The sequence below is a fragment of the Aptenodytes patagonicus genome, chromosome 7 (genome assembly GCF_965638725.1).
Source record: "Aptenodytes patagonicus chromosome 7, bAptPat1.pri.cur, whole genome shotgun sequence".
NCBI lineage: Eukaryota > Metazoa > Chordata > Aves > Sphenisciformes > Spheniscidae > Aptenodytes > Aptenodytes patagonicus.
The window spans coordinates 27,149,300-27,291,759 of NC_134955.1; the positions used below are offsets into that span (position 1 = coordinate 27,149,300).

At 45.0% G+C, this 142,460-nt stretch overlaps 4 protein-coding genes across 10 annotated transcripts; 3 read left to right on the top strand and 1 right to left on the bottom strand.

The window, feature by feature from the left end:
• Positions 1-1,700: 1,700 nt before the first annotated feature.
• PRDM11 (PR/SET domain 11) lies at positions 1,701-53,684 on the top strand. Of its 6 annotated transcripts, XM_076344435.1 has the most exons (9): positions 2,240-2,275; positions 19,972-20,108; positions 20,652-20,755; positions 21,685-21,947; positions 22,938-23,005; positions 39,330-39,517; positions 42,611-43,261; positions 44,110-45,875; positions 53,532-53,684. In XM_076344435.1, exons 2-9 carry the CDS (start codon positions 19,975-19,977, stop codon positions 53,655-53,657), a joined length of 3,300 nt encoding a protein of 1,099 aa, XP_076200550.1. In that variant the 5' UTR covers positions 2,240-2,275; positions 19,972-19,974; the 3' UTR covers positions 53,658-53,684. The 6 variants fall into 6 exon arrangements, with proteins under 6 accessions (XP_076200548.1, XP_076200550.1, XP_076200547.1 ...); XM_076344433.1 differs by lacking the exons at positions 2,240-2,275; positions 53,532-53,684 and adding an exon at positions 1,701-1,781 and having other exon boundaries at positions 44,110-46,398; XM_076344432.1 differs by lacking the exon at positions 53,532-53,684 and having other exon boundaries at positions 44,110-46,398.
• On the top strand, positions 22,944-35,407 carry LOC143163311 (uncharacterized). The gene is made up of 4 exons (XM_076344438.1): positions 22,944-23,005; positions 24,904-24,971; positions 29,981-30,393; positions 32,147-35,407. Exons 2-4 carry the CDS (start codon positions 24,904-24,906, stop codon positions 32,731-32,733), a joined length of 1,068 nt encoding a protein of 355 aa, XP_076200553.1. The 5' UTR covers positions 22,944-23,005; the 3' UTR covers positions 32,734-35,407.
• A 5,712-nt stretch (positions 53,685-59,396) lies between the features above and the next one.
• Positions 59,397-82,472, bottom strand: SYT13 (synaptotagmin 13). 2 transcript variants are annotated; one of them, XM_076344441.1, is made up of 6 exons: positions 81,974-82,472; positions 72,523-72,745; positions 70,467-70,601; positions 68,536-68,849; positions 64,344-64,473; positions 59,397-64,076 (listed from the first exon to the last, which is right to left on the bottom strand). In XM_076344441.1, exons 1-6 carry the CDS (start codon positions 82,154-82,156, stop codon positions 63,772-63,774), a joined length of 1,290 nt encoding a protein of 429 aa, XP_076200556.1. In that variant the 5' UTR covers positions 82,157-82,472; the 3' UTR covers positions 59,397-63,771. The 2 variants fall into 2 exon arrangements, with proteins under 2 accessions (XP_076200556.1, XP_076200555.1); XM_076344440.1 differs by having other exon boundaries at positions 70,467-70,607.
• A 19,895-nt stretch (positions 82,473-102,367) lies between these two features.
• LOC143162827 (astacin-like metalloendopeptidase) lies at positions 102,368-113,750 on the top strand. Its single transcript, XM_076343406.1, has 13 exons — positions 102,368-102,436; positions 102,669-102,693; positions 104,999-105,015; positions 105,753-105,780; positions 106,736-106,807; positions 107,829-107,963; positions 108,612-108,729; positions 109,998-110,176; positions 110,304-110,388; positions 110,781-110,908; positions 111,938-112,053; positions 112,485-112,710; positions 113,716-113,750. The coding sequence occupies exons 1-13, from the start codon at positions 102,368-102,370 to the stop codon at positions 113,748-113,750; spliced, it is 1,233 nt and encodes a 410-aa protein (XP_076199521.1).
• The last annotated feature ends 28,710 nt before the right edge of the window (positions 113,751-142,460 follow it).

Sequence of the window (142,460 nt, forward strand, 5' to 3'; positions counted from 1 at the left end):
TTTGCAAGGAGGCATAATAGCTGTTATTTATATTGTACTTACATATTTAATTTTCTTTATAAATAAAAGCTTTATGCCTCCCTTTGAGCCTGCTCTTACAGCCTTAGACTACAACAGCTACAACAAAACTGTTACTCCAAATTAGCATGGCATTCAGCATGCATTTGTATTACTTCCATGATTTTTATTGGTTTTTTAATTATTATTTTTTCTCTCGGTTCATTCATCAACCATATTTACAAGCCCATTGTCATACTTGCTGCCAGTTTAGTGTTCTCACACATTTCAGCACACAGACAGAAACTGCAAACTAGGGCAGCTGTATTAGGATCTCTAATATTTCTGAGGAGTCTGAAGGTGCTGACAGCTTATGGTATGTCTTTCCCAGGCAAGTGCAAGTGCCTCAAAGTCCATCTATCTGCGATTACTGGAAGGGGTAAAATTACACAGCATGCTTACCCTCCGAGTAGGAATCCTCTCCCCAGAGGTTAGAAATGGGGAACAAAAAGCATACCACAGCTGGATATCTGGCGAATTATACTCATTTGAACCTCCGAATAATCATCTGTGCCACACTGGCTGCCTTTGCAAAGCGAGCTTGTTTTGAACCCGAGTTGATTACTTCCTCATTGTTTTGCCAGACAAATTATCTTTTGCGGACTTAAGCGATACATCAAGACCTGATCCTGCCGTCCTCCCACCCCCCAAACGCTCAGTGACGGCCGCGGAAGCAGCTCAAGGATGGCAGAAGTGGGCCTCTATTTTGCTTGGGCTACGTCCTTTTTCACTTTGTGCCCTCACTGATTTTTCTCCGCTCCACAGCATCCCTTTATAGTAGGCACCTCAGGGTGGAGGGTATTAGGAAAGAATTTTATTTCTTGGGACTGCAGAAAAGGGTATTTCTCAGGGCTGCAGAAAAAGGGAAGTAGTTCCAAGTATCCAAGCATGCACATTGTCACCACAGCCCTGTTTGCATACAAGCCCATTGTCAACCAAAGGAACTGGAAAATTATGGCTATTTATCCATCCCTCTCTTTACCCCCCGCTGTGCCTCTTTTGGCAAAGCAGCTAAACAGTTTGCATTGTTTCAAATTTAATGCTTGCAGATGGTTTTATTTAGAATTTGTTTTATTGGTAAGACATGCTTCCTCTGTTTATTAAACTATGCCTACTTTTTGTCATCCATCATGTTGCCCATAATTTCTGCACAGAGCTCGAGGGTAGGGTTTGTTGTTGTTGTCGCTGTTGGGTGGGTTGCTTTTTTGGGGGGGTAATTTGAAATACGATCGAGCTCCGAGCGCCAGGGAAGCACCTCGTCTTCACATTCACTTTTTGCTCGCAGAAGGGCATGAGGCTCCAAACGGGCGATAAGAGGCGCGCACCGGCGGGGTCCTGCCGCTGGGAGAGGGGCCCGCCCCGGGGCCACTCAGACTCTTCCCCTGGCCGGCGGAGAAGCCCCGGGGCACGTCCCCGGGCGGGGGGCACGTCTCACCGCCGTCCCCCAGAGGCGGGCGGCCCCAAGGGCGCGGGCGGGCTCGGTCCCGCTCCGCGGGGCGCCGCGGCGGCTGCCGGGCGGCGGCAGGTGGTGGCCGCGGCAGCGCCCGGCGGGGAGCCCAGCGGCTCCGCCGGGCCGGGCCCCCTCGGCCGGCGGCTCCCCCCGCGCTCTGCCCGAGGGCCGCCCGGGCGGTTTTTGTCCTTAAGAGCCCCCCCGAGCCCCTGGCCGGCCGCGGGCGCAGATCGCCGCCGGCTCCGCGCGGAACTCGCAGGCTCCGGAGCAGGAGGTGGGAACCGGGGGCGGTTTGGGTTTGCTCGGCTTTTTCTGTTTTTTTCCCCTGCTTTGTGCGGCTTTTTGGGTTTGTTTTTTATTTTTTTTTCCCTTCTCTCTTTACACCCCGGGTATTTGGAGGGAAGGCGGGAGCGCCGCGGCCCCGGGAGAGCCCTGGCGGGCCGGGCCGGGCCGGGCCGGGCGGGCCGGCGGCGCCTCCCCCCGGTTCGGGGGGTCCCCGGGCTCGGCCCCCGAACGCCCCTCTCTTCCGTTCTCCATGTCATTTCCTGTGCTAATAAGATGGTGGTCACGGCCGGGAGGGAGGGAGCCGCCGCCGCCGCCTCCGCTGAGCCCGGCCCGGCCCCGGGACCCGTCCTCGCCTGGGACTAGCCAGCGGGGCCGGCGGGGAGGGAGGGCGCAGCCAGCTGGGCTCTCCCCCCCCCCCTCCCCTCCCCGGGCGGAGCGGGCCCCCCGACGCCGAGGCGGGCCCCCCGCGCCCGCAGCGCCGAGGTGAGTCAGCCCCGCTGGTAGCCAAGGTGGCCACGAAAATGGCTGCGGAGCGCGGGGGCGGGGGGGGGAGAACCCGGCCCAGGCCGGGGCGGGGGGGGGAGGTCCGGCTGAGGGGTGCCCGGCTGAGGGGTGCCCGCCGCGGGCGGGGCGGCGGCGACCCGCGGACACAGGTAGCGCCGCGCTCCCCCCGCCCCGCTTTCCCCTACGGGGCGGGCGGCGCTGGGCCCGGCCCGTCCCCGCCGCTCCCCGCCGCGCCGCTCCCACCCGCGCCGCGGCTGCGCCCGCCCTTCCCCTCGTCGTCGTCCCCCTCTTCCCTCCCCGCGGCCGTTAGCAGGGCCGGCGAGTGACGCGGCCGGCGGCCAATCGGCGGCGGGGGCGGGCGGGCGCGCGCCACATTGGAACGCGGGGGCGGGGCGGCGCGGGGCGCTCCCGGGGGGCGGCCGCGGCGGGAGCCAGCGGGACGCCGCACCGGCGGGTCGCGGCGCTGCGGCCGGGCGCTTGTTCGGCGGGGCCGGGCGACCTCGCCGCGGGGTTCCCGCCGCCCCGGGCTTCGCCGCGTCCCGCTCCGCCGCTGCAGCGGCGGAGCGGGACGCGGCGAAGCCCGGGGCGGCGGGAACCCCGCGGTTGCTGCACCCTGCTTGCAGGCACCGTGCCTGCAACATCTCCCAGGTCCTTTGCAGAATGCAGTGGAGGAGTTGCCCTTGCACCGCTTAGCCAGGGTACTTTGTTGACTCGAGTGCAGAAACTTCATCAAATGCGTATTTTTGGGCCTTTTTCCCTATATTTATTTTTCTTTTAAGTTGTTGACTCTTTCCAGCTTCTCTGCAAATGCTCCAGATAAGCATGATTTTTTTATATATATATATATGTATATTTTATTTTAACCAAATTCCTTTGTCCCTCGGCATATTCCAAAGGGGAAAGGAAGATGCCTCCAGTGTCCCACTGCAGATCCCTCAAAAAAAACCCCAAAAACCGAAAAACTGGCCCGTGGGCAAAACTTCTGGCTCGGTGTTGCTTCCTCTTTTTCTAGTGATTAATGCTTCTCATTAACGGGAGGAGAACTGGCAGAACCAGCTTAAAAAAAATACCGACCTGACCGTAAGAAAGGGCTGTTTTCCAGCACTGCAGGTGTGCACGGTGTTTTGTTGAGCAGCGAAGGAGCCCCAGCCCCAAATGTCCAGCAAGCCCCCTGGATCTGGTCCTGCCGGCGAGGTTTGACTCCCTGTGAGACCGGCAGAGCGCGAGCACGCTGCTTGGGTTGGGCTTCGTGTCCCCTAAATTTCCGTTTGTGCAATCACCAAGATTATAAGCAATGAAAGTGGAAAGGGAAATGACTCTTTCAACTTTCTAATGTATTGTGTATAAACCCCACAATAGACGCGCATCCCTGATGAGGACGGCGCATTTTTTGTTTCTAAGTGCAAGCTGCAATTGGAAGTGAAAGTATTTGGATGATGCATATTTGCTTCTTGCAAGGGGTCCTTCGACTAAAGGTGCTCCTGCTCCAAAAATACTAGCTTGGCACAGGGCTGAGCAATGTAGGGCTCTTGAATCATGTGTAGCTTGCAATGAGTTCAAGCGTCGGGGCTGTTGGTGTGGCTGGCGGAAGGACTGTGTTAGCGAAGCAAAGGCTGGTTAGCTGGAACCGCTCACTGGGGAGGATTTGAGGTAGCAGCGGGAGGCGCTGAAGGTTGCCCTGGCTCTTGGCTGGATGCTGAGTTGACTGATCCCACTGTGGTGTGGAGTAGCAGGACCAGGGGAGGCCGCTGATGTCTCCTGCCTGGGGGTCATGTCAAAAGCTGCTGTTCCTTCTGGCTGGCCGTGGGGTGTGAGGGAGGTCCCGTGCTCCCAGCTCGGTGCCGGCTCTGGTGCAGAGCTTGCTGGTTTTGGGAGAGCGGCCTGTTGCTCCTCTAGCGTCTTTGTGGACCGTGCATGAAGCACAATGCTTTCTGGACCAGTTTACGGGGGATTCTCTCATTGTGAGCCTTACTGGTCGCTGGTAGCAATGACAGGTTAAGGGGGAGGATTATTGTGAGGGTCATATCTGGTCTTTAATAATAAGGACAAAAGCAAGGACTTGTCTGAAATCTTATTTCTGACGTACTAATGCAAGGTCAGTCTTACTGGGATGGGGGCGGGGGGGGCTGTTGTTTGCTTGTAATGCTTGACAGAAAGTGATGGACCTGCTCAGAATGGGTAGGAGGGGGGTAAGGTTGTGTCCATGAACACTGCAAGAGGAGCCTGAAGTGGGAGGGCTCCTCCGCTGCAGCAGGCTGGTGTTGTGATTGGGGGGCCACAAGCATTGCGGTGAGTGGAAGTTGCCACCCTGAGTCAGGAATCAGAGTAAAGTATATATATTGAGGAGAAAACCGACAAGCCCAGGCAAGAGAGGTCTTTGGTCTTTTTATAGAGAGTACCACGTACACTTTATCCTTCTGGGTTTTTTTTTAATATTCTTTTTTCCTTTTGTAACTTCTGTCTCATTCTGGTTAATTCACAAGCAAAGCTGTGTTTTTTGGAGTTTTTTCCCCCCATGTCCATTTATGCAAGAGAAGCACATGCTTTTACCTATTTATTTATTCTTAAAGTTGCTATTAGCAGGGCCTCTCTCTTGCTATAAATGCTACTAAGCATTTCCAAAACTCTTAAAAGACTACCTTGACCATCACAAAAAGCCTAATATTCATGACATTTCAGAGTAGCATATTTAAAATTGTTATTGCCAATCCAGTGTTGTTGGCATGTGTGTGAAGATTTGCATGGAGAAACTAAACATAGTCCCAAAGACAAGATGTTTTGTTTTGTTTTTTTTTGTTGTTTAACAATCAAATAATAATACCATAGATTAACTGGGGGACCTCCAGAAGGAAGAAACAAGCTGTTAACACTTGATCTGAAGATACGAGGCTGGGTAGCTGTAAGAAGTAATGACTCTTGTTCCCACTGGTGTGAGCACAGATGGGAACTTTTGATGCCTACTTTGCGTTGGGAACGTGTAGCTGAGACCTATGAACAGCCAGTTTTCCTAAGAAAGCCAAAACAAGCAAACATTGCTTCTTTTTCCTCAGTTTGGATTGCAGCTTTTTGGCATTTTAAGAAATCTGGAGTCAGTTGGACGCGCATCTGGGTAGGCTTGACATGTCTTTTTGCGTCAGCGTTGAGTTCTCTGATCTGGGCTCTCACCTGAGCACAGGTCCTTTGGACCCCAGGGCTGAGAGCTGCTTGAGGCACAGGCGTAGCCAATGAAAGGGGGTTGGCATGTGCAACATCCACTGGCATTGAGCACGTGGCAGAATTCCTCCCGGCCTGCCACTAAGCAGCCCTGCTGCGGGATGCTAGCTTTCCTGCTCTGTGCCTCACCCCTTGTCATGCTTGTGGCATATTTCATCGCAAGCGCTTCTGTACAGTGCTTCTGCCTGAAGCTCTGTCATACAGGGTGAGTTTTCTTGGACCAGAGCTCCTGGGCAGCTGCAGACAGTTTTAGTGCCTCCTCTTGCACTGATCTCTCTACAGTAGTGGAGTAAAGAAGGCTTTAATTTCACAGGCTCTTCTGTTCTCCCTGCGACCTCTTGTCTGCTACTGAAGGTGTTCTTAAACAAAGCCTCTAGAGCAGTGGTCCTTCTAAAGTTGCATAGTGAAATGTTGCTTTTCAGGAATCCCTGCTAGTTAAACTTGCCCATGCAAGCGGATTCCAGTAGCAAGTCCAACCTTCTGAAGAAAAAGCAGAGAGGACAAGGTGAGAGACATGTTTGTGTCACCCTGCGTAGCATCTTCAGAAAGAAGGTGAGGGAAAAGTGCTTCGGAAAGGGAGGAAGTTTGCAGGTAAAAGAGGCCAAAGAGTGATGGAAAACACAGAGCAGTCCTGTGGCTTCTTTGAAAGGTAGGAGCAGCCAAGGTGGATGGAGAAGAAACCTGGCAAGGAGGGCAACACAAGCATCCCACGTTAGAGAAGTTTTTCTTTAAAATGCCTACCGTGTGATAGGCACTACATTACTAATAGAAAAGACCAGGAGGATTGAGGGCAAGGAGGGGAAAAAAGCAGAGATGAAGGGGGTAAATTTTGACTTGGCATCTAGAATCATGTTTACAATGTGGGTTTTTAGAGGTCTAGTCACTGTCCTCACCACGTAGGCTTCGGACTTCAGCTAGAGTCAGTGAAGGTGGTGCTAGCACTGGCATTTTTCCTCCTTCCGTCCCAAACTCTGCACATAATTGCAAGAAACTATGTTTCTGCTGAGAGACAGTCAATCAATTGAAAATATTGACACTTAAAGCTTTGCTGTTGTGCTTCCTGGTCATTGATCTGTGCAAGTGGGATAGCTCGTATCCTTGACAGCTGTTGTTCAAAGGCCTCCTCTCTCTGCAAGGCAGGGAGGCAGCACTCTGGTGTTTCAGAATCAGAACAGTTTCTCTGCAGTCAGAAGGTAAAAACATTATACATATAATTTAAGGTTTAAGCTGCAGAAACTGGCAGCCTCCAGAGAGAATAATGCGTACTGCAGAAGACCGTTTCAGTGCAGTCCCTCGGTCACGGACAGCCATCAATAAGGGGCCCATCAGAAGGGTATCGTAAGCACAGTCATCCAATTTGAGCATGCTCTGATAAACAGCTTCGTTTCTCTGCTCCCTTTCTTCTCTCCTCCTTAGGCTTTGGCTTTTCAGCAAGCTAGTTTTACTTTGACTGTAGTGACTCGTCCCGGAGGAGGGACTGCTGTTCCAAAATAAGTGTCGGCGTCGAGCCCTGCCGGGGCCGGCGCTCCCCGTGGCTCAGCTGGGCTGCCTGTGCTACTGTCAGCTGAGGGCTGGGTTTTGCCGGTCGAAGCTTGACCATGGGTACTGGGGGTGATGTACGAGGACAGAGTGGTGAAAGTGCATGGGAGGTGAGGCAGGGGATTATCTCATGCGGCAGCTCTAGAATTGCTTTAATTAGCTACCCCTGAGAGCCAGCAGTGCTCCTGCCTTGCACAGCGCCGTGCAGCAGGGAGCCGATGTACTGAGCATCCTTTGCCAGTCGCCAAGCCAGGTCATCCCTGTGCACTGGGGAGTGCTGGCTCCAGGCTCCTGAGTGTGGATCAGGGTGCTGTGGGCATGCAGCTCCCGTGGCTCTCCGCGAACGCCCTTTCAGAGTGTTTCAGAGTGTTGAAGGCCAGTAATTGGAGCTGGTGTTGGTCAGGGACATCAGCTGTTTCCAGGCTGATAACTGACATGAAATATTGTGCAGTACATTCCTTTTCAGTACAATGAAGCTTTATTTTGAAAATGTATCTCATAAACTGTATCATAATATGCTGAGTGGAGTTAAATGTGGTCCTTCAACTGCAACCTCAAACAGCTGAGCAGGCTAAGTATACATAGCATCTTCCTTGAAAGATGTCGTAAGTTTGGCTGGGATTACCTGTCCACTCCTAGCATGTTCCTCTTTACACCTTTCATTTGGATAAACCTTGACTTCCTCATGTCTGTGTATATCGAGGGATTTTGCTGCTGTGTTTTTTTTTTTTTAATTTCTTTTGTTCTGAGGCTGCTAGAGTACTTCATGTGGTCTGCTGCTTTCTTTAAATTGGAGACCTTTTGCTTGGAAAGGCTAATGCAAATGTTAAATATGCCACAGTTTGCAGAGTCCAGTCCTTTCCTTCAGAGGAAATTAATGAAAACACTTGGAAACTGACTGAAGGAAAAATCAATACTGATGACACGTGAACATACTTTTGTGAACAACGAAATACGTTCTAGAGTTGTCATGTGTACACACCTAGGCATGCAGATTATCTTTTTTGAGCTCAAATGAGATCAGTCAGCTTTTGAAGAGTAGAAGCGTTTTAATTACTGAATTTCTTTTCCCTTCGTGATTGGGAAGAGAACTGTCTTATGTATGGTATGTGTGTAAGTTGCTTTGTTCCTTGAGAAATTTTTCCTAAATCATGTAGTGAGGGACCGCTGGATGTGTGCAGCGGTACCTGACCCTCGGTGCAGAATCCCACCAGCTAACGCTGCATTGCTGTTGCAAAGGCAGTACCTCCAGAAAGGTGGATCCACTTACTGCGTCTCCTGGACGTGTTGAGAGCTAGCACCAAGTAAATCAGATGCTAACATATCCTCTTTAGGTCTGATGGACTTAACTGGTTGGTTGTTGGTTTTTTTTTTAACTAGATCTCATTCTGTAGTCAGGTGTTGAAATGTTGCTTTTGAATTCTCTTGGGGTAGTCGGTGAACTTTTGTAGTCCCTCAGTGACTTGCATATGTGAAGTCACTGTGACGTGCTCCCTCTTCTTTTTGGACTGGAATTGAATGAGTTCTTGGGCTCTTTCCACGCTTCTGCTAATCAGCATTTTAAAAATGTCTGTAGTGTAGAGGACCAGGTGTTTCTGTGCAACCCAATACCTTTATGTAGAAGACACACTTGAGGAGTGGGGGTTGAAGGTATGGACCAGAAGTGCTTGGCCCCTGCTGGAAATTTTTTTGTAGTTAGCTACGTTAGGATATACAGGGTCTGAACATCCCTCTCTCTGTATGGAAGGGAATGTGCAGATCAAATGGTGGTGGTGGTGAATTCAGCACACGGATATCTGATTTCTTGGCAGATCTGACACTGGGAGTATCTGGACTGCTGCCTGCCCCAAGGAAAAGGGGGTCGGTGTGACCCATGCTCAGCCAGTACACATCCAAGCGGTGTAACATGAGTCCCTAACCTGTAGACAGATTTACCAGCCCTGAATAATGTCTGTTGTACTGTGAGATCTTATCTCCCTAATGGCCTGCAAGCGGGTACAAATGAGGAGAAATAAATATGGCTCTTGCTTTTGCTTCCTCTGCATTTTGTGGAACAGTTGATTTGTTTTCGTTCTGCCTGGTGTGTTCATCAGTGCTTTTAAAGGACTGAGCTAGTTTGTTAGAATTTTAGGAACAAATGAAAATATGATTTGCTCATACCTTCTTGTTTTCCCCCCCAAATATTCTTTCCCTTTTTGCTGAACAAGTAAAAAGAAAGGAGCCGCTTGCCATGTCCTGAAGCCCAAGTAGAGTCAAACCACTGTAACAAACATAGAGGAACCGTCATGTAACATCCTTCAACAGAAATGAACAGGCACCAACTGGATAAATGGTACAAAAGCAGGATTTCATCTTTATTTTGTGTCTGTACCCATAGGTCCCAATTGAATGGGGATCCCCCTGCAGCTGAGACTGCCTGCCTAGAGGTTTTGGTGCTGCAGAGGCTTCACAATTTGACGATTGAATCCTGAAGCTTTTGAGTTGGGTGCTGGGAAGGGGCATTGCTCAATAACCAAGTGCCTACTGGAAGTCCAGAGGTCTCTAGGAGGGGTGGGGGTTTCTCATCTGCCTTTGGCGTAAAGAGCTTTGGGTTGTGATTTGTAAGTAATACCATCTGCTCAAGAAACTTGCTGTCATGTGGCTGTATCAAGGGTGAAACTGTGTTTTGTGGTTCATGCTTCTTACGTGACAGAATTTAAGGGCAGTCTTACAAAAATCACCGGTGTGTATAAAGGCAGACCAGCGCTCGGTTGTCACTGTTGAGCGCATTGTTGGCTTTGTGCAGGAAAAGGGTGCTCTGGTGAAATGCAGTGGGCTTTCTGACTTGGTGGGGTAGTTTGAATTTCATGCATAGCTTGGCCATGGCTTACAGATGTGTGTGCAAGCCTGTCTGTCCTGTCAGTCCATTCCCTCTAACACCACTAAACATTCACCAGTGGAAGAGAAAAGACAGAGTACTGCAAGTGATCTTTTTTTAAAAAAAAGAAGCTGGAACTTCTAGAAAAGTGTTGAGTGAAAGGCCGTCTTGTTAAAAGATGGATGTGCTCTCCAGAGGGGCTAATTTAGACACTAAGGAAATATATGTGCAGCTGATTGCTGGCCAGGTGCCAGTCACTGAAGGGCACCGGAGGCTGAAATGCCAGGCAGTGCTGGTAGTGCTGGCACTTCAGTCCATGACGGTTGGGTTGCATGAATTATCTCTCTGCCTTCCAGCTAATTTTATCCTGTTGATTTTTCATGAATCATTTCCCATCTCTGTGGGTTAGAAATTAAAGTGGAAGTTTGCTAGCCAGAATAGCCACATCTGCTATTTAGAAAGTAGTGTCTGGGGTTTGCTTCCTGCCCACCCCCGCGCCTTCCCTTCCCTTTCCCTTTTTACCTCCGTCGATGTTCAAATACGTGAATCACTGGTGTCGCTCACCCACAGAAATTTTTAGGCTGGCTAGCCTGCACAATGCAGGGGTCCTCTGGATGCGTGTGAGCTCGTGGTGGGCGGTCGGGTGACGTAGGCGGCAGGCGGGTGCTGAGTGCTATGTGGCAGGGTCCCAGGCACATGGCGAGGCTGGCAGGACCCGACTGGGGCATCTTGAATTTTCTGCGTGTGCCTTATAAAACATTAAAGGCACTCCAGTGCCTTTTCCCTCTCCCAGAAGAGCAGGAGCACCGTGGTGGCCCAGCCTGCTGCATGCCTACCAAGCGCTTCCTCCCTCCAGCCTTTTTGTCTGTCCACAGATGGGAGTAGAAGGTCATTTAGACAGTAAATTCACATCTCTGCTTTCTATAAAAGCATCTGCATGATGAAAAACTTAACTTTTCCAGACCCAAATATAACTTCCTTTTGTTGAGTTGCGTGCTCTTGATTGCCATTGAGGCTGCCATCTGGGCCAGCAGCAAGGAAAAGATTAAGTTGATTATCCAAAAGTTGAGCCCTGTAAGCAGGGATCCAGGGACCTGCACAGGAGTTGTGTAGCATGGGTCCTGTGGGTAAGCAAAGTTTTGCTGGCAGCTGCGCTTCGGAAAAAGTACGTTGCCTTGAAACAAAGTGAGCATCAGATAAATGAGAGGAGGTCTCTAGCTTGCTGATGTTCATTTTTAATCGGTCTTGGTGGATCACAGCAAATCCAGGAGACTGGAAGAGTGATCGCATTGGGGCAGTTCTGAAAATGGCCAAGTGGATGGCCCAGGAAATTATAGCATGACACCAATCCTGGGTAAATATAAAGTGATTCATGCTTGAAACTTGATGTTATGGAAAGTGTCTTGTACTTCTCAAACAGGTCTGATTTTGTTCTTTGAGAAGCTTACCGTTGGTTTAAAGAAAGATCCGTAGATGCGATATACTTAGGTATATAAGGCAGTTAACTCAGTGCATGAGAACCCAATTAATATCTAATGCCAAAGAATATCAATAAAATACAAGTGGCTTAGGAAGTGAAGGTAGTATTTGATAAAGAGTCAGCATCCAATAAATAAACTGAAGTGGTAGTATAAACAGTAAGGAGGATGAAGGATACTCTAAGCTAAAGGACAGTATTAGCACACTAATAAATCAACCATTTGTGGATTAACTTTAAGATGAACGTAGAAAATGGTTTTTCAGCATCAAAAGATCAAGGCTCTGGCATTGCCGCCTTAGATGAGGGGAGCAAATAATCCAGCTATTTTAAGCTAGAGCTTGATCATTTTACAGAAGAGTCTCTGCAACATGATATGTGGAGACTGCATTTTCAAAGAAGTAGACTCGATGACCCTTCCCTTCAAATGAGGGGAAGGGAGAAGCCAATTCTGCCTGACGCTTACTCAATGATGCAGAAGAAAGCATGACTCGCCACTGGCGAAATGTGTAGATGAAACAAGTTTGGTGAATTATAGCTATTGATAGGGGCAGGACGGAGTAATGCAGTTTGTTTGGTAAATGGACCCATTGAAACAAAGTCATTTTCATGCAGACAAGTGGAGAGTCATGAACCTGGAAAGGCATGTCCTGTACGTGATCTGCGAAGGGGGGGCTGTGTCCAGAGCAGTCCTGTGTGAGAACGTGGGGGTCGGAATGGGCAGGTGACTCTGGGGAGCTTTCTGTGCCAGGTCCTCGCTGGAAAAGACAACTGTGAGTTTGGACACACAAATGGGGAGGTAATGAATCAGGGTGATAAGGTAGTTTTATGCCTGTAACCCTTATATTTACTTCAGACTGTCTTTTATCAGTGTGGCTTTCTGGTGCCAGCATCTTAAAATAATGTAGAGAAAATTGGAAGAGTTACACAGAATAATGAAAATTGTTGGAAAGCTGAGAAGATACTGCATGGGTACATGTTCAGGGCTCTGCTATGTATGTGTTTTTATTCAGTGCTTATCACTACTGCTGTCCAAACACCTTTCAGTAGTGCCTTAAGGAACAAGGCTTACATCTCCCACTTGGCTGCACTCTTACTCTGTCCTTGGGGAGAAAAATGTTGGTGGAATAGCATCTTGTTTTAGTACTGGGGTTTTGTGCCTGTTTGTTTTAACTTTATAAATGTAGGTATATATTTATGTTGAAGAAGCCAAAGGCAAAGAAGTGCGTCTGGCAGTCCTGACCAAAGATGGTGAGGTTTGTTACAGCAACCTGGGAAGCAGCTCTTTCCATTCGCTCAAAGCAGCGTCCCAACATGCCGGGTAGTTCAGCGTTTCCCTCTGGCTTGCAGGGCCCTTTGAAAGAACTGTTGACTGGTGCCCAGAACTAGAGAGATTCACATACAGCTTGTCCATGATGGGGATTAACAATTGAAATGAACTTCTGATGAAGTGTTAGCTTATCTTACCCTGGCTAAACTCAGATGGAGATTTTGTCCTGTTTGTAGGCTAAAGGTAAGGACATGTGATGTACAGGGGATCAGGTTGACCTAACTCTCCTTTCCACCCTTAAACTGTGAATCTGTGAGATCAATGCAGAGAGCTGAATACAGCAAAAATGAGAAATTTCCGGTTCAAGGGAATTATTTTTAATGTGTTTTAAAAATGCAAGTCACTTGCTTATTCTTTCAGCTGCAGTGAGTAGCTGCCATGGCTCCGTGACATGCCGCACTGTTTCAGAGGCTTAGGCTGCACGGGAGCTTTACGTTGTCAGCATCCTGCTGTGTTGAGTTCTTACTCAATACTTAATGTAGAGAAGTTGCACCAAATAATACCCGGTGGGCAGAGGCTCGTGCTGATCCATGACATTAGCTTCCTACTCTGAGATCAACGAAGAGCAAACACTCCCAACTGACGATAATACAGAATTTTGTGTCAAATCCTGTAAAGTCAGCAGCATTTACCACCTTCACTGGAAGCCACCATAAGACAAACTTAAGACTAGTTCAGGGATTATTTCAGAGGTTCTTTTCATTCTTCCCCCTCTGAAATGCATCTGTCATGAAGTAGATCATGGCAGGTTTTGATGACGCGTTTTGCCAATGAACCATGCAAGAGTGACAGTGTGAATGCATCTCGCATCCACTTGAAATGACAGGAGGAGTTCCAGGCTGGCAAACGGGAGTTTCCCTGTCCCCAGCCTGTCTGCAGTCGGGATGACACCGGGAACTTGGCGTCGTGGCACCCCGATGCTGTTTGTTGTGTCAGTTGCTGCTCTTGAGCAATTTGTTGAAACCACTGGGAACTCTCAGCCTTCCCTGCTGTAAAACAGGTTTAAATCTCATAGTTTTGAAGCTTGCTCTCCAAGCTTCTTCAGAAAGCTGCAGCAAAACTGGTGGTGCTTCCAGGTATCTTTCTTGTAGTCCTGACCTCCTTCAGTGTTTTGAGAATTCAAAACTCGAATAAAATGTTTCATACTTCTCTGCTGGTGAATTTATGGCTACTGACTGTAGTGGAGTAATTGGCAATGATTTAAACAAGTCCTAGTTGCAGCCCATGTTGCTCAAATCCTACATTGTCCATGCCCTATAATTTTCACTAATTAAGTTTGAATTTGTGACTGCCCCAGCTTGTCTCCAGCTGCACAGGCTGCATTCAGCCCTGCTCTGTGGCTGTTGGGGAAGAGCCTTGGCCTTGCATCAAGTTGGGAGGCAGATCATGGGGTCTTGCCCTGCCACCAGCCTTCACTGTGCTGGGGCGCTGCTCTGCTGCACCGCGGAGTGGAGGTCGACTTCGCACACAGGAACGTGGTACTTGGGGGGGGGAAGTTAAGCCAGCGCTGTGGCAACTGTCAAAGCGAAAGCAATTTTGCCACTGGAGCATGTGGTTAGTGTCTGTCAGTGGACAGTGGTCCTCCTCTGAGCAAGCTGGTTCTCCCTCTTATTTTGTGGGATCTCTCGGTGTTTGAATTGGCTGCGAGTGTGAGCTCTGTAGCCAGCTGGTACTTCATAAAGAAAATGACCTGAAATGGTTGGCATGGCCAAGGACCTTGGTAAGTGAATTCACCTCGGGGAAAACAGTCAGCCTGGGTCTTCTGTGGCTGTTCAGGGGGGAGCTCAGAGCCTTGAATGCTGTGCTTTATTCCCCCTTCTCGGTTCGTCAGTAGCTGACTGTTCTGGATTACTATTTCTGGTAATAATATGCAACTGTAGAAAAAGCATATGAATTCAAGTCCATCTTTCACCATGGGCCTGCACTTTAAAACTAAAATGGGGTACAAGCTATGCAAAATCTTTCTTAAAAGAAGAGGGGATGACCTCCAGAAGGCCGGCAGTGAGAAACTGAGTGAAGGAGCTGTGTGCTGAGGAGGGGATGGATTCCTATACGGCTGTTTCACATGCAAGAATGTCCCAATCTGGGAAACATGCCAGTAAAATGTAAAATTAAAGCTCTGTTTTGGAGGCTGATCCACGCAGATAAGAGTCTGTGGCTGTTAACTAATAACTACAAGAGGGGCAGTGATAAAGACGGCATACTTGAGGACAGGAATTCACAGGTTCGTTCATGCTTAACCCCATTTGGACGTTTTTTCCCGCATTAGAGATTAACAGCTCAGATGTTCTTGTGTTTTTTACTTCCCTGATTGTGAGCAACATGGTAAAGCCACTGGAGATCTTAACGTGTCACGCAGAAATGTGACAGGTCCTTGCCTACTTTGTAAAGAAAATGGGAGAGGTTATGTGGCACTGCCTGTGAACCCGGGGATGCCTCTTGGGATTTGTAGCAGTCACGCTGGTGTCCTGGGCCTGCCAAGAGGCATTGTGCCTCATACCATGACTGCCTTTGCTGTACAGAGGACTTGATGTTGTGTGCAAACAGCATCTGGATCTTCACAGCATCCCTCTCACCTAGGGATTGTCCTCTCTGACATGCTGCTAGGACTTTGCAGTAGGCTGTGTGCACACTGACATTGGTAGGACTGACTGTCCTGATGGCCACAGGGACATGCACATGGGAGGCCGAGTACCCCCTGGGAATACCTTCAGTAGTAACCAAGGAGCCTGCTCTGCTTATGCTTACATGGTGCTTCTCTACATCATCTGAAATCTTCAGAGGATCTTCATATTTAGGTGTTAGAACAAACACAACTATAAAAATCGCCAAAAAAACCCCAACAATGAAGTGGAGGGAGTGAAAAGTGCAGAATGTGAACTAGAGTCTTGTAGTTGTGGAAAACTAAAGGGGGAGGAGAAAGGGCGAGAAAGAGAAACTAATCAGCAGTGAAATTAGGAAAAATTAAAAGCACCTTTAAATACATGAGAAGCTAAAAGAGTCCTAAAAGCACAGTCATTTACTGATGCCTGGAACTGGAGAAATGTCAAATGTTTCTTTCCTGTAGCTAGCGGAAAAGCTAGATGATGGTACCAGTTACAGCAGCAGCGTAATGCTCTCTGTTGTAGCAGTAGCTTGGGAAATTACCAAACAGCAGCTACTACAGCAGTACATTTTTAAGTTTGCTGTTCTGGCTAACTGGCATCCAGGGATTTTAAAAGGGCTGGTTGAGCAGCGCTCTCTGGGCCATAAATGCTAATTTAAAAAAAAAAAAAAGTATATGTAATGAGTTAGACTGAAAAAAATGTTATGTGTTAGTCATAAACAAGTAAGCTAATATCAAGTCTAATCTGGGCACACTAGAATACTAGGCTACCTGCAGTCTGATGTTGGCTTCCAGTAAAATAATGTAATAGCTGGTAGGGATTGGATTGGTCATGATTTAAGGGGGTGTTAATTGTAATAATCAGTCTGTACAGATTTTTTTAAAATAGGTCTTTTCTAACATGGTGTGATTTTCTGATGTTGCTATAATTTTGCTTGATAAAGGTAAAAGTGTTGGTATGTCTTGCATGTTTAATGCACTGAAGTTGTGCCACAGGTCATCAGAATAAGCAGCTAGAATGATTCAATGTGTCACACACTGTTGGAGCAGGTCCAGAGGAGAGCCACAAAAATGATCAGAGGGATGGAACACCTCTCCTATGAGGAAAGGCTGAGAGAGCTGGGGTTGTTCAGCCTGGAGAAGAGAAGGCTCTGGGGAGACCTGATTGCGGCCTTTCAATACTTAAAGGGGGCTTGTAAGAAAGATGGGGATAGGCTTTTTAGTAGGGCCTGTTGCGACAGGATAAGGGGAAATGGTTTTAAACTAGAAGAGGGTAGATTTAGACTAGATATAAGGAAGAAATTTTTTACGCTGAGGGTGGTGAAGCACTGGCACAGGTTGCCCCGAGAGGTGGTGGATGCCCCATCCCTGGAAACATTCAAGGTCAGGTTGGACGGGGCTCTGAGCAACCTGATTTAGTTGAAGATGTCCCTGCCCACGGCAGGGGGTTTGGACTAGATGACCTTCAGAGGTCCCTTCCAAACCAAACTATTCTATGATTCTGTGAATAAACAAAAACCTGACTAAATGAAAGGTCACAGTGTGACAACAAGAGGAGAGCCATTGCTGATAGTGTATTTCTAGTAGTGTCAGCTGGGAATTGTTTTTTTGGCTTGATGCTAATCAAGAGGTGGGTGTCGGTGTCTTCTCCCAAGTAACAAGTGATAGGATGAGAGGAAACAGCCTCAAGTTTAGGTTTAGATTGGATATTAGGAAAAGTTTCTTCACTGAAATGGTTATCAAGCATTGGAACAGGCTGCCCAGGGAAGTGGTTGAGTCACCGTCCCTGGAGGTATTTAAAATACGTGTAGATGTGGCACTTACGGACATGGTTTAGTGGTGGACTTGGCAGCGTTAGATTTTCGGTTGGACTCGATGATCTTAAGGGTCTTTTCCAGCCTAAATGATTCTGTGATTCTAAGTTTGTCAGTGTCCTGGAAGAAAACACAAAGTTAATTTGTATTATGTTTGTGGGCAACACAAAGTCTGGGTAAGTTGCAAGTAATGAAAAGAGGCAAGTTAGTGGTGGAGTTGTGATCACATGTATGCTGGGCGAGGCAACAAGGAGTTGTGTAAATGTCTTAAAAGTGGGCACCTAGTCGCAGAGCAGGTAGGAGGGCTGGCAGGGGGGTGCGCGGTGGCCTGGGAGCTGTTGCAGGAGTTAGGGCTCTTACAGCAGCACGGTGGTTCACTAAACACAAAACCCCAGCTGAGCACAGTGGCCAGAAAGTAAATGTGGTACTTGGACGCAAACATGGAAATCCTGAGCAGGGGCAGGAAGGGTGTTATCTCGGTGCAAGGTGCTGCTCCCGTCAGCGCAGGAGTGCTGCAGCCAGTGCTGCGCAGGAATGTTGCTGATAAGTTGGAGGGAGTTCAGGGAGGACCATGAGAGGGGAGGGCTGCAAAATGTGCTGTACAGTAAAATTAAGAGCTCCATGTGTAAAATAAACACTGGATTTCTTTTTTTTTTTTTTTTTTTTTTTTCCCCCTTCTTGGAGGTATGCTGTAGTTTAACCAGGAGTTCACTGAAGGAAGCGTGGTGACCTGCCTTGCACAGGAGGTCAGACTGCACCATCACAGGGTCTCTCTCACTCCATAACGGAGGAGTCTCCGTGAGGGAAGAGTGGGAAAGGAAAAGCCATTGTGTCTTCAGAGACAGATGTCTGCATCTCTTCCTACTGAAGCCTTGGGGGTTGTGGGTGTTTAAACTCCAGGTGCCTTGTACACCAGGCTTCCCAAACGGGAAGGTTTTCTGACTGAGAGCATCTGCCCCGCAGCCAGCATCCACCTCTCCTGCGCCAGCACAGGCCCCACAGCTAACCAGCTCTGGGGCAGCACCTGTCTCTTCTTGTTTTTTAACATTTTCCCCCTCTGCCAGCTGCTGCTTTTTCCCTCCTGAGCTGCTTTACTGCAGACTTTTCAGGAAAGACCTTTCCTTCTCCTCTGGGAAGGGCAGGTGGCCCCTGCCTGCAGCACCAGCTGGTGCATGGGGACAGGACTAGAGAGCTTCCCTCTTGCTCTGGAGAGCGCAGACCAGGGGCTCAGCTTGCTGAAATAATGAGCCCCTCCTTGCCCTTAATACCGCTTTCCTTCTGACTGGCTGTGGTAATTCTGAAAGAAAATGTCTTATTTTGGGCATCTTGTAAAGGCTTAAAAGTGCGTGTGTTTGCATGTATCTAGTTGTACTTATGCTGAGGCTTTGCTTTCAAACCACTATATGAATATTAACTAGTGCTTCCTTGATGCAGGTTTGATAAAGGTCTTTCAGGCTGCACATTGGCATGTGAGAAGTTGGGCTGGAAAAATTAATCATTTGTCCCCTGGCATAAAGAGGAGCCACAGAGGCTGGGAATAGCATTCCTTCTTGCTGTAAACAGGGCACAAATGCAGACCAGGCTTCCATGGTGCTCAGTCCTGTACAAGCACATGTGGAATAAGAAAATTCCTGTCTTCAGAGGTTTGTGACCTCAGAACATGAAGGGATGCCTGGAGCCAAGTTGCAATGGGGACGGGCTCTTCCACCAGTTCCCCTGACAAAAGGGGTCTGCTCAGCTGCTGAGGCCCCTCCGTTGAACGCTGCGAGTATGCAGCGTAACGGAGTGTGCCATTGGGCAGCGGACATGGAAAGTGGGATCACAGGGGACTTTGGGGGGAGCAGCTGTGATGTCTGTCTGATCTGGTATGGTACCTGAGAGCAGCCAGTTTGTGTGCCTTGGAGGAAGTCTTAAGACAAATGCAATGAAGAGATGAGTGGTGCTCTGCTTTATTCCTTGTCTCAAGCTGGGATGCTCTGAAGCTCAGTAGCTCTTCCAAAAATCTTAATATTAATTAAACCAATTCCAAATTATCATCACGCACCTTATCAATATTTTCTCTTCAGCACATCCCATGATGGGGGGAGGACGGAAGTGTTATCGTTTTGGAGCTTGCTGTCCTTAGACATCATTAAGTGGTTCCTGGCTCTTGCATTGAGCTGAGGGAGAAGCATTTTCACTATAGTGGCTTGTGTGCTAGAAGGGTGGTGGTAGCTCAGCTCCGGTCATCGCAAGGGACAGGAAGATTGAGAGCATGACTTGTGCAATTTTGGTGGAGTCTTGCAGGGCACTGTAGGCACTTACCTGTTTGTCAGAGGTGTCCGGAGCACACTGAAAGCTCCATCTGCAGGGGTGTAGTACACCGTTCTCTGTTCCTGGATGGAGACTGGCATATGTTATGTTTGTAGATGGATCCTGGTTCATGCCATGACCTGCATTGCTCTTTCTTGTCATTCTGTCCCCAAAGACCTGCTCTGAGGTAGTGGTGCTCCGTGTTTCCACAACTCATCCCACCCATCAGTCTTAAATTCCATGCACAACATTTTTAATGGGCGCTGTGGAGCATACTTCAGATTCCCCGTGCTTCAGGTTGCTCCGTGGTGTCTCACGTTCTTCACCCGACCTGCGACTGATCTGCTTTTTCCTCCCTGGCGCGGGAAGGGGTTTCCACCTATGTGTGCACGTAGGTGCCCCGGCACGTGATGGCAGCTCTTGGTGCCAGGAGGGGGCCTGCTCTGCTGGCTGCATCCTGGCCTGGGGGAGGAAGACTGTGGTTCCTGGGGGAGGAAGGTTGTGATTTCCTGGCCGCTCATTTTTGTCCTCCCTTCATTCTTTTTCAGAACATGAGTGAAAACTTGAAGGACTGTTTGATCCAGACCCAGGCTTCCTTAGGGGAGATGGTGACGATAAAAACAGAGGCCTGCTCTCCACGCCGGGACCAGGAGTATGGACAGCCTTGGTATGCAGCTGAGCTTTGGTGCGATATACTCTAACCCTCTTCTTTTCACTTCCCCTCAAAGCTTAAAGTTGGTTTTGAGGAATACACTCGAACCTCTCAAAGTTATTAAAACCCTCCCTTGCGAGGTCCGCCTTGAGGTGTGCAATAGGGGTGGTGACCTCCTCATGTGCTAGGCACGTGTCTGCTACATGTGCTAGTTCACGTCAGGCCTTGGGGTGCTGGCATGCATTGAGGATCATGCCTTGTCTTTGAGCAGCATGTTTCCCGGGCTATAGCAGAGCAGCGCTGCCTCTTTGCTGGTGGGAGTCCTCTCTGCCACTCTTGCCTGGTGTGTGCCATGCATGGAGGTGCTCTACCTGAAGCTACCACCTGCTGTAGGCTTTAGCCTTAAGCCATCTCAGGTACCAGCTTTTGGCAGGTTGGATGGCAGGTTGAATAATTTCTCTGCTGCAAGTGTGGGGACTAAGAGAGTTGTTCAGACCCTGTTGCCTCTGCTCCTCTCTGTGTGCCGTCCCAATGTCTTGGTAGGTTAACGTCATCTTTCTGTTGTTCCCTCCCCAGCTCTGGAAGGCCTGACCCACAGTCCATGGAGGTGGAGCCCAAGAAACTGAAAGGGAAACGGGATTTGATCATGACCAAGAGCTTTCAGCAAGTGGATTTCTGGTGTAAGTGTCTTGTGAGTGAGGGAAAAGCAATGCCACCGCTTGTATAGAGTTTGGTCTTTCTGAGTCGGTGCCCTGCCGCTTTGGGGCAGGAGGCAGGGAAGAAAAAAGCCAGGGACAAATTTGCGTGCTCTCCTGAAAAGACTGGCACATTTGATAGGGAAGCTGTTGCACAAAAGCAGCTTGTCCATCGTGGGGCTGTGCAGCAGTAGGGAGGTAGGTGGAAAGCATGCTGGAAACATGAAAATGCACATGGGAAAACCCCAAGAGCCAAAGGCTTGAATTCAGAAACTGCGAAGGGAGCATTGTGCAGACGACAACTCTTTCCCTTCCCCCATATTCTGGGAAAGAAAACTGGTACCAGTTACACTGGCATACCTACAAAATATCAAATTGTAGTCCTGAGTCCCTGTCTGGCCACAGGGCAAGTGCCTGGGGATGCTATCTCTTTCCCAAGCACAGAATGAAGGCTGTATGATGAGGGTATTTGTTTTCAGGCATATTTGTTTTAGTTTCCCTCTGGTGTGGGGGGAATCAAACCTTTTGGCTAGAGGACATCTCTGCTAACCAGTGGTGTGCAAGGACCCCCCAACCTCTGTCTCTGCAGACAGTGACGGGGCCTTTCCCTTTGTGTGTAGCCATTGGTGGTGAATCTGTGTAGGGCACCAGTGCTCACACAAGCACAGGTGTTGGTCGGGCAGGCGTGGTTGGGACAGAGCCCTTGTTGGGAAGATGTGTGGCGAAACAAGTGAGCAGCTGGTGAAGCGTCTGCATGTGTGGAGGCTTTGGGGAAGGAAGGGGCTCAGCCGGTTTGGGGGAAGGACAGGGAACTGGGGCATGCTGTCCTGAGTGCTGTGCGTCCTATGAGCTGCGTGAGCCGGTACAGGCATCATGTCTGCCCAACCTAACCCCTGCTCCCCTCGCACCCGCAGTCTGTGAGTCCTGCCAGGAGTACTTCGTGGATGAGTGCCCGAACCACGGCCCCCCAGTGTTCGTGTCTGACACCCCAGTGCCCATTGGCATCCCTGACCGGGCAGCGCTGACCATCCCGCCTGGAATGGAGGTGGTGAAAGAGCCCACCGGGGAGAATGATGTGCGCTGTATGAACGAGGTGATCCCCAAAGGTCACATCTTCGGGCCGTACGAGGGGCAGATCTCTAGCCAGGACAAGTCCGCAGGATTCTTCTCGTGGCTGGTGAGTGATGTGTCTCCCCAATGAAGTGATGCCCCAGCCGTGCAGCTCAGAGCTGGGGGACTTGTGGGCCTGTGGAGCCAGACCTTAGCCATCTTTTCCCCTTCTCCGAAGATCTTCTGCTGACCCACATGGGCAGTAGGCAAACATGGACGTGCCATAATTAATAGCGGCTTAAGGGTATAGATACGTGAAAGGAGACCAGGTGCCATGGCACCTGAGTTCAGTTCACAGCTGTAGGAAGCAGGGTTTGCCTCTCCTCTCCCCCTTGCCATGTTCTTCCATCCCCACTCAACCTCGAGGGCTCCTCCAGTACCTTTCTCTGCTCTGGTCACCATTTTGAGGACAGAGGAAGGATTGTATCTAGAGATTGCAGAGCTCTGTCATGGGCCTGCAGCACTCCCTCCCAGCCCACTTGAGCAGAGCAGGTGGCCCAAGAGGCCAGGAAAGAGGAGATCCAGTCCATCAGGAACTGATCTACATGCAGACTCCAGTACCAAAACCCATATTTTTTTACCCTAGTATTACAGGCCTCGGTTAGCCTGTGAGATAGAGATGTCACTAGATCGACAGGTAGTAATTATTGTGAGAAATGAGATGTGGGACTTGAGTTATAGGTGGGGAAAAAATTGAGAGCTGCTGATATGAAATGCTGCTCACGCTTTTCTGTCTGTAAAATAAATGTGTGTCTCAGCCTTGTCCTGAAAGGGAAGTTAATCTTTTATATCTCAGGACTGTTAATTTTGTCAGCAGCATCCATAGTTCTGTGTTATGGATATTTGTACATAGGAAAGTGCCTCTTGGTCAGCTCAGAGTAGCCTCCACACACATATCCAGGGCGGCAGCCTGTAGTACTAGGAGAGCTGAGATTCATGGCGTAGAGTTTCATGTCCTGACTTAAGGCTGGAACTGAAGCAGTGATCTGAGAGTCGTAGACCTTCTTCTGTCTGGACCAGCTAGTCGACATGCTGCATCTGTTCTCTTGTTCTGCAGATCGTTGATAAGAACAACCGCTACAAATCCATCGATGGGACAGATGAAACCAAAGCAAACTGGATGAGGTGAGTCCAGTTCTCTTCTGCCTTCCCTTCAGGGGCCCTGTCTTCCAGGGAGAGGCCATCAAACACTCCTTGTTATTTTGTGTGACAGAAAAACAAACCAAAATGCCACAACCCCTTCTGTAAAGGGTGTGCTTGTGCTCTTTCAGTATTTATTGTGATGAGAATCCTTTGGAGTCAGATTCAATGAAAAGGACTAAAACAAGGATGTGTGTATGGAGGATGGCTATTTTCTGGAATGAGGACAAATGATAAAGGTGATCTTTATCTTACAAACGCTGACAGGTCTCACTCCATATTTTTTTTTTTTTTTTTTTTTTTTTTTTTTTACTTTATGTTCAAATATTTGCAAAACGCTTTGCATTATCCCCAAGGTAACATTTTATTCTGTTTGGGGTTTTTGTCCTTCCCCATTTGACAGACATTGAAAGAAGTGCTTTTTTTTTTTTTTTTCCCCTTCTCCTTTCTGGGCTTCGCTTAAAACAGTTGTCTGTGGTGGCTGTCATTGGTAGCGTCAGCTTTACTGTGTTAGGAGAAACACGGAGTGAGTTGCTGCAGCTCCAAATGCAGAAATCATGCGTGTGCTTGCGCTCCCTCTGCCGGCCCCGGGTCTCAACAGAGCAGAACCCAAATACCAGTCAGTACTGAACCAGGAGTGGGGCTGGCTCTGGTTTGTTAACTGCAGCAGTAAGGGAACATGTTTAACCATGATGCAGTGCTTCAAGTATTGGCATATATCTGCAAAATGTAGGTTGCTCTTGCAGCCTTCTGGAGGTGGAGGCAAAACACTGAAGTGTCTTGTTCGTATAGTGAGTCACCAGAATGGGACATCGCTGCATATTGTGGCCTGTCCCACATTAGGACCAATCCTGCTTTCAGGGGTGAATTTTGGAAGCGGTTGTTGTGAAGAAGGCATTTCATACAAGAGTAAAGCAGCGTGGGAATTAACTGGTTCGTTGGCCTGGATGCCTAGGATTTTCAGTTGTCACTCACTAAGGGAAGAGAGAGCGTGAAGTACAGGTAGATGCAAGACTGACCTAGCTGGTCAAAGCTGGTTGCACCACTTTTGCTCCATTTGAGTCTTCACATGGATAGCAGCTGTTCTGACACTTACGTTCATAAAGTTCAGCAAAGGATCTCATTTTTCTGTAAGAATTCCAGCCGTTACACTTGTTCGCTACTGGATGAGAGAAAATTTTGCTAGACCTGGGCTGAGGCTGGAGCTGTCACTCCAAAAAGGAGCAGTGGTACAGTGGACAGATAGGTAGGGTGACATATATCTTGAAGTAAAGACTGCAAAGTTCAAAAATCAGAGAGAGATTTTTCTGCTTAGATCTGGATCTTTATGCGATCTGGATGACAGTGAAACTGGGGGAAAACACAGTTTTGGAAAGCAGAAATCCTATGATGAACTCTTCTTCCTAGTGCCATGAATATAAACTTGATGTCTGGATTTAAATGGGCACTACTTATGGTCCCAGTACCAAAGAACAGAATGTTCTTAACTAAAATTGTATTTGCCATGGTTAAGTCTCAAGACGAGTGTGGTCTGGGCCATTCCGTACAGCCATGAAAGGCGAGGAGGTTACGGTTTTGTGGAAAGGCGATGTTTGCAACTCTCCTGGGGAAGGACCTATCAGAGGACCTGTGCAGGCTATTCCAGTCTTACTGATCTTTCTGTTTTTACTCTTGAAAATTGCTTCTAATAGCAGTATTATGTAGAGTCTGACTGACAGTTCAAGTGGAGATAGTAGTCCTCAAAAAGCCTTGGTTTTGTTTGTTAGCAGCTTTCAAACAGAGGTGCACTTGATATCCTGTGCTAGGACATTACCTGTCACGGAGACTACCCACAGAAACTGTACTTCCAGGACGCTGTAGACAGCGCTCTTTTTGTTTTTCAGATGGTGCTCTTTGCCATCACTCACAGATGGAGTGCTTTGCAAAGCAGATCTCCTCACCCTCTGGGTAGGTGGGTATGGCATGGGGAGGGCAGCTTGGGCTGACTCCTCTCTCTTCTTGTAGATCTGGCTATTGTTTTTGTTGTTTGACTACCACATCTGAGTCTATTTTCATGTTCCCACTGAGGACAATGTGTACACTGCAGCACTTGCTGGTTTAATTTCAAGTGGCTGTTTACCCAGGGCAGTGGATGACAGGGAGGAAGGAGTACGAAGCGTAGCAGATGGCATGGCAATGGTAACATCCTCTTGCCCTTCCCCTCTTCAGTCAGTCAGCCGAGACAAACTCCTAATGCTGGTAGCATGTTCTCCTAAGCTGGCCGCTGGCACAAGAATAATGCACCCTTCATCTCTGTCCAGAGTAAAGCGCTGTCATTTCTAATAGCTTATGAAACTCCATGGCTTTGACCTGCAGGGATGGGTGCAAACCTCTTCCTCTGTTTTTATTTTTCTGGGGGCTCAGGGTGACCGATTACCACAGATCGCAGCAAACCTCAAGCGAAATCGGTGCTTTCTCAGACACAAACCATAAACTGCTGCTGATGGAAGTTCTTGGGGCTTCTGAAGGATTGCACTGAACCAGCTGTTGTTTCTGGTTACTTCTGAGGAAATTCTGTTATTCAGTTGTTGGGGACCTTTAAAAAAAAAAAAAGGATCTGACCAAAAAATGAAAGTAATTCAGAAAGTCCTGGAAACATCCCTCTATGTGTATATCACTTGGCCCAGACTGAGATGCAGGATAGGAAGCACCGGCAAACTGGTGGTGCCTAACCGAATTGTTGGAGTGAAGTGCCTCATGTGTGGGGTTTCCAGGCTAGTTTTGGCCTTTATAGTCTGTATCCCTTCTTACATGTGAGTACCTGAGTTCTCAGGCTTTTGACACAGTTCAAATTCATCCTTTCCCTCAGCTCATGTGAAAAGGCTGGTGCAAGACTTCCTCACTTCTTTCTCCTTTGCCTTCTTCTCTGCCCCCTTTCCCCTCCAAACATAGTAACAAAGAGGTCATGGGGAGCAAGACTGTTTTGTATGTCTTCCTGTGTCTCCTTATAATGGAGATGTCAGCGATTTGGTCTTCATACAATAATAGAGCTTGGAAGGGAGCTCTGGTCAGGTGCTCCAATGGCCTGCTCAAAGCAGGACCAACTTAAATCAGTAGATCTTTTAAGTACCGAGCTGCTGTTTTGACTTTACAGGACCTTTTAAATAAAAAATATTAAAAAATTCAGGGTTAGTGTGGCTGCCCATGTGTTCAGGGGGAGTAGAAGCCACCAGCCTATGCACAGGTCATTTTGTTGAACTTCATAAACTGGTCTCTATTACCTTGCAGCAAGTGGAGCAAATGTTCTTATGCATTACAGAGTGAAATTTATGCAGAGCAAAAGGGATCCTAAAGTACTGTAGGACTATGACCACTGTAAAAAAAATTTTCCCCAGGGCTCTGAAGTGGTTATATGCTTTCTTCTTAGAGGCCAAGAAAAGTGGAGTCAGCTGATATCTTTGTGGGGTGATCATTAAGTGCCCGCTGTTCACATAGTTTACAACATCACGTGTGTTTCTAAAGAAATACCTGTACAGTCTTGCACTTTCAGATTGACCTGGGCTGAGGTGTGAATTTGCAGACCCAAAGCTGGGGCTCCTCTGGAGCTTGCTAAAATCCACACAGCATCCCCAGAGAGGTACTTCCAAATATCAGTGACTGCTCCTAGAGGCATCCTGCATGCTAGAGGAAATGCATGAGGGGGAAAAAGATGTCTCTGACAGTAATACTGTCTGCATTTTTATAAGGAGGAGGTTAATGTGCCTGCTGGGAGCCTAACATTAATTGAATTCGTGATTAAAACTGGCCAGAACTCATTACTCTTTGCATGGTGAATTTGCTGTTGGAATACTTAAGTTATCTTAAATAGTTTTGACCCAAGCCGTGCTGGAGCAAATGAGGGGAGACCCTGAAATCTGAATATCCAGGTCTACCACAGGTTGTCCTAAGTGCACTTGATGGGATACCCTGTCTGGGAAGAGCAAAAAGGGCTCTAATTCCCCATCGGTGCAGCTTTGCTAGTGGCAGCAGCCATGGGTTCAGCAGGGAAGAGAGGGCGCAGGTTTCCTGACCCCGCCAGCGGCTCTGAGAAGCTCTGGAGAGACTTCTGTTCTGCAAGCTCACCTCTACCCAGGGGCATTTTGCAAAATACTGTTACTCCTTTTCACCAGAGCAGCTTGTCAGCAGAGATTTGTTTCCACCACATGGAGGCACTGATGATACTGTGCAGTCGTGGGTACCTGCGGAGAATATACCTGAAGTCCAGTTTTGCTGAATGTGATAAAAATCAAACCGTAAATGTTCCCTTGCTCAATGTTCCACATAGCCTTTTCCCTCCTTCCAGTGTTCAACTAGGAGAACTCCTTTTTCCTTTTAAGTTTGGGTTGTTTTTTTTCCTTGAGGTCAGTGTAGCAAGCACTTTGCTGGCTCTCCATCATTTCATTACCATTTTCCCTAAACACTCCTCCATAAATGAAGCTCCACCAAAACAGTATCTCAAGGATACATTTACATTTGTCCCAGTGAAATGCATCTGTGCACTTAGCTCCCAGCTCTCCCTGTATGTGGCCGGTATTTGAGCAGCATTTCCTACTGGTTTTCTAGCTTTGACCAAGGTTAACAGCTTCTGACACTTACCCCGATGGAGGGCAGCAGTGTCAGTGAGATTCGTTAAACAGCAGCGTAACAGCACTAAGGAGAAACTAGAATGACATCTGACAAGGGTCACTCTGTAGGTTTTTCTTAGTTTGCAGCCCACAAGCACCTTTCACATGACAGCACCCCAGACCACCTCTCTTCCGCTGGGCCATGGCAGCGCTGAAAGGCACCCACCTCTGAGGAGGTACCAGCAGAGCCATCACAAACGTTGGGCAAATGGGAAAAATGCTGAGGCCTTTGCTTATACCAACTTTTCAGAAAGTATTTTGAGGTGGCTAAAGTTTGCCTGCGAGAGATAGGGCATTCAGCCAAGATTTGAGGATTAAATGTAGTTTTTTGGAAGAGGAGGGTCTGAGCTATCCCAGCTGGAGTTTATTCCCCTAACTGCAAAGATGCTAACAGTAGGTCCCAAATTAAATGAAACCAAAGATGCTATCTACTAGTACTACTAGCTATTACTAGCTAGTAATATTTATTACTAGCTAATATTTATTACTGGCTAGTAATATTTATTACTAGCTAGTAATATTTTATTACTAGCTAATATTTATTACTGGCTAGTAATATTTATTACTAGCTAGTAATATTTTATTACTAGCTAATATTTATTACTAGCTAGTAATAGCTAGTAGTACTAGCAGATAGCATCTTTGGTTTCATTTAATTTGGGACCATAAGCAGAAAGAAAACTAACACATGGGGAAGCCAGTAGGTTTCCCCTCCCGTGGTGTCACTTCAGAGTTACAGTTGTTAGGTGTCCTAACCATTAAGATGTCTTATTTCTTGTACGTAACATCTTAATATCATTCTTAAACATTAATTTTCTAGGCTTGTAGTGACAGATTTTTGGGGTCGTTTATATTAACATGGAAGTCTTCTACCTCAGATGAGTGTTGTGTTCTCCATCATAACTCCATGCTGATGTAGATTTCTATCTGAGAACTTCCTTTTTAAATATTAGGAACTGTATGACGTGAGCACCAAAAAGGTTGACCTCTTTCAAAAAAGTTCCCAACATCCCTGCTTTTAATTGTTTGAAGATGTGTAAAAGCAGTCTTTCGTAATGTGTAGCACTGGAATAACCATTTTGGCATTTTACTTCACTCTGCTGTAATTCAAATCAAGGCATACACTAAGTTTTCCCAGCAGTTCTGCTCCTCCGTGGCCTCTGATCCCTTCTGTGCTGTTCTGTGTGCTTATACACAGGTGTCCACTGCCCAGGCTGCGTATTATTCCCCTGTCCACGGTCCCACCTTGTTAAAGTGCAAAACTGCATGTTCATGCAGTTTGTTTTCTCCTTCCCTATTGAATAGATCTGCCGTCTTCTTTCTCCCCCCACCCCCTACCCCGAAAAAGCCCTATTTAGGACTAACGTTTTGTTTATTTTTAAAGTTTCCTTCTATTGTGGCTGGAAAAATTAACACATACACACACACCTCTTTGGACAAAACTGCTCGTGCTCAGGATGGCTGCCTCTTCTTCTCAACGGGCTGAGGCTTATAAGTTTTTTGTTTGAAGCACCAGAAACTGGGAGCAGGCTCCTGTCAGCGGCAGTGACAGCAAAGCCTGGCCGAAAAGCGAGTGGGTGGCCTCATTCCTTTTGAGAATAATAGGAAACAGCAACCACTTCTGGGTGAAACAAGAGCTTGCTGTGAAGCAGACAAACACTGGATGTGCAGTACCCCTGGTGCTGAAGAAAAGACTTTTCCTTAGGAAAAGTGAGTTGCAGAAATTGCCCATGAGTCTAGTCGAGATCTCCCTCCCTTGAAAAAAATCCAATTGATGTAGCCTCTGCATGACATCCTGCAAGTTTTAACAGAAAGGGTGGTGTAAAAGTTTCTGTTGCTTGTTGTGCCAGGCAGAACAGTAAGATATGTTTCAGGCCTCTAAATTTCCTCAAGAACCCATTTTTGAGCAATGTCACCTTAGAAGCTAATTCATCAACGTGATTGCGAGTTCTCATGTTTTTTTCTGTGCACAAACTGCAGCAAGTGATGTGAGGCTGTGCTGAAATTCTCATACGTAAGTCAGGGCATCAGATGAAGTGTAAAATTTCATTTTAACTGTAAAGCTGAGAAGGCTCCTTCACACTAGTGTTGCTTGGTGTTTTTTTTCTTAAGCTTGAAAATTGCCTCTTAAAAACAAAACGGCTGACTTTTCCTGGTGCGATTGAGGAAAACTGAGAGGTTGTTGCGGGTGGGGGGAGCTGGATCCCACCGAACTCCTCTGCCCCAGTGCCGCACTGGCCAAGTGGTTGGATGCAGGGGGATGCTTTGCGCTGATTTCCTTTTACCCAATTGTGCTTTGTGGGATGTTCAACCCAAGGAACATGGCTGAACGAAAGAGGAAGCCCAAGTTTTCCAAGGAAGAACTGGACATTCTGGTCACTGAGGTGACCCGAAATGAAGCCATGCTGTTTGGGAGGGAGACAATGCGTCTATCCCATGCTGACAGGGACAAGATCTGGGAAGGCATAGCCAGGCAGATCACATCAGTCAGCCAGGTTCCCAGATCTGTAAAAGACATTAAGCACAGATGGGACGACATGAAGAGAAGGACCAAGGACAAACTGGCATTCATGCAGAGGTCCCTCTCCAGCCCCGGCAGCACGGGGCGGCCCTCGGCCATCGTCCTGACCGCCCACGAGAGAGCCATCGAGTCGACGCTGCATTCGTCACGCCAGATGCACGGCTTCCGGAGAGCGGATCTGGACGTGGTTGACAGCCCGTCAACAAGCTGTAAGTATCATTGCCTTAACACCTTTTTGTCTTATGCTTGCATATCTCAGTTTGACACCAGAAGAGCGTTGTGTGTTTTGTGAGATGTTGGGTTGCCTGTCAAGCCAGGTCCTACTGCCGTGTTTGGTTTCAAGACAGCCTGCTCTGATGATCGTGGAGTGTTGAGGTGGATTGAGGGAAAACTGTTTCCAAGTTAAGATCATCTTCCTTATCTGTTTATCTAGTCCTTTTCCATACTGTCTTCTAAGGGTAGACATTGTTCAGATTCCACTTTCTTAATGGGTCATAAGTCTGAACTAATCCTACAAGGGAGGGAATGTCTGTAGTTGAAGTGCAACTACCTCCAGTCTATGAAAAAGAGTTTGTAAAGGATTTTCTTCATCTTGCATGCACCCCAATAAAACAGCAATGCTGTCAAGCTGAGAACCATGTGCCAGTCGCTAACGGATCACTGCATGGTAACCATCTTCCAAGAGGGATGTTGAGGGGGCTCAGTGGTCACTGGTGTTTATGCTCTGAGGCCAGGCTGCTAATGGTTTCTCACTAGTGGTCTGAAGGCTCAGCACAAGTGCTGTGAAAAAGGTAGATGATAATGACTCCCTTCTTCACTGTTTTTTAAGAAAGTACTGGCCCTGCTTTCTAAGTTAATCTTCTTACACCACAACTCTCAGACACCTTCCAGCTGCTTTTTGCAGGTGCTTTCCCCAGTTGCGTACATACGCTTTTCTTGTGTGGAGGTGCAACTTCTTGGTCTGTGAGCTTTTAGGGATACAAAGGAGAGAAAGAGGGGATAACTTCTTCGGAAGTGAGCCAACTAACACTTCATGGGTGGCACTGTCCGACCACGTTAGGTCTTCTCTCTTATCTGAAGTAATGTTGTTAGTGAGAAAGCAAGAACAAAAATCTTCAATAACTGACAAAGTGGGACTTGGTCATTCTTTGCATCTATCTTGGAAGCCAGTTGTGCTATTTCAGAGGTAAAATGAATACAGCTTGTGCAAGGAGATAGTGGGCAGTTGCAACAAGTGAAGTATCATCTCTTCTTACACTTGATGTGCCTGTACCTGTGAACTGGCACATCACTAGATATTTATGAGGCTAATGAGAACTTTCCCGTGGTGTTGTGCTTTGGTTTTGGTTTTGCACTCACCTGATTAATATAGGGTCCTGTTGCTGCTATGCCTGACTGCCTGGTTCTTTTAGTGATGCCAAGCCACATAGTGGCCTTGCAGTACAGACTTTGTGAGCAGCATATACTATGTCTATGCTTTTCTCAGCATGGAGGATGTAAGAAATGACACAGGAGCAGGGTTTTGGTGTGAGGAACCAAATGTATCAGGATATTCTGAGACTGGACCAAAGGCCAGGAGCCTTTGTCCCTCCAAAATGTTGAAGTATTCTAGCTAGTTATGGTTTTGGGGAAGGGGAGTCATTGCTATGCTACTGTCTGAAATGGATTTATCTTCTAGTAATGAACAATGCTGTGTACAGGATACCATGGCAGCTTGGATTCCTCCTCGGTTGACTGGGTTCGCCTGCTCTTCAGGCCTCTTACGGCTAAGCTTGTCACCCAGATGCTAACGTTGCAGCACGTGCATGTTGAGTTACGCATCAGGAGCTACAGGCTTGTCTCAACTGGCAGACTGGGGAGAGAGGAAAACCCTTTTTCCATGTGCTTTGAGATACCATGAAACAGAAGTCAGAGTTGTGAGGGATTTCACATTAATAATTCATGCTTCCGCTTCTGTTTAAGCTGACGAAGATGAAGAGATGCCAGGCACTTCTCGGAAACACCGCTTCTCATCGCTGCAGAGGGCCGGTGCAGGAGTCAACCAGCTCTCCGGGCCCTCCTTCCTCCACACTTCTTCCTCATCAGAGCACTCGGAAGCTACCAGCCAAAGGCAGGAAGTGCACCGTCCATCCCCGCGCACCACCTCATCCTGCAGACCCGCGCACCCCCGCACAAGGAGCCCGCCCCTCTCCAGCTTTGATCGCCAGCTTCTCCATTCCCACACGCAGCAAACAGACCTGTTCAGGCAGTTCTGCCAGGAGCTGGTGGCTATTCACAGAGACATGACAGACAGCATGCATGTCATTGGTCAGAGGATGGCTGACCTTACCAGCCAGGTTGGCCAGATGTGCCAGACCCTGTCGGAAATCCGTGATGGGGTCCAGGCTTTCCATAGGATACAGGATCCTAGTGTCATGCAGGGGTCTATTCTGCAAGCAGCTTGCTCAAAACAGCCCCCTGAGCCCAGTGCAGAGTCTAACCAAAACCCCCCAAAACAGACTCCTTCTGCACGGACTACCAGGTCACGAAAGAGAAAACACCATTTTTAGTCTGCTTTATATAAAGTAAAGAAGGGCGCCGCTTCCTGAGCTGCTGCATGCTCACGTGGCCTCTCCATGTGTATCAGTACTCTGTGGGGAAGGTCAACAGCTGCCCTAACCCATCCTTCCCCCTGCTAGCTAACAGAGCAGTATGAATTATGGCAGCTGAATAGTAGGGCTGGCCCTCTGCAACAGCAAAGAGGAATCTCAAATCTTACAGAGCTTGGGATGTAGGACATCTTTCTGTTCATAGAGAGTAGGAGTTTTCACTGGCTTCCCTGTGCTTTGCACGCTCTATAAGCTAAGAGATGCAATAGGAATCATTATCTTGATCTCTCATGCCTGTAGAACATTATTTACTGAGACAGTGTAATACAGAGCTCCCTTTGCAATCAACCCACAAATTTACCCTACTACTGCCTTCCCATCATCTTCGTGCAAATTAGTATATGCACTGTGCAGAGATACATCCTTATGGCTCTAAAGACTCTTATTGCTCATTATTTTTATCTTGCGTTCAGCAATAATGGGCAATCCAGGGCTTACTGTGACTTACGCACAGGTTTGGGGAGAGGGGTGTAAAAGCACAGCTTGTGCAGGGAAGGGAAGAAGGCATGATGCTGAGGACAGGAGGACAGATCTGAGCACTGTGCGGTTTTAGACTGCTGAGAAGGGCTGCTGTGGCACGTGCCCGGATCCTGCAGTACCACATGCACTTATATCAAAAAGTTTAATTTTTTTCTGCTCCAGTCTGAAACCCCTACCTACCCTTCACAATTGCAGTTAAAATACAATTATTTCATAATATGACAACATTTAAAGAGAATTGTATCATATTATTTTCTTGCATGTTATAATCTTCAGTTTTGAACCACCGCACCCTCTTCAAAATGTGAGAGACTGCACAGAAACAAGGAAAGATACAGGGCCTGCTCCTGACCTCGGGAACAGTTTGGTTTTGTGTCGCTGCAATTCTGTCAATTTGAGTACAGTTACTTTGCACTTACTCAGTGTTATTTAGGGTGGGATCTGTACTGTGTTCTCCTATTGTGAAGAGTTTACAATCTAAATTCACAGCTCTGTAGGTTAAAATCTTAGACATGTTGGTTTTGTACTGCTTTCTTTCCCCATACAGACGCAAGAAAGAACTGTGTTACAACATTTGAATTGCTTTAGTGCTGCATAAAGTTTCCATGTATAACCCTGATTCTGAAACTAGGCTTAATAATGTCACCTCAGGTGGTAACATATATGTGGCAGCTTTTTTACAACATGTCTGTCTTCTGCTTGATTTGCACATCTGCACCTACCATGCTGCCCCCATCTCTGGAAAAATCTGGACCATTATCATGTCATGTTTCAGCAGGGAAAAGGGCCAAGGTATTACCCACGCACAGTTAGCATTCTGCTGCTCTCCGGACTGTCCTATTGTATGTAGAGGTGGGTTGCAGGAAACTATTCAAGTTAGTATGAATGCCTGTCGTCATGCCATGTCTGGGCTACAGACTTGCCGAAAAGTTGTATAAACTTCAGCGGAAATTGAACATAGGCAGCGCAGTATAGCAGAAGGATGGCTTGTTTTCTATGATCTTGAAGGATCTTTAATCTGTCTGGCCTGCCCTTTGAAAGTATAGTGCACTAGCTTCTCTTCTGGAAAGCTCACTGTATGTCTGCTGTGTCAGGCATTCCTGACGTGCTTTTCCTTTTTTCTTTTTAATTGTTCTGTAAATCTAATTCAAGTAATTTATTTTTAGTGGTGCGGTAAAAGGCCCTTGCTCAAGGAAGCAGAGGTCTGGCAAGGAGAAAAACCTCCTTTCTGAGGAATGACCCACGCTGGTTTCATGCAGAAGACGTTCTTTGTAGTGCTGGTGCCAGACCAGGGCAGTACTCACTCACCTTCCTCTGAGAATGTCATTTTACTTCTGTTGTAACATTTGTATTCTGCAAACGTCACAGTCTCTCTTCAGTTGAAGGGTAGATTGGGAAATCTGGTAGAAGTGGATCTAATTTATGAATCACAGAGAACCGAAAAAATGGAGATATGTTTTAAAGGCTTTCTGAGTCAATACAGTGCTGCTGCTATATATTAGAAGTAGTATTTTATATTTTTATAATATTTGGTCCCTGCTAGTGTTCTCCCACGGCTATACTGATAGGATTAGCTCCTCTGATGTTGTCCAGGGGTATCCCTTCCGGGGAACCCTCAGGTCTGCAGAGGAGGAGACTCCTGCAGGTGCTGGGCACTGGGGGGAGTTGGCATCATTGCTGCCATCAGTTTGCCCACACAGATGTATTCAGAGAGAGAACCCCGTTGTCCTGGCGCAGGATGCGCAGTCTTCAATGCAAACTGCCAAAGGCTGGGCTCTGGTCAGGAGAAAGTACTTTATACTATAAACTGCCTGATGTCTCCCCCAGTTTCCTCTGTGGACTATTACAGATTGGCCCAGATCTGGGGACGTATCTCCTGCCCTGTGTAGACCCCTCGGTGGAGTGGCTTTTCTGTACTGGCTCACAAAGGATACTTCGTCCTGCACCCATCATGTTAACTGGCTGTTGAAGTAAGTGCCCGTGTCAAAGCAAACTGCTGTGCTCAACCCCAGTGTCTCCATGTCTTGTACATGCTGAAAAAATTCTCTCTTTAAAAGTATTTTTGTTAAGAATGCAATAAATATATAACACTTTTAACACAGCTGTTGTTGAGTCATTTGTTTCTCTCATAATTTTTGCCTGAACTGGTAACAAGCCTGTCACAGATGCTGGGTCTCCTGGAGGCACTTGGCATCAGAGAGCTGAGGCAGGGTTTGCGGGTATGGCACCCCATGGGCTGGTGGCAGCTCTCTTGCGCAGGATCTCCTGCCTTGGCTCTGTGCCTAACGTTGATTTGGGAAAGTCCAGTGGCCTTTTCCCTGCGGTGCTCTGCCCTGGCAGGGCGTCAGCGGAGCACCCCCAGGGCCAGCTGGAGGGTGAGCAGCGGAGGGTCCAGCAGGCAGGGGGGAGGCATGGGGCAAATCCTCAGCGGGGGGGGCGGAAGCCTGAGCCTCCCTCCAGCTGCAGGGCTCTCCTTCATCCTCACTGTCTCTCCTGGCTGCTCCGTTCCCCTCCTGGGGAGGAATGGTCCCGGCTGCCAAAAAATACCTTGACGTTTTTCTGGGCATGCTCACTGGGCCATCCTAAAACTTGGCAATTTGGTATCCTGAGTGGGCTGTGGAGACGAAGATGTTTTTTTGCTGCTAGCTAGAAAGGCTATGGGAAAAGTGGCCCTGTGGAGCAAGGAGCTGTGCCTCCAACAGCCATGGGGTTGATCCAAGCCCCAATAGCTGCAAATAGGTTATAAATGGTCTCCATTGGTGCAATGGCTGGTCCTGAGTAGCCTGGGCAGGATCTGTGGTGGTCTTGAGCCTGGCTCGTCCCAGGGACTGAGCAGGACATGAAATGACCTATTTGCAGCCGGTGGCAATGCCTGTCTGCAGGAACAGGAGCGGCTCTGGGTGGCTGGGTCTGCCCCAATGGCAGTCCCAACCCTGCTCTTCCTCTGGGGATTGCGGTCCCTTGGGAGACCTGCTATGCAAGCGGGGCCATGCCCATCTGCACGCAGTGCTTGTGTCAGCCTAGCCTGCCTGTCCTGGGCATCTAAACTGAGGTGGCCGCCTTGCCTCAATTCAGCTTGAGTGTTTGGCAACAGGAGGGAGACTGCCCGCTTTCCAGCCTTCACAGGAAGGGTTGCTCAGGACGTGAGCGCTTCAGCCTCGGGAAGATACGTCAGTGAAGGCAGACTGGTACAATCTCTTCTCTCCTGAGCAGGCAGTTTGTGCCCCTGCCTCGCCAAGCAGGCTGCTGTTTTGTGGATTGACTTCCTCTGTCCTTGGGAAAGCACCTGCCTCTAACCCGTGGTATGCAGCAGCATGAGGTGTCTTAGACCGACAGGTGGAATTTGGGTTTTATGCAATCCTTTGTAACCTATGTATGTCATTTGTGCCCCTGGGGTCGCTGGAGCCGGCGCTGGGCAGTGCTGGTTCGAAAGTGGTTCATTTATGTGGATGATCTCCATTTACGTTACATTTACGTTACCTCAGGGAAGTATTGCAGATGTAAAGCTTCCTCTCGGAGCATAAACCAGTTACTAGCTGCCAGCAGCTGTGAAGAAACATGTTTGTGACTGGATTATTCCACAACTGTCTGTTAAGGGCTTTCTTCACATCTCCTGGTGAAATCGGCAGCGCCGGTCGCTGCAGGACGCTGGATAGGAGCGGGCGGCTTGGGCAGCATGCTGCAGGGCTGCAGCAGTGCTGCAGGGCTGCAGCAATACTGCAGCTCACACCCTCCAGCCTGCGCTCTCCCAGCTCCGCGCCATGCCGGGAGGCATCCAGAGCCGCAGGATGCGGGCAGCAGAGAAGAAGGACACTCAGGCAGAAACTTGGTGGGGTTTACAGGCAGGAGAGCGAACAGGAAAAGCATGCTCATGCTTAATAAAGTACTTCGTAATAAAAGTGAGCCTTGGTGAGAATAGTTAACCAGGCTCTCCCCTTTCCACACAAAGTTGTGTTTTAGAGAATTTTCTAAATCTTGCTGTCAAATGCAGTTTGTGGGGAATGCACTGGACCATCCTGCCACTGCCCCATGAATTCCTCAGTGCTACTGGCTATGGGCATGTGAGTCCTGTATGTTGTATTAAGGAGCTGTGAGTGACTTGGGTGTGATAAATCTCTGCAGTTAACCGGGCTCCTTTGCAGGGGCAGCTCCGGCTGATGTTTGGGCAGCGGGATGCAGAGCGGCCACAGGGGCTCTGCTTAGCTGGCGCTAGGAAGCATCCTGGCATTTTGCTTGGACTGGGGAGGGATCTCCTGTGCTGCAGGGCATCAGACTGACCACAGCACATTGGTTTATTTCAAGGGTTATGTATCTCATGGCTGTCTGAATGCCTGATACACCTTCTGTGGAGTGATTGCTAACACCCAGAAGTGGCAGCCTGGCAGCACTAGCTGTGTGCCGTTGCAGGACCTCCTTCCCGCCACGCTGGTCCAGGCCTCCGTTCCTCCGCAAATACACAAACTGGTAGTTTAAAAGTTCCTTTGTTTTGTGATCAAAAGTAAAATAAGGGTTAACAAAAGCCAATGTTCAGCTAATTTTGGCAGTGCCAGAGCCTGCTGTTTAAATAATTACTGAAGATTGCAGAGCATCCTGTGTAGCACACGTTAGGAAAAATAGAGCTGATTGCAGGCACATGCACAGTTGCTTAATATTAAAATCAGAATTGCTGGAGCCTCGGGCAGTCTGAGACACTGCAGACTTGTTTTCTGTGTTTTGCGGGAAGTTTCTCCAAGTTTGTGACCTTATGTGTGTGGGTTGGTGTGATCACATGCAGGTGGGCTTGCGTCTTTATCTGTGCATGCACATGGCCAGAGAAGGGGAGAGTGTTCAAGGCAAAATTGACAGATTTCTTAAGCTGAAGAAATACCTGTGAGCTATAAGGGAACTTTTGGGCAAGGACTAGTAGCAGCAGGTGTCAGAGGAGCCATATGCCGCTCACCTTTGTTAATGTTACTGTGCCAGGAGTGCTGAATAATAGAGGCAAATGGCATAAGAGAAGAAAAACTTTTAGCTGTGAACTGTTCAGATCTGCTCTCAGGTCTGTACGTACTGTGACAGGGTCTCCTCCTGGTCCTGAGTGGGTGTTACGAGCTCATGTTGGTGGCAGCTGGAACCGGTATTATCAAGCCTTTTCCATGTCCTCTGGCAAGAACACGGGGAGTATGAAAGCAAATAATATGATCCTAGTTATAGATCTCTGTCTTACCAAGTTGCACAGAGGGCCAGTTGTTTAGAATGTGAATTAATACATTTCCGTTGAGCTGAAATTTAGCTGTTTTAAGTCAGGAAAACAAACCCCGTGCCCAGAAAGCAATCTTTCTGTCAGCACTGCCAGGAGATCCCCACAATGTGGTGCTGGGCTTTCCTGAGACTTGCAGGGCTGTTTGTATTTTTATGTCATACGCTGCTGAATGCCCAAGTGCAAAACCTTCCAGTACTGGCATGTCCTTGGTTTCCTTTTGGACAACCAGCGAATACCCCCATGCACATTAGGTGTCCCTGTTTCTGCCCTGAGTATCTCAATTCTGCTTGTCCGAGAAGAGAGAAGCAAGGAAATCTGGATTCTGCTAAAAAGAAAGATGGTGGTTTTGGGAAAGAGACAGGCAGAGGGTTTTGGATGCTCCTGAGAACAAAGGAGAGGGCCCTGGGATATGAAGCGATGGTGGGGAATCCAGAAGTCCTTGTTTCCATCACTAGGCAAAGAAATTTCTGCCCGTGAGAGTCTGTGTCACCATTACTGACAGAGATACTGCTTCAGATTGGATGTACATTGCTGTCATCCCTTCCACAGCAGAAATGGACCCACTGACTTAGTGTTCCCTGGGTGTCCATGCTCGTTGTCCTGTATCTCTGGCAATTTGCGCACCATTACTTAAAACTCCATGCTTTCCAGTCTGGCTGTGTTGATGGCTCTCTCTGAAGGTCATTCTGGCTTCATTGTGGTTGTCATTCTGGTGCAAGGGGGGGCACAGGAAAAAAGTTTGTGCTTCACACCTGCCTTGTCACCTCACCCTCAGGTACGTGATCATCTCCCGGGAGGAGAGGGAGCAGAACCTGATGGCCTTCCAGCACAGCGAGAGGATTTACTTCCGTGCCTGCCGTGACATCCGCCCTGGGGAGAAGCTGCGGGTCTGGTACAGTGAGGATTACATGAAGCGGTTGCATAGTATGTCCCAGGAGACCATCAATAGAAATCTCACAAGCGGTGAGTCCCCTCCCTTTCCACCCTCTCCCCCGATCCCCTTGGGCTGCCACACTTGTTGGACCAAGTGTGGTGGGTGAAGTAGCTGATGCACAGGCTGTGCAAGGAGAGCTGCATTTCTAGAAGCAGAGCACCTCTGGATGAGAGTTCTGCGTGGCGTGGATGGATGGGTGTACAAGAAGAATAATGTAACCACTGTCATGGAGATCATGAAAGAAAGATTGTGCTGTGTTGTGTCATGTCATGTGTCGTGTTGTGTCATGTCGTGTGTGTGCTGCAAGGGCCTGATGCAAAGCCCAGGGATCACAGACCTCCTCTGTCACAAGGCTTTCTGGCCTGAAGATTGCCAAGCTGGTGGTCCTACAGACAGGCATTAGGTTTTTCTTCTGAACATGCTGCTTTGTCTGGCTCCTGTGAGCAGCCCGTTTGAGGGAGCTCCAGCTGATTTTGTATGCATATGAAAGATTTCCTTGGTGTGTTTGTATGTCCATTTTCCTCGCTTAATTTATCTCCTCTTTCTTCAGAAAGATAATTTGGGATCAGCGCGACATCAGCTAGAGACTCCTTAGTCTCACAACCTTAGAGTGCATATACAACGTACAGGAGGCTTTGTACTTGTCAGACTGATTCTTCCCTGGATAAAAATTGTTATCTTATCTTAAGAGTAGCCATGCTGGAACAAACCCGGTGGTCCTTTAGGTCAGTGTAATGTCAGCTTTAGAGGAAGGCAAAAACTCTTAATGCATCTGTTCATCTATACAATGCTGAGACCTGAAGTTAATTAAGGGCATTTCTTTCCAGGCCTAGCCACAGAATGGCAGGGCCTCAGAGGGGCAGCCACACTAAATATAACTTTCTAATTAAGATTCCCATGTATATTATTGCACAGCTGCTGTTGCTGCCTTGACTTGGTAAAAGGTGTCTCCTCTTTAATCATGGGGTGGACAAGATGTCCTGAAAAAGCTGGTTATCATCCGTCACCTTGGAGTTATTATGCACTTGCAGTGTTACATCTTGATGGCTGTACTTGGGCAATTCCCACTTCTGAATTAACATCGGTGTGAATGTGCTTTTTTATGTTAATAAACATCACTGAGTGATTAGGTACAGGTTGCAGTGATTTTGCTGCATCCCATGCACACATTAGTTGTCCAGATGGCCTAGTACTTTCTGAAAGTATGGCAAGAGAAAGACTATGCCCTTGGAGCAGTTGCTCTGGAGGGGAACCAAGGCTACGAATGATTGCCCTGCCATACGACATGCCTTTAGTCATGTTTTGTCATGGTATCATGGTTTGCGTAAGCTGAAACGGTAACTCACAGCCTGCTCTGTGCTACGAGTGTGGTGAAGATCTGCCTCTGGGCTTCTCAGGACCCGCCATAGCCTACCACACACTCAGGTAGAAACCCATGCGGCTGCAAAGACCATCCTAGAAACCCCCTGATGTCTTGGTGAGCTCATCCTGCGGCAAGCTGGGCTCAGCCTGCGTTCGCAAAAGGGGCGCAGAGACATTGTTAAAACGGAGCATCACTTGGGCCATTGCTAGACTTGCAAGACATCACAGCCTCAGCTGGGAGGGCACTGGAAGGCGATCAGGGAGCGGCACCAAAATCTGTTGAGCCACTTTCTATTTAAAAGGTTTCAAATCCCTGCAGATGACCCTGTCGAGTGAAGTGGCACACTTTATTAACTCTCAGAAAAATAACATGGTTCCTGGGTTTTGTTTCTGTCGGTAGTTTCTGACCTGCCTCATCAATGGAGTTGAGACCAATAATATGAGGGATCGTCTTGTGATTTCTAGATTGTCTATAGGGCTGAACCACTCCGTTGGTTGGGGGAAAAACTCACCGAAAAAGAAGAAGAATCCATTCTCTAAATCCCTACCTCTGCCAGTAGTCGTTATAGTCCATAATGTGGGAAATACTAAGACAGAGACTCAAAGCTTTGCCCGTAGAAATTCTCGTCAATGTGTTGAAAATGAGATCTGTTGTTACGGATTCACTCAAGAAGTGGCTGGGTTTGCCAGCCAGCATCAAAACCCAGTGCAAAATCCCTGCCATTCGGGCCAGCCCTTTTTACGGTGCCTTACTCTTAACTGTTTCGAGTCTTGCATCTTTTCTGCATTCTTAGCATTGCTCTCCTTAGAGAGGGAATGGTAGCTTTTGCTCCGTAACTCTTATGAAAGCATGAATACACTTTAAAAGCAAACAAAACCAAAAATCAGCATAAAGCAGCGTCTTGTTTGGGAAGCCATCAATGCTTGAAGTTATTTACAAGATAGAAGAATGATGGAAATTGAGCCAAACCTATCGTCTTTTGAATTTCCAGGTAAGGAAATCTGGCTATTCCCTTTATTTTAAGCAATTAATAATTTGTATGAGGTTGCTTTTATTATTGTTTTTTTTTTAATCACTGAATGGCCACACTCTTAGACTCCACCGGGACGAGCTAGATGTCCCATCCTTGGAGGGCATTCACCCGTTGTAGCTCAGTTGACAATGAGTACCTTGGGGTTTAAGAGTGCAAGTTATTTTTACTTGGAGCAGCCTCCAAACTGAACGAGAGTAAAGGGGCTTGCAAACTTTGTGCCGTGTTGTGCACAGATGCTGGGGTTGTCATGAAACGGTCCGAATCTCTCGCTGCACTGCTGTACACTTGATACCTTTTACCAAGTCAAAACAGGCACAGGTCTTCCAGCCAGCCGAAACAGCGCTTGGGCTCTGGGCATTAGGTTCCACTGCAATCAGTCATTCACCTCGTAGTCATTCACCTTGTAGTCCTCTTCCAGCGCAGGTTGGTTATACCTTTAGGTTAAACAAGCTGCCTGTAGTTTCTCTTCTCTTTAAAGTGTGTGGGTCCTACTCCGCTGTGGCTACCCAGGACTGTCTCTGTTTTTGCAGACGTGCCCATTAGCAGGGCTCCTCCTCTCGCGAGCCTCGGTTTCCACTGAGTTGTGTCAGTTCCCTGGTTTGTAACGCAACGTGCAGACCTGCAGGGATTCAGCCTGCCTTTTTGTTCTTTTTTCATTTGAGTTTTAGATTGAGGGATGTTGCTCGGTTCCCGGTGATAATCCCCACCCCTCGTTTTCCTTTCCAGGAGACAAAAAGTTGCAGAGGGAAAAGTTAGAAAAGAATGTGGAAAATCAAGAGGATGTGAGGGGGCCGCTCCAGCTCATCACCTTAAAGCAAGGGAAGAGCCCCTACAAGCGCAGCTGTGACGAGGGGGAATCCCACCCCCAAACAAAGAAAAAAAAGATTGACCTCATCTTCAAAGATGTCCTGGAGGCTTCCTTGGAGTCCGCCAAATTTGAAGAGAACCAGTTAGCAACGAGTACACCGCTTTCCATCAGAAAAGCATCTAAATACCAGGCTGAAGACATCTTTGAGAGGTGTGGCGGTGCCATGCAGCACGGCTCCCTGAACCTCAGCAGAAACCGGAGTGAGGGGGAATGGAAGGTCCCCCATGGTTCCTCTTTCAGCTCAGCCAAAGAGGTGGGCATCCTTGAAGATGAGGAAGAAGAGCCGCTGTCACTCAAAGCAGACAGCCCGACTGAGCTGTCACTGGCCTCTGCACAAGGCAACTCCCACGAAATCCCCACCACCTCCTTCTGCCCCAACTGCATCCGGCTGAAGAAGAAGATCCGGGAGCTGCAGGCCGAGTTAGACATGCTGAGATCTGGGAAGTTACCCGAGCCACCTGTGCTAGCGCCCCAGGTACCCGAGCTCCAAGAGTTCTCGGACCCCACAGGTAAGCCTTGCCGAGTAACAGCGTTCTCCAAACCCTGCCTAAGGAGAGTAGTGAGATGCCTGTGTGCTGTGTACCCATCTAAAGTGTTTTGCTCTGAGTATTCAGGTGAACATGTGGTTCCATGGAGGGTTTGTTGTCAGGTTTTGTGACTGGGTGGGCCAGGAGCTGACACAGGTGTGGGCACAGTGGAAAACACTGTCTGGGAAAGACTCTGTATGACAACTTGCTCTATTTGTTGCCGTTGTAATCGATAATGCACTGCCAATAAAAAAGACATTCCATTGCAGACAGTTTGTTTGCTGTATTTTTGATGCATTCTCTTTCAGCGGAAGCCCCTCCACAGTGCCTCACATGCTACCAAGAAAGTCTGAATGACTCTGTGGTAACAATGAAATGTGTGTTCTTTGTGTATGAAATGATGTCCCGCTGTGTCCCTTGTTGGAAAGCCCTCTCTGTTTCTTCCACTGCCTTAGCACAACCATGTGTCCCTTTCTGAAGATACATTTCATTTCCTCCAGGAACGTGCTGTCGAGCAGCTAGGAGCCTTCACCAAAGGGAATATTTGGGTCACATCATGTATTGTGCAAGTGGCCAGGATATAATGTCCTTTCTTGCTGTCCATTATGGCATTGGAGACAAAATTCATATGCAGTTCATATGCAGAAACATTGATTTATTTTCCCTTCAAAGCCATGACTGAAATTCTACCCATAGTGCACTGTGGGCAGGAGAGGGCAGGTTGTGGCCAGCTCATCAGGCAATGCTCTGCTGTCACCAGTAGGATGCTTCTTTAGCTCAGCAACTTTGTAAATACCATATTTTTTTCCTTTTTTTTTTTTTTCTTACAGCTTCAGAAAGCATCATTTCTGTTCCCACCATCATGGAGGATGATGACCAAGAGGTGGATTCTGCTGATGAATCCGTTTCCAATGACATGATTGCTGCTACAGACGAGCCTTCCAAGATGTCTTCTGCAACGGGCCGGAGGATACGGCGGTTCAAGCAAGAGTGGCTTAAAAAATTTTGGTTTCTGCGGTACTCCCCAACATTGAATGAAATGTGGTGCCATGTCTGTAGGCAGTACACAGTGCAATCCTCTCGGACTTCAGCCTTCATCATTGGCTCAAAGCAGTTCAAGATACACACAATAAAGCTTCACAGCCAGAGCAACCTCCACAAGAAGTGCCTGCAGCTTTACAAGCTCAGGATGCACCCAGAGAAGACAGAAGAGATGTGCCGAAATATGACCCTGCTCTTCAATACAGCCTACCACTTGGCCCTGGAGGGCAGACCCTACTACGACTTTCGGCCTCTGGCAGAACTACTGAGAAAGTGTGAACTCAAGGTGGTGGATCAATACATGAATGAGGGAGACTGCCAAATCTTAATCCACCATATCGCCCGGGCTCTTCGAGAGGACCTGGTTGAACGCATCCGACAGTCTCCTTTCCTCAGCATCATTCTGGACGGGCAGAGCGATGACTTGCTTGCAGACACAGTTGCGGTTTATGTACAGTACACAAGCAGTGATGGGCCTCCGGCAACTGAATTCCTGTCTCTTCAGGAACTGGGCTTTTCTACAACAGACAGTTACCTCCAAGCGTTAGACAGGGCTTTTTCCAGCCTGGGAATACGATTGCAGGATGAGAAGCCGACTATTGGCTTGGGAGTCGATGGTGCTAACATTACTGCCAGCCTGAGAGCCAACTTGTTCATGACAATCAGAAAGACCTTGCCCTGGCTTCTCTGCCTGCCCTTTATGGTGCACAGGCCCCACTTGGAAATTTTGGATGCAATCAGCGGGAAGGAACTGCCATGCCTGGAGGAGCTAGAAAACAATTTGAAGCAACTGCTCAGTTTCTATCGTTACTCTCCCCGACTCATGTGCGAGTTGAGGGTCACTGCTGCCACTCTGTGCGAGGAGACCGAGTTCTTGGGGGACATTCGAGCAGTGAAGTGGATCATTGGGGAGCAGAATGTGCTCAACGCTCTAATCAAGGACTACCTTGAGGTTGTGGCCCATCTCAAAGACGTCAGCGGCCAGACCCAAAGGGCTGATGCTTCCGCCATTGCCTTGGCCCTCCTGCAGTTTCTGATGGACTACCAGTCGATTAAACTCATCTACTTCCTGCTGGATGTGATTGCTGTGCTTTCACGCCTCGCCTACGTCTTCCAAGGGGAGTACCTTCTTGTGTCACAGGTGGACGATAAAATAGAGGAGGCCATCCAGGAGATCAGCCGGCTAGCAGACTCGCCTGGGGAGTACTTGCAGGAATTTGAGGAAAACTTCCGTGAAAGCTTTAATGGCATTGCTGTGAAAAACCTACGGGTGGCTGAAGCCAAATTCCAGTCGATCAGAGAAAAGATCTGCCAGAAAACCCAGGTGATCCTAGCCCAAAGGTTCGATTCCCGTAGCCGGACATTTGTGAAGGCCTGTCAGGTATTTGACCTCGCAGCTTGGCCCAGAAGCACTGATGAGCTCATGAGCTATGGGAAGGAGGATATGGTACAAATATTTGAACACCTGGAGACGGTCCCATCATTTTCCAGAGAGGTTTGCAGAGAGGGGATGGACACCCGAGGGAGTCTGCTGATGGAGTGGCGAGAACTCAAGGTGGATTATTATACCAAAAACGGTTTTAAAGACTTGCTCAGTCACATTTGTAAATACAAACAGAGATTCCCCCTCCTAAATAAAATAGTTCAGATCCTCAAAGTCCTTCCCACCTCATCGGCCTGCTGTGAGAAGGGGCGCAGCGCCCTGCAGAGAGTGCGCAAAAACAACCGCTCTCGGCTCACGCTGGAGCAGCTCAGTGATCTTTTGATGATTGCTGTTAACGGGCCGCCCATTGCCAACTTCGATTGCAAAAGGGCGCTAGATAGTTGGTTCGAGGAGAAGTCGGGCAATAGTTACGCACTGTCAGCCGAAATGCTGAGCAGGATGTCGTCTCTTGATCAGAAGCCGATGTTGCAGAGCATGGACCATGGCTCTGAGTTTTACCCCGATATTTAGGAAGGAATGCCTCAGATCAGAAAGCTGTTGAATAATTTTTTTAATCTATACTCTAAACTTTGATATATTATATAAAATATATATATTATATATATTAAGGAAAAACCCACACTGAAAATTTAAAAGTTAAGACGATGTGCGTCTGATAGAAGCTAAGCAGAATTTTAAAGATTGAGACAATGTTTAGACATTTACTGGTGTCTCCAACCATGGCAGCTGCAGTGTAGGTGGCAACATTTCATTCTTTAGAAGCATGTGCTGGGGCCATACTCTACATGTTCAAACCTAATGATCTATAAGCTAGACGACGGGTCTTTGTCAGCCTCATCCTCCCAGCGGTTTCCTTTGTATGTGTGTTGTCGGTTTGTTGGGTTGTTTTTTGTGTTGTTTTGTTTTGGGGTTGGTTGTTTGTTTTTTTCCCCCTCAGTTTTAATCTCTGCCTCTCTTTCTGTTGTTCAGTCCAGTTACTGAGCCATTTGAGCCTTTTGTTGACGACCGTCAGATTTCTGATTTCCGACAGAGCATCCCGTGCGTTTATGTTGCCCCTGGCTCTCCAGCTCCACCCAGTTCTCTTCGCTCGAGTGGGAGCTTTCTTCACTCACAGAGATTACTGGCAGGAGGGGAAGGCTGGGGGCATGGTTTGGGGTTTTTCTTCTAATTTAGAAACAAATGCCTCCACTAAACTGTGATGCCCCTTTCTCAGTTCTCCCTACTTTTGGGCTGTAGAGTAATACTTGGCTTTCAGCTCCTTTTATGATAACCGTAGTACCAGTCTATCATACATATATTATAACATGATGTCATGTGCAGACTATAAAATAGCGAAATAGAGAAGGCAGGGGGAAATTTTTGCATTTATATTTTTATATTGTAGGAGATAAAAATATATATATATACAACTATTCATTCAAAACCAGGGCTGCTGTGGAAGCTAGACAGCCAATGAGTCAAGAGCCATCTCTGGGCGGAGATTCAAAGGCTTAAAAAATTATATTCTAATTTACCTTATTTATACTATGTCTTTATAATCCTAGATTGTTGTGGGTTTTTTTGTTTTGTTTTGTTTTGTTTTGTTTTGTTTGGAATGACTGAAAGAAAAACCTGCTGCGGTTTGGTGGCAGGAGCTATCAATGCAAGATTATCTTGGATTATATTCATGTGATGATGTCCTACAAAGGTTCACGTATTCTCTTGTGACCAAGGTAACATGTTCCACAGCACAGCAGACTGATGACAGCAGGAAGAAGGGATGCTCTGCTTCTTCCTGCGAAATATTTCTTCCTTTCTTGAAGGGATGCGAAGTCCAGCTGAAATGTGAATGGGGGATTTGCACCTTCCATCACAAAGGATTGTTCTGTGGGCTTGGGGTTCTTCTTTGTTTTATTCTTTTAAAGTAAATGAGCTCCAGGCATTCACACAGTATCACTTCAGGTTAGAAAAGCAAAAAAAAAAAAAACCTCAACCAAAAAAAAAACAAAAACAAAACCGCAAACAAAAAAGGTGCAAAAACTCCACAGATGCTAGTGCCTTGCCCCGCTGATGTGGCATGGACAGCACCAACCTGACCAGACCATCGTGGGAGTGAGAACCTGTTGTCCAGAAGGTGTCCAAGCCGACATGTTCTCACTTCCCAGAGGGACGAGCTTTGTGCCAAGCTGTGTTGTTTGGAAACATGATGGTGGTATCAGCAACACTGAACCTTTCCTTTCTCCTGTTACACCCCTGCCCTTGGTCTTGGTGCTAAGATATCTCTAGAACCGTTGCTGCTAGTTGATAGCTTTTCATTTATATAAATATATATATATAATATTATTTTATTTTTTAAACTTTTTTGTTTGTTTTCAATGGAGATGTAGCATGTTTGGAACCGATCTCTCTCGGAGTCACTTTCACTGCCAGGGTTCACGCACTGTCTTCCCCGGGAAAATACGCACTTCTACCTAGGTCTCGCTCACCTCCCGCTAACCCCTTTGCCCTCAGCAGAACTACGCAGCCAGCGCCGGGCAGAGGCATGCAGCCAAGCTGCTACGTACGGGCTCAGCTTTCAGGTCCCATGGGAACAGCTAGACCGGTGTAGGTCAGAGTTTTGGAAGTGTTTCCCCTCCGTTCCGATGGGACTGAGGAGGGACTGAGCCTGCCTGAAGCACTAGCAGTGGCCAATCCTTGCGTCCTGACTCTGCCCCCTTTGCTGTACAATGGGGCTCTTCGACCAGATGGTCCGAGGGGAGTAGAGCAGACCCCGCAAACGTAGTGGCGAGAGCTGGGCAGGTGGCGTACCCTCCGTAGCACTTACTCCCTGTCCCCTCTGCCTTACCTCAGATGGCATGTGCAGCCCGCAGACTGGGTCGGGCAGGAGGGGGGCACCTGTGCCGGGGCCACCCGCCTGCTGCCGAACCGCCAGCAGGGGTGCAGGCGCCGGGCGCTTCTCCCTGAGGTCCTCACAGAAATGTCATGAGCTAGGTCAGGGCATTGCGCCGTCGCAGCACGAGGACATCGATATGCAACACCTAGCAAGCAAAAAAGTGGCTTTGTTTGCATTTTTTCCTGTCTTTCCCAACAAAAGATGTGATCAAATTGACCCATTCATCTAGAGGAGTCAAAATTAAACTGGAAACCCTCCGCCAGCTGTGCAGACTTGGGCAGTTGTTTGCCTGACCATAAAATAGGGATCTCTCCATACGAGGTGCTTGTAGCCCTCCAGGCCTGACGAGTCAGCTGTGCTCAGGGTGCTGCCACAAAGCTCACAGAGCTGCTCCCTGCCGGGGAGATGGCAGGCTCCCTCCTTAGCTAAAATTCGAGGAGATGTAAAAAGAAAAAAAAAAGATTAAAAAGATAGAAGAGTTGCTGCTCAATTAGTCTCTGACCCGGAGATGGGCAAGGTGAACATAGATGTCGGAGACAAGAAGTGAATTGATGCACCGGAGGGGAATGGGCAGGTGGGGGAGAGTCTTTCTTGTCGAGTGTGCACGCGGCAGCAGAAGCAAAAGTAACAAAGATATTTGATGCAAGCTGCTGTGGCTGACGGAGAGGCTGTAAAGACAGTTTCCTTCCTCGCCTTTTTTTTAATTTTCTCTTTCCTTTGCTCAACTCCACAGCTCTTTGAGGGCGGGGAACCACTTGCCTTTCTGTTTGCAACAGTGAAAGCTCCTCGGCACATGGCTCTGTCACAGAGGCCGGTCAAAGTGCCTGGCCTCTGTGGAGGGAAGGGACACTTGCAGACAGTCTCCAGACACCTTTGCAGACAGGAGCGCTCCCCTGGGGCTTGTGCTGAGCTGCCTGAGAGGCCTGTTTACAACTCCTGCTCTGAGCCTCTTTACTTTTGCCACTGGGGAGAAAACAGTGCCTTGCCTTGTCGGCGAGGTAAGAGCTGCCAGAGGCTTGTTCAGAAATGATTCCTCTAATTTGTCACTCCTTTCCTTTGGTTTGTTTGCAAATCCCGCTCTCATCAGTGACATCTTTCACTGGCTGCTCTTTTTCCTAATGGCAGAGTGAAACGTGCAGCGCGTGGTGTTTTTTTTCTCCAGGCAGTCAGCTGGCAAAGGGAAAGCGCTTGTTTCTTTTGCAAATAACTTTGTGTGCATCTGTGAGCAGTGTCAGTAGGAAGCGTGATTCCCTGCCACGGAATGTTGCGGATACCCATGATGGGAAGGATCAGAGACTACTTGCATTGGTGATGGGGGGAAACGAGCGCTTGGCCCAGCCCAGCTCCCCCAACACAAACAATTCCCCGTTGCCCCCATGTCAGAAAATAAACCCGGCCTTTGTCCTAGACACACGCAGGTGCTTTGCAAGCTTTCCCTCTAGGTTTACCCGCCTATCTCAGATCTGTAGCTGTTACTCCCATGGATAGTCTGTGGATGGAAACGTGACTGCCAGCATGAGCAAGATAGGGAGGAGGGAGGAATAGCAATGCAAAGTGCCCCTGGCTTCCCAGCGTTCCGCCTGCCCAGCCTTTCCCGGGAGCAGGTGCATTTCTGTGCTCTGTTTGCAAACCCCAGGGCCTGGCTGGGTGGCAGCGAGGCCGAGGGACAGCAGCAGGCATGGGGAGGGCTTGGCGTGGCACAGAGGGAGGCCTCCTTGGCTTGGAGATTGCCATGCGTCAGGTTTAATCGATGCCTTTCCTGCTGCGCTGAGCGAACGAGAGGAGGTTGTTTTGAACGTGTTGCTCACAGCATCTTGAACTGCTTCGGCTGCAAAGAGAGAAGAGTTTAGTTTTTCTCAAATGAGCTCTTTATTCTCTCCTTCCCCCGGCGTCTTAGCTATGGCATCTGATTGTGAATAATGCACACTTCTCCAGACCCTCGGGTTTGTATTTCTAGACCATGGGCTTTTTGGTTGCCAATTTCCCCTCCCCACTTTTTGCTCAGGCTCCTTGCCTCTTTTACCCTGCTGTGAAGCAGAAATCCGTGAAGCACATGCAGACATGTCCTTCTGCAGGGCTTGCAGGGGTCCGGGCCCTCCGGCCACAAAACCGAACGCAGCAGGGATAATCCTCACAAGAGACCAAAGCTCTTCCCATACCAGCAAAAGCACGCGGGAGCCACGGGGGGTTGGGAGGGGACGCGGTGGGCAGGGTCCCAGTGTGTCGTCTGCCTTGGTTCTCAAGCTGTCTGCGGCGATGTCCCCCGTGCTGCTCGGGCTTTTGCTGATACAACTCCTCAGACATGATTCAGGCTCGGTCCATCTCTTTCTCACAGCACAAATTCAACCAGGTTGCCCGCAGGGTCTTCGGGGTCCCCTTTCTTTCTTATCTCATGAGGATTGCTGTTTGTTTGACCAGTGGGTAAGACAACCTAGACAGCCGGCTGGCAAATAAGCAGCAACAGCCTCTGCTTTTGCAGATTCCCCTCTCAGCCCTGTCGAAAGAGGTCTTAAAAGCAGAGAAATGGTACGTTGCTCCCCCAGCCATTGTATTCAATGCAGTAATGCCTATGCAATTCCTGTCTCCCTTGGAGACACGTATGATGTGTGTGCATGTAAGCTAGTGTATGTATACAGTACATATGCATATGGTCTATATATTGTATATACGCACATCCCAGTACATATACACACAGTACAAAAGATTAAAATCACATGCTTATATATCTATAAATAAAATCCTATATATTTATATATTTCTATGTTTTCGATAGATATAAAGATATAATATAGAGATAGACTCAACCACCCTTGTGTAAGGCTGGCCCTGTGTTCTGGCACAAGGCATGTAACACTGAAGACTTTGGACTTTGGGATAGTTTTAGCCATACACTGGGGCCTACATTTACGTGTATAACACCCTATGGAGAGGGGCTTTGCTGTGGTTAGGGCAAGGGGTTTCCTTGCTGGCATGTTAACCAAGTGCTAAATAAGGTTTGTGTAATAGGGAAATGTCTTGGTGGGGGAAAATGCTTGAGTGTCCTTGTCTTCTCCCGAGTAAGCCTCTGGCTGAGGTCCTGTGTGTTCACACTTGGACAGATACATATCCCACCCTCATATGCACTTTTCTCTCTCTGCACGGATGTGGTTGGCAACTGCGGGTACCAGTGCCGTGAAAATGTGGCTTTCTGCTGTTCCACACGGCATTCCTCGGCAGTCACCGGCACGCTGCCAGGGAGACCCCGCGCCGGCAGGTGCTCATGCAGCACCCAGCGAGAGCGTGGGTTCACTTGTGGGCATGAGTCAGTGACACAGCCGTGGCGCTGGGATAAAGGCAGCAGGAGAGCAAAGGCGTTACTGAGAGGAGGCAGGGCCGCTACTGTGCGGTTGGAGGTGGCAGGGATGGCATACGGAGCTGGAGCAGCACGAATGAAAAGGGACCGCGAATTCGGAGTGATAAGGATGGGAGCATGCAAGCCTCATTGGGGAGGCACGTGCAGCTCTGTCGGGTCAGGCTAGCCGCTGCTCTGCTGCAGGAGCCACTCTGCTCCGCTGCAGGAGCCACTCTGCTCCCTCAGGTCTTGCAGCCGCTCCTTGGCCAGTGAGCAGCCTGCCTGGCCAGGGGCCTGGATGGTTTTTCTGGAGGAAAGGGAACGATGTGATTGTGCGGAAGATGTGGTCGGTGGCGCATGTGTGCCTTTGGGCCCCAACACATGGCGCGCTGACCTTGCCAGACTGAAGCACCAAAGGGTGCAACCCTCTTGCCCTGCCCATGCAAAGAGACACCTATGTTCGCATGGCAGGCATTTCCATGTCGGGACTGGGGGTGGATCTGGACAATGCATCAGCCTTCCCTGAGTGTCTGCCGATGCCTGCGGGGTGGACAGCCGCCTCCTCCCTCCATCCCTCCCTTCACACAGCCGCTCGTAGGACACTGACCCCACTGCAGGGTGAAGCCCTTGGCTGGCAACTGAGGGGAGCCAAGAGGCGCCTCTGGCTGGGCTGGCAGTGGGTGGTGGGTCACTGTGCTGCTTCCCCACGAGGGCTGAAGGGGAGGCATGGAGGTTTGGCTTTGCAGCTCCACGCCGGGCCTGGCAACCACTGCACTCCTCGCCATTTGTTTTAATTGTTGGCTTCGGTCAGGAGGAGGGTGAGTTGTAATTCTGACAGCCGAATGACTCGTTACACTGGTATTGCATGAGCAGATGCTGAGCAAGCTCCCCCCAAGCCCTGTCACACACCTCAGCTCCCTCTCCCAGGCCTCTCTTCTCCACACAACTGGTAATCCACCTCAGCCACAACCCACCCGCCGGCAGCTCCCCACTCCGCCGCAGCCCCTTGGCCATGCAGCGCCAGAGGGGAGCTCCCCGGCACGTGTTCCTCACGAACCTCAGAGACGGTTTCCTCACTCCCAGCCCCCTCCTTCGGATGCCACTGACACTCGCGTAGGCTCAGCCTGCGGCCTTGCCGCCTGCCCGCCCATGCCGGTGGTGCTGCCGTCCGGCAAGGGGCTCCCATGCACTGCACCTCATGTCGAATAAGCTCGCTGGGCTACGTGGGGGAACCATGTCTCATATGCTGTAATGTCCCGAATGCTATAGGAGGGCTACGGAGTTTTTTGCCAGTCATGGCATCCTCATAGACTCACACGACTGTTGGCAAAAATGCATTTCTACTTCCAGAAAAGAGGTTTTGTCTCAAACCTCTCCATATCCACATCCAAGCACAGCCCTGCTGAACTGTTTCAAATGATCTCTCACCCACCCACCCACCCACTCACCACACACACACACACACAAAAAATGAGAGAAAAATATCTAGACGTCTATTACTACATATGTATTAATATGTTAATATCACTCTTTTGGAGAACATTAAAATGTTATTACTTTACAGACTATGCTTTATAGTACCTGTGTGAAAGGACCTAGGACACTGGATACGAATAGAGCTATGTTGATATATCATGGTATGTACACGAGAACCTTCCTTTTGTCATATTATCCTTGTAATGTAAAATGATTGTTAATAAAAAAACATTTAAATTTATCAAGTTGAGTTGCTAATTCTTTACATTGTTCTTGGAGGTTAATGTCATTTTCCCAGAGCAAGGGCATCTAAGCTGATGCACTCCCTCTTCCCCAGCCCACGACTGTAAGGAGCGGGTCCAGTGCTAATTTATCCAGAAGGGTCAGTTGCAGGCCCTGAGGTGCTGGTAGCTCTCCCTCCTGGGTGACTCGGTCCCTCATGTGCTGGGTGTAACTGCAGCCCCTCAACGTTCTCACCTCGGTGAGCAGGTCCAGCATGTCCTGTGATGGAGCTGCATCATTTCACCATGGGCTGGGTTATACCAGTGCTGTGCCGAGGCTGCAGCAGCGCAGAGCAGGAGCTGCCATCTCCCAGCAGCCCGTGGCTGCCCTGGGTCGGCACCGGCGCAGGTATGTCAGCACGTGCCCCAGTCGGGTAGGGGTGTGGAGTGGGTGCCCTTGCAGCCTCTGCACTCCCTTTCTAGTTGGGTACAGTGGCGGTATCGTTGGCTTCGCTGCAGTGGGCTGTGCTTGTAACACACATTGACAAAACCTTGCGTGTGTGCCTGGTTTGGTTTGAAGGATGGAGAGTCTTTTCCTGAGCTCTACATGCTCCAAAGCAAGGGGAAGCTGAACTTTTTCTACCCTTAAAAGAAAGGGCTGGTTTAACTTTGGACTATTCTTCTTTGACATGAAAGTTTTGGTTGAGGCTGGGTCCACGGTGGATTAAGTAAAGGTGTGACTTTTAAAACAGTTCAATGAAATAAGAGTAATTTTGTATGTGGAGGTTCTTACATCTGCTAAATCAGCATGGGCGAGAGAGCCAACCTCTGAAACAAGTACGAATGTCTGTGGATTAGCACTGGGCTGTGAGTTGTGTTTTCTGACCAAACAGCTGTCAAGGCTGAAAACATTGCCTCCTTGGGCTCAGCCTGGCTGCTGCTGGAGATATGCCCCACAGCGAAGGCACAGCGGGAACTATGGGCTGTCCTTCCTTTGTTGCAGTTCAGGTTTGCACGGCAGCACAAGCAGGGAGGGCGTTGCAAAGGTTTAGGCCAACCCTGCTACAGGGTGCCAACTGCAGCTAGAGAGACACATAGGCGGAAAAAAACCCCTTCCAGCTCGAACAGTTGCTTGCTTAGCTGTAAATGTGTCTGTGTCACCAGAAAACACAGGACGAAGCTGGGCAGCTGACTGTATGGATCCTGTATGTGGCATACTACATACATGCGAGTGTTGACACTGATAGCATTGCTGAGCTTCAGTATGCAGAGGTGAAAGCTCTCATAAACAGGACTGGCTCTTTAATTTAACCGGGTCTGGAGGGATCTCAGTTTTCCAATTGATCCTGGGTATGGATACCTGGGAAAAGATACCAGCGGATAAACCAGTGTTACATGAAGTGGGCAAGCAGTTTAGCCCTCTAGCACATGTTTAATGCAATGGATGAATATGGTATAAAAAGGTTTTTGCTCTCCCTTTGAGGCTTCACTGACATATGGATGCTCATAGTCTTGGACTTTAACCTGATGCCCAGCTGTGTCCCACTGGTGGGTGTTCTGGTTGCAAGGTGCCAGGGCTACGCAGCTTGCTGGTCCTCCCGAAGGAAAGGAAATTTGGGTCAAAATTATGGCCTTGAGGGAGGTTTGGGCTTAGAGGGCTCTGGGCCCGGGGGAAGCATGTGTGCAGACGTGTCAGTCCCCGCAGGTGATAGGCTTCGGTTTCAGAGTGAATGCCCACAATTTTAACCGGGTACAGTAGCCACAGGGGCTGGAAGCAAGAGGCAATTTCCAGACTCAGAAGTGAAAATAGCCCCAAATTAGTGATCTTTTTGATCACTAATAGAAAAGGTTGCTTTTAGTGACTTCCTTAAAGTAATCGAGCAGTCCAAGTATTATAAACAATTTTCCATTTTCTGGCAGCTTTCACTGTAGTAATTTAAAATCGCTTATTTTTGAGCAGTAAGCAAGCCCAGCAAAATCCTGGTGGTTGTCAGGGCTTAGCTCCAACTTAATGGGTGCCGGGTTTGCTGGGCACCCAGCAGCCAGCGGTGGAAACCTCATTTCTGGGGTTTTGCCTTTGCTAGTCAATTAGCAGCACACAAAGCAGGACAATGGTTCACTTTCAGCAGCTCAACCATGTGTAAAGAGTAAGAGCAGCGTGTGAAATGCATTGCTGATTTGTAATTAATTTCCTAGAAGCGGTTTTGTGCTGCGGACATTTGACCGCCACCGTTGGCAGTGATCAGCCTCCTTGCTGATAACTTCAAACCAAGGACTTAAAAGCAAGATCCCTTCAAGCAAAGTGCACAATCTGAGCCGGTGGCAGGAAGGGAAGCTTGCACAAATTTATCTAATCTAGGGCTAAAGGTGCCCTTCATTTTTAGGACCACTGATTCTCATGTCGGTATGAGTGAAAAGGAAATTGAAAAATACTTCCATGGTGGTTGTCATAGCATTAAAGCCTGGTGCGCTCTTCCCCAGCTCTGCTGGTGTCCTGGACATGCTCCATGGAGCTGGCTGTTGTTAGCAGTTGGCACTTAAAACTCTATTTAGCAAAAAAACAAAAAAACCCAATGTGTTGTTTCTTCCTGGAAACAGGAGGACTGTGGTGCCTGCGATGCTGAGGGCTTGCAGGCATAACCAGAAGGGGGTTGCAGTGCTTCCTGGGGGCTGTCTTCCCTATCTGCCTCTCCTGAGGCAGGAGGGAAAATGTGGGCAGCCAAGCACATCAGTGGGTTTAAGCGGATGCCCCCCCAAGGTGTTTAAATCAGAGGGCTGGAGCAGGTGTCAGGGTAGTGCCTGGTCTGGCTCCACAGTGGCATGGAGCAGTGGGCACAGGGGACCAGAGGCTGCTTCTCGCAGAGCTGTTGCCACACGAACGGGAGCCACAGCTCATTTACAAGGAGCTCTAAAAATATCTGAAGGATAATCAAAGGCTCCCACAGAACAGCATATGCACTAACTAGACTTTTCAGCTCTCTGAAGTCCCCCGTTTGAAGTTGTTTTGATCCAAGGGGAAAAATAAGTGTGCTGTCTGCGCTGCTGTCAGCTGCCCTGTTTCTGGGGAGACTGGTGGTCCCTCCGGAGGCATGCAGGGGTGGGAGAGCAGCACAGAGGTGCTGGGGCCAGGACAGGGAGCTATGTGGGGCACTGGGATGGGGTTTGCAGAGCCATACTCCGGGCCACCGCCGCACCTCGTGATGCTCAGGAGAGCTGTCCTGGAAAACTGGGTAGTGGGTAGGTTTCAGGTCTGAGCTGCTTTCTCAGGGGCATCTTGGAGCTCCTTCCTCGCTGGGTTTATTTCACATTCAATGGCCACCAAGAGTTCAGGGAAGCAGAGGAACCAGCTGCAAACCTCTAAGGCTAGCACTGGTAACTGGTAATGGCTGTGACACAGCTGCTGGATTAGGTGCCACTCTCTCCTGGCAGACAGAGGATTACAGGCCAGTCCCATTTCAATTTTTAAATACTATGGGGGGAAAAAGCTTCTAATAAATCCAAAGTGACAATGAATAACAGGGTTAAGAGAAGAATGGTTCTGTGGTGGCTATTGCTGCTGTTCAATACACTGGGCTGGGAATTACTGAGTAACCCGGTGCTAATCCCCTAGGAGGGAAGGATTGTCCCTGACAAATGCACCACCCGTGTTCAACTCCCTGTGTGGCAAAAATACAGGAGCTCCTTTCCCTCCACCTCCACGGCAAATGCTTCAGTAACATCAGCCTCATTGTGCAGCGGACAGGTTGGTGGCAACCCTATTTGCGAAGCCAGCAGCAGCCTGGGGCTCCGGCAGACTCACTTTGTTGTTTCTCCCTGTGCTTTAACACTGACTGTGATGGGTGAGAGAGTGCCCCCAAACTGTCAATGAGGTAAATGCTTCCCACTCCTGCCCCAAAAAAATGTTTTCTCTTACTTTTATGTGCAGTTTTTGATCTCTATGTCTTGTTAGGAACCAGCTAATTCCAGTGATGGTATTAGGTCAGCTAAGTAGGTATTCCTCCTTACAGATGCACAGTTTACAGAGTATCATCAGCACCACCTTGAAAGTACGGAGGTCGGCAAAAAGACTGTATCCAAATTCACTTATTAGTTTTGTTTTGCGGATGGAGCCAGTATCTGGGAGGAACCTGATTCCCAGATCCTATTCCCTAACTTCCTCGCAGCTGCAGGAAAAAAGCCTTTACAGCCTTTACAGCTTTGTTTAGCTGCCGCCTTGCTGAAAAAGCCAACAGATTTCCTATGCTTGGCCAGGATAGGACTCCATTGCTCACTGCTCCCCTTCTCATTGTACACCCATCCCCTGATGACACCCTTCAGAGGACCTTCTGTTGACTCACCCCAGTACTTTGTACCCCTGACATGAGCTGCAAGCAGAGGAGACTTACCCTAGAGTAAACAACGCAGACACACTGTTGATACAGTTTGGAATTATTTACTTGTGGTGATTTACTTATTGTGCTGTAACATTAGACGCAATGGCCAAGCCTCATGCTCTGTTTTTGTGCTTTGGACCGTGTGAACAATATAAAGCCTTGACAAACAATATCTGGCTCTGTACAATAAACACACTGGGACACCAAAGGACCAAGTAAGCAGAAAAGCCTTCTCATGCTGGAAGGCCACGAAGCACTATTTCACTTTGCTACTATTCTTGTGCAATTTGATTATTACCAATAGAAGAAACAATATAAAGTGTCAAGTATTAGTATTTACTCATCATGCTTATCTTTCAGCAAATGAACCAAATACGTTTTGAGACTTAGTTAAATCCTGAAACACATAAAAAATGCTGCCAAAGCTCTACCCTTCAATTCAATCAAACTTCAAACTGACCTTCAAAAGAGTGCAAGCAGCATGGTCCAAGCCACCTTAGCTCCCAGCTCTTACTAAACATCATCATGCTCAACTCATCTTAGACATCAGGAAAGTTTGGGCAAACCTTGGGCTGTATTTCTAGAGCCCAAATTACAACCTCCTCCATTCTGGAAAAAAAAAGTGTGTCTTTGGACACTACTGCCAGATAATACTGATGACAGATGCTAGCAAAATGCAAAGTACTTTTGTTCAAGGTGTTGAAAGCACTGTAATGCCTGGGAGAATAGTTGAGCCTGAAAATTTTCCCAGCCCTGTTGAAGGGAGTTTTCCATTAATTTCTGACGTATTACCTCTTTGCAAAGCAAACATGGTTCCTATCACCATGCAAGGATATTTGGGACAAGAAACGAGGGGAAAACTGCACTGAAAAAGTGTTACCCTTACAGGAGACCGGCTGCAACCTTCCCCCTTACAACTGGTGAAGGGGGCTGAAGGTGGTAATGAGTCTAAAACATCCCCAGAGATGTTTTAGTGACTATCGATGATCTGTGCTTTTTAATTTCTTCTACTGTGGCACAAATTGCCTAAAATCAAACTAGATCGTTTCTCTGGGAAGACCTAGCTCTGAAGATTCGGTCAAGGCAAAGCAACATATGGCTACAATCTATATTTTAACCAAGTAACTCTTTAATGTAGTCACAAGTTATTTCCTCTGGCCTCTCAGTCCCCTCCAGACCACCTCTCCCAGGCGATGCTGGATGCAATATGAGAGCTGCATTTCTCGTTCTGTTTTACCGCAGTCGTGTTGTTTGGTTTCTGTCAATGGATGAGGGACTCTGAATCCCTGTCCTTAAACTCGCAACTCTCTGTCCCTTTGTGAAAAGGATTGTTCATTCTGACCAGATACACTGCCCCCCCCCCCCCCCCCCTTTTTTTTTCCTTCCTTCCTGGTCTCTTTGCTTCCAGTTTCTTCATATTAACAGGTTATAGTAGGAAAAATAATCAGTGCAACCACTGAATAGCCATTGGGGAATCTAATGGCTATTTTTGATGACACATGTAGGTTAAGAATGTTAATTGCCATAATTGGTTTTTTGCTTCTTCTCTTATGATGCAGTTTACAAGCAGCACCCCTTAATTTAAGACATGTTTGTGGTGCTCGCTGATGCTCCTGTATTTACAGCTTCAGGAGCTGGAAACCACGGGGCTGTCTGGCTCTGTTCTCTGGCCATACTGCGCTTAAGCGATACTTTTAGAGCTCATGTTGCTGAAGCCGCTTGGTATGATGGCGCTGAGCATTTCCAAATACGTTGCATTTATATTCGTGATGTTGTCATCTACCACGACAGCTCCCCGCAGTTTGTCTGCTTGGGCCAGTTTAGCACCTCCAGCCCTTGGGGTGCTGGGGCTCAGGGGCATACAAGCATTGCTAAACAGGCGACACAGGAGGCTCAGAGGGATAAGGGCAGGGCCCTGGGCAGGCGCTGGAATGCGATGACAAACAGCTCCTATTAACAGAGTTCAAAAGGGCCCGGGCTGAGCGTCCCTGCCCCTCCGGTACCACACGTACGCAGCATTCCTCCTGTTCAGGACAGCCAGTACCCTTCACTGTGCCTGCTTTCAGCCCCGGCGCAGCAAATGGCTGCCTCGTTGAATAAACACCTGGCAGTCTTTGTTCAGGCTGCACTGAATGCGAGAAACATTCTTTCCAGGCTAAAATGCCGGACAACAAAAATGATCCAGCCATGAAAGGTGCATGCATTTTCACTCTTCCTCTCTTCCCCATTTAAATCCTATTGCAGCAAAGGAGGGAACAACACCCTACGTTAACACTGGTGGCACCACTTTGCTCCTAAGACAGATTTGTGGTTAAGTAGTGTGTATACACATATTTTTCTGCTGTAAAAGAAGGCATTATTTTGTCACAGCAAAATCAGATTGCGAGGGGCTATTCCTTTAGATGCTATAGGATTGCTATCTAATTACAGGGTTTGCCAAAATAACCAGGGGCAGAGGCAGATAATGCTGTTTACAATCAGTCACCAAGATGTTATAAAAGGCTCATTAAAATAAGCAGGAGGCAAAACTAGAGAAATCTCTTGGCAGCAAGGCAAGTATTTGGCCCTTCAGGCTTTCCAGTGCCAGCCAAATAGCATCATACCATGAAGTTATCCTTCTTATCATTATCCTAAAAAGAAGGAAGAATCACAGCGCTGCCAGGAACCTATATGTAGAATAGGCCAACATCACAATGAATTTTGCACTTAAATGGAAATAATGATTCCAAACCTATAGGAACATCTACAGGCAAATCATGAACACAGCAACTATTAAGAATTCACTATCAACTAAAACCCTGTGTCTGTTTTATTCACAGTATCCTACAGCTTTTTGTTAATAAACAAAAACCCATAGAGCAAAACAGGAAGCCAATTTTCTTTTTGTTTAAATTCCGTCTAGCCAGTGGAGCAATATCAGAGATTAAAACATTGGGTATAAGATTCATTGGCATACTTTGCTTTTCTGTTTGTTTGTTTGTTTGGTCAAAGCTGTTTTTATCACTTTCTTCAAAATGATCCTGTAACTCCTGGCTACACCACCTAGAAAGGGAATAGCAGTGTAAAGATAGCAGAGGTTTCAGTGTGCATCAACCTTGTTGGTCTCTTCACAGAGTCACAGCATCATTGAGGATGGAAAGGACCTCTGGAGATCATCTTGTCCAAACCCACCCCGGCTCAAAGCGGGGTAAATTAGAGCAGGTTGTTCAGCGCTGTATCCCATCAGATTTTGAGTGGTTCCAAGGATGGAGACTCTCAACAACCTCTCTTGGCAACTTGTTCCAGTGTTTAACCATCCTCACAGTAAAAAAGTTTTTTTTAATTTGTTTTTTCATGTGTTCAAATGGAATTTCCCGTACTGCGATTTGTGCCCTTGCCTCTTGTCCTGTCACTGGACACCACTGAGAGGAGTCTGGCTCCATCTTCTTTTCTCCTCTCCTAGATCAGGTATTTATACATATTGATAAGTCCCGGCCCCCCCGACCCTTCTCTTGACCAGGCTGAACAGTCCTGGCTCTCTCAGCCTCTCCTCCTACAGAAGATGCTCCAGTCCCTTAATCATCTTCATGGCCATTTGCTGCACTGTCTCCAGTAAGTCCACATCTTTCTTGCACTGGGAAGCCCAGAACTAGGCACAGCACTCCAGATTTGCCCTCACCAGTGCTGAGTAGAGAAGAAGGATCACCCCCCTTGACCTGCTGGCAATGCTTTTCCTGATGCAGCCCAAGACACTGTTGGCCTTCTTTGCTCCAAGAACACATTGCTGGCTCATGTTCAACTTGGTGTCCAGTAGGACACACAGGTCCTTTTCTGGAAAGTTGCTTTCCAGATGGTCAGCCCCCAGCCCTGCAATGGTGCATGAAGTTGTTCCTCCCCAGCTGCAGAACTCTGCACTTCTTGTTGAACTTCAGGAGGTTCCTGTCAATCCATTTCTCCAGCCTCTCCACATCCCTCTGAACAGCAGCACAACCGCCTGGTTTATCAACCACTACTCCCAGTTCTGTATCATCTGCAAACTTGCTGAGGGCACGCTCTGCCCCATTGTCCAGGTCATTTATGAAGATGTTAAACAGTGTCAGTCCCACCACTAGCCCCAGTCACCACTAGTGACTGGCTTCCAGCTGAACTTCATTCCCCTAAATGAAGCCTGGTGCTTCAGCCAGTTTTCAGATACTGGTTCTGGTGGTTTCCCTTTGCCAACAGGATGGCAGCCTTCACTTGACAGTCTGCTAGACTTGTTTGACTAAGTCATCAAAATGGGATTAAGTCATCAAAATGGGATGGATACTAGATAAAGCCTAGCTTAATATTTTGAATTAAACAGAGGATCAAGCTGACCCTGCAAAAATGAAGTTCTCTGAGTTTTTCAGTGCTACAAACTATATGGTTCTGGTTTTAGATTTTTGGATGCCTTGTCCCCATGCAAGTCCCTTAAAGCTGTGTCTACTACTTGAAATAAAGTGGTAGGACAAGCAGTGTGCTTATGGGGTCATAACATCATCACTGCCAACGCCAGACTTCCAGTCCATCTAGATACAAAAAAAGGACAGTAAACAGTAACATTTAAGCCACGTTGAATCTTGAAAGTGCACACAAAAATACAAGCCCTGGAGAGTCTGTCTGGTCAGTGAATTCCTTCTGTCTGGAAGTGACGAAATACATGGCAGTTCTTAAGGGTTGTCTTCGAGTAATGCTGGTATGAGGATTTGAGTGCAATAGTTAACTGTCAAACCAAAACCATCAATCAACTGCTAAGGTATGAAATGATCCCACTTCTTTTGTCTAGTCTTAGATGTTGCCTGGAATATAATTAGACTATCTGAAACTTTCTAGCACAGAAAAACCCAAACAGAAAAGATGGCAGTAAGCAGAAAGACTTGGTCCAAGTTTTTGGAGGTAACATCAAAAATAACTTTTTGTCCATGTTTAGGGTCTTCCTGGGTGACACTAGAGAAAGATAGAAGATATAGGTATTCTGCTAAAGGGTCCTGAAACATTCATATTTCCAGCAGTTTTCATGAATCCTAAATATAAGGTATCAAACACTCCAGGAAACAAAAGTGAAGGAAGGTATTTGACTTCTTGTTTGTCAGTGTTTGCTTCAAAGGCTACACAGGATGACAGTGTTGACTGTCTCATTCTCTCTTCTTCCTCTGTTCTCTCCCTTAGTTCTGTATCTTTTCCTAGGTATCCATCTACTGCACGTTGGCTTCACTCTCTCTTTCATACTGATACTTTGGGTCTGCAGGGAAAGTTAGTTTTGTGATCTTCATTTCTCACAGTCTTGTAAAGTATTATGAAAAACAGTGACTGGTAAAACATCTGCTGCATGTTTGTGATTATGCAGCCAGCACTCATCAAGGGACTTGGGTGACAGTGCCAGATGCAAAGGAGTGGCTTACGTTTCCATGATACCTTAGGTCCCCTGTGCTCCTCTACAGAAAGAGGGACCTCACAGAAATGACAGTGGGCAGGCTAATAAAATTAATTCAAATCATCCAGGCAGCCAAATCCCTTGTTTGAGAGAACCACTTGATGAGGTGAGAGATTATCCTTTAAAGACATTTTCCAGACAGTTTCCTGGGCTAGGATGAGACAGAAAAATCAGAGAAGGTGATGTAAGAAGAATGCTGTGCCGAGCAACTTTGTGGAGGGGAAGGTGGAAGGAAATGCAGCTTATTCCCCCAGGCTCAGAGGCCTGGTGGAAATCTGGTTGGCAGTAATCTTGATGAGCCTACACGTGGAGCTGGTGCCACATGGCTATCTGTCTCCTGGGGTTCCTCAGCATTTCTTCCCAGTGGTTCCTCTCTGTGCCCGTGACGTGCAAGCCCAGGCTGCACTTGCCGAGCACGTGGCTCTGCCCAGCACCATCCTGGCTCAGCATTTCCAGCTCCACGCTGGAGGCACGCAGGAGCTCATGAGGCACCTCAAACATGATCATCTCATTCCACACAGGGTTGATCTTGTGTTTTGCACGTTTGGTCTGCTTCTTCTTCATCTTCAAGGACTGATGCCTCAGTGTCACCTTGACAGAAACATCTGTGTAGGAAGTGGAGAGAGAGACACCATATTAATGAGCATGCAACAAAATGAATGCAAGAGAATTTTAACTGATGACATCAGACTGCGAGAGAGAACATAAGAAACATTGATCTTGGTGGGTTTGGTTTTCACTTTTTAGAAATTATTCAAATCTCTTTGGCTAAGCATCTATTTTTTTCTGCCAAACACCACCCTTCCCACTTTCTTTCTAGATTTACAAAATAGCAGAAACAACAGTCTCTGTTTTCTTGCTATTCTACTCACCATTGCCAAGTAGATCTTTCAGCTGCTTGGAATGGAGATTTTTAGCCTTAATAATCACCACCAGCAGGCGGTTAGCTGCTGGCAGGTAGCTGATAGAGAGCAGAACCTCCCCATGGCCTGTAGATGGCTCCTGGAAATGGAGACACAGGAAGGGTTAATTTTTTATACAATCTTGGCCATAACATTAGGAAAACTAAATAGTACAAGATGATGGGTGGAAGGTCGTGGACCAACCAAGTTGTCTCCTTGTCTTTGTACAGGAAATCTTTCCAGTTACACTGGATGAGAATAAATCTGGCAAAGATGTCTGAGAGGGCTCCTCCCCTCGTAAGGCCCCGATCATGTTAGTTACTGCTTTCTTTTATTGCTGGAAAGTAACTGCTTCCTAACATCTACTTTTAGTGGAATATTTAGTCAGCTGGGGCTGAACTACATGCAAGTAGTCAGATACTCCTTTTTTAAGAGGTTATCTAGCTGCCCTTTATTTACATTCCCTACTTCCGTTACTGCTTTTCATAATTCACTCTTCATTTCAGCTGCTCTTTTTGTGACGAGGCTCTGACCAGACGTGGACCCCAGTCCACACTGCCTAGCAGGAGTGTAGGGCTCCCTGGGAAAGTGTAGACTCTGCCACAGAGCCAGACCCTGGACCTGGAGTTGAACCTTCTCTGACACCCTTACTTGGTATGGGAAAAACCCAGCCAACCTGAAAGCCTCTTTACTCTTCCTTCCTGACCTGTGAGCAGCTCCCCCTGTTGCCCCTGCGGGATTTCCTCCAGGGCAAACGCTCTGAACCATCAGGCGTTCACTTCAGGGGGCCACACTTTTTTTTTCTTTTCTTTTCTTATTCCTTTCTTCCCATTAGTGATTGGCCTCTTAGCCTCCTGACCTTTCTCCCCTTCCTTCCCGCTTGCCCTGGACAAGCACCCCGAAGGGGGGAAGCAGAGGGACATAACCACACCACCCATCGCTCTCTCCTGGGAGAGCAGTGCTGTTTCCTCCTCGGGATCCCGTGGGGAAGGAGAGAAAGCCCACGCCGGTGTGTGCAGAGCTGCCAACCTGCAGTGAGGGGCAAAAGGGGAGCAGTTATTCCCTCAGTGAGTAGGAGCTTGTGACAGAAATCTGGTTTAGTGTGAGGTTAATGACCCAGAAGAGTCCCAGAAAGCCAATGTCAATTCAATAGACTCCCTTTGGACTGCTTAGCATGATTTACACGCTTTAGGACAGACAGCCCTTCTCCAGGCCATTTCTGTGCTCTGCACTCTTGCTTCTAAGTGAGCCATAAATATTTCAAATTAAGTTTTCACCCGGTTACTTGTAACAGGCAAGGACAGGCCCCTGTATGCTCCGTGTGAGCTGATTGACTCTCCAGAAAACATGGCTGTCATCGCTGTCTGGTTTGAATGACTTATTTGTCGTGTACAAATCAGGTGGGAGGCCATTAGCAAGGAAGCCTGAAATTCAATCCCAAATCAGCCCAAGTAAATCTTTTTTTCATGCACTCAGGTAGCAACAAAAGGCTCATATGCATTTCACCTACATAAATCCTGACCTAAATCTAAGTGGATCTTAAAAAAACCCACACATAAAAACAAACAGAGGCAGATTCAAATGGCTGTATGTCCACTACAAAAGAATAGGTGTTTGTACATGGAGGGACAAATACAAATACCACCTCAATACAAAACCACTGTTTAGGCAAGTCATAAGCTGCTTTTGTTTATTTATCCCCTCTACATCTCGCCAGGTCCCACTCTATAGCTCTTGGCTAGAATTTGGTTCCTGTAGCTCCAGGCACAGATAGATACAGTGGAGATTGGGGGGTAGGGGGTGGCAGGGCTCTGTAAACGTGCACATACACGCATGCATACACAAACACACACATTGTACACACATGTCACATCTTGTGCTTATGGCTTTCTAGCTCCTAATTTTCTGATCAAGTTTTTGACCAGCCTGTATCCACATGAAAGCAAAACCTCCAATGGTTGGTCTCTGCTGGAGTTTTTCATGAAGAGACCAAGCCAGAGGTACTTTTCCTTCCCTCTCCTTCTGGGTTTTGGTTTTTTTCTTTTTCATATTAAATCCATAACCCGCACTTTGTGCTGCAACCTTGCAAGTTCACACAGCCACCAGAGCTTCAGTCTTCCTTTCTGTGCAATAAGGATAAAAAGCATCAGGGGGTCATCAATGTGCAAGGCACCGTGAAATCACAAAAGGGAAGGTGCTATGCAAGGAGCCACTATCATCACTGTCATTAGCAAAGCACTGGAAGGGAAGGAAGACAGGATATCTGTCTGCAATATCTACGCTTTGCATTGCTCACAGCAGTCCATGGATTCCTGAATACTAATTACATTACCTGGTTAGCTGTAAGCTCCCCTCTGAGCTCTTTCCCTTGTGTGTGGGAGAATTACTGGGAAGGTAGGAATTAAATTTCTGCAGCTCATGGCTTTTCACGGAAATGTCAGACTTTAAACAAAGCCCAGTAACTTTGTTCCTGGATGGATGCTGTCAAAAATAGCTCCTCTTTTTTGATCAGCTCTTCCTCATTCCTTCCTGCTCTGGTTCTCGATGAATGATTCAGGATCTGTATATAAGCTATCTGTGCAATGGTTGGCTCTCTCAGGTCCCAGATGACGCAAATTCAGCTTTCACTGCACATCCTCAGCTCAAACTGGGGCACTGTTCAGCAGTACTGTTAGTGTTAACCTTGCGCTGTCAGCCTGGAGAAGAAATGAATGCTGCCCTTTTTTCTATGCATAGTTGTGAAGCTGGACCAAGGCGGAGTACCCAGTATGTCAGGACTCTATCAGGTGTACTTGAGTGACAACTGACCATTGCTGTGAAGAGGCTGTTCCTTGGGTATTGCTTACAAAGCAGATACTACAGTAGATTAGGGGGGTGGGGGAGCTCCATCTCTCTCAGTTTAGGAATTTAAATCATTATATTGGAATAATTTCTTTTGGACATCTCTTTTTACAGCAGCAGACTGGGAACTCATTTCAATTTACAGCTATTAGGCAAATATTTAGCCTTGTGCTTGAAGTTTATTAAACTGATTCAGACCACCCATTTATTTCTGCCACCTCACTCTCTGCCAGAGGTTTTTTAGAGTGGCCAGCCCTATTAGCATTCAAGTGGCGATCAGATAAATTAGCATTATTGGAAATCAGAAATGCTAACTCTGTACTCTGTGTCTGTGGCCAACTCAGTGGAGAGCCCTCACCCCTGATGGTGACAGGCAATAATTTATTTCAGCATGCTTAGCGACAATGCTGGTGGTGTTTTGCATTGCTCACACCGTACCACACCAGAGCACAATAAGTACCTGTTTGTAGTGATGTACTAGTAGCAACAATAGCAGCACCCTGCTACCATGTTGTTAAGTGCATTGCTGCTGCTAGAAGAATAATCTAGTTCATGGCAGGGAAAAGGCTCCTGAGGAAATGTGCAAGTTAGGGCACATGAAGCATCCCCTGTACCTACTTCAAGTACTGTTGGAATCCTTCCCTCCATTTTCCCTGTCTGTGCAGCTGGGAAGGTGTGGATGAGGAAGGAAAGGGAGGTTTTGATGTTTAAGAAAACCAGCACAACGCAATGAGTGATATTTTGACATCTCCCAGAATGAATAGCACTGCTGGATTCATCCCAGTAAGGATAAGTGGTCTTCAGTCAAATATTTCATTCCCAACAATGTATTTCACTCCTAGCTTAAGGCTCCCTGGGGTGCCACCGTATGCCCTACCCGCACCCAGCTCTGCAGAGTCCCTCCATCCTGCTCTGTAGGCACTCTCTGGTATTTCAACTCTTGCCACCATGGCCCTGCATCGCTAATTCACAGAAACTCACGTAACTTTCTTTAGACATAGGCTTCGAATTACAGATATCAGTGTCAGATTGTCATGTAATTGAGGGAGTAGGAGAGGGAGTTTTGACACATCTTAACTGCTGGGATCTGTAGATGGAAGGGCTGGGTTGATGGGGCTTTGATTGCTTTCTGAAATGGCTAGCTACAGACCAACACAGGGCAGTGCTGAGTCACCTCTGCAGTCACACATCACCCCTCTAAACCTGGCTCCAAACAAATAAAGCCACCCACTGACATGCAGCCCTCTTGGAAGAGGGCTTCTTTTGTCCAAACAATTAATCATTAGAGTTTCTGGACTACCGACACAGATTGAGTCCATACCTTCTCTGGGGTCTTTAGCCTTTCCCACTGGGCCATCCCAAAGGACTCCTCCACGTTAGCAAGGTTCAGTTTGAGTTGTCCCACAATGCTGTGTCTGGAGAACTTGTCGCAGTTTCTCAGGGTGAGAGTCAGCGTCCCCTCTGGCATCTCCTCCTCCATTAATGGGAATCGCAGGACCTCCTCCCAGAGGGTGTGAAGCACCTTCTTCTTCAGCTCTGTCTGGGCCTCAGCAATACCGGACCTGCTCACCAGTGTGCCCAGTATGTAGCAATGGCAGCCAGCATCTTGGTCCCCACTCATTCTGCCATGCATAGCTGGAAAAGAAAGATTGATTGTAAGGACCTCTCACAAAAGACAGCCCTGAAATATCTGTGGCTAAATTGCTTATTTCATGAGAGCCATAAAATAAAACAGCTGCATAGACGTTGACCCCTGTTCCTGTTTGCACGGGGCAGACTAAGCCGTGAGCCCATGCTGTGGTGTTTTGTCTTTCTGCCACTGCAGAAGGATTCTGTTAGTGTTTGGGAGAGCAACAGCTGAGTTCAAGGAAACATGCTCTGTTGAAAGATGCAGAGCAGCAATGAAATGAGACACAGCATGGCACAGGAATGGGCAGCTCTCATTTACTTTTACCTTGGCACACAAAGAAAGCTTCTTACAAAGGCTTTAAAAGTAGGATGGTCAGTCACAGACATCAGAGATGGGAGAGACATCCCTCTTGGCACACACCCAGCCCTGCAGGCCAGTGTGGGATACGTCTGTGTTATTACATTCTGCTTGTCCAACCTCTGGTAAATGATTCCTTCGGAAGCCACCCCACAGCCCAAAAGGCCTGTGTCAAGAGACACTAATCCCTAATTTTATATCCCTTTTATCCTGAAAAGCCTAGAGTGAGAATGGCATTTCACACTCCTCTTCAGTTGCATCAACAGAATTGCTCTGCCTTCTCCGCAGCAAGAAGAACACGCCTTCCTCCGAGGGGTCATGAAACAGTATGGCTTTGTGGGCAAAACTGAAGTCCTTGCTGCAGCCAGTCCAAGGACAGCTGCTCTTGAGCTTCCAGGTCCCATGGTTCACAGGGATCTCCTGGTTTCTTGGGGGAGCAGAGCTGGGGAACAGAGCTGGATCCTACCCCGGTGGCAGTGGGGCACCCAGGGAGGAGCATGCGTACAGGAGAGCCAGGGTGGCATCCCGGAGGTGCGGGTGTCCACCCTGGAGGGAAGCTGTGGGCTTGCTGCTGGCAGGTGACCCACAGCAGCGGCTGCCATTTAGCACCCTTTCAATTTTTGCTTCAGAGGGTGTGATTTGATTAGGTTTCCACAGAGATCTGCACTGTGCATGAATTATTCAGTCAGCTTATTTTACTTTCCCAGAGGAACTGATGATGCTCCAGCCCTGAGCGAGAAGCTGTTACAGTTGTCAGTTCCCACTTCAGAGAGTGACACAGAGCCTGGCCGCCTGGCCAGGTGCAGCCAGAGGGACCTTCCTCAGTGGCCTACAAGATAAGTCTGGTATCTCCACCTCAGCCTTTGACTTGACTTGAGGAAGAGACAGTAGGGAGTGGGTCAAGTTGAAGAATGGAAGTTATAGAGAGGAAGGAGATAGCAATCCCTTCCCCTCTGCCCCCAAAGGAAAAAATAAAAAGAAGATGTTGCTTTGTACCATGTCTGGGACTAGAGGAGCCCATCCTGGTTCCTGACTTCTGCTTTTGAGCTGTGCAAACAATTGTTCCCAAGCCATGCCCTGCACGCTCACTTCAAGCAGTGACATTGCCAGGTATTTCTATTCTGCAAGCCCAGAACCAGTGAAACATCCAGTGGTCCTGGGGACACATGTTGATTTTAAGGTAGGAGGGGAACTCTCTGTAAAATCAACAGCTGTCTTGTACCCTCCAGATGGAGAAACACCAGTGGAAGATCTCTGCCCCTTACCTTCCAGAAGGGCCACACGCAGCTCGGCTTTTTGTTGATCATACGCAAGGGAGTAGCGCAGCTCAGGGGCCTGGTTACAGCTGGCTGCCCTCTCGGGGTTCAAGTGCTCTGTGACACACACGTCCTTTACTACACCTGGAACTGAAATAACCCCTTTAGCAAGCAGGTCTTCACCTTCTGAGGAGAACAAATCCACCCTGTCTTGACTTGACTTTTCTAAATATCTTACTATTCCTGCACCTTGTATGCAGGAATATAATTTATGTTCCTTCTTCCTCCATCACCATATCTCCTTATTGCTCTGTTTTCTCACACTTTCAGCTTTTTCTGCAGCACTTGGACAAGCCTTCTGCTCTCTACCACTTTATGCTCTAAGATGGTTCACACACTTGCTCTTTCACCTTATGCCTAGGCCAAGGTATCTAAACTACATTCATTACTTGTTATATTGTTTTAAATTGTTTTTAACACGCATTGGTGAATTAAATCTTGTGTTCTTTGGAATGAGAACTTGAGTCTGCTTTTGAGCTGCCATGCAACTCTGCATTAGTTCAGACCTCTCTAAACGTTTTTTAATTTTAACAATACAGTCTTTGTAATGCAGAAGACATCTATTTCCATAGCGCTTGACCAGGTTGAAGATAATGAGCTTGGGAAGCTGTAAGGCAGTTTCTCCATGTGTGATTTTGAAGTTGAGTACATATTTCATACTGAAATAAAGCAAGTTGCAAGATTAAAAGGGAAGCCACAGCTTTTTGTCATCAAAAGCTGTTATCTGCAAGGTCAGGTCTGATTCACACAGAAAACAATAGTGGGATCAGCACATTTTCTCCTAAAAATCTCAGCCACAGTCCAGACCAGTTCAATGTGGCACTGAAAGGAGAATGCAACAATTCTTGCTTTATTTCAGCAACACTTGAGCTATGAAATCAGGCACAGCAGGAAGCAAACTTCTTTGTGCCATTAGCAGTGCAGAGAGGCTCTTACACTAACACACTTACATAAAGCTTTAGCCTACATGCAGCCATCATCCTTCAGCCTCTCCACCCTATAATCTTCTCTCTGACACCTAAGGATGTGGCTCAGACAGTCTCTTCCTCCAATGCAGCTGCTTCCCATGGTACTTTCTTTTCCGTATTCACAAGTCTCAGGGTGGAGGGGTTAACGTAGCAATTGTCCTCCCAGAAGGACAAAAATATAATCTCAAGCAATTTTAAAAAACAGAAAAGAGTTCTCTCAAAAAAACCCATGACAGATGGCATTGTGTCTCTGGCAAATCTTCAGGAAGGTTTTATTAATTGGTAACCATAAGAGTCAATTATCCTGTTAAAAGACAGCTGTGAAGGTAAAAATCGGTATGGAAGCAACACAGACATGCTGCCAGATGTATATAATTAACATTGCATTTTCTCTCAGGCTCCAGGAATCTTATGTTCCAGGCTTTGGCATGTTACCCTTTGGGCTGGCTGGAAAACAAGAATTCTGTTTGGCAAAAATGTCTGAGGTGTCAGCCTTTGGTTTCACTGCACATTACAACAAGCCAAGACCATATCACCAAACTGGTGGAAAAAAAGCAGCAGAGAAAATAAAGTAGAAGCTTGAAGCCCTGCTGCCAATGTCCCTGACAAGGACAGTTGCTGGATAGCTAGCATTTGTCCTGGAGAAGATACTCTGCCTAGTTTTGGCCAGGTATTTCACCCACACTCTGGCAACTGCTCTCAGTAAAACTACACTAAATACATGTTTTTCTACAAAATGTCTACTTCCAGTGAGCCAGATTCTTCAACACAAAAGATGTTTAGGTAAAAAAAAATTACAGCCAGACACAACTACAGCTTTGTTATCTGAATGTCCTGATGAGCTCCATTACTACTTTCTATTAAACACATGCATTGAAGACAGAACTCAGTTACAATGCTCATGATAAGAGAGCGAAAAGCACCCTATGTCTTCATTTTCACATTTATTTCTCTAACTACAGTCACATTATGCTTAGAAGTATTACAGATCTACACCCAGAAAAGCAATTGTTAGTCTGAAGACCAAATGCTCCTACCGTTTTGAGGGAGAACAAACAGCTCCTCGTTGACTTGTATCTTCATCCTGTTCTCATCCAAACCAGTATGTTTTCCAGTAGCTGGTTCTTCTGTTGTCTTCAGGGAATACTGTGTGTAGTTAACAATTTCAGGTGAAGTTACTACTGGTTTGGGGCCATAAATGTTGGGAAACTTCAGGAGTGCTCGAGGCTGGACTGGCTCTGCAGTTTTCTTAATGTTGAACTGAAAATTAAAACCTTGTTTATTACTTTGCACTAATTAGACTAATTCTTCCAATTCTCTCAATGTTAAATGAGCTGAGACAAAGGGAGAAAAGACGGTGCCTCTGGTCATTCTTACCATTAATTGTTTCTTAAGTTGTAGAAACCACTGCCTGTATGTCCAGAGATTTTCTTGCCAAAGCCAATACCCTTCTACTTGGTGTAGGTCTTTCCAGATTTACTCCTCTACAGATGTTTGGTTGCAACAAGGAAAAGATATGTTCTTATTGTTTGATTTTTCCTCTGCTCCTGCACCAGTTAAAAATTCTTTCATAAGTCTGTGTTTTCCCTTAGCACAGAAATCAACCATGAAGTTCATTTTGCTATAACTGAGAGATGGTATTTTTTACCCTGATGTTTGAAGTCAAATCCAAGATCAAAAGGCTATAGCCACCCACAGATTTCAGAACATTTTACATGAAAGTGTAGTAAGCATTAGCAAGGCAAAGGCATGGATCATACAGTCACTTGGAGCAAGTACGACCATGGTGTAATAAGACAAAGGAGAACTGGTTGAACAAATGAGCCCTGCAATGGCATACCAAGAGTAGTTGATTCAGTGGTCATCTCAGCCTCTTGGACTACCTCTTGACTCTGTGGACCGGAGCTCCACCTGACCCCCAGACACACATTTCCCCTTTCTTATACCGGGACTGAAATTTGGATTTATGTCTGAGTCTGTTCTTAACATTTCAATTCCCTGCTGAATTGTGAACATGGAATGAGCAGAAGAACCTGAAAGACGGTGTAATGCTCAGGCAGCCCAAGCAAAGGTTGTCACAAAGCCATTACTGTTATCCCAAAACAATGAAAAATATTTTAGTGGAATATAACAGTCCTCTTTTCCTTACATCCCAAGAAAGAATCCTCTCTGCTCACAACTGAAGTCATTCCTGATTCATTTATATTTGGATAGGAAAGGAAAAGAAAGGAACAGGAAGGAACAGGAAAGAACAAAAGCTGACTAGCAAATGACCCTGACCATTGCAACAGATTTTATTAATGTTTCCAAAATACGAAGGACAAAAAGCAGAAGTAAAACTGCCATTTTGGTTGATTATTGTGCAGTGGGATTCTGTCCAACCCCGCTGCCTGCCAACCTATTCTGTGTTAAATATAGATTCAGGGTGAGCCAGAAAATGTTCGTAATTATAATTAAAATTTTTCATTAGTCTTATTGTTTCCTATTAATAATGAATGTAGATCTTATGCCAGTATCAGACAGCAGTAGTGAGCATACCTGTGGGAGGTGCACCCAGGTAGAGAAACTCATCCACTTACTGACAGAGCTCTGGGAGGAGGTGAGTAGGTTGAGGAGTATCAGGGAGAGAACAAGAGAGAGATAGACTACTGGAATCACACCCTACCTTCCCTGAGACAGGCCCAACAGGCAGACAGGACACGTGATACGGAGGATTCCCTGTCCTCTCTCTGCCTGGCTGAAAATAGTGACTTAACAGATAGGGGGCAATGGTGACAAGTTCCTGCCCGGTGCAGCAGGCACATCTCCTCTGTGACTACCCCACCTTCCCAGATGCCCTTCCGTAATGGGTATGAGGTTCTGCAAGTGGAACCGAACAATAACAAGGATGATGGTTTGTCTAGCTTGGAAGTGTCGCCAAGGTTAAGGTGGCCTACGCCCTGCGTCAAAACTGCTTCCATAAAGAAAAAAAGATGTGTCATTGTCATAGGAGACTCCCTTCTGAAGGCAACAGAAGGCAGACTGGACCCACTTCTTAGGGAAGTCTGCTGCCTCCCTGGAGCCCGGGTTAAAGATATGAAGAGAAAGCTTCCTACCATGGTACGGCCCTCAGATTATTATGCATTATTGATTTTTCAGGTAGGCAGTGAAGAAGTTGTAGCAAGAAGTCTGAGGGTAATCAAGAGAGACTTCAGGGCCTTGGGACAACTGGTTAAGGTATCAGGAGCACAAGTAATGTTCTCCTCTATCCTTCTAGTTGCAGGGAATGATGAGGGAAGAAACAGGAAGAGCCAGCAGATCAATACCTGACTCTGAGCCCCGGTGTCACCAGCAGAATTTTGGGGTTTTTGATCAAGGGTCAGTCTACACGATACCAGGCCTGCTGGTGACAGAGGGGGTACACCTGTCTCAAAGGGGGAAAAAGATCTTTGCACAGGAGTTAGCAGGGCTCATTGAAAGAGCTTTAAACTAGATCTGAAGAGGGAAAGGGATAAAACCAGGCTCACTAGAGATAAGCCTGGGGGTGGCATGCCAATGTTTGAGGGGCAGTGTGCTAGCGAGGTCCTTCAGTCTGCCATCTCAGTGGAGGTAGGGGATGGAGATCCATGCAGCAGGAAAGACGCAAGGGTTATGGATGTGTTAAAAACCATGGAAGTGCCTGAGAATGATCGTGTAGGAATTAGGGTTTTTTCCGCAAAAAAAGGTGGCGGGATCAATAGCCCAGCTGAAGTGCATCTACACCAACGCACGCAGCACAGGCAACAAACAGGAGGAGCTGGAAGCCATTGTGCAGCAGGAAAACTATGATATAGTTACCATCACGTAAACATAGTGGGATGACTTGCACAACTGGAGTGCTGCAATGGATGGCTATAAACTCTTCAGAAGAGATAGGCAAAGAAGGAGAGGCGGTGGGGTAGCCCTGTATGTTAGGGAGGGTTTTGATTGTCTAGAGCTTAATGACGGTGACAATAGGGTTGAGTGTTTATGGGTAAGAATCGGGGAAGGCCAACAAGGCAGATATCATGATGGGAGTCTGTTATAGACCACCCAACCAGGACGAAGAGGCAGATGAAATGTTCTATAAGCAGCTGGGAGAAGTCTCACAATCGCTAGCCCTTGTTCTCGTGGGGGACTTCAACTTACCAAATGTCTGCTGGAAATACAATACAGCAGAGAGGAAGCAGTCTGGGAGGTTCCTGGAGTGTGTGGAAGACAACTTCCTGACACAGCTGGTGAGTGAGCCTGCCAGGGGAGGCGCCCCGCTGGACGTCTTGTTTGTGAACAGAGAAGGACTTGTGGGTGATGTAACGGTTGGAGGCTGTCTTGGGCATAGCGATCACAAAATGATAGAGTTTTTGATTCTTGGAGAAGTCAGGAGGGAGGTCAGCAGAACTGCTACCTTGGACTTCCAGAGGGCAGACTTTGGCCTGTTTAATGGCCTGGTTGACAGAGTCCCTTGGGAGGCAGTCCTGAAGGGCAAAGGAATCCAGGAAGGCTGGACATTCTTCAAGAAGGAAATCTTAAAGGCGCAGGAGCAGGCCGTCCCCACGTGCTGAAAGACAAGCCAGCAGGGAAGAAGACCGGCCTGGCTGAACAGAAAGCTTTGGCTGGAACTCAGGAAAAAAAGAAGAGTTTATGACCTTTGGAAAAAGGGGCAGGCAACTCAGGACAACTACAAGGATGTTGTGAGGATATGCAGGGAGAAAATTAGAAGGGCCAAAGCCCAGCTAGAACTTAATCTGGCTACTGCCATAAAAGACAATAAAAAAGGTTTCTATAAATACATTAGCAAGAGAAGGAGGACAAAGGAGAATCTCCATCCTTTATTGTAGGCAGGGGGAAACATAGTGACAAAGGATGAGGAAAAGGCTGAGGTACTTAATGCCTTCTTTGCCTCAGTCTTTAACAGTAAAATCAGTTGTTCTCTGGGTACCCAGCCCCCTGAGCTGGAAGACAGGGACGGGGAGCAGAATGAAGCCCCCATAGTCCAAGGGGAAATGGTTAGTGACCTGCTACATCACTTAGACACAGACAAGTCTATGGGGCCGGATGGGATCCACTCAAGGGTACTGAGGGAGCTGGTGGAAGTGCTCACCAAACCACTTTCAATCCTCTATAAGCAGTCCTGGCTAACCGGGGAGGCCCCAGTTGACTGGAGGTTAGCAAATGTGATGCCCATCTACAAGAAGGGCTGGAAGGAGGATCCAGGGAACTATGGGCCTGTCAGTCTGACCTCGGTGCCGGGGAAGGTTATGGAGTGGTTCATCTTGAGTGCCATCATACAGCACATACAGGACAACCAGGTGATCAGGCCCAGTCAGCGTGGATTTATGAAAGGCGGGTCCTGCTTGACTAACCCGATCTCCTTCTATGACAAGATAACCTGCTTAGCGGATGAGGGAAAGGCTGTGGATGTGGTCTACCTAGACTTCAGTAAAGCCTTTGACACTGTTTCCCAGAGCATTCTCCTGGAGAAACTGGCTGCTCATGGTTTGGACGGGCGTACTCTTCGCTGGGTAAAAAACTGGCTGGATGGCCGGGCCCAAAGAGTTGTGGTGAATGGAGTCAAATCCAGTTGATGGCCGGTCACGAGCGGTGTTCCCCAAGGCTCAGTACTGGGGCCAGTTCTGTTCAATATCTTTATCAATGATCTGGACGAGGGCATCGAGTGCTCCCTCACTAAGTTTGCAGACGACACCAAGTTGGGCAGGAGTGTTGATCTGCTCGAGGGTAGGAAGGCTCTGCAGAGGGACCTGGACAGGCTGGATCGATGGGCCCAGGCCAACTGTATGAGGTTCAACAAGGCCAAGTTCCGGGTCCTGCACTTCGGCCACAACAACCCCATGCAGCGCTACAGGCTTGGGGAAGAGTGGCTGGAAAGCTGCCTGTCAGAAAAGGACCTGGGGGTGTTGGCTGATAGCAGGCTGAATATGAGCCAGCAGTATGCCCAGGCGGCCAAGAAAGCCAATAGCGACCTGGCTTGTATCAGAAATAGTGTGGCCAGCAGGAGTAGGGAAGTGATCGTGCCCCTGTACTCGGCCCTGGTGAGGCCGCACCTCGAATACTGTGTTCAGTTTTGGGTCCCTTACTACAAGAAATATGTTAAGGTGCTGGAGCATGTCCAAAGAAGGGCAACAAAGCTGGTGAAGGGTCTAGAGAGCAAGTCCTATCAGGAGCAGCTGAGGGAACTGGGGTTGTTTAGCCTGGAGAAAAGGAGGCTGAGGGGAGACCTTATTGTGCTCTACAACTACCTGAAAGGAGGTTGTAGCAAGGTGGGTGTTGGTCTCTTCTCCCAAGTCACAAGTGATAGGACGAGAGCAAATGGCCTCAAGTTGCGCCAGGGGAGGTTTAGATTGGACATGAGAAAAAATTTCTTTACTGAAAGAGTGGTGAAACATTGGAACAGGCTGCCCAGGGAAGTGGTTGAGTCACCATCCCTGGAGGTATTTAAAAGATGTGTAAATGTGGTGTTTAGGGATGTGGTTTAGTGGTGGACTTGGCAGTGCTAGGTTAACGGTTGGACTTGATAATCTTAAAGGTCTTTTCCAACGTAAAGGATTCTATGATTCTATGATTCTATGATGCCCTGAAGCACTCGTCTGTGTTGGGACTTTGTGGTCCCAGTTCACATGTCCTGAGGGAGTATACCTATTCCTCAAGAAATAGAGCTTAAGAGCAGTCTTGGACTTTAGCTCTTTAGTCATACTCTGCTTAGGGAGATCATAGCACTATGGTTACATGCACTTGGCAGTGGTAAAGAACTAATTAGGTCAGCAACTCCGTCTTCTCAAGGCAACCAGCGCATCAGTGTTTAGGAAGTCCACTATGTAACATAGCATTTCGTCTTGTCTAATTTTAAGGACTCTGAAAGAGAAGTGGGTTGAGAAAGAAAGAGGTAACTATGTGCAGTCCCCACCTAGCATTCAGCTGAGTTTAGATATTATGTAAGTCATACGGTGCGGGTCTGTAAGTGAGATCCCTCTTTTAGAGATGTGAGCCTCATCAGTCCTAAAATACATAGGAAATTGGAAGTTACTCATCCAAACCTTAAATGCAGTTTTCCATTCTTCTAAAATTAAAGCAGACCAACTAAGCAAAATATGTTAGGAATCACTAAACAGCTTGAAAAACCAGGTCGCTTTTGTTCTGCAAAGGCGTTACTTCTAACACGCATACAGTGCCTGCATGGGGTGTTCAGTCTCTGCTGTTCTTTCTCTCCTGAAGCCACTGTGCAAGGCTGCTGTGCTACCAGTCACTGACCATCACACCAGAGCAGTATGCCTGCATTGCTGTGTGCTGCTAGCACATGAAGCACTTTGGGATCCTTTGGGATGAAAAACACCATACAAATGTGAGGTATTGTTAGTACAATCTTACCTTCCACTTGCTAAAAGCCAGACATTTAGTCAGGAAATCCATCAGCACACAGCAACTAAGAGCTCCACTTGGTCTAAATATTCCTCTTGTCTGTCTGCTCTGCAGAATTCGAGATGAGAGACATATGCAAGCACAGTGGGACTAGCCCACTCCCTCTTCCAACTGCATCTGCCTCTGTTTATTATTTTTGCTGCCAGTTCTGTTCCCAAGTGCTGTCTGCTAATCTGGTTACATAGCAGTGCCCTATGGAAGTTCCCTTTGCAAATCAGCAGCAGTATCTTAAATAAAGAGATGAGCAGAAGAGTTCAGATAGTTCTGCATAAAATGAGTGAAAGCAAAGAAGCCAAAAGTAGCAAGAAGGCTGCAACTGACCCTTCTGGGTCCTTGCCCAGTGTCACTCAAACAATGCACCAGATTGTTGCCATTGCTGGATGCGTTTAGGAATCTTCATTCTGCATGCTTTGCTGAGACTTTGCAAATTTACAGCAGTTTTTAATTATTCTGTAATCTTTGTGTTCGAACTCTTCCTCCTCACGTATGCAGGGCATATCCATGGGGAGCCTCTGTCTATAGCAAATACAAGCATCACTGTCATGGGAGACATGCCAAGTGAATAAAATGCAGTCTTGCTTCATCTTTCTTTTGTCGTCTCTGTTTATCAGAATCAGTGGCCCTGACAGGCTTCAATAATTAAGTATGTCAAGCACTGACTAGGACATACAGTGTACTAACGTAGTTGGAAAAAAGTCCCAACAGGACAATTTATAAACATAGCCACAGATAATAAAACTTCACAAGCTTAGAACTCAATTTGAGATTCATTCCTTCAAGGTATATAGATTGATTCTGAATCAGTGACAACGTAGGAGAATGCACGTTCCTGGCAAGAAAACTATTTTAATTGGAAAGAATTGTTAAACATACAGAATATGCAAACTAAGAACATTTTGCACTTTCTGTGAGAGAATGTTCATTCGGCTGCTATAATTTGTCCAGATTTCTTAAAAAAAAGAACAACCCAAACCAGTAACATTAGAAATAATACTTCTAATTAGAAAGTCTGCAACGCTAAAAGAATGCAATCACTCAGGTAATAGTGATACACTGGGGGCAGGTTGAATAATTTGATCCCTGTTGGTCAAATACTGGATTAAGTTATGGCAAAACTTGATGAATGTAGAAATATTGTGAGGACCATAACCTAATAGCTGCTGGGTGTTGGAGGCTTAATTGGACGGTGACTTAGTGCTTATTTCAGTCATGCAAGCAGGATGACACCCTGGAGGACAAGCTCCTGGACGGATTAACACTTTCCCAAGATGTTTCCCAAAAGGCTGTATAAAAGAAAAATGTCCAGTCCAAGGATGGAGTTAAGGTAAAGATTTGAGAGGTTTCTGAGCTAGAAGATTACAACAACAAAAAGTCTCTTGTAGAAAGAGACTGATGGTAAAGTTATCTGTGGGTAGTGTTGTTCCAGACAACATCTAGAAAAAATGCTATGCAAAGTGATATGACTGTAAAAGTTACACATTTCTAATTCATTTTAACAGTAAACTTGGAAAATCTCAGCATTATTGTACATCCTTACATACAGGAGTTGGCAAATCCCCTGTATGGGTTAGAAAAGACAAGAAAGGAACCTGGAAAGGACATGACAAAACTATCAAACAGAATAGCAGGTGAAATTCATCCTAGGAAAATACAAACAGGTAGTAGGAGGTATTCACTGTACTCATGGATGAACGCTCAGAATTAGCAGCAATCTCTTGAGAAGTCCTAAGCTCAGTGCAGATGTTCATCCATGTCAGTGGAGCCATCCTCCCACCCCACAGCAATCAGAAGCTCTGGTAATGTGATTCTGTGTATCTGCACCAGATCTTAGAATACAATTAGTAGATTTGGTCATCTTTCCTCAGAACAAACTGCAACAGGAGCATGAGGATGCCAGGGCTCTTTTCTACTAAGAGCCAAAGAGTGGTAGCCAGAGAGAGACTGAATATGTAATTACAAACATTACAGAGAATTTAAATTAGGACTCCTGCTACACTCTTTAAGAATACAAAAGTAATAGGCAGCTCAGATAATTAAAAGGCAAACAAAGACTGTTATACAATGGATCACTGGCCTTTGGAATTGGCTGCTATAGCATAACATCTGATTGAATGGCTGGATGAAAGTGAAAAGGACGTATAGGCACATACAAACATCAAGAGCGACAGCCAACAGGTAATAATTTCAGAGACTGACCAGTGCTATAGATCATGTTAAAGACCGTAGTCAACCCAGGAAATCAGTCAAACAATTCCCTTTGAAGGAGAGCTTCCCATTAATAAGTATATTAGAAGGGTCCTATAATTCCCCTTGCTCTCTCTTGCACTGAGCTCAGGAGTAAATCAGGGTTTTTGGATTCTAACAAGAAAGAAAGACCACACAGGGATGCCTGACATTATCCATACTCCACATTGCTCTTATAGTAAGTGAAAAAGCACTTCACAGTGTGATGAGATTATCCAGTCATCACGCTAGATTCTAGATTCTCACTTGCATTTTATTACCATTTCAATGCCTTGTTTTAACTTCACACATAATTAATCCACTCAGTTAGAGGAGCAGAGGGAGGAGGAGGAGGGATGGTTTTCACAAGAAACCTGCTGTTGACAGGGAACTATCCTGCAGGAACCATAAGATATCATGAATAGAGTTAGAGAAATAGCTGCTATAGGAGATCCCAGCAGGAGTCATCTCCTCTTTACAATGTTCCATGCTACCTGGTAAAGTCCGTCTTCTCTCCTCAGGAAATGATTTCTCTTGTGATCTAGCTTGACAGCTAAGCAGCATTTCCAGTCCTCGTCCCCTATTTTTGCCATCAGCAGCTTTCTCTTTGGCAATGTGGCAGCTGTCTCCTGCCCCGGTAATTCTGTGGGTCACCCAGCCCATCTCTGTTTTTCCCTCGCTCCTCCTCCCATTAACATGTTGTTACACCCTGAACACAGTAAGCAGATAAATAGGCAGCATAAATCACATGCTGAGTAGCCTAACAAAGAAGTTGCATTCCCACCCTCTGCATTTAAAGAAAAATCACAGAGTAAATTAGAGACTGTGTCTTACTTGCTGGACTGGCTGAAGCACACTGGGCTTAGTATTTTCTGTGTCCTCCTCTTGGTCCTTTTCTGAGAGTCCTTTCTTAGGTTGCTTGCATTTGCAGAAGCAGGTGAGACCACAGAGGGCAAGGATGCTAGTTGCAGTCCCTAAGGTAGCCCCCAGGGCTATAACTGGGGCAGATAAAACCATTGTCCTGCGCTGCACAGGAATAAAAAGCACAGAAACCCTGTGACTTCTTCTCCTCCCTGGGAGAGCAGCTCTCGTACATCCACTCCAATTTCTAGCCTGGCTTCATTCTCCTTGGAAGTCTGAAAACAATTCTCTTGTGCAGCAAAAGGACCAATCTAGAGACAGAGATAAATCATCCCACCTTTGCTAGGCAACAAGGCTACCTTTCTATCCTGATGATGGAGTTTCTGCTCCAGGTCAGGTAGAGGAAATAGTGATTGTGGTGCCTGCAATCTCCATATAGCTGCAAACAGGCAGTTTTCATTGAAGCCTGTTCTCCAGCTCCACTGGGAAAAGTCTGATGTGTGATAGAGAGGAAAGACGTCAGCAGAAGGGGCTGGGCCTTGCTAGCTAACTCACAGAAAGTGCATCCAAATGTTTGATCAGCTCTCTAGCAATATTTCTGAGTGCCAGCTTGCTAATTTGCTCAAGAGGTTGAATTTTTCTGTCTTAAGGCAAAGATAGCAATTGCCAAAAGGTGCCGGCCTGAGAAGCCCTGTTATGATAGCATTGCATGATAGCACTATAGTCAGAGTAAAGCCTGCATGTAAGTCAGGCGAAACTTTCTTACTCTTCAGAGGCTGGGGAACAAACACATGCAAGAATTAAGCACTGTCCCACACCTCACCAGCTTCCCCTCAAAGCGCAGGGTCTGAACCTTTTGGAGCTGCTTTCTGTAGCATCAACGCAGAGCAGCACTTCAATTTAAAAAGACAGCAGAAAATCCTATCAAACAAGACACACTGGCGCATATGCTGCTTCCTCTGGAGAGGATGAGAGAGCAAACAACATATGCTAGGTATTAGTCATACTGCTTACTACACCGGTGTCAGGTGGTGAGCTGGTGACCACAGTAAGAAGAACCTATATGAATAGACCTGAAGGCTACATGTCCGTCTCAGTTTTCTCTTGAGGTGGTGGAGTGATTAACTTTTTCTGACTCATTTATTTTTGCCTTATTTCTCAGACTGCCCAGCTTGGGGAAGAGGAGAATAAATGCCATCTTTCGATGTGTTTCTTATGACAAGTACAACCATTTTCTGGGTACTTCACAAGGAGTACCTAGTGGCCAGAAGATGATTATAATTCTGGGTCACTATATATCTGGGCCAGAGTGGAACTAGTAAGCAAGAAGCAAAATATTCCTTAAAAGGCTCTGGAAAAAATACCCAGTTCTACTGGGAGTTTCTTTGTCTTTCTATTTTGGAATACAGTTGATGCCTGTGGATCAGGAAAAAAATCAACTATGTACACAGAAATGTTTAGAAATTCAGTTTTTTTGATCTTTCTGCAGCTCAGGTTTTGCCATATATTTTTCTTGACTTTTTTTTGATGTTTCACATCTTACTCATCATGACTCACTGAGCCTTTGTTCCATTATAGATGACATGTTCACCTCCCTGACACAAAGCTTCCCTCACACGTCCGACTCACTTTAATTGTTAAAGATTCCTCTTTAACACTGCAGCATCCTTATGGATGCAGTGCACATTCCATCATCTTGCCTTCTCCTCACCCTACCAGGCTTGTCAGACACGCATCTCGCCCCCCACTTCCAACCCTCCCAACCCCCCATCAAGAAGAGAATCACGATAGACTCCTTAAGCAGAGATAATCCCCCAATACACTGCTGAGCCCATGGAAACTGGCCTTTCAGCTCAGGCCACAGAAGGAAAACCTTGAGCTTTGTCTTCTGTCTATACAAGAACACAAAAGTGGCCACACAAGGCTGGACCACTGGCACATCTCTCGCTGTGCTCTGTAGTGCAAAGAACATCACATAGAGGGGATTGAGAAATCTGACTAAAAACTCCCTTTGCTTCTTGCTCTTTGTGGCTCAGGAGCTTCCAAAGCCTTGAGCAGCATCCTTGTGCTTACCTCTGCTCATCTGAACTTTCTCTGCCACAGGTAGACTGTTGCAACCGTTTGCTGACTTACCTAACAACTATTTCATTCACCCCATATTTGAGCAGGTAACATCGTAATCATAGGGCCACGAGGTTTTATCTTGAATTTGAAGAACGTACCATATTGTTACGGACTTCCACCACCACTCAAGGGTAGAAGAGAGGAGAGTCTGAAAGAGGACAAAAAGGATGAACACACTGTTTAGATGCCTTTGGTTTCCTCCACAGGATGGGTTCTTCCTCAACCTGTTAATGAAACCTAACACAGCTAGACCAGAGGCCCCTGAGATTTGGAAACCATATGAAAAGGTGTTGTTAAGGGTAGAATACATTGATGGAGATTTGGAGCGGAGAAGGCATTCAGTACATCCATGAGATGCAATCTTCATGTGTTTTCTGCAAGCTGTTCTGAGAATTATATAAAGACTGCTTACAACAGGCTGTGGAAGGAAGGCCACATCAAAATCTCTCTGCAAGACAATAATTTAATAGTATACATCTCCAAGATGTTTTCTAGCTGCTCATATACAAAGATTAATTTTTTCTTACCAGAAATTGTATACGCTGTGAAATGTAAGATGTACAGAATCATCATCAGATATCATATTTTAATAATAATAGCCAGGCAGCAGCCTTTTGCTGCTATTGCTAGGAAAACAAAACAGCTCTTGCTAAACATTGAATATTAGCAGTATGTGAGCTTCTACAAGCAACAGGCCAAAGACTGCGGAATTTTGTGTGTGCACTGATGCATGTAACTGGTACAGATACATAATTTAACTGTAGCTTTGGCACATACCGTCACTGCATCTATCTATCATGGTTGCTTATTTTTAACACATCCTGTTCTAAGAAAAATTGGACCATAAATGTATTTCAAAGTCAGCTTTACACTTGCTTGTTTTAACACCCAATAATAAAATTTCTTCTTTTTCTTTAAAGCAGTAGTAGGCTAAAATGGGGCCAGGCTAATGACCTTTCTCACTGGCCATTCACACTGATATTGTCCAGAATCACATAGCTTTTTTATCTGTCACATCTGCCATTGGAAAGAGACTTGCCAAGGCAGAAAGATTAAAGCCCGTTTTTGCAAGCTAAACTTTATGGGCAGCTTCAGGCCTGACACTGTATTTTACAGTCACTCTATCCACATATTTTCTCCAGATTCTGATACAAGGCATGTGTAAGAATGACAAAAGCATATACATGGTTTTCAGCTCCTGATACTTCAGACATGAATATTCTGTGATGACAAAATATAAGGCGCTGGACCACCTTTGGTGCTTATAGATTCTTTGTTCCTGCTATGAGCTTTTCCACCCATATTTTGGGCCTTTCTGTCCATTGGCTGTATGAAAGAGGCTTTCTCTGAATGAAGAATTGGTAGTACAGATCACATGGAGAATTATAAGAGCTTTTGTATTGCCTGGCTGTAGTTCATGCCTTACCAGAAAAAAGCCCTTTAATGCAATTGCCAACCACTCGAATAAGCAGGTCAGGGATTTGCAACTTTTATTCTGGCATTAGAAGACACAAATTAAAGTTCCAGAATCCCTCACTATCACAAGGAAAAGCCAACATACATCTGAATGAAAGATGGTTGCAGACTACTTTCCCTGACTCAGCCCACTCTGTCAGGGGCTGGTATTTGTCAGAGATACTCTGATTCTCACTGAGGCATTTCACCAGGCAGAAGTGTGAGTTAACAGATGGAAATGGGAAAGAGAGTTTTTTTGCAGGGAAATCCTTGTAACAGTCAGATTTAGCCTGAAGGTGTAAGCTCATGTTTTCACTTGTATTGACTTGTTATGAGATTCTGAGATACTGTGCTACAGAAGGGGGACAGTTTGAACAGGATGATGGTCTAAAATAGCTTGCTAGATCATAGCAAGGTGTTTACACCACCCAACTCTGGGCACTGAAATAGCCAGTTAATGACAGAAGACCACATATGGCTGTCATGCATTTCTTTAACAAGAAAATGAAGCATGGCGAAAACAAAAGTGAAGGTAAAAAGCTTGTGCTTACAATGACTACATCTATCTTCTTATGCTTTTGTATGCTGTTGCCTCCGGTTGTAAATGCTTTAAGAAAGGGACTTTATCTTCCTCCAAGTGGTGAAGTATTCCTCCACCAGGAAGTATTACAGACCACTGAAATAATCTTTTGCGGTGCTATTAAGACAAAGCAGTTGTCTCTACATATTTATATGCAAAAAAAAAAAGGGAGGATTTGTGAGAGGAATGTGGGCTTGGCCACTCCATCACTGTCACTGAAACAGACCTGTAGATATAAATCAAGTAAATGAAGTCATTAAGAGAAGAACTAAGAATAATTTTCTAAAAGAGAGATACACAATGATCAACCTCAAGAAAATGAGCTTCAAGCTGTGGTTCTTCAGCTGGTGTTAATGGATATAGAGCTCTTGAAACCTCCAGACTTACAGGAGTACCTGCCAGCTGCCTGTGCAGCCTTTGCCACTCTGCTACCCTCAGGATGATGATAAGGATTTAGCACGCAAAAGGGTACAGCTAGTTGCACACGTGCAGTGTAGGGCTTATGGTAAATGATTCTGTACTAGGACACTACACTGTCCTGAGACCAAGATCTGTGGGATTCAGGAGATCTATGGAAAAAATCGGCTGTGTACCTATTTCAGGAGGCTGCCATGTACCCCCGATCACCAGCAACCACTGTAAACCTGGCTGTGGTACAGCTCTTGCATCCCTTGTGGCAACATTGGATGAATACTCCCAGAAGGTCGGACGCTCAACACTAGGAAGCAGGCAGAAGGACCAAAAAAGCAAAAGTGGTCAGGAAGGGTAGCGTGATCCACAGGAGGGTAAGAAGAAAAACACTGGGCAGGAATAGGAAGGGTCTGTAACACGTGAATTGGGCATTGGTGTGGCTGCTGTAGAACAATGCTGCACCCCGCTCTGCTGGGCAGAGCACCAACTTGCTGGGCAAATTAGAGGGAGTTCAGGAAAGAGCCACATGAATGAATAAAGGGCTGGAAGGCAGTGGATCAGAGTGTGAGTCAAGGAGGTCAGTCTGTTTGTCGATGAAAAGGCTAAGGGGTGACTCAGTCAAAATCCTTAAGTACCCAGCTGGGGAATAAATCTTTGATAATAGAGGTCCTCTTTGGTCGAGCAAACAACACGTTACCAGGAGCTAATGGCCCGAAGCTGATGCCAGACAAACTCAGAGTAGAAACGTGTTGCAGATTTCCAACAACGGGCATAATTTTGGTCGGAGCAATTTCCGAGGAATTGTGGAGGGTTGTCTCATGGGTAGTTTTGAAATCAAGACTAGTGTTGTGCAGCTTGTTTTCATGGGATCTATTTTCATTCAGTTACAAGTTAAAATGATGTTTAACCACCAGTGACACCACCAATGTGGTGTCCTCTGTTGTTTCATGTTTACATAGAGCCCGCTTGGGATGTCAAAAGAGTATTAATGTGAGGCAGTTTTTCAAAAAATCACAATTCCTCTGAAAGCACCAAAGGGCCATCTGCAAAGAGAAAGGCAGCTGTGCCTTTGACACCACAAAGCCCAGCAGAAAAACAATGTCTGTGCTTCACCAGTTGAACTGCTTTAGTGTGAGGTCTTAGCACCTCAGCAATGGAGGTTCAGAAAGAAAATGTCAGCTCCAGCTCAGGACAGACCTGGGTGAAAGAAAGAAAAATAAATCACTGCAAATGTAACTGAAAGGAAAGTGTTGTTCAGTAAAGTGGCAAGTGCAAGGTTAAATACGTTCCCAATTAGCAGGTGAAGTTAAGCAAATGAGCAAATGTTTTCCTAAATGGGGGAGGGTATCTTGCTGAGAGCAGATGAACAACCCAGTTACTCTGCTTTTCCATCGAACTCTTCTAACTTGCTATCGAAAACCCAGGAAAACAGGGTGTATTTTGTGCATGACTATCTCCATTTCATCAGAGAATTGGCTCCTGCTGGCTGGAGAAGCAGAGCTTATTTTTGCACAGGTAGTTCCACTGCAAGTGTATGTTTGTTTTTTTTCTACTAGAATTTCTTTTATAATCGCAGGAGATTTGAGAAGCCTCAAAACCTTCTGAAGTGTCACACACCAAAGTATACATTGTGCATTTGCAATAAAATGCTGCCTCCTAGAGGTGACAATGTTTTTCTTACAGTTTCTTTTAAGAGCTGGTTAACATCCTAGAGTTTCAATTTTTTACGCCAATGCTGTAAAGGATATTTCATTTTTAGAGGAAAGCATTGGCATCTCATACTTGTAGCTAAAATTATATCTCTAGCTATGTTAAGGCTGCAAAGCCAGGAAATTCAAGAATTATGGTTGCCTATAAAGCCTTAGTTCTATCTACTTCCATGTCAGCCTTGTCTTTAAATCTTTAAGTATGGGATGTGTGCTGGTTTTGGCTGGGAGAGAGTTAATTCTTTTCATAGTAGCTAGTATGGGGCTGTGTTTTGGATTTGTGCTGAAAACACTGTTGATAATACAGGGATGTTTTCGTTATTGCTGAGCAGTGCTTACACAGAGTCAAGGCCTTTTCTGCTTCTCACACCACCCCACCAGCGAGTAGGCTGGGGGTGCACAAGAAGTTGGGAGGGGACACAGCCGGGACAGCTGACCCCAACTGACCAAAGGGATATTCCAGACCATATGACGTCATGCTCAGCACATAAAGCTGGGGGAAGAAGAAGGAAGGTGGGGACATCTGGAGTGATGGCGTTTGTCTTCCCAAGTAACCGTTACCCGTGATGGAGCCCTGCTTTCCTGGAGATGGCTGAACACCTGCCTGCCGATGGGAAGTAGTGAATGAATTCCTTGTTTTGCTTTGCTTGTGTGTGCAGCTTTTGCTTTACCTGTTAAACTAAACTGTCTTTATCTCAACCCACGAGTTTTCTCACTTTTACCCTTCCGATTCTCTCCCCCATCCCACCCCGGGGGGAGTGAGTGAGCGGCTGTGTGGTGCTTAGTTGCCGGCTGGGGTTAAACCACAACAGGATGACAGACCATTTTATTTCCAAATGAACTCTGAATAGTTTGCTGATAAGATGCACTCTTTTTGGGAATGAGTCAGGGTTGTATACTGAAAGCAGCTGGTTTTTATGTGTGTCCCCCTCCAATGAAGGAGTAGAAAAAGAAAAATAAGATTCCAGATTGCTGGCTGATCTTATGGTTTAAGCAGCTGGAAATATACACAATAATTACATGTTTCTTTCTCATTTTCTGTACACCCAACCTGTTACCTTGTGGTCTGATTTACACAAGAGCTGAGTGGTCGCATCTGCAGCAAAATGCCGTGGGAGCCATGCTAGAGCATGTACAGCACTGTGTGATATTAAGCATTCTGAAAAAAATAACCCACAACAGGTCTTTAGGAGGTAGCATTGTGGGAGAAAGCCCAAGGAGGCAAGCAGTCCTTCTGGATTTGCAGCAGGGCTTGGAGGCTGTGTCTTCCACCTTGCTGCGTTCCTCATCCCACTGCCTCTCAAACCACAGACACCACTGTCACTGCAGAAGAAACTTTCAAAGAAAGGGAAGACTCATAAAAAAGGCTGTCGTGTTTTTCACTGCAGTGCAAGAAGCAAACTAGCAACATAATGGCCAAAGCAGCATCTGCTTTTGTGTGAGTTAATTCTGTTTTGGGAGCAGATTGCCTTTCCGTTAAATGTTGTATGCAGTTCTTGCCTCTCCAGTCTAAAAAAGGATGTCACCAAGCTGAAAAAAAGTTCATAGATGGATCAGAAAGGATGACCGAAGGTGTGGAACAGCTTCTGTGTAAGGAATGAATGAGCAAGCTACAACTCCTCAGCCTGGAAAAGAGATACTGCAAGGGAAGAAGAAAGAGGTCTCTGAAATCCTGAGTGTACTGGGGAAGCTGGCTAGGGATCAACTCCCAATTCCAGTATAAGAACTACAGGGAAGATTGAAGCAGGATCCAAGTTCAGATCAAACAAAGGGGAAGTATCATATATGTTTGCCCTGTTCTTATGTGCTTTTCTAGGCAGCCACTTTTGGCCCCTGTCAGAGAGAGGATACAGGGTCAGAGAGGCCTGTGGTCTAATCCTGGGTGGCTATTCTAACTGACATCACATGCTGGTTTCCTACATCTTTTAGGTAAAACCCTGAGAATCACCTTCTTTTTTGGAAATGTTATTTTGAGTCACTGACTCATGTAAAGTAGCAGTTTGGCAGCAGCTGTTGGCCTCTTACTCTTTATTTCCACCTTTCCTTTGAGTCTCGGTCAGAGTTTTCATGTGTTCCCTCCCTCTGTCAGAGGCACAGCTAGGAAATCACAGTGAACAGATTGCTAGCCGATCTGCTCCATCTAGTCACCAACCGTGTTTATTGGGGTCTTTTGCTAGGTACCCCCATCAGCAGAAGCAGCAAATACCTCAGCAGTGGTAATTCTTAGTGCCAAATGGTGAATCGTTTTTCGCAGCGATTTTTGTACTGTTATTAATATCAAGAACACCACAGGAACAGTTTTCCCTAAGACAACATTGCTTGATCCTGTTCCTTGACATAGAGACAGAGAAAAGAGCAGAGGAAATCATTACAGATAAGAGAGATTCACAGTTTCTAGTTCTGGAGTTGAGAAATTATGTTTCTGTTCATGTTCACCTCTAGCGATTGATTGTGACCCACAAGATTTTGTCTGGTTTTGGAACATTTTTTATAACACTGGTATGATACAAATTTCAGCCAGCACTCCGATAAAAAGAGCTGACGCATATGATCGTGTACCAAGAGACAAAGAGACCTTACAAACACCCTCTACAAAACCAGCCTTTTCAGAAAACAGCCTCCAGCTATCAGTATAAATGCCTTCCGTCGAGTTTATTGACAATGAACTAAGTGCAAAGAGTGGCATGGGTCCATGCTTATGATATCCTTACTGTTCCACTGCTGTGACCCACCTGACCTCCATGCCTTCCTTTGAAATAGTTGAGACTGGGAATTGGTTTTGCTGTCTGCAGAAACATATGTTAATTTTAGCTTTTCAGATTAAGATCATAGTGAGATCTGACCTCATCCTGGTCAAGTTTGACAGGTAACTGCTGCTACTCAGAATCAATGTTGTCCAGTGTGAAATAGAACAATAGAACTTTCACACTTCACACTCCAGCCAGCACCGTTATTGACAGCTTTGCAGTCAGACCTAATCTAAATGATCTTGAGATAGCCACCACCTTTAGGATTTAGGCACTTCTGTGGTGGAAAGCACAGGCGCATTGCCTGTGATTGCCCCAGCGGGCTGTACTTGCTTTGTACACAACTTTCAATCTCCAAAGTAGTTATGGCAGAACCTTCCTCTAACATGAGACTGAAAAAGTTACATCCAAATTTGAAAGGAGGCCTCCCATGTGTGCTCCTTTCAGTAGCTCTAGGGAATTGTTTCCTTCATGTTCACAATTGCCCAAATTATACTTCAGAGAGGACTGTCCTCTCCCCAGTGGGCTCCCTGACTTGAAGCCCTGTCTCCTCAGCTGTTCCCTGGCCCCTCTCAAAACTCCTGAGCAAATTGTCTTCCAGCTGCAAAACCACAAAGTGGGTCAGCGGCTCTTCCCTGGGTAAAGTAGGAGGAAATCTGACACAGTTATGGTAAAGAGTAAAACCCTATTGCAAATTCCCTTACTTGACTCAGTTGTTTCCACTCTGGTTTCCCACAGTCTCTACTCCACTGGTGTGCTTACAATGGCCAGCTCACTCTGTCCTTTTTTCATGGACACATTTGTGACTTTTGAAACTCAGTTATATCCTCCCTCTACTTTCATAAACCTTTCCCTCCTCTTTCTTCTCTTAATTCTTCTACCTGTTCATTACGTAGGTTTTCTTCTCTTGCCCTCAACATATGAGAATCCATTATCTATTGAGACAATCGATAATTCTTCCTCTATACCTTATCTGCACCTGATTTTTTCCTGATCCATTCCCACTGTCATATTTCATAAGTAGTTTACAGAGCCCATACCAACATCTGACTGATCTGTTTTTTACAATGTGAAATCTCAGGTTGACACTGATGTCTTCTTCCAAGAGACTTCATATGAGCTTAAGTCTAACATAGTCATATTAAAACTCATGTTTTTCCCATCCAAGTTGCCTTCACCATCCAACATCTGTCACACCACTAGTTACGTATCAAAAGCCCTCATCACTCAAGCCTGTACATCTTGGATGTCCCCAGCATGACATATACATACCATATCAGCAGCAGTTTGCATCTTCTTGGTCAGTGCCAGGCTCTTCTTGCTGTCCATACAGCCTAACTCCTCTGAAGTACCAATTCCACTGAAGATGTTTCATGTCATTATCAGACAAAAAGATGTGATTAAGATTAAATCACCCCAAAGCTATGATTTAGCAGAGAAAGACTTTTTGTTCCAACAAAGTTTAAATTTTGCATTTCACCTAAATTGTGGTAAAATACATGAATCTTGTGTCAAAATTTCTGTTCAAAGTTGAGACACACTTGGTACCAGACAGTAGGAGGGAAAGGTCAGCTCCAGTCTCTAGAACAGGAACAGTTGTGAAATCTTCAACAATTGCATGGCAAGGTGTGTAGGAGAGATGGCTGCCTACAACTTCTTTCCCCAGTTTGGCTAGCTCTGCACAGATCAGGACACAGAAACGATGGGCACAGAAACCACACTATGATTAGATTCAGAGGCTACTTCTTTATTTAAAACAACAATGTAGATGGTCTAAACATTCTGAAAATCTTGGTGGGGTTGTTTCAGCCACAGTGGAATTCACAGTGCCTTCTGGGTCATACTAATGGACCCTGGGAGGAAGCTCCCAAGCCCCCTTCTTCTCATGTCACAGGCAGAGAAAAGACAAGGCAAAAAGACACCAGTCTCTGCAAAGTGTGATGCCACACACACCCCTTATAATGCTGTACTCTGCAGCAATGCCCAAGTAGTCTACTAGGTGAGAAGGAGCTCAGATAGACTCTCTTCACCCAAAGCTGCAAAATTTGTAGCTTGATCTTCTAAACCAGGTCTCTGGCATGTCATAAGAAAGGAGAAAAACCTTTTTCCTCTGTTGCCACAGAACAGGATCACTTCCAAACACGGCAATGATCTTTGTCTCTGGCAAAATCAGAAATTCAGCTACTAGAGTGATCATAAGGCTAAATGAGGCTACAGCTACCAGGCAGCAAATATTGCCAGCCCTTTCTCATGCTGCATTACCAGCACATGACAGCCTGTCACCACTGCCTCTGTCCAGTGGCACTGTTGATGGGTAGGACAGGGTACAGAGCCCAGACCTCAGTTAGGAGTAGGCCTCCTTCCCGATGCCCTGCAACATAAGGAAAGGTGGGGGGCAAGGAAGGCAGATGAGAAGAAGCTACTCCCAAGCTGAACGTAAAGAGATGGTAGTGTCCCATTTTCTCCCCAGCTTTTCCATCACTCCCCTCCAGATCTGGCCAGGTGGGCACATTTAGACACGAGTGGAAGGCTGCAAAACCAGACAGTTATTCAGTGTAAGGATCAGCCTAGTGTTCCCCCCCGCCTCCCCAGTTTTACTTAACAGAGGGACGCACAACCAACACGTGGGCTCCAAATGTGCTCAGCTGCGGTTCCTGCCACCAGGAAGAAGAGCTGCAAGTCCTTGGCAGCTTCAATGGCATAGGGCAGGAGAAGCCCTGGAGAGAGGTGAGGGAGCCCCTTGACCACCAGCAGGAACCTGGACTGGGACAGGAGAGTTGCCTCAGGGAAATAACCCATTCTGATCTGATCTGAGGGGAAATGCACTCAAAGTGTGACAGTGCCTGTCTACCACTCTGGAGAAACACCACTGCTTCCCTTTTCCTAGGCTTAGTTTGTTACCCCTAGCAAGTGGCTGATAGCAAAGATGTATGTGTAAGCAGCAGAGTGCAAGGAATTTAAGTGAAAACACTGCTTAATGAAAGGCTGCTCTAAATCATCCTAGGATAGCAGTCAAACCATCTGCTACAGTAACCATACATTGGAGTGTGGAAAAGACATCATTGTCCCATAACAGCTCATGATTTGGGCCAACTGCCTTCACTGACAGCAAAGAGCATCCCCATTAGTTTCAGTCTGTGAGTGCTTTAATCAAGTACACCCATCAGCAGAGATGCATGTGGTCCTGCTCCTGTGAGCACCGGTAGGTCATCAAGACTGTTGCCCAGTTAGTTTCATGATTAAGCAAAAAATGACAAAGTTTTCCTGGTTAATTGGGTAAAAAGGTTGATTTGATCATTTGATACATATATTTTTCTTTTCTATTTGCATTTTACTTTTTTTTAGTTACGTCATCACATAAACCAGCACCTTAGTGCTTGTTTCTTCATCAGACCTCAAGATACCAGAATTGCAATGGTCCAAGGGTAGAGCCATAATTCATCTAATGGCAGGCCACAGAGACTGCCTCTATGGCCCTCATAAATTCTTGGAGAGACGAACTCTGCATTCTCTTCTCCTTTTTATGATGGTCCAAAATGAGTAACACATGGGCCCCTCTCTTCTTGATCAGAAAAGATTATCAGAATAAAGAAAGTGATAAATACCTCACCCTTCTCTCCTTCGCAGAAACCAACCACTTTGAATATTCCACCCACTTCTTCAATTTCCTACAAAAAGGATTTACTTATTTAAAGAAGGAATACAAATATCCTCACAGATCCTGTTTATGACATTCCTTATCAGAGATAGAAGGCAGATACATATGTAAAGGATGGGAGCAGACCTCTAAGTAGAAGCTTTCTCAGAGTGCCTTGACCTTGATTTTTTGGTGAACTCACACTGTATCATTTGCAGATCCACAGCAGAACCATCCCTGTAAGAAACCAGAGCTGCAGTTCAAATCTTCCAGTACAAATAAAGGGTTTTCCTGCATACAAGCCTGTGAACTGAGAGCCAAAGCTGAGTCCACTGAGGAGAATTGAAACTACAGCAAAGATGAATCTGAGCCAAAAGGCTAGACTTGAAAGCCCTCAGATTAAAGTTTGACCATGCACGTTTCTATCAGCTAATTACATAAATCTAAAATAAATGAAATATGAAAACATAGCTAGGCTTTTCTCTCCAACAGAAGATCTTAAGGCAGCCTCCCTAATTTATTTCAACTACAAGTTCTCTAAGGAGAGGGATGTGTTCATTGAGCAACAGAGGGAACACTGGTAAGTGCTTGAAAAATGGTAATCGTTGGTAATGTGGCAGTGTCCCTTTAATGTGTTAAATAACTAATGGCAGAGTCACTGCAGATGAGTGGAAAAGAGAGGCCCCCTTGGAAGCTTTTTCTTTAATGCAATCACAGCTGTAAGCCAAGGTTAATGTAGCCACAGCTCCTCTGGGAAGCATCATGGATAGATTGGTCACGGTTTGGGTAGCAGCCATCCTCTGTTCCCTGTTAGGTCCCCTCTTCCCCAGGGGAATGGTGAAGGCACCGGACTGGCACCCAACTCCTCTGGGATCCTTCCAGGCCCCGTGGTGGAAAATCCTGCAATTCCTGGGTGACCTGGAGCAAATCAGTAGCGGGAGGGGGAGAGGGGTACACGTGCGTCTGTACACATTCAGCTCCTCCTGCTGTGAAATGGGGAAAAAATATTATTTCCTTTCCAGATGGGAGTGCTGGAAGGGTAAATCCATAACGATTTATGGAGCATTTGTACGTGCTGATAGCAGGAGCTCTAGCAACAGCACAAAGAAAGAGGCAATCTTCTGCTCCTTGAGGAACAGGCAGCCCTCAGAAACTGAAAGAGGATGAAGGGGTTTTTTCCTGTGAGACATGACACAGTTAATTCTTGAGTTGTAGTTGTAGATTTTAAAATGTGAATTATTTCCTTGTAAAAGCTAACCCGCAGCAATGAGAGGCGACAGGGGTGGTTAGCCCAGGCCGAGGCTGCGCTGTGCTGTGCAAACCACCCCAGGGACTCTCTGCCAGCATGGGGCAGGGAAGCCTTTGGCCTCCCATCCTTCTTTCCCTACCCACTGCGGCTCTGCCAGCGCTCCTCCAGCCTCCCTTGCAGCAAACCTACTAGTCCAGTCACTCGCCCTGTTGTCCCCAGCTCTGCTGCAGCACCTCTGTCCGACCTGACGGGGTGGCAGGCCCTGCTGGTCCAGTCCGGACCCCAGGCCCCTGGGCCAGACCGTGACCCCCAGTCTGGCTGTCTGAGACCCACTGGGTTTTGCTAACGTGCTCACAACAGACAACGAGCAAAACAAACTTGCTGGCTGGCCTGCTGTGTCCAGGAACCCATGCTGCATCGGTTATGGTGGTCAAAGCGGTCAAAGATCAATGGTTTCTTCTTTGGAGGCGAATGTTCTCTTTGGCAAAAGACTCTAGGAGCAGCAAGCAGATTCTTTGTTATTTAATAGTTTAAAGTTTATTATCAGGCAATCTTTCCAATGTCAATATTTAGTCACTACTGCCTGCTCAGATAGCAGCTCTCTTAAAACAAGACAGGCTGCAAGGGCTATGCTTTAACTTTTCCTAAAGTACTTTTCTGTGGATCCAGATAAAGTCAGAAGTAGCAGGGGAAGGTGTCCAAACTCACCTGCCCAGGAGGCATGAGAGAAGCTACAAATTATCCTCCCAGAAGAGGAAGCAAAACCATAGGTTAACCTGGTAAATAGGTGTAATTCACAGTGAGGCTCATATTGCGCAGGGAAATGGCATTCAGAAAAACACAGTAAGACTGAAACCGTCTTCTCAAGACTCCCATTGAAATATTCAAAAATCCTGCAGAGAGGACAGCTGGGAAGCCAGTAAGTGAATAACAAGCACAGGTATTGAGATAGGTAGCTTAGACAGCCTTTCTGATGAGGTACAAAGGAAAAAAAAAGTCAGTGAATTGCGACTAGCTGATGGTGATGATAGTGGATGGGAGAATATTTGTTCCAGGGCGAGAGACAATGATTAGGATTACTAGTGCACTCTATCAGGCAGATCTGTGTACCGTAAAGGCAGAGATGTAGTGCTTTTCACTTACAGCACACACAGTCAGCTCCCATGCACTCATCTGAGAAGCAGACATGAGACGATGTTTCAATTCCCTTAGTTAAATCGCCAAACAAGCGTTCACGAAGGTAACTTTCATGGCACAGTTAATGTGACCAAAAGCTACCCACTGGTAAGAGGAGACCCTTTCTCACCGAGGATGAAACCAAGCAGGGGAGCTGGCTGGCATTGCACAATCTGTCACAAGGAGACGCAGACAGGAGACCTCCCCAGTGCTATACGTGTGCGGCTGGGGCAGCACAGTGTGATGGCATGTCTCCCTTCAGAGTACAGAGACCAAAGATAACCCCAGGCACCGCTCCAACAGCTCGCACCTTACCCCATCACATGGATTCCTTTGCAATCAGCATAACATTGTTCTGCAGGCTGGAAACATCATGTAAAACCTTTGATCCGTCCATTCTTCACCTAAGGGCAGCAGACAAATCAGATGGCTTCTCCTGATAAAAGAAAGGAATTTGTTGTTTTTTTCAAAACAATCAGAAGTTCATTACTAGAGTTGTCCAAATTAAAGTTTCAGTTTCATCACCTCCATTCCCCTCCCTCAGCCCAAATAATCATTGCATCATATGTCATTACAAATGCTAGTTTAATCGCTAAATTATGTTTCTCTAAATTTGGCCCTGAAATCTGATTTTGAAATGAAAATCAAATTTGTTTCAACATTTACTTTAGAAGTTACAATGTTTTGACTTTTCCAATTTGTTTCTTTACTAGGTTTTCTTTTTTCAACTGCATATTTTTCTTTTGTAAAGAACAATCCATAAAAAAACCCAATCTTTTTCTTCATTGTCCCTCTTCTTCTGATGACAGACTGAAGATCAAAGTTTCTAGGTTTGGGTCTTTGAATAGAAAAGTGACTAATCAATAGCAAGCTAATGTTCATCATTTAGGTTTGAGTTCTCTCACAGAAACACTGCCAGCGCTAGGACTACAGCTGGAGCTAGTCATTAATATTACGGAGGATGTGTAAGTGCTCTGCTAAGGAATCTGCAGACCATGCAGATTCATTGCTACAGATGGTGTTAGCAAGGCCATGGGAATCCCTCAGGAGCCCCTCAGAAATTGGAAGCACAACAGAAAGTGGAATAGGAAGCATGTTGAGCAACTCCAGGTCTTCTCTGGGAGGTAGGATCCAAAGAAGAAATGTGGAGAGGGACATGAAGGATAAGTAAATCTATTGATTCAACAAGTGTGCTCTCGGGTGTGGGAAAACAGCTTCTAACTGCACTTTGCCTTACCTAGAGTTGTCTTTTACGACACATGTCAGTCTTCCATACAGGGACTTGAAGTCTTTGCTGGTTACCTATGAAACTCTCAGAAGCTGCCAGTGCTTCAATAATAGTCTCAACCAGCAAAGTGCAGTACTGGCTGACATGAATTCAACTGAAATTATCCACTCCTAATCACTGCATTACCAAAAAGGTATGGGCAATTTGGAAGGAATTAAAATGTGATTGTAGAACCAAGAAGAGTTGAATTATAAGAAAGACTAAAGGGCTGAAAAGTCCTTCAAGCCAGCATAGAAAACACTTGTGTGAGGACTGATTTATATCTGAAAAGTATCTGATAATAAAGACACCACAGAAAAGGAAGTGAACTTTGTGTGACAGAGTGTTACGACACCTGGAATTAGTGAGAAGGAGACTAAAAAGCACTGAGCTGGAAGCAGTGCACGGGAGCAGACTTCCTGGCCAGAGGACTGGGGTTCAGAATGAAGAGCCCAGAGCTGAGCTGAAACCACAATTCTTCTTCCAAATAAAAGTGAGCCAAAATATCAAAATGTCCCACAAAGCAGACATTCCTGAGAAATAATATTGAGCAGTTCTGTTTAAAATAATATATTCCTGGTTCAGGCTTGTCATTAACCCCAGACTGTAAATGTAATTGTGTGGTGTTTATTTATGTGATGCCAATCCACAGCAATTTCAGTTATGTGTTGTGGACCATACCATTGCTTCAATGGTTGGTTTTGGTAAAGCCAGATTATTTTAAACCTTTAAGATTTGTTAATATCTTACCATGAATCGGGTATGGTAGCTACCACATAACTTCCATAAGCTGTTCAACATAAATGTGTCTATTTTCTTATTTCCTGGAGTTATTTTTCCCTGCATTTTACTATACAGCAGTTGGTAGCTAGTAGTTATAGAGGTTAGTAGTTAGCTGTAATAGACACTTTATTGCTTTTTTGTAACTAGGTTTTGATGGTTTACATTATATTTTGGGAGCTGCTTACAATGAAACACTCCAAAGAGAATAATTATTGTATAACACATATGACTAAATGACACACGACTGAGCAAAATCTGAAAGATGTCTACAGAAGCGTTGTAACTTTCATACATCTGCTGTTTTGATTTTGGCTATGTATACTTTACAGTGAATTCCCACATGCAACAGAAGAGAAAACACATTTTTTCATTCGTATGTCTGTAAGGTCTTTTCTTGGTTATGCATACAGGTCTCTGCAAACCAGAGACCAGCGTATGTCCTCAGGCATAACTCCAAGTTTTGTAGTGGTCTTTCAGGAGCAGTGCTCTTTTTGCTGACAGACTTCTTGCAGACTATGACACTGTCCAAGTAATTCTTGACATTTTGTTGTTGGTTTTGGACACCTGCCAATCATTGTTCACATCTGCAAAACCTGTGTGGTCCCTACTGTCCACCAGAAACTGGGATATACAGACAGGAGAACTCTAGTCTGACAAAATTTCCCACATGCTTTTCTTCTATACATGCAAAGACAGCTTCTCTTTGCTAAGCCTTGGTTTGTTCCTAAAGGTTCAGGACAATATCTGTGGCCCTTTTTCTGCTAGAGGTACCAACTTTACTGCATCTGGTAAAACCATGTCCTATTTTTGCAATATCCCCCCAAAATAGGTAATCTTTTGATTAGTGAAACGGGACTGCTGGCAATTCTTCTCCCATGAATACCACACTTAGGAAAACAACCAAATATTGAATCTAAATATCAGGCACAAACCAAAGCTGCTAGGATCTTCAGGATGGGCAGCAGTCATGAGTGTCAGCACTCCTCCTCACTCTGTTGTGCGTTCTTTGCCAGCTGTAGCATTTACAGCCACATTCTTGATCGGAACAGCAATCTCCCCCGCCATCACTAGTGTTAGCATATAGAAAAGGTGGCATGCAGCAATCTGTCTGATGAACTGCTTAATATGTCAGCATATTAGCACGTCCAGCATAAAATGTGCAGCATCCTTTTTGCCAGCCCAGTTCCCTCACTCTTTCCTGAGCACAAGCAGTTAATCAGTCACTCAGGAGGCTGTAGTATTTTCCCAATAACATGCTACAAAGATGCTAAGGTTGCCAGCTTTCCGAACTTGCTTTTTAACTTTGTTTTATTCCCTCACTATCTCTGAACCCTCCTTTTGCTCCTGGACTGGTTTTCCGCGAGAGCGGTCTGACCTTTCCTTTTTTCCTCTAAACTCTAATGGAAGCAGATTATATGCAAGCCCCATTCTGCAGTGTCTTTTTGGTATGGTTTTGGCATACCAAGGCATCTGGCATCATGGACATTTGTTTTGCCCTTGTATTGAGTGAGAAACCTGGAGGACCGTTCTAGGACTGGAGACCAGAGCTGCACAACTTTGCTTCAGCATAAGGAAGATTTTCATCCCTATGAAACACAAATATGAAGAAAGGCACTTAGCATTGCTTAGTGCAAACATTCATGTGCACGGAGGACACACAAACTGCCTGTGTGTCATAGGAAGAAAATTAACTCTATCCCAGCCGAAACCAGGACACTGTGTCAGCAGGATTAGCATGCTGATGATGTCTGCTTGATCTTTGTTCTTTCATGGTCACAAGGACCATGTACTACCCTGCTTTTTACTATCTGGTGCCTAGGGCATACCTTACTTCATCCAGAATGCAGGGACAGAAAAGGAAAAGTAGTATTCCCCTATGCTGCCTCCCTGTGGGGATAATGAAAGTTTATCCCTGGACTTTGTCAGTCCAGACTTTCCTAAAATAGTCAGCAGTGTGTGACTGTGAACTTTCCTCCACTAAAATGAAGAGTAATCCCCACCAATGCAATTCAGATTACATTCCACGTAACTCCTAGCCGTGACTGGGTATGATTTGGAGACAAATAGGTGGAAAGCCCTCTGCTGCTTCTTGATTCATTCACCAACATGGATAACTTCTAGAACATCTTATTCAATACAGAAAGAAGGAATAACAGTGTGGGTGGGTTTAAAACTTACTCTGAGGGTACCTGATCACCGACATGGTCTAGAGAGAGAATCTGTACATTCTATAATTCAGTTTCCTTTTCCATGCATGGAAAATGTACTCTGACACAAAACAAGTGTGTATTAGAGACCAGACAATTCCCCAGCTGCAGCACCTTCAGCAAATGGTTCACCAAGCAGAGCTTTGCTGCGAGAAGAGGTTGCTGTGACAAGAGGCTCAGTGGTTGCTGGTTTACCTCCTACCAGCATTTCTTGCTGGGTCTGCTCACTGCTTCCTACATCCACTTCTGGACAAGTGCACTCCAGCAAGCAGCAGGTCTGTTAATCATTCTCAAAATGAGTAAGTGCTGCTTATGCTGCTGTGTCTTTTTTCCCTGCTCTGACTTCTGGTCACAATGCTCGCGAGGGCACCTACAACTGTCAGACTGCCAGAAATTATGGAACACAGGAAATGTTCCTGATGTTATGAAACAGGAAACACAGAGGAGGAAACAAAAATTCTACTTATAGAACTGAGAGCTGAGAAGATGAAGGATATCTTCTCAGGGAAGACGCAGAGATGACCTCACTGAGTAGTGATGTGTTGTATGTGCCAAAGCAACGCAATACTGTCATGGCCTTCTGTGCTTTCTGTGACATAAAGAAAAAAGTCACCTACCATCTGAAATCCCAGCATTACAGTACTTGGGAAAGTCATCCAGGAACAAGGGCTTCCTAGGTGATATCAGTCAAACTGAACACTTAAGGAAAGGTCCTCCAGGAAACAGAGGAAGTGCATGGCAGCACAAGCATGAGGCTGATCCAGCTCTAGAGAGCGGCATGAATGACAGTATGAAGACAAGGGATGCTATAGATCACAGTGACAGCAATAGCACAGCACGGGGAGATCCCCAGAGGCTAAACTGGCTGTTGAGGCTGCAAAAGTTTCCTTCCTGCTAGGATCCCCATTGGCTGGTGGAGTTTTTTTTCAGCCCTGGCAGAGCAGGCTCTGCTGGTATATCTAGCGGCAGTGCTCCTGAACGGGCAGAGATAAGGACAGGCACTGGTGGTCTGTCAGGACTGGAGAATGGATCTGAAGATGTTCCTAGTCTTCACTGCATTTCTGCTTCATGCTACTCTGGCTTTCCCTATTCAGGTGAGAGCAGTTCCATGCATCTGTGCTCCATCTTCTAATTGAGCTGTTCTTCCTGGAGTGAAGCTGTGGAGACCCATTTTGATAAATTTCCTGCAAGAAAAATATTAGTAATATAATAATATATAAAGCCAATCTAATAATTTAGTTCCTCCCTTTGGCCTGATTTTGACGCTATTGTTGCTGCATTTATGAGCTATGGAAGAATAATGCTTTTTACCTATTGGTTTTGCAGGAGAACTATGGAAACAGCACAACGAGTAAGTAGGATTTATATTGTATTTTAAAGACAACTGTTAATTCTTGACTGTGTATCACACTCTTTGTTGGTGTGTGAGTGACTTGGCTTTAGAGTGTGTGAAAGCACTGACTCTCAGGCCTTTTGAATAAGGCCATGTTTCCTAATTTGTTATTGGGCTGAGTGCAAATGTATTTTCACACAGATGTGCTTTACACATACTTTTGGGGTATGGTTTGTTAGGTTAATTTAGATTTGCTTTCACAGGCTTGAAAATAAAATTTTAATAGGACATTTTGATACATTTCCATTGAGTTGAATGTTACAAAAAGACTGCTACTCATTTGCCTCCTTGCCTACTTTGGTGCAGCAGTAAGAGAAAGGGATGTCAGGCAACAGAGAAAGCTTTGCTTTCTGCTGGGATAGAAAACAAATAGTACAGGCTTAGCTGAACAGCTTTTGTCAACTCACAAAATAGGAGGAGGTCATTGTAGATCTCCAGAGAAGGTCAATGGAAATAAATCTGTAGACAGACTTTAACTACAGCAAGAAACTGCCAGGTCGGGGGTGATATGTTATGAGAGGAAGAGGCCTTGGAAAAATTTTCTTGATGTAGTCAGAGCAAGTAAGTGGCTAATGAAAACTGACCAATTCTTCTTTTGAGCTGTCATTTATGGCATGGAAGCAAAGGGATGTTGTAAAATTACTGCTCAGTATATTTGGAGCCAGCTGAGGGACACACTCATTCGAGTTTAAAGTAGTCAGTTGCTGGGACTCAAAGTTGCAGGATTACTGGGACAAATGCATACAATGAGTTTTAGTTTACTATTGTTACTGCTTTTTGTGCCTTTTGAGACATCTTTCAGTATTTACAGCGCAGGGAAAACGTGAACTGTATCATTTTGAAAGCTGTATCACAGCAGATGTTCATTTGATCAAGGACATGGCAGATGCCTTCTGTGATGTCTTATGTGGGTTTTAAAAAGGGGTTGCAGGCTTTATGTGCCTAGGAATCTGGAGACTAATTTCCACTGACTTTGACTAGTCAATTAATCTAGTGCCTCTTGGGTGCATGAATTCTGAATCCAGTCAACCCATCTCAAAATGTGCTTCCCTGCAGAATTTTTGTAGATGCCATGGATCTCTCTGATGCAGCTGGAGGGAACTGATTGAACTTTTCTATAATAAACCACCATCATTACAGTGGACTTCCATTGCCATGTAACTGAAGTAACAGTCTGGAAAGACAGACTGAAGCCTTTTGGCTCAATAAAAGCAATTCTGTTGCAGGTTCTAGACAGATTCTGAATGGGAGGAAGTCCCCTCAGTACATTTGGGCAATAACCACTGTGAAAAGGGAAAGGTGCTTCAAGGTGTGACAGAGCTTAGCACATCTTCTATTGAAAAAACATGGTCAAAAAGATAAGGAACAAGGATAAGCTTAGAAATAAGAACTATTTGCATAAGTGCTCTCTGTCAGTGTTGGATAGGAAAAAAAAAAAAAAGGCTTTATATTTTGACAAGGAAGAGTGCAGTTATTGGCAAACTGGAAGACATTGCCAGAAAGGCTTGCAGCATATCCATCATACTTAAGAACAGGTCAAACAAACTGTGGTGAGGAATAACATAGATAAAACTGTTTCTGCCTTAGGGAAAGCAGACAAACTGGATGACCTCTGGAGGTCCTTGCAATTTCTAAACTTTTATGATACTATAACAGTGAAATTTCTGCTCAGAAATTTATATACCAGATCAGATTTTCACTTCCATATTTGTATCTAGAAACTGACATTTGGTAGAAATCAAAAGACATCACACTAGAAAGACCCCTTAGGACTCAGAATGGTTCCAAGCTGCTGTCAGGTACATACTGAAGCTGAGATTATTTGCCCCATGCTAAATTATAGCCTTCATCCCATTTTATAACTTTACTCTTTGGCACTGTTGAAACCAGAGAGGATTGTTGAGCTGGTTAGCCTGCACCTGTTGCAGTGAAATCTAGGGACAAAGCATATTTTTGTCCCGAGTTTCCTTTGTCATTTTCCACACTGAAGTTGATAAAATGCTTTGCTGATTCTTAGATGATAAATGACCAGGATTCTGTCCCTCAGCACAATCTACTAGGAATTTTCATAACTGTTTGTCTAAACATCAGTTTAATTTCTATGCCTACGCATCAGTTAGTGCACCCCACTCCCCTCCAAGCAAAGGGACCTGCCAAAGGCATTCCCATGGCTGAGGAGGTCTGTGCTACTGAACACTGTGCAGTTGCATTCAGAATCTAATTTGCTCCTTTTGCTTGTCTTTTTCTTCCTTGCTTTTTGCAGCAACAGAACCTACTGAGGTAAGGACAGCTAAATCAGCTCTTTTGATCACTTTGGGGTTCAACGTTGTGGAAAGTGAGGTAAAGACTCGTGTACTCCACCCATATCTCCATCTGTGCAGGAAAATCTTCTCAGATCAACAGTGTAACGGAGTGATCAGTTTCCATCCCTGTTCCATTTATTGCTTCACAATGCCCAGATATAGCCCACATCCCAGGAAGCTTTTGCCTTCTCTGGGGTCATAGAAAAAACGCAAACTCACTTTTTATTTATACAAGGCAAGGGAAGTATGGCAATCTGTTTTGCTACAGACATGACTCCCTCAGCTGGGTACCAGCCCCACAGTTCTGTAGAAGCAGTGTGTACCACAGCCTTTCACCACTGTATTGTGAGGTGATACTGGGAAGACTTCATTGGCAATTTCATTGGCAATTTCATCAGCCTTGCAGTCCTACTAGCAGGGACATAAATAAAGGTGGAAGATCTGAAACTTACTCCACATTTCACATTGCATTTCCCGAATCTCCTATGCTGATTCCTTTTATGATATCCATATTTGCCAAGATACCAAAGAAGCTTATCTACCACACTGTGGTAATTCTTTACACATGGCACAGTATATAAAATCTCAAGACTGCACTGGTAGAAGATACTTTCAATGGTAGCCTGGACACTTTTGATCCTTTGCATGGTATATTATTTAATATTTATGTTATAATATAAAGTGTGAGATAATACTAATGCATTGTTCTTGCAGGTTACTACTACACAAGAGGATATATATGGTATGTATTATTCCACATAAATGTAAGTATTTGATAGGATATACTGATTGTTCAGCTACCCAGTTACTCCAGAAAATAACACATGCTTAACACAAATTAATCTTAAAGAAGAAATTTTAAATGAATGCACTCACCATAAACTTTCATGCAAAGCAAAGTCTCTTGGTTTTGGCCAATTGCTTGGCCTTGCTAAAAACCTCAGCTGTTACTTTTGCTAAAAATAGCTCTGCTTAGATAATGTCCTCACTTAAGTCACTTCCAAAGGTTACAGAAAGTGCAGAGGCCATGTGCTTGTGCTTTTTATTGATGTCAAGACTTATTGCATAATGCTCAGAGTTGGCTGATTCTGCTTGTAAGGCCTAGGAGTCCCTGATGCTGGGCTTAGCTGGGGACATCAGTCCAACCCATGGAATAGGAATGCGATTCCCATTTCATTGGTTTCAAGGTTTTTCAAGAGGTCAGCATGTCTAGCAGCAAGCAGCAGGACTGCTCTCCATCCTTTTTTGCTCCTGGTGTCTTATGTTGGGGGTTTGAGTGCGAATTGTGCATACAGAAGGAAAACTGTGCTGTCTGAGCGCACAGAGGGAGCCAGGCAGCCAGCTGGCCACTTGAGTGGGACAATACAGACTTACAAGAGCCAAAGGTCCAGACCTTAACATGCGATGGCTAGGGGGAAAAAAAAAGGAAGAGAGGGAAAGATTGGAAGAGAATGGCTCTTGGGACTGGATTAATGCCAAAATAACTACAGCTGGGAGGTTCACAAGATTGTGTCACTGTGCAAATACCTACATGACTGAACACCATGCCAGACCCTAAATAGGCTCTGTAAGTTTTACATGCATCACTGTAATCAGGAACAGATCTAAAGTGAGCTCCTGGAAACTCATCAGGTTAAAAATCAGGATTCGTATTTTCCCTAGGAATGAGAAAGTGATACTCTTGTATTTCTGCGCAGAATCTCCATCGCCTACAGAGACTGACTCCGAGGATGAAGTTATTTTTAACAGAATTCTGACAGTTAACAAAGGTAACGCCACCAAAGCCCTGCTTATAATGGGTCTCTCTTTGTTGCTTTTTGGGGGTGACATGGGAGATACGATGTCTTACCACAATCTGTGCAAGTATTTTTCCCATCTTACACACCATCGTGTAAGAGATGCCCAGAGTCAGGCCACTGGGACTACTGTGAGGTCTGATGAAGCCCCATGGCATCTCAAATCTATAGTGTCAATACTGAAGATGATACCAGGTGTGGAGGCAACTGAACTATCCAGGCAGCTTCTTCAGCTTTAGCTCTCAACATCTTTGTCATTCTTTGGACATAAAAAGAGAACTTGGATATTTGGATGCTTTATTATTTAACTGCCTTTTTCTTGAATGCAAGCATCGCTTGCATGCAGCCATCATATGGCTTTGTAGTACAGACTCCTGGATAAGCTATGGTCAGTTCCATGCTCCCTGCTCCAGACTTCCTGTTCCTTGATTCTTCCAAACCTTCCCTGTTCTATCAGTTTGTCTTTCTCACATTTTCCCCTTCAGCAGTCATTCAAGAAGCTTTACTACTGTCTGTAGAAATGGACACCAAACATTCCTACAGTTTTCTCTAGACAACACTCACTTCTCTTTTTGGTTTGCTTTCCCTCTTGGGTTTCCTTATTGGCACCTCCTGCCTTTGCCTAGCACCCTTCCCGAGCAGATATTTGATGCCATTCGTTCAGCGTCACATGATGGATGATGAAATAGTACTAAAGTACAGCATCCCTCTCACTATTGCAACTGCTTTCAGTCATTCCCTGTCTTGCCTCAACCCCATCCAACAGAGTTGGATCTTTCCACTTCTCCTCTTGGCTAAGAACACAGCAGCAAAGGTAGGGAAGCAGATAATGTCCATCTAGCCCAATAGTCCATTTCTCATGCTAGCCAGGAGCGGATGCTTAGGGAAAAATAGAAAAGGAGGATGAGTAGAGAGTGATGCTTTTCCAAGTGTGCTTAGCAAGCGTCCAGCAATCTATGGCTCAGATATTTCCACCCTTTCTGTCTCACCACAGAGAGCTCTCAGTACTTGCAAGAAGGTGACATAGTTCCACAAAGGAGTCGCAGTGCTGTCAACTGTCGCCATTGCACTTGGCCCCAGTCCAGCGATGGGATTGTTCGTGTTCCCTATGTCTTGGATCCTACTTATGGTGGGTGTAAATTTCAATAATTCTTTTTTTTTTTTTTAAATTGCTTTTATCCAATAAGCTTCAGGTAGAAACCTACTTCTAGTGACCACACAACAGTTGATTAAATCAATTCTAAGGATTCACTTGTGCTGTGCAAGCACAGATGAATTGTAAATTACAAAGAGCTGAACAGAAAAGAGATCAAATTTCCTTGAGAAGTTTGCATCCATAATGTTTTGGGTCTTGTCTCTTGGAGACAAGAATGATCATTCCCTCTAATAGTACCTGCCAGAATACCTGCCTTTATAAAACTCATGCCTATTGCAGTGTGGTTTCAATGGCCTACTTTTCATTAGCAAAACAGCTTCCCATAGCTGTGTCCAAGTGTCCAATCAGAAGATACATCAACATTCACCACTATAACTTAAAACAAGTAGTTTAGAAAAAAAGGGTCCCACCTGAATCCATTTGGACAAATATCTGGATAAAGAGGATCTCGTGCCAGGCTATTAATATCTTAAATGAAATTCATTACTGATCAAAAAGCAAGAAAGAACCTAGGCTAATGTTTCTGTCCCTCATTTACCCTGTGTTTGAGCATATGTGAGGTTCTGATGGCAACTGCCATTGTCCTTGTGTAACCCCCCAAATTAACCCTTTCTTCTCCAGAGGAGAGCCACATAAAGGGAATTCATGATGCCATGGCAGAATTTGAAACACTGACTTGTATTAATTTTGTGAAGCGCAAGACAGAACGTGACTACCTCAGCATTAAATCTGCCGATGGGTGAGTTGAATGATAAATTAACAAGTTATTTCTACATTGTTTTTCAATTCTTCACTACACTCATTCTGTGTGACCTTAGAGAGGAAAGAGGAATGGATTTAGAGAAGAAACTTTATGTTTTATCGCAGTGGCAAGGTATTCTCCTTGGATACCTTCCTAGTACATGGATTCGGCAGTTACATCAGGGACTCACTGAAGGCACTGAAGTGATGCAAGTCTTGGGAAAGCACCATTAAGGTGGAAAGAATATCTAAGCTCCTGTTTTCTGTGTGGTATAATGCACACTTGAGCACAACATATAGCAGATTACTGTAGGTCTTATTTGCGCAGGCAAAACAATTTTCAACTTATGAAATAAACAGTTCTCTGAATCACACAGTTGGCTGTCAAGGTCAGAATTAGAGCCTATGAGAGAATTCATAGAAATATAGAATGGTTTGGGTTGGAAGGGACCTTAAAGATCATCTACTTCCAACCCCCCTGCCATGGGCAGGGTCACCTTCCACTAGACCAGGTTGCTCAAAGCCCCATCCAACCTGGCCTTGAACACTTCCAGGGATGGGGCATCCACAACTTCTCTGAGCAACCTGTTCCAGTGCCTCAGCACTCTCATAGTGAAGAATTTCTTCCTTACATCTAATCTAAATCTACCCTCTTTCAGTTTAAAGCCAATACCCCTTGTCCTATCACTACATGGGGTGATAGGATCGTTTTTACATGCCCTTGTAAAAAGTCCCTCTCCAGCTTTCTTGTAGGCCCCATTCAGGTACTGGAAGGCTGCTATAAGGTCTCCCCAGAGCCTTCTCTTCTCCAGGCTGAACAACCCCAGCTCTCTCAGCCTGTCTTCACAGGAGAGGTGCTCCAGCCCTCTGATCATCTTTGTGGCCCTCCTCTGGACTTGCTCCAACAGGTCCATGTTCTTCTTATGTTGAGGACCCCAGAGCTGAACACAGTACTCCAGGTGGATACAGCTCTGATACAATGTTCAGTATTTTGGAAGAAAAATGTTATTTCTAGAGAGTTAAAGTCACTGTGTACAGAAAGTCAGAATGCAGGAGCCTCCGTGCTAATTAAGGTCTTCCAGAAAGTTTTAGCAATGATCACACTGTTTGTTTTCTATGCCATGGTCAGTTTTGCCCTTCTGTAGACCCTATCACAGTGGACAGGAAGGAATCCTTCCACTCCCACAAGATGTGTGTGAAGTCCCTTTGCCTGCCTGACAAGAAAAATCCCATAAGTATTCTGTTGGTGTTCAATGCCTCTCTCAGCTGCTGGTCCAACTATGGGAAAGTAGGAGGTGGACAGACTGTCTCTGTGATGAAAGCAGGCTGCATGTGGAAAGGAATAATTCAACATGAACTGGACCATGCTCTGGGCTTTTTGCATGAACATTCTCGAAGTGACAGGGATAATCATGTAAAGATCATGTGGGAGTACATCAGTCCGGGTAAGTACCTCTGAACTCCTCAATGTAGAAAGTGGTGTTAGATGCATCCTACTGTTCCCAGCTCTTCCTTCTTCCCTGAAGGGAGCAGATAAGTAGCATACTCTAAGTACAATATAATATATTACAGCTGACAGACCAGACTTCAAGAAATTTGAAAACTCCAATAACCTGGGTCTTCCATATGACTATTCCTCAGTAATGCACTACGGCCCGTAAGTAGCAGCATGGCATTGCTTTTGTTGGAACTCAAATCTTACATTAGAATTAGTTTCTAGAATAACTTTCTCCTAACTACCAGTTTCCCCATTTCCCCTTCTGAGAAAAACACTGTGAGTCAGTTCAGACAAGCCACTCCCTAAGACTAATTCATTATCCTTTAGCTTTCCATTAAGGATCTATTCACAGCTTAGCTTGGGAGCAAAGGAGGGCATCTTGAGATTGATTCTACTTAGTGCTGGACATCTTAATCAAATTTATTTGAACAGCACTGTTAGTCACAACAACAACAACTTGTGTACAATTCTTGTTCTCCCTCCAAAGCATGCCATTAAATCCTGAAAGAAGTAATTGTACTTAAAGATAATTTTTCATGGTTTTTTTGCAGATACACATTCACTAATACCACTGGGAAAGCGACTATTGTACCAATTCCTGATGGATCAGTACATATTGGACAGAGGCAGGGACTGAGCAACTTGGACGTGGCCAAAATCAACAAACTTTACAATTGCAGTAAGTATCTCAAAACCATCTTTTCATCTTCTACTCAGATCCTTCACAGAGATGTTTGGGCACACTGCAAAGGCAGCAGTTTCTCATCAAAGACTGTGAGACTGTTCTCCTAAGTTCATGGAACCCATAAGGGTTACTCTGGGAGAGAATGCAAAGGTGAAGCTGGAGGCACATTGTGATTAGTGAGAAAATGCTTTCTGCTTCCAAATTAGATTAAACACATTCACTATTGGCTTAAGTGGCTGCTGTGCAACTGGCCTAACTGCCTACCACGTATGCTTCACTGGAGTAATTTGGTTTCTTACAGCTCAGGAGACAACTATAAGCCCCACAAAGAGCCAGATATCTCCGTTCCTCATTGCAGTTTGTATTTAAGACCTGAACCAAACCAAAACAGTCATAGGCTCCTCTGAACTGGAACAGTTTCATGATGCCTTGTCCAGTTTTCAAACGTTTAAGCTGTCATTCTAAATTTGTATGTATTTTTAACTCTTTAATTTTAACCTCTGCTAGAAGAAATTCTCCCATACAATGAAAAATTTATTCAGTCAAAGGGAAAAAACATGATGAATAAAGTATTACCCCTTGCACAGAGGAAAGCCCAAGTCCTCCTCCTAAGCTTAGAATTTAAGCATTGCAGAGACATCATATTTGCACTTGACTCTTCTAACATCACTTGACTTGCCCATCTCAGTGGAAAACAATGTCACCAACTGCAGTGAGCTGAAACCTCTCACACTCTTTATAGAGGTGCAGAAAGAGATCCCTTGCTAAACTATGGAGCTAATCAATAAAAGCTAATGCTTTTTCCAAGCACTACTTTACTTTCCATTTTGATGCAGATACTTATTCATTATGTGAAAATTAGGACAACATGATTCTTCATTTTAATCAAGACACACCAGTACTCTGAAATGAATGCTGGCAGATCAGAAAATCGAGACCAGTTTGTTCTGAAGAGATTGTAATTGAAAATGAGTGGAAGCTTCTGCAAGCCTGGTCCTGTAGCAAACATTGTTTCTTTCTCAGGTCGCTGCAGCACTATTCTCGATGCAGTATCTGGGTCACTGAGATCTGCCAACTACCCAAGAAATTACTCAGATAACACCAACTGTGTCTGGCTCATCCGAACCCGATCCAGAATGGTAATCACAGGTTAATAGCGGTCTTGGAATATGGCTGAACTGACTTCTTTCTATGTTAAGCATTTTGCGCTTTGTCTGCATACCAGTTGCCAGGTAATATCTTTTCCATAAGAGAGATTTCAGACTAGTCTCTACTTCATGTCCTTAAGCCAGGTATGGGCAAAGACAACTGCAGAGTTGTGATTTTGAAAAACCTCCATATGCTGGGCTTCAGGTTTGCAAAATCAAAACAAAGCAGTCTGAGCATGGGAGCATTCAGTCATAGGCCCATTAGATCTGAACCCTGCAACTTCAGGGGATGAGAGGCAAGGCTGGGTACGCAGTTCCAGTTTGGGCTTAGCTACAGCTTAGATACTGTCTGTTTTAAAGGATGCTCCATGGAAGAAGTCACATACATGTATATTAAAGGCTGGTTTACTCTTCCCTTCCAGATTTCCCTGCACTTTCAAGCCTTTGAACTGCAGACAACCAGACGCTGTCAGGGTGATTATGTTAAAGTTTATGATGGATCCAGCAAGTCTTCTGCAGTTCTAATGGACAAGACCTGTGGATCAAAGATACCCAGTGATGTAGTTGCTTCTAGTAATCTTATGCTCGTAGAGTTTGTCACAGATCGTGCTGGTACAGCTTCTGGTTTCCAAGCCATCTTTACTTCTGGTAGGTCTGAGAACAAGGAGAATGGCTAAGAAAAACAATCTGTGTCAAATCAACCTTCCTCTTCACAGAGGAAAAACATTGTTTGAGGAATTGCTCTCTACAAGAGCCATCACTTCCTACCTTGCTTTTGATATAATGGATCAGTCCTACACTGATACCATTTACTCATTCAGGCAGATGGGGCCACACTCAGGACAAGTGGTGTTAGCCAGGTGATTCACTGTTTGCCTTGCCTTTCAGATATATGCCATTCCAAAGCATGTGCCATTAAGGGTAACGTCAATTTAATGTTACTGCTAGTGTTACTAGCACAGTAGAAAGAGAATAAATCATAATGCAGTATTTAAATATATTGCTCCTCTGAAAAAGATGCAGTTTTTAATCATACAGTTCAGAGGGCAAGACAGATCTATGGTGAACCAGGTCACCCAGCCCCATGGCAAGAAGAGAGGCAGTACTTCCATGGTCAGGATCCCTGGAATGTATGCACCTAAAACACATTTTCTTCCATCCCATTTAATTAAGAACTAAGGCCACAACTATACAATTAAGTTACTACAGGCATCCAAGTTAGCATGTATCAGTTGGAATAAAGAAATGCCTGTGTGTATGTCAAATGCCTCTGTAGCCTACAGCAACTGTACAGTAGTGCAGCTTGCCTTAGTATGAAAGAAAGCTCAGCTGTGTCATATGACCTTGTATTTGCCATGGGATAAGAACAAGCACACAGAATTTGCATAAATCCACTGAAATGCAGTAACTTAACTGTATACCCAAACCAAAACAGAAATTTTGCCTTGTCTCTATGTAGTATCTATTTCTGTCCATTGTAGCTACGGAAGGAAAGAAGAATAAGAAAACTCCCTACCCCACTTTGATGTGTCAACAACTATAAAACAATCGTAGTTGTCAAATAAAATGTGATTTAACTTTTACATATTTTAGAGATACTACAGTTTGTTCAGAGAGCTCTGAAAGCTAAATATTCTCTCATTTCACTTACAGTGAGGACCCAAAGAAAACCTAGCATCCACAACTGACTTAATGAAGAAGAACCTATTCTGTGAATACTGAAATTATGTGTTTCCTACTTTGCTCCTATCTTGGCTTGGATCAGTGTGAAATTTAATTCTACTAAGAATCAAAGTTTTCATCTTCCTGAGAAAGTTTATTCCCCAAGCCATATAAATGTATGAATTCTATACATCCAGTGTGCTCCTCCTTTTGTCTGCACAGTTAAGTTATTACCTCTTCCTATTTAACAATTGAATAAAAAGCTTCATAAAAAAAGTTTCCATTTCTATTTTCCAGTTGTTCCTTCCAGCCATATACACTATCAATACGGTCTTACTTCTTAGCCCCGTTCATTCCGCCACAGGGCTATCTCTTAAGTATACCACGGACATCATCATAGGTTTAGTTAGTTGGCTGAAGAGACCAGCTCCAAACTTTACAAATTCATTTTATGATCTTCACAGTCTTGAGCATGAAAAGGTCTTAGATACAGACTCTTTTCCCAGCCTAACATTCAAGCTTCCAAAAATGACATCTACTTAACAATCCTGTTATATCCTTAAATGGCAAGAAAGAGGGACAAGACAAAACCGTTGCCAGTAAAGGACTGGTACTTCCTATTGCAGTTTTCCTTGTACAGTTCTGGTAGGCAGGGGACAGCTAAGGGTGCTTGTTTATCCACAAGCCATTTTTAGTCCACAGACACGGTTAAGCCTATTACAGGACAAGAGGTGGACTAGATAATGCTGCCAGAGTTCATGCACATCTTGAGTTCTTCAGGGAAGAAATTTTTTGTCAGGCAAGAAGTTAAACTCTCCTCTTCTGATCTCATAAGGAGGACAGAGAGCTGTAAGAGGGGCAGAGCTCCTGGAGAGTTCATTTCATAGCCTTTGCCTGCAATCACACTTTTAAAATGACATCCTCTTGACCAAGACAAGCCTGTAACAGATCTGAGAACAAAATAGGCTGCTATTTTACTCTTGTAGCATAGACAGATAGTTAAACGTATGACTGACCTGGGTGTTTAATATTTGTATGTTTAGGTCTGAAAAAAGCAAATACTTTCCCTGTAACACTAGGAACCTTGGAATTTTTCTCATAGAAATACATTTCTAGAAAAGAACAGTGGGAAATGAATTTGAATCTCAGAGTAAAATTTATACAGCAATTGACAAATTATTAATTTCTCTTCTTTTGTTAAAGGAGGCACCAAAAAGACTTAATTTGCAAGAATTCGCTCAAAGCCCTGTCTGTATTTATACTATCTGATGAAGCATCAGTCACTTCTTGATTGTAGAGAAACTTTAATTCCACTGAAGATTGCTTCTTTATCCACAGTGGCTGTACAAATGCCTCTGAACACAGCAATTTTGAGTCTGCTTTAGAAGAGGCATTTTTTCGGTTCTTCAGACACTGCAAGGCAGGTTCAGTTTCTGATACGTTGTTCTAGTTACTCTCAGCAGTCAAGTGTTGCTATCAACGCATTATAAAAGGAGTAGTCCTTCTGAAATATTGTTAAAAATGCAGTTCTAGAGAAAAATATTTGACAGTTGTTATTCCTGAGCCCCTACAAAACAAAATGGAGGAAATAATACTGCAAAACCAGAATCTACTGTTGGTGAGAACCAACATCCTAGCCCTTTTTTTTTGGAGAGGAATTTCAGGTGGGATTAAAATGTTCCACAGGGTGATGAAAAGGCAGTTTCAGGTGATTTAGGTTCTTACGCTTGAAGGAGGGATAGTGATTTCAGTAGATGAGCTTTGTGGAAAAAAGCTCTGAAATACTGTTGGTAATGACAGAGAATTTAATAGAGCTGTGATCATCTGTGTATTGCTAAAATAATTAAGAGGTTTTATTTTAAGGGAAATTAAAGTAATCTGTGTTAAGAAAAAACAAACCCAGTGGACATTAAAACCCTGCGGTTTCCCCTTCTAATTCCACTGGCAGAGGAGCCACTTCCCTGCCAAGAGGGAGCCAGCAGAGAGAGTCCAGGACTGCATGGAGTTGGTCTGATCTCTGTTGCACAGGGCAGGGGTAAAGCCAGTCACAAAGGCTGAGCCAAGGTTCAACCTGAGCATGTGACCACTCACTTGCCCCACGGCTACTCGCCACAGATACCAGCAGCTCAGGATGTTGTGAGCAGCCCAGGACAGTCACCGATTCCACTTGCCCTGGGTTCCTGGCCGTCAGCTGGAGTGTACAGTGACACTACAGTCACTAGTACTAGGCAGCCTGTCTGTCTGTGTCTGGAAACGCTTTCTAGCATAAGGAGTTTCACATCCCCTTGCTGTGAACCATAAATGTTCCCCACCCCAATTTCAACCTGAGGGTAAAAGCCACCCTGTTCAGAGAGATCGTATCTCCACCTATTGCCCTATAGCACAAGTGTAACCTTTCTCTCATGCAGGTGGGGGGTTCTCTCCAGCTCTAGGGACATGCACTAGGGTACAGACAGGGCAGTAGGACTACCGGTGAGTGTCTCAGCCCAGGAATGGCTTCATTAAGCTACTACTGAGTGGGTCCAGTTGTGGTTTCCAAACACTCATTGTCAGACACACACACAGAGCCATGTCTGCATCCTCTTCCTCATCCTTGATTATCTCCAGAAGAAACATCAGATAATGCAGCAACATCGTCTTCAGAGACACCAACTTGCCGGAGAAAATGCCTGCTGGGCAAGGGAATACTTCAGCAGGGAGAGCAGCATCATAAGTCAAGCTGGGATTGTCCCAGACCCATATCCAGGTGTGTGCACAGTCTCCTCTGGGACAGTAGTGGGCATCTCCCTTAAGCAATCCTAGTCTGGAAGCTATTTCAGCAGGACAGAGCATAAGGCACGTTGTGAGGCTCCCCTGCAGGTTTCTATTTCTGGGGTGCTGCCCCAGGGGGGTGAAGCTGGGACTTCTTCTTCTAGTGCTGGATCAAATCCACTTTGGGCATATGGAAACCTTCACATATACAAAGCCTCTCAGGGATGTGGCAGAACATCTCTTTTAGGACACCAACTCTTCCCCCAAACTACATCCATAGCAATCAAGTGAGGCCAGTCCTTGTGGAGAGATTCTTAACAGAAATACGAAGATTGGCAGGAATGCTGTAGGGGTGGAAATGTGCACGTGTGAGAAGGCACTGGAAGAAGCAGCCGAACAAGGGTTACAAGAACAGCCTGTATTGATAACAAGGGAAATCATTCCCATGACATGGCTCCCATGACACTGCACCCAGGAGGATCATGGAGGAATGCATTGTTTATGGCATGACCACGGGGTCTATACTCCATTCAGGCAACAGCACAGATGACTTGTCGCTAGAAGATCCTGCACTCACATGCCAGCAAGTTTGCAGCTACTAAATGTGCCATTCCTTTTTCCTGTTACCCCAGCAGGAAAACAGACATATCCTTCCAGCAATGACAAATGGATTGTCTGAACATGGCAAGCTCTTCTATGGGGAGGCACAAGGCTGTAATTCCCATGCTTATTTCAGTGGTGGTTCTGCCTCATGGTCTGAACTCTTCTTCACTAGGCACTATGCAGACATGGGACAATTACACTGTCACCTTGAACCCCAGGCCCCCCATTGGGGTCTTTGTGTTCAGAGTCCTGAGGCACATGCAGACTGCCTGGGCTGTGCACCATCCTGTCACACTGCCCACGCTGGCAGTGACAACGCAGAGAGTGTGGGATCCCTTATCTACACCCTCTACTCCTGTCTGTCCTGGAGCTCTTTGCCTGCCCCACTGCCTGTCCTTGTTCACCCCCTACGCTCCCTCCCACTGAGCTCGCCATGGGGTCTCCATAGAGTGGGGAGATGCATGCAGAGAGGTTCTGGCTCCCCCGTGCTACATGCAGGAAGCACAGACACCTATATACATTCAGGCAGGGGAGCTAATGCCCCGAGGGAGCACACAGGCACAGGTGGGGCCCGCCGAGATGCAGGCTGGCCCGGGTGCAAGGCCTGACAGGAACAGCAAAGGTTCCCTTGAGCTCCGCTGGCCACAGGACACAGAGCTGTGTTCAGATCAGGCCTTGAGCACATGCAGGACTCCCCAAAGCAGAGGCATCAGCCTCAACCAGATTCCCCCTGCCCTCTCCCCAGCAACAGGTGCGCCAAGCCCTCTCTGCAACAGCAGCAGGGGAATATCAGCAGCACTATCTGCAATTTTACTTTCCATTCAGTTCTTTAAGTTAATGTCTTCACTAAATGATGAAGCATTTTTTTTCAGGCAACTTGTTTCTGTGGAAGGTGTTACCTTATTGAAAGCCAATCTTTCTCAGCCAGCTGCCACTTGAGTTAAGACACTGTGCTTGAAGGGGGAGATTGAAATACTGCTTTGTGGAAATGTAGTGCAGTGCTCTATACCTTAGCATCAATGTGCAGACTATTTCCATTGAAAAAGAATGAAGTTATGTATTGTAGATCAAACGCTAACCTTTGAATAAACCTTTTAAACCTAACTGAACTAGAAAAGAACAAACACTATTCTAAATATCTAACTGCCCAAGGGATAAAAAAGTTCTGTAAACAGCTCTGGTATGGAGCACTAAATAAAAAGAGAACTGGGACAATTTGGATTTCATAGCAAAAATGAAAATCAGTTCTACACATATAGATCATATTTTCATTTGAGGTTATACTCCAGTTTCTCTGTAATCTTCCCCTTGAATTTTTCTCATTGGTACATAATGATGCATGCGCTGGTGATACACCTGAAAGAATTTTAGCTTGGTCATCGAGGGGAAGTTCTTCTGTTGACTCACAGGTTTCCTGTGTGGAGAAGGAAAATTTCTTTACAAATATCTTTCACGTTATTATTTTATATGAAGGATAACTTTTTTTTTTGCTTTATAGAAAGGTGGTAACTTTTAGTCTGCCTTTTCTACTACTTTGAATGCTCAAAAGAAAAAAAAGAAACCTTCTCCTTCCCCCTCCAATTCTAGCACATACAGTCATTCGTAGCAACTATTCTGTATCTCATTCTAGTTTCAAAGCAATTGGTATCATCCTCTACCAGGAGAATCTAGGAAAATAGTTACAGCTCAAAACACATTCACAAGTTCATTAAACAATAATGTCACTCTACATATTTAATGAGTACCTGTCCTTTTAAATGAAGTGATGGACATAAGATTGAGAGACCTGACAATGGACATGAAAATAAAACATTTTTATTTAGCATTAATGGGCAAAATAGATGTTGTCTGAATTTGCCTGTTTAATATCTCTTTCAGGAAAATGGTAAAGCTAGTGTCAGAAGGAATACTCTTTTCTTAGTTTGGTTTTTTTTTTCATTTTAATTATCATGTTTTCTTTGCTTATACTTAAAGAAATTCGAAACATTTTATTCCTCTTATTCTTAATTCATTTCAGCTTTGATAACGTGGGACAGAGCCATTTAATGTGGCATAACATATTGCAGATTATATATTAGTCACAATTTTTGAGTGACTATTGTTCCTGAATTCTCATATAGTAAGGAAGCTTTGCCTGTGTGCTTAGCATCTGGAAACATTGACAACTGGTACTATGTGACCAGCAAGTGCTCCAATCCACAAGCAAACCATGAATTACAGCTGAGAAGTATTATATTAGGGTAAACTTCATATTTATTTGTAAATTCCTGGAGCAAGCATGCGGAAAATCATACATTTTAAAGTTACAGACCTAATTCCATTATATTTATATATTACATTTACTATTTAGTCAAGGTACTGTAATTATACAGCATCTTGACTAAACTGTGGCCCAGTACTCAAAAGGCAATTCCAGTGAAATGAACAACAACAATAAGAAGAATCCTTTTCCTTCAAATGGGTTCTCAAAAAGCTGTAAATATGAAACAGCCATTCTGCATAGAAAAGATTGTTCTGGAGAAGTGTTTATTCTTTTTTAATAACTTGAAAATTTGGCTTCCAGGATATTAGCAGATCAGTGGATAAAACATAATATCCTTTTTCTGCCTTTTTAGGGGGGTTTGCAGAGATGATAATAGGAGGAATATGGACTAATGCATGCATTCAAGATGTCACCTTAAACAATAAAATTGTATAAAGAGTTGCTTATAGAGAGAGAGTAACACTGTATATAAATAGATAGCTATTTGCCTAAAAAAATAGAAGTAAAAATTAACCAACTATAGGCATGCCAATCAATAAGCAAACAAGACTTCCACACTTATGGCCGCTTATGCGAAAAGCCAAAACACATTTAGCTGGGTTTTAGGATAGACCTAAGAATAGTCATCATCTTCGTCACCTTTTTCCATTTACACCAGCCTGATAATATACTGGATGACACTTGTCCCTCTACAGGTTTCTGTTCTTTACAAACAATACTTTCCTCTGTAGCAGTCTGCTTTTTCTAACTGACCCTCCTGCGCCTAAGTAGCTGACAGCTTCTCTTTCCCCCCACGTTGCAGTTGCAAGGCAAAATCTATCTCAATAGGTATCAATATAATTTCACTTCTGACACAAGTTTCTGATTCATAACTGCTGTAACATTAACCATATGGTATCCAATTTTAACCTGGTATCTAAATAAGCCACACTGAAAATTACATAACCTTATGAAAACATTAACTGATGGTTTCTTCAGGCAGATTTAAATCCTTTTCCAGATGGATATCGCAATCTCTCACGGGTCCCAACAGCAGCTGCATGACAGTTTCTCACAGCTCCTGCCCTGACACTGCGGGCACTGCAGGTGTTACTGAACCTACCTTCACTCGCTGCCCTCACACTGCTCTTCCCCCATCAGTCCTAAACCAAAATCTTCCCATCCTAACCCGAAATCTTCCAGTCCATTTCATGCTCTCCTCCCTTTTCTTCTTTCTTCACATCTCCCATGCCCATCGCTCCAGACTTCATACCAGGTCTCCTTCCTACACGTCTGCCAGCAAGACTAAAAGGAGCAAAAAACCCCTCCAAAAGCCCCCCAACCAACACAAACCAGATGGGTTTTAGGTGCCGCTGTCCTGCAGCTGTTTCCTCACACACTAAGGTGCTGCATGCTGACCACCCCTTCACATACAGTGCCGCCGGCTGCTGCCCGCCTCAGGCAGTCCCGCTCACACATCCAAACCCTGGGCTGAGCCACGGGAGGAGGCAGCCGGGACTGCCTCCTCCCGTGGCTCAGCCCCTGCAGTTGACCCACCGCTGTCCCCTGCCATTAACTGTGAGGACAGCGCCACGTGCTTGCTGCCCGTGGTCTGTTAAATCCTCTCCCTCTCCCGGTGCCGTCTTGGCAGGACGGGTGAGTGGCAGCCACGAGGGGCAGGAAGGCAGGTGGGGGGGAGCCCTTGCAAGTTTGGGGAGCTGAAGTTTCAAGGTAAAACAATGGATTTTTAAAAATTCATTTATTTCAGTGAGAGTTTCAGTCTAAGACCCAGGTTCTTGACTAGTCATTTAGCCTCCTTTCAGCTGGATTGCCTAATGTGTACTGCAGGTCTTCAAGTGAGGTGGTCATATTTCACAGCGGTACCCCATTCTTGAGTTACTACTCCTAGTTCTTAGCAAACCTTTATTTCCATTTATGGGATTTAGACTTTGAAATACAAATGTGGTTCACTTGGATGGTTGTTACCGGAGCCAGCAGCCTTGGTCATTTCCTCTCTCCAAGTATGTCAGTTATGCACAGGTCAAAGTTTTCATATTCAAAGAGGTAGAAAAAGCAGTATCAAGTGAGAACTTTTAAAGCCACTTTGGAAATCCTAGCTGAAAAATGTCTGTCCTGGTTAGTGCCATAGAAACAATGCTCCTCCTGTCTTGCAAGTAATGTCCAATGCCTCTACTGGAAAATACTTTTGTGGTTTTCCAACTGTATTGTCCAAGGTTATACACTATGAAGATAATACCAACAAGTGTATATATGCCCATAAGTTTTAACTCCGGCCTTTCGCATTTAACTACTAAATGTATTTACTTGAAGCTATAGTATCTGAGATGATGCTTAAGGCTCATTTTTGCTCTAGCTCTTTTTTTTTATTAAATGCAACTTGTACATTCCTTAAGGTTCTGGTTCAGTGTCTACACAGAGGTAGAAACTTTTACACTGGATCAGCTCCCTGAGCTGGTTGCGAAGGCAGCAGAGTGCAACCTTGTGCTGCTGAAAGGCAGGGACGGGTGTCAGGAAGCAGCAAGGGACTGGCAGTCAGCAGTGGTAAGACTGGCTGGACAGGGGCCTCACCTGACAGGGTCCAGACCCACAGTACCTGGATGAGACAAGCAGGACAGACCCAGAAATCATGGGCAAGCTCAACCAAGAGCCCATGGCATCAGGTAGAGTCATGGTGATGAGGTAGGTCCATGATCAAGCCGGGAATGCAAGTCAGCAAATCAGGATCGAGTATGGTGCTATACTTGTATTGAGAGTTAACGTGTGAACATCAACAGGCCATGCCTGTTTCTTCTGTGATTTTGCTGCCACCTTGTCCTGCTGGCATTTTGTGCACCTATCAATCTTTTTTGTTTTGACTCTTGTATGTCAAGCCACTTGATGGAAGAAGCTTCTGCTTTTCTTTCCAGTCCTTTGCCTTGATGTATCTGCATGATGTCTACTTCTATCATACAGTTGTCTTCTAGAGCATAATTTCTGATGTTTTTAATCTATAGCTATTTCCTTTTACATCATTGTGTTACGGGATTGTAATGATTGAATCCAGTCATACTTGCCTGTGGATAATCTATTTAAATTGAAAGAAATATAATTGGAGACAACACGAACACAGGGAGATTCATGTCTATAATAATTTTCTTTTGACTTTTAAGCTTCCATTTGCAATATACTTAATTGTTCTTCTTGTATATGGCAATCTTGAGGAAGCTTCTCTATTGGGTTTAACCAAAAGGAGTTATGAATCTTATGCATTTTAGGAAGATGCATGATCATCCTATTATGGAAATTCAGAAATAATTTTCTAGCAGAAAACAGTGCAAAACTGACTCAAACCCCTCAGCTTCTAAATCTCAATGGTTCTTCATTGTCTTATACTTTGCCTTCACTAGCTTGTATAGATCCACCTTTCAAATGTACATATGAATGTTGCTAATTACATTTCCTAACATATTTAGATGTAATTCATCACATTTGTAAATTACTACTTAAAGTAAAATGGTATGAGGACGTAGGCCTGTAGAGTAGAAGTATTAAGTTGGGGGTAGCTGATGGACTTGGCTTGTGGAAACCCACATTCAACACAGCATTTTGACTGCAAACTCAGGATTACATTATGTAAGAGGAATAAAAGGAGCAGCTGTTTACATGAACACGCAAAGCTGTATGAGACTCCAAGACCTGAATCATGTAAGGTATTACAGGTTAAGCTTGAGATATATTATTAGAATCTGAAATATGACTCATTCACAGGAAGTGCAATGTAGAATGCCCCAAAGTGAGAAAGAATGGATGCTGTGGTTACATTTAAATTTCCAAATGTAATCCTTTTAAGGTCTTGGAACTAAAATAGCTGTTGGTAGGAATGCAGATGTGCAAGAGAGCTTAAAATATTCCTTTCTGAATGAAACCTACTTTTAGTTTTCACTGGCAGTAAAATCATTGATATATTTTAAAAACAAAATAAGTAGCCCATTAAATTTGATCTGTTTTTAATCCTGCCTCTTTTGACAGTAGTTGGCAAGATATTTTGACAGATGTAACACTAAGAGTGTTTGATACAATAAGATTCAGGCTCCTCTTTGACTTGATTCCAGAAGAAGGCATTATTATTATTTTTAGCCAAAATATGTGCAATTTTTAACACAAATCTGAAATTGTTTTTTCTACCTAAGCAATACACAGATCTCAGCTGATGGGCAACACTCCAGTTCAAATTGTTCTGGAGACTGTAACTGCTAGTAATCTTTCTTTCTAACATCTGTGTGTGTTGGATATGTGCATGATACACTAGATAGCCTTGGGAAATGGATACATAACATTGTTTGGTTTAAGGGGAAATGTTTATAAAATATAATGTAAATGAAAGAGGAGTAACAGTCTATTTAAACTCACCGGTATTACCCAAAATCTTTTATGTTATACTCTGCATATTAAAATATAACTACCAATAAATACCTTTGCAAAACTAAATGTATTCTTAGTCTATTAGGTCTGAAGTCTGTACCCGATTCTGTTTCTACAAGTTTCTGTTAGGGTGGCCTACACCTAGATTTCACACAATAAAGAATCTTACCTCAACTACCCTGTGAGAAAATCTATTTCAACAGTAATAATAGTGTTCCAGTGGTTTTCAAAACAGAAAAACCAGCCCCTTGCTTGCAGGATATACAGTTCTTAGAACAGTATTTAGGACAGGGCTATCCTAGTGTGGCAGTAATGGGTCTTAGTCAACTGTGTAAAATGAGATCAACTTACAAGTTACAGCGATTTTAAAATCTGCACATTTCCATTGAATCAGTTGTACAATGAAATGTTGATACTCAGATCCATGAAACTTTTTGTTACTCTTGCTAACCTAGTCAGTAATCACAAAATAAGAAGCTATTTCTGATGGATAATTTATTCAGTACATTATTTTCTTTCTTCTGTTCACAAAATGCTCAGAAAATTCCCCCATAAATTTATTGCCTGAGTTTGTAAATTTATTTGGAAAATGTTTTCCCTGTGTGAATATCTTATGAACAATTTCTTGTGGATATTCATGATTCAATTTATAGCATTAATTCAGTGCCTAAGCAGTACGGTGCCTAAGTAGTACAGTTTCTGCATTGTAATTGTGACTTGTGCAGCTTACTCACACATTTCCCATTTAGAATATAAAATGTGAATAAACACATTCAAACATATATTTTGGGACTATTTAAGCTTTCACATTTAAATTTATTTTTGCAAGTTAAAGTAAGGCTTGGGTTTTTTAATTCTAATGAATATTAGTTGATTTTTTTCCATTGCTTACTCAGCTCTGGTAATTGCATTTTGCTGACCTAGATTTTCCCTGCAGTTTCAGCAGTTTCATTTGAGTTCAGCCTTCTCCCTTCACTACATCTTCCAGACTATTTTGAAACGTTCTTATGGGCTGGGAAGAATTTGTCACAGTACACTGCGGATGTCTTCGTTCCAGTGAAATCTGTTTATCCAGTGAAGCCCTTTGGGATACTTTGATGAAATGTACCCCAAGGTGTAAGATTTTTTCCATATACTTTCTAAAGATGACGGCCAACCTCTCTTTAACCTAGGAATGTATTGCTTAAAATTAGGCATTTATGTATATATTTGTATGGTTGAATAGAAATACTTTTTTAAAGCTCTAGATTGTCTTCTGCTTCCTTTAAAGTCAGTGACAGTTACACGCATACTTAACACTTGCTAAAATAAATGCAAATTCAAGTTGTGATATTTGGGCATTTAGCTCAACATGACTGTGTCTTTTTTTCCCTAGCTATAGATTCTACAATTCCTTCATTACAAGGTGCTGTGAGGCTTCAGTAGTTGTTCATAAAGTGCTTTGAGATAATCAAGACAAAGGTAGCTACGTAAGTGCAAAGCAGATTCTGTAAATATTGACCATGGACAGAAGCTGTATTATCTACAATAACAAATTTTCACAGTTTTTCAATATGCTTCAGTTAAATCTACAGATTGCTGGTGTCTGAAAACACATTTGTTCTTGGTGGTTATAGGTGGGAAATACAGAATATCAGGGAAGGTTTTCCACTGAAGATGTGGCTTCCTAGGTGATTGAATTCCTCATTGCTGGCCAGCATTGCTAGTTTAATCTGTTTCTGTGCAATTCAGAAACCCACGTCTTTAATGCGGGAATCTGATATTAGCAATGTCTTGAAGTTCTCATGGCAGTGGTGAAAGAATCACTAGGGAAGGCAGAGGAAAGAGTTTGGGGTTACGCAGTAACTCAGGGCTTACTCAGTAACTCATTTTCTGTGGGATGACTGAGCACTGGCACAGGTTGCCCAAAGAGCTTGTGGAGTCACTATTCTTGGAGATATTAAAAAACTGTCTGGACATAGTCCTGGGCAACCAGCTGTAGGTCACCCTGCTTGAGCAGGGGGATTGGACCAGATGATCCCCAGAGGCCCCTTCCAACCTCAACCATTCTGTGATTCTGTGGGTCTAGGGGAGGGAGCAGCATGCTGAAATAGGGAAAGAATCTGGTGGTTGTACTTTAAATGAAAGGTGTAGTGAAAGCGTAATTGGGAGGGAGAAAGAGTTTGGGAGTTGACGAAGGCCTAAAGTATCTCAGGTCACAGAATAGTGTCCAGGAACTGAAAATGAATTGTCTTCCTGTATAACATGATTTGGAGTTTTAATTGCTCCACATTAGAAATTTTGGAAGCAAAAGCATCAGAGAGTATTATCAGCACTGTTGTAGAGTAGCTAAATGTCTTTTTTATCCTTGATCAAAATCTCTTCTTCCTCTGACATTCCCAGTTGGCATATTAACTGTCTCTTCTTGTCATTTGGGAGGATTATGTCATTTTGATGAAAGAGCTGTTTATGAATCTCACATATTTACAGGAGAGCAGGGCATGTTGCCAAGCTTTTTTTTCTCCACACAAATGCATGATTTCACTTCTTCCAGCTGGCTTATTATTTATTCCATAACTGCAGGAGCAATTTCTCTCTGTAATGTATTCTGTAAGTACAGAAGTTGTATATTCTTCTCCTGGACATGTAGGAATACGCCAGCTTTTTGCTGATGAGATCTACCTCTTTCTTTTCCAGAGACAGAACCAGTCTTACTGCAAGGATTCTACAATGTCTGAAAAGGATCAGTTCTGGGAGGAAGAGCAGCTATCTCAAACTCAACTTGGGCAAAATTGAAGTGGAACTATCCAATATACCCATTTTCTCCAGGAAACTTTTTCCTTTCCTCTTAGTCCAAAAGCCTAGCCTCTGAGAATTTTCTCACACAACAGCCAACTTTAAAGGGCAGAATATTGGTATATTGACTGAATCACAAAATTCATTGTCAGTCTGCCATCTATATCCAGAAGGGGAACTATGGAAGCCACCTCAGCAAATTATGCTCTCATAGACAGAGCTTTTTTTGATGAGGATAACAATAGCCTTTTTAAGGTTATTATTTAGGTGGCTAGTTTAATTTGATATATACAGAATGATATGGCAGAACTTTTTACTGGCATTTTTGAGGGTTAGGATTTTCAGTATGACTCATTCTGTGACCCTCACAATTGTTTACATGCAGCTTCTCTTCAGAGGTTTGCTGAAATCCCTGACTAAGTCTCATGCTCTTTATAGGAGTATTATAAGGAAGTTAAAGCAATAGTCTACGAAGAACTGACATCTAAGAACTGTGTCCTGGTTTCAGCTGCGATAGAGTTAATTTTCTTCCTAGTAGCTGGTACAGAGCTGTGTTTTGGATTTAGGATGAGAACAATGTTGGTAACACACTGATGTTTTAGTTGTTGCTAGGTAATGCTTACACTAGCCAAGGACTTTTCAGCTTCCCATGCTCTACCGACTGAGAAGGCTGGGGGTGCACCAGAAGCTGGGAGGGGGCACAGCCAGGACAGCTGACCCAAACTGGCCAAAGGGACATTCCATACCATGTGATGTCATGCTCAGTATATAAACTGGGGGAAAGCTGACTGGGGGGGCCGCTGCTCGGGGACTGGCTGGGCATCGGTCGGCAGGTAGTGAGCAATTGCACTGTGCATCACTTGTTTTGTATATTCTTTCATTATTATTGTTATTATTATTTTTATTTTATTTTATTTCAATTATTAAACTGTTTTTCTCTCAGCCCATGAGTTCTCTCACTTTTACTCTTCCAATTCTCTCCCCCATCCCGCTGGGGGGGGGGTGGGGGGAGAGTGAGCGAGCGGCTGTGTGGTGCTCAGTTGCCGGCTGAGGTTAAACCACAACATCCTGATACTAGAGATTAATCCATAATGCTCACTACATCTGTAACTCATTTATTCAGCACTGGATAACTCTTTTTACCATAGTGCATGCAACACTGGTCCCAGGTTAGCATTCTCCAGCACTGGCTCAAATCTGTTTCTGCACTCCACAGTTCTAGACACTTCACTACCTTAAAGGATTAATTCCACAATGTAGTAGCTTTCAGTATTTGAGATTTTTTCTTTTGTTGCACACCTGTTATTTCCTTTTTGTACTTTCATTTCATTTTTATGCATATCAAACTTCTGCCTTTTTGTTTCTCTATGTGCAAATCCCACAAAGACAGAAATGAGAACTCCAGCAGTTTCCTAGGTCATTTTGTCCAGAGGCACTCTCATCCAAATATTGATGTCACTGGGCAGTTTGGGTTTGCTGTTTGGGAGAGCAATTCTTACATTTCTTCAGGGGATGAGAAGATATTCCAGACATTTCCATCACCCTCTATATGAGAGACAAACCGAGGTCAGAAAGAGAGAAGCTGGCAGCTGTATTAACACGTGTCATATTAATGGTTATACTGTTGCAATTGGTAAATGCCATCTGGTGAATAAAGACAAGCTACCCAGTAAGTTAAATTTTCAAAAGAAAGCAAGTAAAACATAAGGGGGTATTTAATTAGTTATGTTTAACCTCTTAACTCTGCCATTTCTTTTTTCAGTCCAGTGTATTCTGGACAAAGCTCTGCAGTTTTTTCGTTGTTTGGGGTTTTTATTTGTTTTTTGGTTTTGATAATGTTTCCATTGACTGAACAGATTATTAAGCCAAAAAAAAAAAATCATTGAGATTAAAAGAAACAAAACAAAGAGCTGCATGTAGCAGAAGCAATACAAACAGTGAAAGGTGGAAGGAGAAACCTAAAAGAAAAGACAAGTGAAAATTAAAATAACAAGATACACATGTTACTTACCTTTTTGCACCTATATTGTATAACTTTCCTTGTTCTTGTGTTTTTGCATGTAGAATACCAGTCCATCTGGCAGAGCTATATCTTCTCTTTTAGTGACTGATGTAATATAAAAGAAGCCACTCCCTCAAAATCAGTATTTTACAAAGTTTAAGACAGCTCTTGTTTCCACAACTTACAGCTTAAACTCTCGACATTTTTACCAAAATCCATGTAGGTTATTTTACAGTGTTTTACTGCCAGTAACTCTTTTTTAAATGACAGCTTATACAGTTATTGATGCTTGGCATGATCTTTAGAGAACTCATAGGAATTTTTCATGTTCATGGAAGAAAAGTATAGAAGACCAACTGCTGGCAATGAAACAAAACCAAAAAGTTCTTTTCAGGTTACTGACTTTACAGATTGCACCCATTCACTTGCTGTACCTTAACTCTATCCCCTGGGTCCATAGCAGCACATGTCCAGCAAAGGGTGAAAACACCCTCATTTCATCCTCTGGAAGTTGTATAGTTCAGGGCTCCATGGAAGGAGAAGTAAAGGCTACATATAGGTATGCACGGGTGCTGCACACAATGCTAATCAGCCAAATAAAGCTGCTGTATCAGTGAATAGGTGAGTCAGCAAAGCATCTGCAGAGAGAAAAGCAGGCACGACTGTTGCTTAGATACCACGGTTGCAACACAAAAAGTAATACAAATTGAGTTTATTAATGACTTACTGCAGCATATGTATAGTAAACATGGCATGTAGAACAAATAATGGACAACCTACATGTACAGCAAGTTAAGTCACATGGTGAAGTGGAGCAGGGCCGTAGGTGGGAGCTCTGAGGCCTGTCCTGATGGAAAAAATAGGCAGCAGTAGCAGATTAATAAAGAGCTGCTATGTGTTAATTTTGGTTTTGCTGTGAATGTGGCTGATGGAATTGGCTTGAGTTTTGCTGAAAAATTATGGGTTGTATCAGGTACAACTATCTGAATGTTAATATCCATGTACAGGAAACCATCCTAAACTCATTAATCCAGGCCTAGGACTTGCATGAACAATTGGATTTACTGAAAAGCATGCTTGTTTTAGTTGACTGGAAAGTGGTAAATGATTTCAGAGCTGGAACCATTTTTCAGCTGGAGACATTATCATTTGCATTTGAAAATAAAGTTGTAAATAACACTGTACTTTGTGAGCCAATATGTGATATTATTTCCGTAATTGAAAATTTGGGAAATCTGCCTAACATCCTCAAGCAAGCTACTCCTGCTTAAAATAGATAGGGTTTTTTTCCAGTGCCAGAGATTGGAGAGTGAACTATTTTTCCTTGGATGGCTAGTGCAGACTATATGGATAGTAAAAACTTGACTTGCTTTTTTAGAAGAAAATTATTACTAAATAGTCTGAGGTCTTGAAAAACAGAACTAAGACTCTCCAGGTGTTTGTATTCTCTGACCTGACTTGCGTTTTGTTCATATTGAACAAGTGTTTTTATTTGAACAAAACATTTAACGTTTTGAAGTTCTCCTGACTGCTGACTTGTAAAATGGATAATGCTTTAATTGCATTACAGTTTTTAAAGAACATAGTGGAAGCCTTAAGCAAATTCTCCAGAGCAAGAGTAAGATACCTAACCCTGAACTTTAAATTCTCAATCTTGTCTAAGAGAAGGTATGCAAGAGTTTGAACAAGTAGCTCTTAGTTGCCAATTTATATATGGAAGCAGAAAGTATGGAGTCAAGGTGGGGCAGGGAGGTGGGGGTGGTGCAGCAGAGAGAGCATAGAAAAATGAAGGTTGTGGGAAAAGGGACATGGATATGGGAACAAGCTGAGCATCCTTGGACTAGAAGTGCAGTTGTCAATTATGTATGGAAGATTTATCTGGGTTGCAGTTTAACCATGTTGTGGATTCAGAGACACTACTTCAGACTCCATGAGGAGTCAGCTCAGGTCTATGGAGTTTGTTTGCTTTGATGCAGTGTGGTGCAAACAGAGCTGTGGAGTGGCCAGCTCAGCAGTGCAGGCACTTTTAGGCTGAGCTAAAAAGCCCAGATAGAGCTCAGCTAGCAATTGGTCTGAGCTCACTCTGTGTAAATCCTCTCAGGATTATGCCATGCTCCTTAGTATGTCCTGTCATACCTAGAATACCTAGCTTGTTCTAAGTATTTGCTACTGTGGCTAATGAAGATCTGATTGGCTACTCATTCAGTTAATTTGTTAGCTGTGAGTCACTATCTTCGAGGAAAAATATCTCCCAAGCTTAGAGAACTTGGTCATCCTTGTTTTAAATAACTGCTAAGTACTTGTCCTGGTTTCGGCAGGGACAGAGTTAATTTCATCCCTAGTAGCTGGTACAGTGCTGTGTTTTGGATTTAGGATGAGAACAATGTTGATAAGGCACTGATGTTTTAGTTGTTGCTAGGTAATGCTTACACTAGCCAAGGACTTTTCAGTTTTCCATGCTCTACCAACTGAGAAGGCTGGGGGTGCACCAGAAGCTGGGAGGGGGCACAGCCAGGACAGCTGACCCAAACTGGCCAAAGAGATATTGCACGCCATATGACGTCATGCTCAGTATATAAAGCTGGGGGAAGAAGAAGGAAGGGGGGGGACGTTTGGAGTGATGGCGTTTGTCTTCCCAAGTAACTGTTACCCGTGATGGAGCCCTGCTTTCCTGGAGATGGCTGAACACCTGCCTGCCGATGGGACGTAGTGAATTAATTCCTTGTTTTGCTTTGCTTGCGTGCGCAGCTTTTGCTTTACCTGTTAAACTGTCTTTATCTCAACCCATGAGTTTTCTCTTTTACTCTTCTGATTCTCTCCCCCATCCCACTGGGGGGGAGTGAGTGAGCGGCTGTGTGGTGCTTAGTTGCCGGCTGAGGTTAAACGACGACAGTACTGCTTAGTAACTTTATGGCAAAGATTGGGTTTAAATCTGTTTCTCCAGAGTAAAGTTTTACTGCACAAATCATAAGACTATCTGTTTCTTTAGCCTCCTATTTCCAACACTGTCTGCCTGCCATTTTCTCTAACAAGTGTCGCACAGTGTCCCACATACAGTCATCCCTCCACTGCATAACCTTGCTTCATGTCCAGAGAGAAGGGCCTGAGAACAAAAAGCATAGGAGCAGAAGTTAATTTCATGTAATTTATAATGTCACTTTATATTGGGTGTAGGTGGCAAGGTTTTGCTAGTGGGGCAGAGAAATGCTGCAGGGGTGGCCTCTGTGGGAAGGCATCAGGGGCTGCCCTGTGCTGGACACAACCAGTTGCAGCCAGCTCCACAACAGACCCACCACAGGACACAGCTAAGCCCATCAGCCAAGCTGGTGGCACCTCTGTGAAAACATATTTAAGAAAGGGTATAAAACATTGAATAGAGAGAAGAGAAGGGAACAAAAAGAGTGAGGAACAACAGATGGGACAACAAGGTCAGAGGAGGAAGCGGTGCTCCACGGCAGAGAAGGATATTCACTGCAGTCCACGGAGGACCCACACCAGAGCAGATGGATATTCCTGAAGGAACTGCAGCCTGTGGAGATCACATGTCAGGGCACATGCTCACTTTTAACTAGTAGAAAAAAAATGGCACAGCTTTGCTTTGGTCCCAGGTAACAGTTTACAGAGAACCCATGCATTCTTAGGGATGAGGGCTTCAGGGCCTAACAATGACACTTTTAGGTTTATTTCAGTCACTTAGGAGCTCTATAGCCCATATTACCAGTAAAGTGGAAAGATTCTGACATTTGTTATGATTCCAGTTTTTTGACAGCAAGTTCAAGGCTGCAGTGTCTAATGATTGTATCATAAAAACATAAAGCTGGAAATTAAGTTTCAAGACTAGTTTCTAATTTTTTTAACCTCAAATACTTTCAAAACTAAAGTTTGTCAGTCACAAGTTACTGTTGCTGCTGTTCATGAAATTGGGCTTTTTGAGAAGCAAAACAGTTACTGAAAAAAACAATTTTGAAGGTGAGGATTGCTTTTTAACCTTACCTTCAGTTCACACAAAGAAAAATCTTTTCTTTCTATCCTAAATATTTAATTATCTCTGTTGTGAAAGTGATCTTGTGCTGAATGTAGGTTAGAGAACCCTGCCAAAAAAATCAAGAAGAGTCAGAAATTGACCTGAAACTGAACTCTCCAAGTGAGAAACAAATCAATCTGTTAGAAGCCAAAGATAAGTCAGAACTTTGATGGAATCAGAAGAAAATCTATTTGTCTTCAGTGCTGTTGTTCAGGCTAGGAAAAATGAGACCTCAGCAGCCAGTACTTTCACGTGAAAAGAAGGCTAGAAATTTTCTTAGTCTCTTCAAAAGTAGAGTGTGCTTGCTCTATCTCATTTACTTTGCTCTTAGAACTGAGATGTAGCGGGATCATGACTGAAACTCATACTCATCCATATATTTGAACTCATTATTTTTCTTTCCAGTAATAAATCCCTAGAACATGTGGTTCAGAGCTGTGGTTTGTATATGCAGGGGGAAGACACGAAAAGCCAAAGCTCAATTAGAGTTGAAACTGGCCAGTGTTGTGTCAGATGACAAGAAGGGCTTTTTAAAGTACGTTAATAGCAAGAGGAGGTCTAAAGAAAACATTGGACCGATACTTGTTGAAGATGGTCATCTGACTAATAGGGATGAAGGAGTAGCAGAGGCATTCAATGCTTTTTTTGCCTCAGTCTTTAATAATACTGGTAGACCTTGGGCTGCCTGGTCCCCTGAGTCAGAGGACCACGAATGTGGGAACAGTGACTTTCCATTTGTGGACACTGAAATTGTAAGGGACCAGCTGTATCAGCTGAATGTTCATGGGGTCTGATGGCATTCACCCCAGAGTACTGAAGGAGCTAGCGGATGTTATGGCAGGACCCCTCTCGATCATCTACCAAAGGTCTTGGGAGTCTGGGGGGGTCCCTGCTGACTGGAAGCTAGCCAATGTTATTCCAATTTACAAGAAGGGCATGAGGGAAGACCCAGGGAACTACAGACCTATTAGTCTAACCTCAGTTCCTGGAAGAATTACGGAAAAGATTATACTGGGTACTACTGAAAGGCATTTAAAGAATAATGCAATCGTCAGGCACAGTCAACAGGAGTTCACAAAAGGAAAGTCCTGTTTAACGAATTTGATATCCTTCTATGATAAGGTCACCCGCCTAGTGGATGAAGGGAAGGCGGTGGATGTAGTTTTTCTGGATTTTAGTAAGGCTTTTGATACTGTCCCTCACAGCATCCTTCTGGACAAGTCGTCCAACTGTTGGATGAGCAGGTTCACGGTGCGCTGGGTGAAGAACCGGCCGAAGGGCAGAGCTCAAAGGGTTGTAGTGAATAGGGCTGCATCTGGCTGGCGACGGGCCACCAGTGGTGTTCCTCAGGGTTCAATTCTAGGGCCAGTTCTGTTCAATATATTTATCAACAATCTGGATGCAGGAGTTGAAGGCACCATTAGCAAGTTTGCTGATGTTACCAAACTAGGAAGTGCTGTTGACTCTCTTGAGGGACAAGAGGCCTTGCAGAGGGATCTAGATAGATTGGAGCATTGGGCAATGATTAATGGGATGAAGTTTGACAAGTCAAAATGCTGAGTTCTGCACCTAGGATGGAGGAATGCCAGGCACAAGTATAAACTAGGAGAGGAGTGGCTGGAGAGCAGCCCTGCAGAAAGGAATCTGGGGCTGCTGGTCGACAGCAGGCTCAGTATGAGCCAGCAGTGTGCCCTGGCAGCCAAGAGGGCAAACCGCATCCCCGGGTGCATCAAACACAGGCAGTCAAAAGAGACGATTATCCCACTGTATTCAGTGTTGGTGCAGGCTCACCTTGAATACTGTGTGCAGTTCTGGGCCCCACAATTTAAGAAGGATGTGAAGGTCCTTGAATGCGTCCAGAGGGGGGCAACAAAGCTGGTGAAAGGGCTGGAAGGAAAGTCCTATGAGGAGCAGCTAAGGACTTTGGGCTTGTCTAGTTTGGAGAAAAGGAGGCTGAGGGGCGACCTCATTGCTCTCTACAGCTTCCTGAGGAGGGGAAGTGGAGAGGGAGGTGCTGATCTCTTCTCCCTGGTATCCAGTGATGGGACATGTGGGAATGGTTCAAAGCTGCGCCAGGGGAGGTTTAGACTGGACATTAGGAAGCATTTCTTTACCGAGAGGGTGGTCAAATGCTGGAACAGGCTTCCTAGAGAGGTGGTCGACATCCCAAGCCTGTCAGTGTTTAGGAGGCATTTGGACAATTCCCTTAATAACATGCTTTAACTTGGTCAGCCCTGAAGTGGTCAGGCAGTTGGACTAGATGATTGTTGTAGGTCCCTTCCAACTGAAATAGTCTATTCTATTCTATTCTATTCTATTCTATTCTATTCTATTCTATTCTATTCTATTCTATTCTATTCTATTCTAACATCTCTGACAAACAAACTGTACAGATCCCTGTAATCCCAGGGCCTGAAGGACTTCTTGACTCTTCATCCAGTGTCTTTAGCTCACAGTACTATATCTGATATTCCTGAGTTTACTAACTGGTCAGACCTAGTGGTCTGTATGTGTGTCAGCAGCACAGTTCTTCATCTTGTTTGTATTCTAAGGGTTTACATGTAACTTCATGATTAATTTACACATAAAACCAGCACTAAATACTCCCATTTTCTACCATTTGCTGCCCTACTGCTCAGTCCTGTATGTCATTCTAGTTGTATCCATTTCTGTCCTTCTGTCTTCACATGATCACATCCCTATTTCTGGCCAACATTCCCCATTTCTTTTGGTGCAGACAGTCTAAATTGCAGATAGTCCCATACGCCACCAGTAATAGTTGGACTGAGATTGGCTCCTTTAGCTTTTGCCTGTACCAAATACTAAGTTGTCTATTCCAGGAAACCTTTTTTCCTTCCCTAACCTGGATTCTTCTTTTATTCATTATTATATAATGTGCTTTCTTTAAAATATACAGGTAGGATATAAGTACATTGAGCACATGTAAGACTAGCATTGAGCCAAGGGCAGGATTGTTCCATGTTAAGAGGCAATCACACCTCTCTTTATAGAGCAGAAGTTCAAATAAATTTATTTTTTGATCAGGTTTGCAACATTTCATAATAGGCTAATAGTATATTTTGCAGTACTAGAAATATGCTCACAGGAAGGGCATAGTCTAAAAAAAGGCAATTGTAATGAAATTGCCAAGTATAGACCCAATTTATCTTTGATTTGTTTGGAGTTTAACCTTGGATGTATTTGGCCTTTTGGGGTCCAAGTGAGGGTGGTATAAACAAAAAAGCACTCATGATGAAGTCTGACATACTGACCACAGTGTGATGCTGGATGGGGAAGTTTCCAGAGAGACTCCCATAATCTCACCAAGTTTGAAATGACATCAAGGATAAACCCCTGCAGATGGCAGCAGTGCTTTAAACTTCAGCACCACAGCACAGTGCTTGGTATAGTCTGAGCCAGAACCTCTTATTGAAGACACTTACTGATTTCCATAGACTGTTACAGTGACATGTTTTGCTAGTAGTCAGCATGTTAGTGATGTTGGGTTTTTTTCAGTTTAAAGAGAAAAGTTTTAATACTGGTCAAGTAGCAGAAGGATGTTTTTGAGCCTTGTGGAATTCCTCCGAGTTCCCAGTGCAGATATCTCTTACCCCTCTGTTTCAAATATTGCAGGTCAGGGAGTTTTTACAAAATATTTTGCATCCTTCAGGCTTGCAGCAAGAATTTGACCTAGCTGACTTGGCATAGCACAGCACACTAATACTTCTACAACAGCCAGTTCAGTTGTAGCAAAATTTAAGCGACTATTAAAAAAAATCCTTCAGGTGGCAAATACCTAGTTCTAAGGACACTGCATCAGAAACAGAATAAACAGATGGGTCCAAATACCTGAAAAGATATCCCTGCTAATCTGCTTGGATATGAAATATTATTTCCCTTCCTTTTACTAGCTCTGTCAACCTAAGCTGATTTCTTGAGCCTGTCAGGCTGCATAGGCTCTTTCTTCCTTGCTCTAATACCTTTATCTCCTTTTTCTCCTTTTCTCGCTAATGCTAATCCATCTTGTAATTTGTATTACCCATCTTTACATCTTCATTATTTCTTCGCACTTGCTAACATTCCGTTTTACTAAGATAGAAACAATCCAGAAGAATAATGATCAAAAGGAACCTTATGCAGGTAAACCTATCTTTATACTGTCTTTATTTTGTAGTAGTCCCTCTACATTTAAGGAAGACTTTAGTACCTACAATATTTGTGCTGCACTTAAATATTTTGGGTGTTCCTCCTTTATCTTCAAGGACGAAGCTACTGTTTTCACTAGCATTGCTTTATCTCTGTGCTTATATTGTAATTTATTCAGGACAATGACAGTGCCTTCTTACTTTACGTACAAAGTCTCTGCATATCATGCTTGACTGAATGACTGATTGTTAGCAAATGGCTGCCTATTTTGACACAGTTTCCTAGCTGGGTTCCTCAAAAAGATGCAGTATGAAATAGTTTACTGGCAGCCTAAGTAAGCATAGTCTATGAAGCTTGAACATGTTTTTGATTCCAAGGTGTAGATGTCTCAAGAGCAATTTTGAAGCACATGGGTAGGACAGCTCTGTTGGGTTGTTCAGAAGACTTATTTCTCCAAGACAGTAAACTTTTGCCTTCTGCTAAAATCTGCTCAATATATAGCTAAATACCTTCAAATTCAGGTCGCATGGGATTTTTGTTAGTGCTCCATTTCCTGTACTGTAATTTTGTATAGTGTTACTGGGTGCTAAAAGTTATTGTGTTTTAACAGTAGGGAAAACAATCCCTGTAAAGCCTTTGGGATATTTCAAGATGAAAGGTGTTATGTAAATTGTTGACAGTTTTACTCTTTCATATACTGTGAACAGATGAAAAACAGCAAGGGAATGGCAGTTACCTCTCAATATAATATAAAACTTGTCTTAGGTAGGACCGTTCTGTTTACTGAACATTTCATTCACTCCCAGTGGAAAAACAATGGTGGCATTTGCTGTTTTCATAACAACCCAAAGAGGATGCTGTGTCTCTGACTGGCTGGCTACCACGTGACAGCAAAATAGCAAAGTAGCAATGTGAGAAACAACTCTGCTGAAAATAACTTCAACTATCATCACTGAAGTACGTGGATTCATTCCTACTATAGGTCTGTTTCCCCTACAGCAAATCCCTTCTCCCATAGTGGTAGATTACTGCCATGACTCTCTTGGGCATTCCCACTTTCTTTTTTTTTTACTGCAAAAGCAGCATAAGAGGACAGGATAAAGGGGAAGGGAGAAGCTGTTGAAAGAAATCTGCCATTATGTGACTAAACTACTGAATAAATAGGATATTAATGGGAAAAAAAAAAAAAAAGGAGCTCAGCTGCCTAAAATACTGGAATCCTGGGATTCAGACACTTAGAAAATTGTTTCCAGTTTGTTTCTGTTCAGTGAGAGAGAGTGTGAGAGAGAGAGAGAGTACAACACTGCACCATATCATAGCCACTTTGTTGGAAAGTTAGCAGTCAGAATGGCCAGGAAGAAATGAACAAAAGCAAGAGTAACAGTAGCTGTGCTTGGAAGTCTACACAGACCTGGCAGTGTGACCCAACAGAAGACATCACTAACACCTCTGAGCAACAGGTAATGTGTGGGCAAACCTGAATACTCTCCCACTAATCAGTCTATTAGTATGAAATCAGATGAACCATAAAATTTGAGACCCCTGCAAAATAAAAACATACTGTGATCAAGAAATCAAACAACAGCTGCCAGAGCTGAAAACTGGTCACAGTTTACAGTAAAGGTAAAAACCCTTTTAAACTGCCAAGGGTGGAAATAGCAGACAAGGAGTCTAGTTAGACTGGGTAGTTCTACACTGTGGACTTGAGTAGACCAGTACAAAGAGTAACAAAAAATTCATGATGCATCAAAGTAACAACAGCAGTCATTCAAGAGGAAACACAATTAGCTTCCACTGTCTCTGAACAAAGAGTTTCACTTAATTCTGAGGAAATGAAAAACCTTGCAAGTGTACCCAGTAGCAATGCAAGATCTGAAGGTATTAATTTGAGACCACCTGTCAGTGTGGGCAAGAGTGATTAAGCACAGGAAGATCTGAGACTGCCTTTGAAAAGCTTTAGCAGTCAAATTTTGCAGCCAGGTGTTTGTGTACAGGTGTGTACTTATATATATATATTTGTGTGTATATACTTACACATAAATATATAGAGATATTTTATCCTTATTGGGTATTTTGCAGAATAACTGGGAGCAGCCTCAAAAGGCATCACACTCAAAGTTGAGATCAAGAAATAAAGAAGCCGAATAGGGGTATAATATCAGGGTGTAGATTTTTACCCGGCATTTTCAAAATTATGAAAAGAGCCTCCCAGATTGCAATGGTGACTGGCTCAGACAGGTATACCAGCTCAGAAGCAGAAATTAATGTGCATAGCAACAGATAATTTGAAAATTATTTGTGGGCAAGGAAACAACACTATTGGCAGCTTGGTGGTTTGGGGCTTCTTTTAAATGACTGCGAGTATTTAGAATTTATTCCTGGGGAACTGTGTGGAAAATTACTTTTTGTTTGGTGAGGCAGTCCCGGAACTGATTTCACAGCCAGGGGATAGCCTGTCTTAATAATAAGAAAGAAAATCCATTGAGGAAGTTGTTTTCAGTGTACATTTCCAAGCCAAGAGACAGGTGACCCTGATAGGGTCCATGTAGAATGCTACAAAAGCTGTAATGTAAATATTGTTAAATGGAATGGCGTGTCCAGGGGACAGTTAAACTTTCTGAAAGGGCATATGGCTTCTCACTAAATACAGAATTACAAAGAAATTACTGGACTGTTGGCCTAATGTGCACTTATATCTTCTCAAAGTTTCTGAGTTTGCATTTCCAGAGTTTTGATGAATTCACTACTGAGACAGAAGCAGCTGGATCCAAAGAAGAACCTGTCTCCAAATGCTGTCCAAGTTTGGTAATGTTCACACTTAGAAATCCGATGTAGACCCAAACTTGTATTTTGGAAGCTGTTATCTGTCAAGTTGAAGAGAACAAGGTTTGTCTGAACCACATAGTTGAACTGCTGCTTTGGTATAGCACTGAGCACTGGTATGGCCTACATCTTTCTTGACTCGCATTAGCATTGCTAGGATACTTAAATACTTAATGGAAAGCACATATTATGCCACACTTTCTGAAGAAAAAAAATGTTGGCATATAAGAAAAAGTGGACAGGCTGAGAAACAATTTAAATAAAATGAATGACTGAGCAGAAATAAATTTGGAAAAAAAGTATTCAGCATGCCAAAGTGACAGTTAATACCGGGTTAAACTGAGAGTTATTTAAAAGAAATCTGGTGGGAGGAAAACTGCTGCAGGTCTTGGAATGCCAAGCCTGACACAGAAATGAGCTGATACTGGGGATTCCTCAGGAAGAAGCTACTTTATAACTGGGGGACTGATGCAGTTCTGCCTTGTGCCACGTATATTCAGGTTTACTGCTGCAGGCATGTACAGAAGGTTTCCAAATATTAAAAGATTGCGTCTTCCATCAGCACTTTGCAAAAAAGGAAAAATGGATAATGTGGCCTGGTGCAGGAAAGGCATAGGCATGAAGTTACAGAGCCACTGAGAAAGAAGTGGGGAACAAGGTCCTGTAAGCCACCAGATGTAAAACATGGTATTTTTTTTCTTCTTAAAATGCCATCCCCAGTGGAGTCTAGTACATTGGGCTATGCCTGGTCACTCACAAGCAGCAGAGACACTGCTGCTCTCCACCTCCTTCCTTCTCCACTGATCAATCAAAAGAAACGAAAGCAGGGAGAGGGCAGGTCTAACCCAAACACTTCTGGACACTGACAGTATGTATTGTATCTTTCTCAATTGAGTTAATATCAATCTTTTTAGTGAATGAGATTTTAGTGAAGAGCTTCACATAAAGTTTTTCTTGCACAGAGCAAAACTTGGGATTTAGGTTTGGTGAAAGCATGGGTATTTCTGTGTGGAACTGAGAAATGTTGGCATCTTGTCCCCTATCTGAAGTGAGTTTGACTATCCTGAAGGCAGATAATATTTTTAATTAAAATGTTATATTGCGTTATAATAGATACTATGTTGAACCCTTAAACAAAACTGTCTGTTTCCCTGCTGACCTATCACGTTCTCACTGATGTATTCTTACAGTTTTGCCCCAGGAGGTGCTGGTTTTCGTTATGATGCTAGTAAGAAAGGCACTCAGACTCTGTAAAGTATCTTTTAAAACGTCATTTATTTGAGCTAACACAATAAAGAAAGAGAGGATCGTATAGATAATTTTACATCCCTTCAGATGCTGGGAACCCTGAGTTGCATGGCATCAACAGACCTCCGATCAGGGAGCAGCACGCTGTGCAGATCCCATCCATGGAAAGGTTATCCAGCATTTTGGTCTTTTGAGCTCTACAGGATTTTCTTAAAAGAAAACAACTCTATTCACCATTTCTACTGTCAAACAAAAGTTCACATGAGAACTTCTTGTTGCAGTTTTAGATAAAGGCAGGGACACGCAGGTGGTGTAGCCACTGTTACCGCGTGGGAGCTGCCTCCAGGCCCCTCTGCTGCCGTTAGCTGACTGAGTTTTTCCTGTGGCCCAGGAACATGCACAGCACGACACTGTCCTGAAGGCCAAGCTGTAAGTGGAAGGTAGCACAACACAGGCCTGCGCCTACTTGGGTTACCTGTGAAGTGGTGTACAATGGTCTTCTGGTTCTGATCATTCTGCTTAGGATAATTCAAAGAACAGCTAATTACATACTTCCTCTCTAATACATCTCATCCTTTTCTCTCATTTTCAGGGACTTAGCTATCGTTGTGAACATGCAGATTTCTTCTTTGTTTAACAAGGCTTTAGAAAAATTGCAGTAGGCAGGCTCTTGAAGAATTAATTCCAGGTTTTACAGTGTATGCGGTGCAAGTCTGGACAAAATGTTCAGAATTTTAGTCAGTCTAGGAAAGCTTCCAGTATGGCTGAATTCTAAAGACAGAGCAGATTTAGCTTAATACTGAACCTTAGTAATTAATCTTAGTCAAGGGTGCGATATGGCCCTCAGACAAACTGACACCCAATACTGTTTCATGCAAGTGCTATAGAAATTTTTTTTCTGATAACCTTTCTAGGTTTGCTTCAGCTTGTTTATATTGTATTAGAATGTGTTAAACTGCAAAGACTCCTTTCAGTTTCTGGTACCTCAGGCTCAATTATACCTAATGAAATGGAAACAGTGCTGAAGTAAAACATGAAAATGTATCACTTGCAGTTCAGTTCAGATTTGGGGTCAAAATAGTAACTGTGTTAGAAGCCAAGTGGCCCAGAAAAGGTGATTAGTCCATTTTTGTTCACATGGAACGCCCAAACACTGCCAGAGGTTAATCACAAAGTCTAGGCCTAAGATGAGTTTTACTGCTCCCAATGTGCAGTACTGATTACAATAGCTGCTTTTCTTCCCAACAAAAATTATCATGCATACAATGAAATTGTCCATAAGTAATAGAAGAATGTAAAATATTCAGAAATCCCAGAGTCTTGCCTTCTTTTTTCTTCCCTGCTCTTTTACCTGTTATTTTTCTTTAAATCTGACTTCTTTAACCTTGCAAAGATGAGTAAAACCTTTGTTCTTCTTTGACAGTATCTACACATTCCTGTTTCTGGCTTCCAAGCTTTATATCTTTGATATTTGTTTTTATCTGCCTGACCACCTGTCTCAATGAAAACTAAGCTGTTCTTTTCCACAGTCCTTTGGTGTCCTTCCTTATCAGATGGCAAAGATTTTACTATGCCTTTTCACTGCCCAGATGCACCAGATAAGCCCTTCATATTGTTCTAATTCTATCTTTTTGACTTTTTACTCTTTCTGCAGCAAATTTTTCTTCCTTCAGTCCTTCAAATCTTTCCAAGAAACAGTA

What these genes read in the sequence shown, in the direction of transcription:
- LOC143162827 (XM_076343406.1), top strand. Translation starts at nt 102,368, where the DNA reads ATGGATCTGAAGATGTTCCTAGTCTTCACTGCATTTCTGCTTCATGCT. An exon ending in CAACAAACTTTACAATTGCA is followed by an intron (nt 110,909 to 111,937) that starts GTAAGTATCTCA and finishes TTTCTTTCTCAG; the next exon opens with GTCGCTGCAGCACTATTCTC. An exon ending in TCCGAACCCGATCCAGAATG is followed by an intron (nt 112,054 to 112,484) that starts GTAATCACAGGT and finishes CTTCCCTTCCAG; the next exon opens with ATTTCCCTGCACTTTCAAGC.
- PRDM11 (XM_076344433.1), top strand. Translation starts at nt 19,975, where the DNA reads ATGAGTGAAAACTTGAAGGACTGTTTGATCCAGACCCAGGCTTCCTTA. An exon ending in TCAGCAAGTGGATTTCTGGT is followed by an intron (nt 20,756 to 21,684) that starts GTAAGTGTCTTG and finishes TCGCACCCGCAG; the next exon opens with TCTGTGAGTCCTGCCAGGAG. An exon ending in CAGGATTCTTCTCGTGGCTG is followed by an intron (nt 21,948 to 22,937) that starts GTGAGTGATGTG and finishes CTTGTTCTGCAG; the next exon opens with ATCGTTGATAAGAACAACCG.
- LOC143163311 (XM_076344438.1), top strand. Translation starts at nt 24,904, where the DNA reads ATGGTGCTCTTTGCCATCACTCACAGATGGAGTGCTTTGCAAAGCAGA. An exon ending in TCTCCTCACCCTCTGGGTAG is followed by an intron (nt 24,972 to 29,980) that starts GTGGGTATGGCA and finishes GTTCAACCCAAG; the next exon opens with GAACATGGCTGAACGAAAGA. An exon ending in TGACAGCCCGTCAACAAGCT is followed by an intron (nt 30,394 to 32,146) that starts GTAAGTATCATT and finishes CTTCTGTTTAAG; the next exon opens with CTGACGAAGATGAAGAGATG.
- SYT13 (XM_076344440.1), bottom strand. Translation starts at nt 82,156, where the DNA reads ATGGTTTTATCTGCCCCAGTTATAGCCCTGGGGGCTACCTTAGGGACT. An exon ending in GCGTGTGGCCCTTCTGGAAG is followed by an intron (nt 68,850 to 70,466) that starts GTAAGGGGCAGA and finishes TTTCTTTTCCAG; the next exon opens with CTATGCATGGCAGAATGAGT. An exon ending in GAAAGATCTACTTGGCAATG is followed by an intron (nt 64,077 to 64,343) that starts GTGAGTAGAATA and finishes CTTCCTACACAG; the next exon opens with ATGTTTCTGTCAAGGTGACA.